General features: G+C 32.7%; 4 protein-coding genes across 6 annotated transcripts in view; all 4 read left to right on the top strand.

Annotated features, from left to right (window-relative positions):
- The first annotated feature begins 50070 nt into the window (after positions 1–50070).
- Positions 50071–116794, top strand: LOC127701643 (heat shock 70 kDa protein 12A-like). 3 transcript variants are annotated; one of them, XM_052205626.1, is made up of 5 exons: positions 50071–50121; positions 52201–52547; positions 53918–54136; positions 114193–114346; positions 115659–116794. In XM_052205626.1, the coding sequence occupies exons 2-5, from the start codon at positions 52224–52226 to the stop codon at positions 116720–116722; spliced, it is 1761 nt and encodes a 586-aa protein (XP_052061586.1). In that variant the 5' UTR covers positions 50071–50121; positions 52201–52223; the 3' UTR covers positions 116723–116794. The 3 variants fall into 3 exon arrangements, with proteins under 3 accessions (XP_052061586.1, XP_052061588.1, XP_052061587.1); XM_052205628.1 differs by lacking the exons at positions 114193–114346; positions 115659–116794 and adding exons at positions 56135–56288; positions 57887–59903; XM_052205627.1 differs by lacking the exons at positions 50071–50121; positions 52201–52547; positions 53918–54136 and adding exons at positions 110015–110125; positions 112582–112927; positions 113334–113552.
- LOC127701642 (transcriptional regulator ATRX homolog) lies at positions 80744–99387 on the top strand. Its single transcript, XM_052205625.1, has 4 exons — positions 80744–80809; positions 83480–83637; positions 89026–89127; positions 89703–99387. Exons 2-4 carry the CDS (start codon positions 83514–83516, stop codon positions 91427–91429), a joined length of 1953 nt encoding a protein of 650 aa, XP_052061585.1. The 5' UTR covers positions 80744–80809; positions 83480–83513; the 3' UTR covers positions 91430–99387.
- Positions 116795–127142: 10348 nt separating the features above from the next.
- LOC127701645 (heat shock 70 kDa protein 12B-like) lies at positions 127143–131783 on the top strand. The gene is made up of 5 exons (XM_052205631.1): positions 127143–127264; positions 127630–128096; positions 129021–129236; positions 129805–129943; positions 130567–131783. Exons 2-5 carry the CDS (start codon positions 127773–127775, stop codon positions 131610–131612), a joined length of 1725 nt encoding a protein of 574 aa, XP_052061591.1. The 5' UTR covers positions 127143–127264; positions 127630–127772; the 3' UTR covers positions 131613–131783.
- A 4165-nt stretch (positions 131784–135948) lies between these two features.
- Positions 135949–144179, top strand: part of LOC127701644 (heat shock 70 kDa protein 12A-like) — a 10772-nt gene continuing 2541 nt past the window's right edge. The window contains exons 1-4 of the mRNA XM_052205630.1: positions 135949–136063; positions 138343–138662; positions 141872–142090; positions 143662–143815. Coding sequence (XP_052061590.1) covers positions 138345–138662; positions 141872–142090; positions 143662–143815 — 691 coding nt within the window. The 5' untranslated portion in view covers positions 135949–136063; positions 138343–138344. The remainder of the gene's footprint in view (positions 136064–138342; positions 138663–141871; positions 142091–143661; positions 143816–144179) is intronic.

Genomic DNA, 144179 nt, shown 5'->3' on the forward strand with positions numbered 1-144179 from the left:
TTACTTTTGGAGTGTCAGAAATTCGTTGGAAGTACTTGATAAATTGCATGCTTATATTGGTGATTTTGAATCTGTTCAAAGTTTTGATTTTCAACCCTATATACCACTTTGCGTCATAATCTTATTTAGAAAAATTCATACACCTAATTAAATGGGCATTTAAAAAGTCAGAATGCGAATATATATTTTCAAACTCTTTAAGGTCATTTTTTAGTAACAAAAAGCAAAAGAACTATTTCAATTGGACCTGCTCTGATAATATAACTGCCCTTGAATTTTTACTAGACAACATTTTTGTCTGCTTTGGAGATTCCGTATAACGTCAAGTTATCGGAATATCAATGGGGACTAACTGTGCACCACTTATTGCGGACCTGTTTCTGTATTGTTATGAGTTACAACATATGACTAATTCAGTAAAGACCCATCGAAACAACATCTGATACAAAAATTTAATAACACTTTTAGATATTTAGATGATATATTAGCTCTAAATATTGAAGACTTCAGTATTTACACTAAAGAAATTTATCCTGCTAAACTGACTTTAAATAAAGCTAATACTAACAATGAACACTGTCTTTTCCTGGATCTTGATACCTATATCTTTAACGGGAAGCTTAATACCAAAATTTATGATAAAAGAGATGATTTTTCATTTCGTATTGGTTATAATCCATTTTTATATGGTGACGTTCCTTTGTCACCATCTTATGGTGTTTATATATCTCAACTTGTTCGATTCGCTCGTGTATGTAACAACGTATTTGATTTTAACGAAAGAAATCTGTGTATTACTGAAAAAAATTTACCCCAGGGTTTTCGATATCACAAACTAGTCAAAACATTTACTAAATTTTATCATCGGTACAAGGACATCATTCGTAAATATAAAACAGCATGCAGACATCTTATACTTTCAGGTATTTCACATCCAACCTTTTATGGTAATATTCTTTACAAAGCACAAAAATGTCGGCATTCACCTCAAAAGCTAACCAAACCTTTAAACAGACTTATCAAGAAGGGATATAGTTACGATCATGCCATTAAAGGTGGCATATTTTGATATTAATATTGATTCACTCATATGGTCTTTGCATCGGAAATAAACACATTTATTTTAAAACCAGTTGTTGGCATGATACGGGTTATTTTCTTCTCATATAGTTTATGATGGTATGATACTAAACCCCTAACGGAAGGGATTGTGCCTGATTTTCAAATGATGAAGACATAATCCTTCAATCAGTTTAATTGAGGTTAGAAGTGGCATGTCAGTAACTGCTAGTAGTCCTTTGTTAATTTATGTATCATTGTCATTTTGCTTAGTTTCTTTTGTTACCTATTCTGACATCGGACTCGGACTTCTTTTAAACTGAGTTTTACTGTGCGTATTGCTGTGTGTTTGTTTTTTAACATTGTCTAGAGGTATAGGGGGAGGGTTGAGATCTCACAAAACATGTTTAACCCCGCCGCATTTTTGCGCCTGTCCCAAGTGAGGAGACTCTGGCCTTTGTTAGTCTTGTATTATTTTTAATTTTAGTTCATTTATATGTTTTGAAGTTTAGTTTGACGTCCATTATCACTGAACTAGTACACATTTTTGTTAAGGAGACAGCTGAAGCACGCCTCCAGATGCTAGATTTTATCGCTGTGTTGAAGACCCATTTGTGGCCTTCGGATGTTTTCTGCTCTTTGGTGGGGTTGCTGTCTCTTTGAGACATTCCCCATTTCCATTCTAATTTTATTTCAGTTACAGACCTTCCAAACCATATGTGTTAGATTTATCTACAAATTTAGTACATTACTGAGCGATTCCGACAACTGTACCTTCCGTTTCTGATGCTAACTTATCTTATCGTTTGTAATGAACATTACGTTCGTACTTAATGAATATTTAACCTTTTTTGCTCAATTGATTTACCATGTTTCATCTTTTTAATCTCCTTCTGGAGGCAAAAAAGAATATATATATATATATATACATATATAAACGCCTAAAACGTGTACAAAATTTTGGATACACCAAACCAGGCACTTCATATCTGAGAAACAGGCTACATATGCCCTCAAGTTTAGAATTGAATCATACATTTTTGTATAATTAAAAATTATCAGTAAATTGTGTGCTCTACAAGGATCACTAGTCCTTCACCTTTAATCTGATACCTTAATTAATAAAATATATGCTATATAGTTTACGATTTACACCTGTGCGTAGGGACTATTTCGTTTTAAATATTTACTGCTTTTCAGTATGTTCTTTTTCGACCGGGCCCGATTGGGTGGTGTTACATCTTACAAAGTGTATCCAAATTATTTTTGCAAAGAATTCCGCTTAAGGCGGTGCTAGGGGCCGTCTTAAACTTCCAGTGAGGTGAGAGTTTTTTAGCTCCGTGTAGAGGTCTCATTGTGACTTTGATATGAAGAACAGCAATAAAAGCGCTGTTCCTTTGCTTTCTGTATTTTTGTTGTTGTGCATTTACTGATTTTGTGTCATGGATGGATACCCCATATCCTTTGTTTTTCTATTAAAACAACACCAATATTAAAAAAATCAAACCTTAAATGTAATTTTCTATAAATATTTCGGATAACAGATATCCTTCATCAGTATGATTATGATATAAAATGAATCATATCAATCTATTCTGATTTAAAACTATAACAATCTTTAAATTAATACAATTAAAACCGAACAACGCTTGTACAATTCTAAAATTTCAAAAATGACGTAGGTAAGGTATTTACAACAGAGACTGCATAGATATGCTTCTAACAAAAATAGAAATGTGCGATATGAACTGGTACATTTGTAAAATTTCACAGGTGACGAAAGAATTATTATAACAAAGACTGCGTAGAAAGACATTCCCAATGAATAGCACTGATCGATTTGAGCTGGTATAATACTAAAATTTCAAATTTGACGACGGTAAAGTAATTACAACAGAGGTTGTGTATTTACACATCCCAAATAAATAGCAGTTTGATAATAATTTTTAAAAAAAAATTTTGACAAAGGTTAAGTAATTGAACGTGGCTGCGTACTTATACATCTCAAATGGATAGCACCCTGCGATTTAAACTGGTATAATTCTAGAATTATGGTGTTGACAAAGGTAAAGGAATAGCAACAGAGACTGCATAGTAATATGTAATATAACCAAAATGGAAAGCACTGCGCGAATTAGAACTATACCTTTTCATTGATCCTATTTGGTGCAAAATTTTTATTTCTTATCCAAAATCTTTCTCGAGCAAGTCTCTCCTCCCTAGACCAAGCAGTGTTGTGGTCTATGATTGTAATGGTTAGTCGATTGAGATCTGCCTTAGTTTGGCCAGGGGGATCTCAAATGTCGACTGAGAGGAAGGTCTGGCAAACCTTGTAGTGGACTTGTTTGTTGTTTCGTCGTTTCTTTTTTTGCCATTCTCAGTTTTACTTTGACATTGCATGTCCACTAGTTATCGTCCTCATCTTTTTTACTTTCATCATTCGCAGTTTATGACTGAGATATTACTCATAAGATATTACCAACAATATCTCTATAAAAGAATCGCGATTTTTTCAATTTATACTATGTAAAAATAAGGGCATGTGGTATGATTGCCAATGAGACAACTATCCACCAAAGTTCAAATGAATTGGATGTAAGCAATCATAGGCAACCGTACGGCCTACAACAATGAGAATATCCATACCACATAGTTGGCTATAAAAGGCCTCGATAGGCAAAATATGAAACAATTTAATTGAGAAAGCTAACGACCTAAATTATAACAAAAAAATTTACGAAAAACAAATATGACAGACAAGAATCAGCGACAACCACTGAACTCAGGCTCTTGACTTGGGAGAAGTGCATAAAGAATGTGGCGTGGTAAAACATGTTTGAAAGCGCCAACCCTCCCCTAACGTGGAACAGTGGTTTAACAGACAAAATAAGAACAAACTATAAAAATCAGTTGAAAATCGCTTAACTCATCAGATCGATATACAGAAGAAAAACATCTATGAAAAACACAGACCGGACGTCATGACGACATCCATCATAACACAAAAGATTCTTAGGACAGATTTGAGAGAACTTGCAGTTACTGACAGCTAGTTCAAAGCCAATAACAAATAATAAAAAATTATGTATCAAAGAATTGGGAAAGTTTAACTTGAAAAGTGGTTGTTAGAGACATCGGTTTTAAAATTTCCACAATAATCTTCATATGAATGGCCAGGATTAAAACGATTTTTTCGTTTCTATTGTTAATTTTCTTTCTTTGATTTGGATGTTTATTTGACTAAATTTGTTTGAAAGACGGTTTTTGCATTGACTTGGCAGATATCAATGAACATATTGTTATACATACTCTTATCACAAATATAGGTATTTATTGTAAAGTCTCATCCAGAAATGTATTGAAAAAGACATTTCACAACGGATGTTTGTAAAAATATTATATAAAATTGTCTTTCATATTTATCTTGATGGCTTCCTTGCAAACTTGTCTGATAAAGAACGTTGCTATTATTTGCTTTCCTGCAACTCGGGCGATTTTGTACTCGACACCGACAAGTTAAAGACCTTCCAAACCATATGTGTTTGATTTATCTACAAATTTAGAACATTACTGAGCGATTCCGACAACTGTACCTTCCGTTTCTGATCTAATCATTTGAAATGAACATTTAGTTTTAGATGCATGATTTTTTTTATTAGTTGTTATCGGCTTTGATCTAGCTGTCAGTAACTGCGAGTACTCTTATATCTGTACTTAGTGCCTTTGTTCTGTTGCGATGTACAAGTACCCGGCCACGTTCACTCTGTTTTTTTGTTAGATGTATTTCTATTTTTATCCATCTGATGAGTAAAGCCCTTTTCAACTGCTTTTTATAGTTCGTTCTTATTGTCGTACTTTTACACCACTGTTAGGGCAGGGTTGGGATCCCGCTAACATGTTTAACCGCGCCACATTCTGTATGTATGTGCCTGTCCCAAGTCAGGAGCCTGTAACTCAGTGGTTGTCGTTTGTTACTGTGTTACTTATTTGTTTTTCGTTCATTTTGTAGTACATTAATTAGGCCGTTAGTTTTCTCGTTTGAATTGTTTTACATTCGTCATTTCGGGGCCTTTTATAGCTGACTATGCGGTATGGGCTTTGCTCATTGTTAAAGGCCGTACGGTGACCTATAGTTGTCAATTTCTGTGTCATTTGGTCTCTTGTGAAGAGTTGTCTCATTGGCAATCATACCACATCTTCTTTTTTTATAACTACGTTCGTACTAAATGTATATTTGACCTTTTTTGTTCAATTGATTTATAATGCTTCATGTTTTCCCTCTCCCTCTGGAGGCAATAAAGAATATATATATATATATATATATATACTGAAGAGATGAGTAGATGATCATTTCTGTAAACTAAAGAATACTTCGTGTATTGTATCAGATATGCTTGTTTAATTCCTACGAGAAGGTAACACCTTCCGAAACGAAAGCTGATTTTTATCAGCTATAGTTAGAGGAGGGGATAAGGTGTCTGTGCAATGCTTGGCGGTGTTGTCGTAAAAGTTAGAAATACAAAGTACAGTTTCCAGTCCCGCTCGGGAGGAAGTAAATAAACCGATCTACTCTATCATCGTTAGGTTGATTTTCTAGGCACTTTATATATATATACATCAAGTTTGCGGTATACCATCTTTTCCGCAAGCTTATTGTTTTCTGTTTGGTAATAAATTAATAATAAGATCTATTTTGTTACATCTTGTGATCCGTTTATTTGGAAATCGCCAATGGCAGTCAGCAGGGTTTAAGAACATCAGTTGTTCGACCTGCTAGTCGATTGCGTTTTGTTAAAATATACTTTTTCACTCATTTGGTCTTTTGGAAAATGTTGTTTGTGCTGTATTTAGACCCCTCTACCAAGAAATTTGTTTTGCATGCACACGTATAAAAATTGCAGTTTTTATCCAACGCAATCATAGGTTTGAACGTTGTTTTCAATTTAGACTTGTTTATATTTTTTCGTTTGGGCTTGTATTATATTTGCCTTCGGGTTTATATGATCTGTTCATCCTATTTTGACTCTTTCAAAATTCAAGAGTCTATCCTAAATTGAGATAAAATATATGGCCTTCCAAATACCGTTTCGATTCCTAACATCACTGAAGAGACATTAATTGTCGAAATCCGGATATGGTGTACAATTTTTGCACCTCGTGTTTGCGGTATACCATCTTTTCCGCAAGCTTATTGTTTTCTGTTTGGTAATAAATTAATAATAAGATCTATTTTGTTACATCTTGTGATCCGTTTATTTGGCAATCGCCAATGGCAGTCAGCAGGGTTTAAGAACATCAGTTGTTCGACCTGCTAGTCGATTGCGTTTTGTTAAAATATACTTTTTCACTCATTTGGTCTTTTGGAAAATGTTGTTTGTGCTGTATTTAGACCCCTCTACCAAGAAATTTGTTTTGCATGCACACGTATAAAAATTGCAGTTTTTATCCAACGCAATCATAGGTTTGAACGTTGTTTTCAATTTAGACTTGTTTATATTTTTTCGTTTGGGCTTGTATTATATTTGCCTTCGGGTTTATATGATCTGTTCATCCTATTTTGACTCTTTCAAAATTCAAGAGTCTATCCTAAATTGAGATAAAATATATGGCCTTCCAAATACCGTTTCGATTCCTAACATCACTGAAGAGACATTAATTGTCGAAATCCGGATATGGTGTACAATTTTTGCACCTCGTGTTTGCGGTATACCATCTTTTCTGCAAGTTTATTGTTTTCTGTTTGGTAATAAATTAATAATAAGATCCATTCTGTTACATCTGGTGATCTGTTTATTTGGCAATCGCCAATGGCAGTCAGCAGGGTTTGAGAACATCAGTTGTTCAACCTGCTAGTCAAATGCGTTTTGTTAAAATATACTTTTTCACTTTTTTGGTCTTTTGGAAAATGTTGTTTGTGCTGTATTTAGACCCCTCTATATATAATTATATATATACTCAATATAAAGTGGTTCGTTTTTGTATGTTACGAGACGATTTTAATTTTGAAATGATCAATTTCCCCCACCTTAGTAGCAAAATGCAAACTTCACCCGCATCTGGAATATACATTTCCTACTAATTCGGTATTCAAGAGCTTGCAGCTGCTACTCAGACTTTGTGTCTGAGCAAAAGGTTGATGAACAAGGGGTATGTCAAAGAACGTCTCGTCCTTTTTCTAAAAAAAGTTCATCGGAAGATACAAAGACCTAGTTGATAAATATTCCGTATCAACTTCACAAATGATACACGATGGTCTTGAATTATAGATTCTAGGTACTGACGTTTTTTATCATCTTGATAACGTGTTATAGTATCCTTTTATTTGTCTTTGTAAATTATTACTTTTACTGTTTAATCTATTTTTGGTATTATCCATTTGACGTGGATTGGTACTTATACATTCCGTCATTGTGTTATTGTGCTATGGTAAATTTTTGTATTCTTGTCTTTCGTTTTTGCTAATGTGCTTTGTCTATATGCCTTTTTGTTTTTCTTTTTTTTAACAACATAATAATTTTATTCATCAAATATTGCTTGTTACATAAACCATCAAGATTCCAAGCTTCTCTTGACGTACCCTGTTACACTCCACTGACTACCCAGGGAATAATCAGCTGATTAGATTAATTGACATACATTTTGTTTACAAAACACTATAATAACAATATTAGAAAATTATTCATTGATTATGTTCCTTTTAATTGTTAGTAACATTGGACTTATTGCCTTATGTCCATTAATATTTGTATCTACTCTCTTGGTGTATTCATTGACAAAAATTCTGAAGACGTCTATGTTTTTTTTGTTTTCTGCTCAGATACAAAGTATGACTTGTATATTGAAAAACTAATTATTGTTATCAAAAAAATTATTGAGTAATACTTGTTGTCTGTGATTTTGTATCCAAATATCAGGTGTTTTAGTTTTATTTAAAAATCTAAATTACTCCTTTTTAAGAGGTCGTATATTTGTTGCCAAAATCTTGTCAAATAAGAACAATTGGAAAAGAAATGAGAATAGTCTTCTTCTATGTTACAAATTTACACATATTATTATTAGTTATTTCTCATTGTAATAAAAGCTTTTTTGTTGGTACAATAAACTGTAGTAATTTCCATCTGTATATTTTTAATTTATTCTCAGTTAAATATTTGAAAACAAAGTTATATAATGAATTCATATTTGGAGCTTATTGCATTGGTAGAATTTTAAGCCACCTGTTTATCCCTACTGACGGTCTCAAAATAACGACCTTTTCATGTGATTTTATTTCTCTGGACATTTACTGTACTTTGAACAGAATTTTCTTGTTTAACTATGTCAATCCAATTTTGTGGAATAGATTGTTTCAATTTATGAAATTCAGCAATCCAGTTTACCTTACATTTTAATTTGTGTAAAATATCTTTTTCTGATAATGACATAGTGCCATCTAGAATGTCATTTAAATATATTATATCACTCTTAATCCAGTTTTCAAAGATAATTGGTTTATTATGAAATTTAATAAATTTATTCCCCCATATTGTTTGCTTTCTTATATCAACATATGTAACTGATTGTTTTGTTTGCCCACCCCCAATCAATCCAGGACTTTTATTACTTCTCTATAAAATTCTGGCACACATTTAAAATATTCTAAATGTTTTATATCATTTAAATTCATATTAAATATAGATAAACTATTATTAGACACCTTTAGATATGTAAAAGGTATAAGCTTCCAGTTGGCAAATTTACCATTAACAAGTCTATATACCCATGATGCTTTTAGAGACATAAAATAACTTTTAAAATCGACCATTTGTAAGCCTCCTTTTTCATATGGACGTGTTATCAGGTTTCTCTTTACTTTGTCTGGCTTCCCATCCCAAATATATTTAAAGTTCGTGTTTCTAGTTCTTTAAGATAACACTTCCCAAGAATGTAAATAAAGGCAAGATTAATGCTTTAATAATCAGTATTTTCCCTAAAATTGAAAGATTCCTTTTTTCCCATGTCTTGAACATTTTTATCATTTTTTCTATTTTACAATCCCAATTTAATTTTTTGCATTCCTCTTTATCATGTCCAAAAAACACCCCTAATGCTTTAATAGGTTTATCTCCCCAATCAATCCCCGCAATTTTATCTTTACATGATTTCAATTTCCCGATCCATAATCCTTCTGTTTTATTTCTATTTACCAATAAACCTGAAAACGAGCCAAAAATTTCTATTATATTTATTGAAGATATTACATCGTTTTTATCTTTACAAAATAATGTTGTGTCATCTGCTAATTGTGAAATCTTAATGCTGTGACTTTTGCCATCAAACTTAATAGTGATTCCTTTTACTTCGTTGCTATTTCTCAACTTTAGAGCCATAATTTCAACAGCCAAAACCAACAATAACGCTGATAAAGGACAGCATTATCGAATTCCCCGTGAATTTTTTAAATTTTCTGATACCCACCCATTGTTCATGACATATGTTTGAACGTCAGTATACATAGTTTTAACCCACTTAATAAATGATTCATTAAACCCAAAATGTTTCAAAGTTCCAAGCATAAAATCTCATTCTAACGAAACAAATGCTTTCGTAAAAACCACAAAAACAATTGCTCACTCAATTTTGTATGTTTCTGAGTAGTCTATAACATCTTGGATTTGTCTCAGATTAAACCCAATAAATCTATTTTTAACATAACCGGTTTGATCCTCATTTATAATTTTTGGAAGTATCTTTTTTAAGCGTTGAGCAAAAACATATGACAATTTTTTTTGTTTTTCTTTGTTGACATATTTGTTTGTTTTTATAGTGATTAAGATTATAAAACAATGTTGACTGCTGTACCCCTATTTTTGACATTTTACCTACTAGTATTATGTCTGTTTGTTTTGTTCACACATCGTTGTCAATATAATGGAATTTTATGCGACTGTCATACAAGTGAGAGGTTTTTCTAGCTATAAAACCAGGTTTAATTCACCATTTTCTACATCAGAAAATGTCTGTACAAAGTCAGGAATATAACAGTTGTTATCCATTCGATTGATGTGGTTGCGCTTTTGATTTTGGCATTTGCTTAGGGAATTTCTGTTTAGAATTTTCCTCAGAGTTCGGTATTTTTGTAATTTTTCTTTTTACAACAGTTTGAAAATGATTATTTTGTCATGTTATTTGCAGCCATAAGAACCCTTACATTTGTTCCATCACCGTAATCAGGACACCAGCAGGGCTATGTAAACTAGAACAAAAATCACACACGATTCAACTTTGCATTATATAAATAAAAATCATAGTCTAAATGTAAATCAATTACTTTTAAAACGTTATTTCGAAAAACAAAGTTTTAACAGAGGAAAGGAATGGATAAAAAATAAGTATTATTATTATTATGATTACGTTTTTTTGTTATGATTATTTTAATTATCATCATTATTATTATTATTATTATTATAATTATTATTATTATTATTATTATTATTATTATAATTATTATTATTATTATTATTATTATTATAATTATTATTATTATTATTATTATTATTATTATTATTATTATTATTATTATTATTAATATAATGATGATGATGATTATTATTATTATTATTATTATTATTATTATTATTATTATTATTATTATTACTATTATGTTTATAATTTTTATTACTATAATTATCTTTATTATTATTATTATTATTATTATTATTATTATTATTATTATTATTAATATAATGATGATGATGATTATTATTATTATTATCATTATTATTATTATTATTATTATTATTATTATTATTATTATTATTTGTTTGAATGAAAAATTTAATGGCTGCAATAGATATTATCACAATCAGACTTACCAAAAGGTTCATTCATTGCAAATATTTTTTTTGTGTGAATCAGATTATATACCACAAGGTCGTAGAAGGAATGAAGAAATATAGTAACTTCAACAGAGACAAATACATTAAGATATATATGGATATAACAATTTCAATAAATCTTTAAAGACAAGCAGGAACTATTGTTTCCCATAGAAATAGTTGATTAGTTTGTTTAAAGATAGGACGAGAAAAGTGGTGACAAAGGAGAAATTAAATAAAGGCAACAGTAGTATACCGCTGTTCGAAACTCATAAATCGATAAAGATAAAAACAAATCCGTGTTACAAACTAAAACTGAGGGAAACGCATCAAATATAAGAGGAGAACAACGACACAACAAACAAAAACACAACATTAAAATGTAACACACACAGAAACGAACTGTAATATAACAATGGCCATTTTCCTGACTTGGTACAGGACATTTTAAGAAAAAAATGGTGGGTTGAACCTGGTTTTGTGGCATGCCAAACCTCCCGCTTTAATGGCAACGTCAAACACAACACCAAAACGACAACATCACATGACAGGACCACAATACAAATAAATGGGAGAACATATAGGACAAAGAAACACACGAATAATAGCTAACAAAAGGTACTAGGCTTAAAATTCAATACGCCAGACGTGCGTCTCGTCATTAGAAGACCATCCAGTGACGCTCAGATGAAAAAAGCTTGAAAGCCAAAACAAGTACAAAGCCGAAGAGCACTTAACTGTAACTTCGCCTCAATTCCTTGGACGTTATATTTTGTATAATGTGAAGCCTTGATTTCTAATAAGCTGTTTTTAATAACCGATATTATCTAAGTTGATAAATTTCATTCTGGTTTAACAACTGATGGAAAAGGGACAGCTCGTTTCTCCTCATTCTTATTTATGGTATTGTATCAATAAACCTAATATGCTATGGAACATCCGAAAATAAGAAATTTATTATAAAAGCGGAAATGATAATTAAAACAGATTCTGCTATAGCATGTACAAGCCAGTGATCACGTGACGAGGAATGTGTGATAGCTAGTTATAGTAATATCACAAAACAGTGTAACTTGGATTTCGACTTTAATGCAAATTCGAAAAATGGCAAAATGGACCTTTGTCCTAATAAGTGAGACCTACTATATTATTGATTATTTGATTGAGAACGAAAGATTGTTTAACAGACAAAATATTGAAAAACTAAAACGACATATCCAAAATACTGAATCACCAAGGATTTTATTTCCTTCTCTGAATTCTTCATGATAACATTATCCTGTTTTTACATGTTTTGTAGACTATATGGTTTCTGAGCAATAAAGGGCCTATATCCAGGATATCTGAACTATGTGTTTTCAATTGTTGGTTTTCGTTGTTTGTAAGTTTTGTTTTTCGAAGGAGCAGGGTGTTTGTGGCTGATTTTGCCAGTTGTGCGGACCAGTATTTTTGTGATTTCTGCTAACCTGTTTATGTAGTATCAAAAATGTGCAATCTAGTAAATATAGTGGATCTGCGGATCGAAGGCTAGTTGTGCCTTTGTATTTATGTGAATTGTTTCTCGTGGACCTAGCTTAAGGAAAACCTTGATCATGTTGCCATAGATGTAGAACATGATATTAACAACTTAAACGACTGTGCAAATGCTAGAACATGTTTTATTTTTAGTAATAAAGATGAAGAAGTTTTTGAATGCAAAGCGTATTACTAAAGATGAAGAAGTTTTTGAATGCAAAGCGTATTACTAAAAATACCAAGCAATTGCTTTTTAGAGGGTTTATAGTCGCGGAATAGGAATTTCTAAAGATTAACCCTTAACAAATATGAATGTTAGCTAATCAAAATTCTTTTTGTCAACTTTGAATGCTTCATTGGTCGAAGACAATAATAACAAGATGTGTAATTGGATTTGAACTAGTTTACAACTACTGCGAATATACTTTTAAATCGGTAATTTGTGTCTTTTGTCTTTCGTTAGTTGATTTTTGTGCTTGGACAAATCAGATGGGTCACTTATGTTATTATGTTGTTCTGTTATATCATTATTTCAGATTGAATAGAGCGTTGAAAGCACACAAATATATACATCCCTGGCTTTAAAATATTTAGGTTTGAGAGTTTCAGATAACAGTAAAGCGCTTCGGCCGCACGAAATTTATAAAGCGTTATTTTAATCTTCTAGTATAAACTTTTAAGAGCTGGTATAACCAAAAGAATCGAAAAATATAGCCAGATCCGGACAACGAATGAGAGATATGCACGAGGAGCATACTTTTCTTATCTAAAAATGATTTTCTAAGATTTTGAACATTAAATTTTGATTAAACAGTATCCGTATTTTATCTAAATTTAGCAGTTCGTTTTCTCGTTTCAATTGTTTTACATCTTGCCATTTCGGAACCTTTTATAACTGAACATACTGTATTGGTTTTGCTCATTGTTGAAGTCCGTACAGTGACATATAGTTGCTTACATTAACGTCATTTGGACTTCGGTGAATAGTTGTCTTATTGTCAATTATACAACTTCTTCTTATTTTATATTAATTTTTTCAATACATTTTTACAGTGTTCGATTCTCAGTTTAGCATTAGTGATTGTTTCTAATTGAGTCTTCTATGAAAAAAATGTATACCGTTATTCGTTAAGGAAAAGAAAAAAGACAGAACATTGAATATCGTACAGCTATTTGACATTTTTTTGAATTAATCAATAAATAGGGTTGGTTGCTTTTACTTTTTAGTTCATTGACGGAACATTGTTTTATTATAATAATAATTATAATAATTAAAAAAACAATTGTTTAAAGAACAATTGAAGGTCTTTCCACATCAATTTTCTAAATAATTGGTAAGAAGCTACTTCTGGTTTACTCAAAGCTACTATTGGCGTCCAATCATAGGTTTCTTCACACTGATTCAATAAAAATATGGTTTCTATATATTTTTGCCTGAAATAAAGGAAGTAATTGTCAACTTCCGGTTAAAAATGTCACTTCCGGTTTCACATGATAGCTTTATTCACACTGATTCCAATGATATATGGTTTCTATATACTTTTGCGTGTAATAAGGGAGATACTAGGTACTTCCCGTTTATTGAAGGTCACTTCCGGTCTCAAATGATAGGTTTATGTATGCGTATTTAAAAAATATATAGTTTATAGGTACTTTTCCATGAAATAAGTGCAAAAAATGGCTACTTCAGGTTTACTCCAGGTCACTTCCGATTGAAATTTTTTTCAAGGTCATATGTCAACCAGCAGTTTGCAAAAGACCCTACGGCTTTATCATGTACTAAGTTGGAGTAATAATCAATTAACCTTAAATTTAATCATTTCAGGGACAATAACTCCTATAAGATGTCATTGGAGTGTCTTGACGCTCGAATAAAAGTATGAACAACATAACCAAATAAGAAGTTAAAGCACACAATAACCATAGAACATTTGGTGTAACAAATTAGAGACCTTTTTAACATACGAACATTTTGGTGTCTTTTGACAACATTTGAAAATTATACTAGTAGGTGCCAGACTGCCCGAAATTCCCCGACGAAGTGTCAACGGGGTTTTCAGAATTTTTGTAACTAATACCTGTACATATACTTATTTAAATATGATAGTGATTGATGGACGGTTAAAGTGTCAAAGTTTCACATGAACAAAAATGTAAGCAATTCAAAACTTATTTTCAATTCTCAACAAAGAGAAACAGACTTTGTAGTAATTTGTTTCAAAGAAGTTGCAAGGATAACAATAAAGACAACTTCATTATCTTTTCACAAGCTTTTAATCATAAAAATATGCATGTCTTAGAATAAATATTTATCATTCATATAGAATATTCTTGTTTGCATAGTGGTTTGTTTTGCCTGTGACAAGTTATAATAAGAATAATAGACAGTCGTGAGAAGGAACTGTATTTTTACTGTGACAAATAAAGGCAACAGTAGTATACCGCTGTTCGAAATTCATAAATCGATTGAGAAAAAATAAATCCGGGTTACAAACTAAAACTGAGGGAAACACATCAAATATAAGAGGAGAACTACGACACAACAGAAACACAACATTAAAATGTAACACACACAGAAACGAACTATAATATAACAATGGCCATTTTTCTGACTTGGTACAGGACATTTTAAGAAAAAAATGGTGGGTTGAATCTGGTTTTGTGGCTAGCAAAACCTCCCGCTTTTATGGCAATGTTAAATATAACATTACAATGACAACATTACATGACAGGACTACAATACAAATAATGGGAGAACATATAGGACAGAGAAACATACGGATAATAGCTAACAAAAGGTACCAGGTTTAAAATTTAATACGCAAGACGCGCGTTTCGTCCACACAAGACTAACCAGTGACGTTCAGATAAAAAAAAGTACGAAAGCCAAAACAAGTACAAAGTTGAAGAGCATTGAGGACCAAAAGTTCCAAAAAAGTTGTGCCAAATACGGCAAAGATTATACAAAGCACACAATTCACTCCGTTTAAACGAGAATGCTACTAATAGATTCATTATTAATATAATTTCTATAGAGAGTGGTTTGCCTATAACAGTGGATTTTGAAGTGTCTCGGGAAAATATTAGCTCGGTACATTTGACTATAATTAACATTCAGTGATTATTACACAATCGAGTTTTCAAACAGATTCAAGTGAAAGATTGACATTTTCCGGTTTTTAAATGTAAGCAGCTTTCAACAATGGAAAATCTTTTCATATAGATAAACAATCCACGACTCTTCATATTGACAGGTAAAACATCGCATGATAAAGAAGCTAGATGTATAGCACAGTGTTAATTGCATTGCATGGTTGGTATCATCAAAAATAAACCAAGGTTACATACTATTTGTTGAAAAATCATTGTATTATTAAAAATATCAGCCAGAATGCATTAGACTCTGACACTGTGAATAACATGTCAAGTATTAACAACATTGCAATTTAACCAAAATATATTTTAAATTATGTACCTATCACCGTATCTTTTCAATGATGCAAGTGCAATAAATGAAATTTGCAATAACTATACGAAATTGTTTTACTTCATCAATAATGTATGCTTACAAACACATTCTTAAAGTAGTTAAAATAAAAACTTTGTAGAAAACATCAATAAGGCAGCAATGCTTATCAAGATATTCAAATTTATTGTCTGTTTCAAAAACCACAAAAGAAAACAAAACAACAACAAAAATGAAAATTTCGTTCAATTTTATTTCTGAAGGTAACAGCAGCATTCATCATATCTTGAATGAAAAGTCGTATGTGATAAATTTGATAAAGAAGACTGGTTATGAGAGTAGCACTATGCTCAGTACATATATTTATAATCGCAGATGATTCTCAAGATTTGAAAATAATATAACCTGGGTATAAGGGAAATGCAGGTAAGCTTTTACTTACTACAGTCCTTGAATGGAGTAAATTATCCAATTATACCATACACATTCAGACAATTCACCATCACCCATGCATTCTCTAAACCATCCAATATTTCCTGTTCCTCTTTCCCATTTGAATCATACAAAATTCGCCCAATTCAAAATTATTTATGAACCCGAAAAAATTATAACATCCCACAATATTCCTCCTGATTAATTTACTATTCCCCATGCACCTTTCGCTATTCGCCATGCACCATATACTATTCCAAATGCACTACACAGCATGCACCAGTCACCATTCACGTTTGATTTGGAAGTTTGCGCCATTCAGGGACTGTATCAGTAACATTAACGGGGTTGCTGAACCAATTATTCTGCAAGTAAATATGTATAATATTGTTCCTCATACATTTTAGTGGTCTCCTTGCAAATCGTATACCTGATCAGCTCTTCTGCGTTTGTATTTAATTTTCAAAAATATTGACCTCGACCATCACTGAAGAGATAATAATTTTCGGAATATGCATCTGATGCAGTAAAATTGGTACATTTAATGTTATACCATGACTAGAAATAATGCTGATAGGAATATCATTGACCGCTTTATTTTGTTTATGTTTAAGAGATAGTATGATCAGCCGCGCTCAAATTTCATAGTTTTGATGTTATATACCTAACATTTAGATAGGTATGACACTGTGACCTGTTACATATCTTATTTCAAGAAACCGCTAATAGAAATAATAATATGATTAAAATAAAGTGTGTTATGAGTCTGTTGCGTTTGGTTATTTTAACCAGTATGCTTATGCACAACCATATTTGATATTTATCTACAGATAATACCAAATGATAGGTTATCATTAATTGTTACTTAAAGTTACTTGATTTTCTCTCGATATTGTAAATACATATATATGCGAGTGAAGTTCAATTCAATCACATTTGCTTGATATGTTGGGATTCTACCTGACGATATCGGGATATGGGTATTTATACAAATCTTAACAATAGGAAGTTGTGATAATATTAAAAAAACCGAAACGGATAAAAACAAAATAAACAATGTAAAATGTTCAGTCTTTATTTAACATTATTTGGGTAAGTTGATGCAAGCATACGATCTGTATTGTGTCTTAAACTGTTAGAGGCGAATAATGTTTAACGACTATGTTATAATAATGAGTCAACACGTTAATTATGAGCTATGAAAGTCAAGTAGTTCGTGCATTTTTCTGAGTATCTTTAAAAGAATTTCAAACAAATATACTTTACTGTGAGTTAGCATTTGTTAGCAGTCACTATCCTATAGATTAACAACTGTTGGTTATAATGATACTCTAGAATCTTCATAGAAGCTAGAGCACGAATGTTGTGTTAATTTATTCTTTTGATGTGTCGTTTGTATGCAAGAGTGAAATCCTTTTGTACTATGTTTCAATTCCAACAAGTCTATCGAATCAATGCGTTTATTGTCTCCCTTGTACAGATTCATAATTTCATCTTTACGTATAGTTATTTCATTTAATTTCAAATCATTACAAAATTGATAAATTTAATAGATTTTAGTGTTTATCATTGGTTTATTAAAGACATTAATGTATATCTACAATTTTGTTTATTTGTTTTGAAACGTTAAAAATTATTATATACCAATATAAAGAACCTTTCATAATTTTATAAATATTATTTGTTTACATCTTAAGTACTAAGTATGATGAGACAGCGAAAATACAGATTGTGCAAAAGCCTCAAAATAATCCTAGAATTATAAACTTTAATAAATAATTTGAAAAGGGACTATCCGGTTTGAATATTCCCTGGGGTTTGGTATTTGTGTTATTTCACTTTTCACTTTAAAACCGTATTATGGTAATACATTACATAATGCAGTATTATGTCTACTTTTCATTTTATGTATATCATTCAGATGAATAACACATGTTTCATTTGACACCAGCAGTCATTCTGCTGTCAAAAATAAACTGTTTTAATTTGTTTTCCACATCATCTAACCTCCAACAGCATAAATCCTGCTACTTGTAAAAGCATACATTTATTGTTTTAATATGGTGTATACAATTATATCAGAATTTAAATGAAGCAGACATAGTGTCTTGATTTTTTGGCATTACTTGATTCCCTAAAGACAAATACATATAAAAAACTAAGGAGATGAGGTATGATTGCCAATACGATAACTATCCACCAACGCTCAAATAAAGTGAATGCAAGTAATGATATGGCAACCGTACGGCCTTCAACAATGAGATGAACCCATGTATGATGTGTAACCACCCCCCCCCCTTTTCAACACAAACAAACACAAGATTCACATATGCACAAAAACATAAACAGAACACCATAACCACCACTTTATTTTTAGAAACGTTAAATATGTCAAATGTTTTAGTGAGAAATTATAAATGAAACCTACATGAAGCATTTGAACTTTTTGGAAAAAGACTATATTTGAAAACCGAATTAAATTAAAAGGGCTAGCAAACAATTTCGAATTGGAGCTTAATTAACGTTTAAACAATTTTCCACTAAAAATGAATGTATTTTTTTTTCAATTATAAGGACTTAGTAAGTCAAATCTACTAATTTTATTGAATATTATGATTTTTCATGACAATAGATAACATGCTAGATTATGGATGTTTGGACAAGTTTTATTTTGACTAAATGACTGTGCCTAGAAACACATGTTGTGTGAACCGAAATCATATCCATTTTTTTGTTGTCAGCTGTTTGAAAAAATTGTATCTGATTATTATGGACCTCATAAAACGTATATGTCCATATTTGTATGGTTAACCTATTGTTGACTATAACTATTGGTTTAATCAATGTCAATTTTGGGAATTACACGGGTTTTCAATATTAGCCAATATAACTTATGTAGTACTTAACTTGACGATTTATCCTAAATTATCAAGGATTGTACGGCTATCTAGGTTTTTAAAAAAAATATTCAAGGTATACCCAAGAAAACAATTTATGATTGACTCTCTTCGTAGTACAGGTATTTTACAACATATGAGGTGGATTGATCCATGTTTTACAGGGCATCAAACCTTCAACTTGTTTGATAGTCAATTCAGTAATTATTGATAGGGCATCTTCTAGTATTTCGACAAATTGTGTGTGGGTGTGTAGTTATATTACGAAAATTTAACAGCAAGTATCGGTGCAATTTCCAGATGACTCCTATTATCTCCATTGTAATCATTAGAAAAGGCTAAAGAAAAGTACATATAACACGAATACAAAGACAACTATTTAGACAATAGCAGTGTACCGCTGTATAAAGTACATATAACACGAATACAAAGACAACTATTTAGACAACCCACCATATTTTTCTTAAAATGTCCTGTACCAAGTCAGGAAAATGGCCATTGTATTATTATAGTTCGTTTCCGTGTGTGTTACATTTTAATGTTGTGTTTCTGTTGTGTCGTAGTTCTCCTCTTATATTTAATGTGTTTCCCTCAGTTTTAGTATGAACCCGGATTTGTTTTTTTCTCAATCGATTTATAAATTTCGAACAGCGGTATACTACTGTTGCCTTTATGTACCGCTGTATAAAGTACATATAACACGAATACAAAGACAACTATTTAGACAATGGTAGTGGTCCGCTGTAGAAATCTCATTAATCGATTCAGAAGACAAATGAAATTAACAAACAAAAACTAAGAGAGTCGCATGAAATCCAGAAAGAGCGAGACCGGTTGTGTCGTCAAAGTAAAAGATTTGACGCTTGGATAATGCACACAGTAATGCATGTCTCTTCAGTGATGCTCGAGGACAAAATATTTAAAAATCAATAACTTATTAAAAAAATGAAGAGTTTATAAACCAAAAATAACAAAAAGTATAGCCAAAGCCGGGCAGTGAATGAGAGCTCTGAATGAGGGAGATACATTCCTTAGTTTGAAATAATTACTAAAATGTTGTTACAACAAATTTTAATAACATAACATCAGTTTTTTCATACCAGTACCGAAGTACTGGCTACTGGGCTGATGATACCCTTAGGTAGTAACAGTCCACCCGCAGAGGTATCGACCTAGTGGTAGTAATAACATAAACGATACCAATTTTCTGCACCAGATGCGCATTTCAACAATACATGTCTCTTCAGTGATGCACGAGGTCAAAATATTCGAAAATCCAAAACTTATTAAAAAACAGAAAAGCATATGAATCAAAAAGGAAAACCAGTATAATTTGAAATAATTTCTAAAAGAGAATATGTATATATTTTTGTTGTAAGCATAGTTTACACCAGGTATTAAAAATAGAAGAATAGGATTGAAGACATTATTACATAGATATATCACCTTTTATATCATAATAGACTTATTCTTGGCTTTGATTACTCATCTATGTAACCGATGTCGCATGAACACAGGGATATAAAGCAAATGATAAAATCTATAGAAACTTAATTTTGAATACATTTTAATAGAACAAAATGCATAATTTAAAAGGAATAAACTCTTGATATGTCTAACACTGTGATTAGAACATTTCAATAGATCAAACTAGCGACAATGTTTATTGGAGAAAGTTTATTTAATTGATCTTAATGGTTTACTTTAAATTATGAGAGAAATTGCAGTGCAAACGAAGCAATTTCATAATATAACCACAAGGTCCGCCCAAGATCAAAGCCAAGAAAATTCAACAAATGAAAAAATTTAAAGAATATAGTTAAATAGTTATCTACAGATTAGCCAAAATCGGCTAAATGATAGAGTTGTAGCCTTAGTTTAAAAGTAATTATCTTGTTGCTGGAAAATGATTTGCATGGAGCTAAATGTTTTGATCGAAAACACAGCATTGTCAAAATATAATTTACGAAATAGAGTCATCATCATTTTTTAGACAATACGACCCGTAGTTGTTATAACATAAACATTGCTAATAAATTAATTAATTCTCACATTTGGTCGTATTTTAACATTTTATCAGATGCCTTGTGTGAACATAGTGAAAACAAATGAACAAAATTGTCTACGTGAAAGAAAAAAATCTCAAACGAGTAGGAAGGATTTGGTCATGAGAAAATTTCAGGATAAATTTTGTTTGTACTTTTCTAGTTCAGAAACATTATTTGACTGTGCATCATCTTTGAAAATGTCTCTTATTTCCATGTGAATAGTATTAAAAATTCAGTTTTGAATACTAGTCCTTGAATATTGAATGATAGTTATAACAGCAATATACAATGGTATATTGTCAATTTATTTCTAAATCAAACCAACATATTTTGATTTTATGGTCTAATATAGACACTATTAAATTAGCTATTGTTTGTTAATGATATATTGACACGTCATAAATAAACAACCCTTAACGTGCAAAGAATTGTTAAAATATGATCGAAGTCTTCTGGTTGTACTTTCTATCAGATATTTTATTTGTGTAACTAATTATGTTGATGGTTTCTCTGAAATCAAGTATGAATATTATTTTTTTGTTATTGATTCAAAATGTACTTCATTACTATTTACTAGAGCGAATTTTGATGTTTCATTTAATTGAAGATGATTACAAAAGTTTCAGGATATTTATTTCGTGTCGTGCCAACTTGTATGAATTAAAGATCTATGTCAGACGCGAGTTTCGTCTACAAAAGACTCATCAGTGACGCTTGAATTTAAAAGGTAAACAAGCCATATAATGAACGAAGTTGAAGAGCTATACATTCCTTCAGTTGAAGTTTTTCTCGCGTAATTTAGTAATAAAAATTTTCCCTTTATATAAATTGGAGATGTCACTGCAGACACGCGCATATCGAAGCAAATGGCAAAGGTTTTCTCTGTTATCTATCTACATATATGAAGTATTTCTTATAATACTCGTTTGCTGCGTGTTTCTTCGGAAATTAAAGTATTCCATCAAAGTTTATTTGTTATACGATTATATGATACCGTCATTTATTTAGCTACAAAAGCAGTTGCATGTTAATTATTTCTATCTTATTTTGAAATATAAAATGAAATTAGACGTTCAATCACAATATTTATTTTAGTTTTTAGGCTATTCTGAATTATGAATATTGCATATACATATAAAGGTAGAAGTCTGTTCTTTTGAAGAGCTTTTCTTTGGTAAATCTCACTTAATATATAGTCATTTTTGTGACTACCTTCCTGAATATATATTTACTGTTTTCAGTGGTCAAGATACACATAATGAGTAAAAAGGTTGCGAACTGATTATAGGAATAAAATACAAGAATAAAGACTTACGTAAACACAAACTTGACAAACAAATATGTAAAAATACAGACTCAACATAAATCAATTACTTGAAAAAGTAGAATCTTCTCACATCAATTATTTTGTCTTCATGTTTTTTTACGTTTTTTTTTCTTTATATTCACGACATGTACCCCTGTTGTAAATACTAGCTTGAGGATTTAAATTTTGTACGTCAGCTACAATTTTTCATGTCCGATTTGTACTCTGACCTTGATAGTTTGAGACAATCCAATAGTAAGCAGATTACATCAAGTAATGAATTTTCTATTGATGGTGTAGTGTCGTTATAAACATGATAAACAGCCGTTTTAACAAACGCACAAGAACAGTAAAACGGCAATTGTGAAACCATTTGTAAAACCAGTAAAGAAAATCGGTAAACCGAAACCAGATTCAAAAAGAGGGAAATCGCATTCATTATCTATTGAACATTGAAAAGTCGGAGAAAATTTAAAGAATAGGGAAATTGATTACTTTTCAAGATGACACTAATTTGCGTACAAATGTTGCCATTTTAACTAGAAAAGGAAATCGATCAAAAATTTACGACGGAAATAGCAACAAATATTCAGAAACTGGAAATAAATTCAACGCAATGATTTTTTTGGCAAAATATTGGTAAAAAAAGAATGAATTTGAGGGAAATACAATGCAATCACAGAACTGGTCTGGGAAGTGCTTCTACTTTAATTTAAAAAGACATTTCATAAGGTTCTCTCCATTTAATAGAATTCCGTCACCAACAAACAACAGATAAAGTCACAGTAAATATCACAGTAAATATCACAGAACAATACAACAAACAGATTTGGACAAACTTTATACCTTATTGATAATTTGTTACATTGAAATATATAAAAAAAGTAAAATGACAAAAATACCGAACTCCAAGGAAAATTCATAACGGAAAGTCCCTTATCAAATGGCAAAATCAAAAGCTCAAACACACTAAACGAATGGAAAACAACTGTCATATTCCTGACTTGGTATAGGCATTTCCTTATGTAGGAAACGGTGGATTAAACCTGGTTTTATAGCTAGATAAACCTCTCACGTGTATGCCAGTCGCATATGATTCCATTATATTGACAACATTGTGTTAAAAAAACAAACAGACATAACTGGAAAAAATGTCAAAAATAAGCGTGCAGCAGTCAACATTGTGTTCTAATCTTAATCACTATAAGTCACAGGGAAATACAAAAAACAAACAAAAACAAAATGGCATATAGACAAAGCACATACGCAAAAATGAAAGGCAAGAATACAAAAAAATAACAATAGCACAATAACACAATGGCTGGATGTATAAGTACGGAGCCACGCCAAAATGATATTGCCAAAATAAGGACTAAACAGTAAAGGTTAATAATTTATGAAGACAAATAAAATAGAGTGTTTTCTTTTTAATGTTTTACAGGCAAATGATGTTTTAAGGACTAGATAATTTGAAAATAAAATTTCGTTTACTACTGAACCGTGTTAAATGCATTTATCAAATGATAGATTAGCTTGTATGCATGCATCTTCCGTTGAAAAGTGAATAGACGATTTTCCTTCTACTTATTGTATCAATGAAAAAGTGTAATTAACTTGCACCAAGTGATGAATTTGAAAGTTTATCGCCGATTGTTCTCGATACGTTCATTTTAAGAGATTTTTCTTAAAACTAGTTACTATTATTAAAACTGAATAATAAGAATAAACCTTGAAATTTGGTCTTTGTTATTCCAAATTCTTCTATTGTTGTAAGTAGAGTTCAATCCTTTTATGAATACCAGAATCAATAGAAACACTGTCTGCATTACATTTAAATAGCCCTAATGCACTTTAAACATGAATTTAGTCTTTGGGATTTCAAAAATGAGAAGATGAAAGAAACTATTTTATATAATCAATCTAAACCAAACATAGTAGAACCACAATCGAAATCTTTAATTCACGCTACAACTATCTGGATTACATCAGGGATCTCAAAATTAAATAAACAAATTCAAACTCAGGTATACACTCCATGATGTAAAATTGATTTTATTCGTTTGAAGATTCAACTTATATGTTAAGTTTACAATAACAATTACATTTAACACAAAAGAATAGACAAACAAAAGTAATGACTCTAAGGTAACATATGTAAGAGACTTTGTTACAGTTGTTGTTATTTGCTTTCTGTTCTCTAAAATATATGTTGCTAAAGGCAAATGTTTGATTGCCTCTATTAACACTGCTCATAAACATAAGACTTATGTACAAAGTAACTTTTTAGAATTTTAGGGTCCTCAACGCTCTTCAACTTTGTACTTGTTTGGCTTTATAACTATTTTGGTCTGAGCGTCACTGATGATAACTATTTTAGCAATGGGAAAAATCAGTCAAAGGTTTTTCTTCCCAGGTGTAAACATAAAACTGATAAATGGCGCATTTAAGTGTATATAAACTGATCATAGATACTAGGATTGAAATTTTGTTGCCAGACGCACGTTTCGTCTACAAAATACGCATCAGTGATGCTCGATCTATTCCTGGGATAGAAATCCTTAGTATTTCGAAAAAAAATTATAAGTTTTATAAAAAGATAGTTATTTATGATTATGACCATATCAATGAAAAGTCATGTCAACACAGAAGTGCTGACTATCATTAAATATGCTAGGCTCGCGTTTCATCTAAATGAGACTTATCAGGGGCAATCAAATAAATTCAATTTGGAAGGCCAATCTATTATGAATTCAAATACCATACAAAATTAAGAGTTCCACAAAAAGTTGCACAAAATCTTGAATAAAGACATGTATACCTAGGGAGAAATTCATTAGTGTTATGACTGATTTTAAACGTTTTATTAAACGTACATGTACAGAAGACACCGCATCAATGACATTTCATGTCAGCACATTGACTTACTATTGATCTAGTTATACACTTGCGGACAAAACATTCGCCAAAAGAAGTATCGAACCAGTGGTCGTACAAACTCGTTGAATATACAAAGCTTATACTTTTATACGTCTGAAGTACGTTACGTCAACACAAGACTGATAAGTGGCGCCCAATCGAAACAGTGGGAGAACAAACTTTGTTAAAACTTTCTACATCCAAGTGTATATAAACTCATCATAGATAACAGGATAAAAATTGTGTACGCCAGACGCACGTTTCGTCTACAAACGACTCATCAGTGATGCTCGAATAAAAAAAGTAAAAAAACCAAATATATTTGAATATCATTGAGGAACAGAAATTCCGAAAGGTTTTGTCAAATACAATTAAGGTAATCTATTCCTGGGATGGAAAATCCTTAGTATTTCGAAAAAACTAAAAATTTTATAAACAGTTAATTTTGATTAGGACCAAATCAATGTTAGTTCATGTCAACACAGAAGTGCCGACTACTGGGCTGGTGATACACTCGAGGAGAAACCTCCACCAACAGTGACATCGACCCAGTGGTTGTAAATAAACTCATCATAGATTCCAAGATTAAAGTGTTGCATGTCAGACGTGCGTTTCGTCTACAAAGACTCATCATGACGCTCGAATCAAAAAGGTTAAAATGTCTAAATAAAGTACGAAGTTGAAAAGCATTGAGGACCCGAAATTTGAAAGGTTTTGTCAATTACAGCTAAGGTAATCTGTCTCTTGGGTAGAAAATCCTTAGTATTTCAAAAAATTTTAAGTCTATAAACAGTAAATTTAAAATTATGATAATTCATGTCATATGTTGCAATGTATAAACTGAAGATTTTTATCTTAACCCGTATTTCAAATGTAGATGCATTTTGGGTTTAAATTATCTTAATCGGATTCTGTCTCATAAATTTTTGTTCAACTATTTGTATTTCTTCATATCGAAAGCTTCTGCATATTTGAACGTCACACTTCTGAATATTTTCAACCTCTAGCTCCTTCTCCTCGTCCAATAGGTTAAGATCAGTTAACTTCTCTATGAATAACTCAAGTATTCCTCTACTTAACTAAAAAAAAATATGCTAACTTAAATATAAACATATTGTCATAGGAAGGGACAACTCATACGTTGTACAAAACTGCTATGCTTAGAAACTCATTTTGTACCTCTTGTGGAGGCATTTTTCAGTTTACAGTTGGTGGTCCTGTAGGACCCATTTGTGCTTCTCTTCTTTCCGATTGGTATGCATAATTCTAATGAGGCAGATTTTATACGAGTTGTTCTGAAAAGGATGGAAAGAAGCTAGCATTATCCATTTAATTCATGTTCCGCTATCTAAATGATGTCCTCTCACTAAAACATTCAGAGTTAGATGACTATGTTGGTTGCAATTCTCCTAAATATAACTTTAAATAGGGGAATACCGATACAATTAAGTCTACTTCATATCTCGACATACATCTACAAATTGGCAACGAGAGCTGGTTGATATTTCAACTTAACGACAAAAGAGATGATGATTTCAATTATACCGTTTTGATTTTTTTTATTTCAGTGAAGCAACTGCACATAGGTATATATCTACCAGTTTATACTGTATTCCAGGGCTGGCGATTCTATATCGGGTGAACATTTTTAATTTGATCGCGTTTTGCACACAAGTGGTTGAAAACCTTGATATAGTTAGTTCCATGACAACTGGTCTTCCACATTTTCGACGTTGATATCATTTCTTTCGTCTAAGTGTACTTTCGGTATTTTTTTCCAAACTGTTAATGTATCTTTTACTTTTAATAATATTATTATCTTTGACTATTCTATTCATCAGTTGATCCGACTTTTCTTATTATTTCAAAACATCCGGGTTCCTCGGATTAATCGTTAATTTATTTTTTTCTAGAAAATGATCCTTAATCCTGTTATATGTTTCTACTTAGTTGCTATTATCCAGAACGTTTATTCAAATACGCAATTCAAAATGCACGTTTAATTGTACAAAAAGAACTAAGAAAACTACAATTTAAAGTAAAAAGAAATATCTTTAATACCGTCCGTCCATGTTGTTTCCTTTACGAATTTTATATAATATTGAAAAAATTAGTTATGAAATTATTTTGTTTCTGAAATTATTACCAACATGTTTAAAATATGTTTATAAAAAGTGTGTTCTATACCTACACTACATATTGGTAAGATTGTTTGCTGATATACATTTCACATCCTTCGTACATGTAAAAGAATTTTAGAAAGTATTTCATTTCGGAAAGAAATATTTTATTAAAACACTTTGAAAGTCTGGTTTCCCTCCTGACAAAAACTTGCACAAAGTGGTGCATATGTAAGTTTTTCGCCTATTGTTCCGAAAAGGTTCATTTAAAGAGATTTTTCAAAAAACTAGTCAGTATTTATCAAAACTGAATGATAATAATACACCTTGAAATTTAGTTCCTTTGTTATTTCAAGTTCTTCTATTGTTGTAAGAAGAATTCAATCAGTTTATGATAACCAGAATCAATAGAAACATTTAAATAGCCAAAATGCAAATAAACATGAATTTAGTCTTGAGAATTTCAAATATATGGAGATGAAAGAAACCGAAATATAATGTATGCTATAGATATCTGGATTGGACCAGGGATCTAAAAATAAAATGAACAAATTCAAATTCAAACTCGGGTATATACTCAATGAAGTAAAATTGATCTGATCCGTTTGATTATTCAACGTATATGTTAAGTTACCATATTAACAACTGCATTTAACACAAAGGTATTTTCAAAAGAATAGACAAACTAAAGTAATGACTATAAGGTAACATATGTAAGAGACTTCGTTACAGTTGTTGTTATTTGCCTTTTGTTCTCTAAAATATGTTGTTAATGGCAAATGGTTGGTTGTCTCTATTGACACTGATCTTAGACACAAGACGCATAAGTGGCACCCGAATAAAAACATTGGAAAGCCAAATCTACTACGAAGTTGAATACCATGCAAAATCAAGGGTTCCAAAAAGTTCATTTGTACATGGGGAGAAAACCTTAGTGTTTTGAATGATTTTAAACGTTTTGTTAAACGAAAATGTACAGTAGATGACCGCATTAATAACTTTTCATTTCAGCACACGGACTGACTACTGATCTAGTTATACCATCGCGGACAAAACGTTCACCTACAGAAGCATCGAAGCAGCGGTCGTACAAACTGATTGAATATATCAGGCTATTATATTAATACATCTGGTCGCGTTTCGTCTACACAAGACTGATCAGTGGGTCTCCAGCGAAATATTTAAAAAAAAAACAATTCTGTGAAACCTTTCTAGATTTAAATGTATGTTGAAATGTAAAAACCGAAGATCTTTATCTTAACCCTTATGTTCATTTCTAAATGCAATTAGGGGTTAAAATATCTTAATCATTATCTGCCTCAATTAATGTTTTCCCACTTTCTGTATTCATTCATATCCAAAGTTTCTGCATATTTGCAAGCCACAATACTGAATTTACGTTCAACTTCAAGGAAACATACCATCTAAGTCCTTCTCCTCGTCCAATATGTTTATAACAGTTGGCTTCTCTATAAACCACACAAGTATTCTCCATTCTTAACTAAAAGATACATGGCAAGAAACTTTGTATCCTAAAGAATGTTGGACCCATTTGTGCCTTAAATTTTATCGACACCTGGTATGCCTTATTCGTATGAGGCAGATTTCACACGAAAGCTTCTAAAGAAGAATGAAAAGAAGTTAGCATTATACATTTAATTCATGTTCCGATTTAGAGATGATTTCCTCTCGCTTGAAAATTTAGATTAAGGTGACTATATTGGTTGCAATTTCCCAAACTAGAACTTTAAATAGGAAAACAACAGAACAATGAAATCTACTTCATATCTCGACATACATCTATAAATTGGCAACGATGGTTGGTTAGTTTGTAAACTTAACAACAAAAGAAAATGATTTAAATAATCCTGTTTTGAACTTTCCATTTCAGAGAATCAAAATTCTAAAAGCACCTGCATATGGAGTATAAATCTAATAGTTGCTACTTTATTCTACGGCTTGCGTTTCTATAGCGGGTGAATATCTTAAACTAGCATATTCACATATTCATTTGCTTTTGGGACAGACAAGTTTGCAATACCTTTATTTAGCTCGTTCTTTTCACACAACGAGTAGAACAAACTTGAAGTATTTTCCATATCATCTGGCCTTTCACATATTCGAAATTCAATATCCATTTTTCCTTCTAAATGCAATTGCGGTATTGTTCTATATAGATATCAAACTTTTACTGTATTTTTTACTTTAGATAATTATTATCATCTTAAAATATTTCATTCATCTTTTGATCTGGGTAAAGTATTGATAAAACATGTCAATTTATTCCCAAATCTTCTGATTTAGATTTAATTAGTATTTTCTGGATGAAAACATACTTACTCCTGTTAGATGGTTTTACTAAATACGGAGGTCAAAATGTACCTTCAATTAAAAAACATGAAGTTAGAAAACCACAAGAGGTAAAAGAGTCTTTTTAAATTATCAAGGTCGTTTTAACGAATATTGTAATCTGATCAACTGATCAGATGAAAAGCGAAATACCAAGTTCTATGAAATTGAAATAATCAGTAATGAATTTATTTTGTTTCCGAAATTCTTACCAACATGTTGTTTTAAATATGTTCTATCACTGCAGCAACATTAAGACTTTTGAATTTTCTACGCTTTACACCAATAAATCCCATGCTCAATTGAAAGATCGACTTCACCATCTCATTAAACAGAGCTTTTTGTATAAAAAGGGAATCGTAGATAAAAATGTCTTTTTTTTGGGTTATAATGATTCTTAGTTTGTGAAGAACCACACTGTATCTATCACAAAATACGCTGAAGATGATATTATCAAAATGCTTTGATCGACAATATATTTGTTGAGTGTGGAGGATTGATATTTCAACAGACAGTCGGTATTCTAATTGTGCACCCCTACTGGTCGATTTGTTTTTGTACTCGCATGAAGCAGAATTCATTCAGAACCTTCTAAAAGACAAAAAGAAAAAGCTCCTAACAAAATTCTTTAATTTTACTTTCAGATATATTGATGATGTCCTATCACTGAATAACCCATATTTCAGTCAGTACTTACATGTCATATATCCCGGTGAACTTGAAATTAAGAATACTACTGATACTTATGGACTGCATTATACGTTGATCTTTTCCTCAATATTGACACAGATGGACGACTTCACACTAAAATCTATGACAAACGGGATGATTTTAACGTCCCAATTGTCAATTTCCCATTTCTCAGCAGTAACATACCCTCTGCCCGATCGTATGGTGTTTACATATCTCAGTTGATACGTATGCATGTTCACACTATACGGACTTCATATACAGGAGTGGTCTCCTTACGCAGAAACTGCTCAAACAGAGTTATGAGGAACAAAGATTAAAAATTACACTCCGTAAATTTTATGGACACCATCACGAATTGGTTGCTCTATACAATATGTCTGTGTCTAAACTAACTAACGACATTTTTACCACGTCTTAGACTGTGGTTTACCATCTACGTCGTATGGTCTGCTTAGTACCGAACATGACATATTCCCGAATATGACTTTTTTTCCGAGTGTGAATTTGCATTGCTATACGACGTGTCTCGGTATTTATACATCCAAAATTCATGTATTTAGTTATGATGTTTCTTTTGTAAGTCTGGTTCGATATTGTATTATGTCTTATCGTTTGTGGTTTGAATTCTGTATTTTCGGTACATTTCACATATGTCTTATATGTCAGTATAGTCGAGTTACTCATGGTTCGTCTACAGTGTTTTTGTTTTATGTTATTTGTTTTCAAGTGTGTTTATTGTTTGGTCTTACATGATCTTGCCTTATATTACAGTTTTTTTTAATTTTTATTTTCTATATGTATGTAAAAGTTAAGATAATAATCCGCTATTACATTTATATGATTTTTAGTTTAAAGCAACTATATGCACAGGATTTTTTTGTTTATACACAGTTTTGAATTAGAAAAAAATGGACATGGTTAGAAAATACAAATAATAAAACCATTACAAATACAATTCCATTTTGCCTGAAACACAATGATGTTTCTCAAACACTCGTTAGAGATATATTTTAATATTCAGTGGCGTAACCAGGGTTAAATGGATGTGGATTGCCTAACTGTCGCCGAGGGGAGCGAGGCAAACAAAATTTTGGGACCATTTTATGCAGAAAATGATATTTTTTCGGCCTTTTTCTTTGAATGCATTTGTACTTACCCCAGATTCCGATTTTTGTTTTAAATCCATAAATAATAGCCTTGAAAATATTGAATAGGGTTCCAATGATAATTTTATTATTTTATCAATTACAAAATTAACAATTCAGAATATTTACAACAAAAAGTTCAGCTTTCTTCCCTTAATAGATGCAAATTTTGTAATAACATTTTGTCTATCGATTTCCACTTTGTCTATAGATGTGCAGCATAACAAGCGTCAACAGACGGTCTGTTCTCATCGTGGTTCGCAAGTATGTTTTGATTCTGTTCATTGCACTAAAAGATCTCTCTGCTGTGGCTGTTGAAGCTGGCCTAGTTAAAAATGTTCGGATAGATATTTTTGTTTGTTGTGACCAGTGTTTCGTGGAGTGTCTTTGGTTTCGTTTCCAACATGGTCATGCTCCATCTGGTTTTCCAACGAGAAATTTCTTCTTGGAGTTGTTCAGGAGTGCCAATATCGTCGCCGTAAGCATTGGATATCTTTTCAATATTATCTGATGTCAATCCCTGCAGTTTAACTGGCACCAAATATTCTGCAGGAAACCTGTCTTCTGACTGAATTAAACGTGATTCCAACTCGTGAACGAGATGGTCATGAAAAACGTAGAACAGAGAAACCTTCCAGTATACTTGTGGGTCTTGTACAGGGTGGTTTGTTCTGTGTATGTGGCGCCCGGCGCGACGCGATATACAAGGATATAGTTCAAAATCTGCGGCAATTTCTACTGCCTTTCCATACAATGCATCACACAGCGGGGTCGTTTCTTTCGTCACGCAATCTTTGGACGACTACCTTGCTTTCGCCAACTGCTTCGATCAGATCGCAACTTTTACTTTGTAAAACATTGCTAAGGGCGACTGTCACGCTTAATATATGCTCCGCTACAACCAACGCTATCAAGAATTCAAATTTAAGTATAGCGGCTAAGTAAGCACCGGCTTTTTCATCTCGATTATCGCGGAGTTATTCTAAGGCATGAACAACTACGGGGAAGGCCGACTTAAATGTGAACAAAGAATCTGACCGAGCTGACCATCTAGTTTCGCATAACGTTGTTAGCTTGGAGCGTTTTTCCATGGCTTCCTTGACGTTTTCATCACAATTATTAAGTTCAGTTGCGAAGGCATTGAATCTCTTTGCTGAATAGTCAAACGCAAATGCAATATCTTGAACAGTTCCCATCATATTGCTTACACATGGTTCTTTTGAAGAATGTATTAGAGCCAGGTTAAGTTGGTGGGCCTTGCAATGTACGTATGTTGCTGTAGACACTCGTTCCCTGACTATTGCCTGGACGCCTCGAAATTTGCCGGACATGTTAGCGGCACCATCGTAACCCTGTCCTTTCATTCTGTCGATCACGACGCCTTTCTAATGTGCTTAATAAGCATCTAGCGATTGTTTCGCCCTTTGTGTTTTCGGGTTCCACAAAACAAAGAAAATCTTCCCTAACATCTTTGGTCCCTGGATCTATAAATCTTTAACTAATAGACATTTGTTCTTTAGTTGACTTATCCGTACATTCATCGCCAAGTACAGAAAAGAAACCAGCTTCATTACAATCTTCGACTATTTTATCAGAAATCTGTTTCCCGCATATTATCAAACGTTCATTCTGAACGTCGGGGAAAGTATATTTGTACTCTGAATGTGTTCTTTTAACATTAGATCATCTTCCGCGAATTCACGTAGGATTGCCATGAAATTACTTCTTTCTTCGGTATGACCCCTAATAGCAATGTTCTGTTTACCACACAGTAGTAATGCTCGAATAATTTTATCAAGAATATGACGGTTTCTTGGAACTTGCTCTTTTTTCGACGAAGATAAAATACCTATGACCGATTCAGTTTTTCCCGATTTCACACTTTTAAAATTTTCGGCCGCAACTTCCGACAAGGCATGACACGATCCCTCTTTTTCGTGACGAGTAACATATCTAGAAAGATTAACCCAATCCAGTTCGGATTAATGAACAGTTTGTCTTTGGCACCGTTATCCGCGAAGACAGTACAACTTCCGCAATAAAGTGCGTCCGTAGATATCGAATATCTTAGCCATGGATGCATTCAGTTTTCTCTCCCGACCATAGATAATCCTACAATTTAACCAAATCTTTAAATCATGGATCGTACAATTAATTAATCCGTATTTTAAATACAAACACAAAGAAGACTGAAAATTAAAAAAAAGCAAAGCTCAATGCATGATTCTCGCATTCCCATAAGCCCAGGCCCCTAAGTAGGCATGGAGGTCACTTCTATATTATATTTGGTATAACTGAGATTGTGTTGCTTTGAATTTCAATATTACCAACAATTTCTATATTTCCAGTAGCATTTTTATTGTTTTCTCGAAACTATCATCATTCAATTCATAAATATTTAATGTAAAAGTTTCCCACCCAAACTTATATATGAAAGCTCAAAAACGGACAAATACAATGGCACTTCTGTTTATGGAACTTTGGAATAACATAATAAAAGAGGGGCGACAGATACCAGAGGGACATTCAAACTCATAGATCGAAAACAAACTGACAATGCCATGGCTAATAAGCAGCTGCGCCATGAGCGCATGATACGCCCGTCGCGTTTTCAAAGAATAAAGTTCAATAACTTCTCAATGTCATATCAGAAATTTATAAAAATCGAAAGGGAGCTTACGTCAGTATGTATAAACAATTCACCAAAGTTTCATGTGAACTGCTGAAAGCATTTTTGAGTTATTGTCCGAAAACTGGAAAATTCCCCATAACTCGGAAACGTAAAATCTAAAATTTATAAAAAAAAAAGAAAGATAGCTCACGTCAATCGATATAAACAATTATCCAAAGTTTTACGCAAATTGGTTAATGTCCGACATGTTGACGACGGGCAGACGGACGCGGACGGACGGACAGACAACGGTGTACCATAATATGTCTCGTAAACGGCCGAAAAAAAAACGAAAAAGACAAACAGACAAATAATAGTACAACAAAACACCACATAAAAAACTAAAGACTAAGCAACACGAACCCCACCAAAAACTGGGTGTGGTCTCAGGTGCTCCAGTAGGGTAAATAGATCTTGCTCCACATGTGGCACTCGTCGTGTTGCTCATGTTATTGCAAATCCGGTAAATAGTCTAATTCGGTAGGTCATATTCATATTTGTGACCACCCTTTCTCGTAATTTGAGCCTCCTATGTTTTTTTTTATTTATGATTACTTGGCCTTTTAGTGATGATATTGCCAAAATATGTGATAAAAATTTCTTGGAACACCTCCCTGAGAGCATCAAATGTTATGTCAATCAAGAAGCGACGACATTGTGTGTGCGTAATTTTACAATAATTATAAATTTTGTTAAAATATAAGAGGCATATTTTAATTTAATATTTGTACCTAGATGGAAACAGGTATTTAAAAGCCCAGGAATTATCGCACTCTGTCACAAATTGGGTTTTGATCATTCCGTCATGTAACAGGAAGCGATATCAGGATATGGTGGTTTATTTGATTGTAACATTGCTGCTGCGTCAGATGTAGAGGCCATCGCTCCGCTTGACTGAATTTCAGACGAAACTTGTCCGCGGGTCTGCGTATCATCATCCTCTGCACTTGCTGTAGCCGACGACGTAGGCTTTTTACGAAAAAAATCGAGAACACTTTTCTGCGACTTATCCATCTTGTTTACATAAACTAAATGAAGATCAAACACGGACCAACCATGCACAAGCTTCGGAAATTATTTTGTGTTATCCTTACATCCTCACCTGTTACACTCGGAGACCTCCGCGTTGATCTGCTGGATTTCCACGGCATATTGCAAACAAGCATATAAAATAATTATGGAAAGAATAAAAGGATAAAACCCAAAAATACAACAAACGATTTTAATTGACAGGAATTGGCAATTTTTCTTGCCAAAGGTCGGAGGTTATCACCGGGTACTCATCAACAATAAAAACGGGCCGCTATGATATAGTGAAAACAATAAGAAAACTGTACCAATTTTAATGCACCAGATGTGCATTTCGACAAATAATGTCTTTGCAGTGATGCTAGAGGCCATGATACATTGGAATATCCATATTTTAATACAAATGTTGAAGAGCGGATCAAACCAAAAAGGACAATATCCGTATTTTCATTCAAGTACCAAAGTAAAGGTTCAGAAATTTGCATGTAACACCAACAAAACCAATAAATGAATCCCAATTATAACGCATCGGAATGGAACGACTGTTAAATGATTGAATAGTTATTAAAGAGGGATGAAAGATACCAAAGGGTAATCTATCTCATAAGTCAAAGACAAACTGACAAAGTTCCTTTTAAAACAACTCGAAATTGGTCTATAAAATAGAATAAGAGAATTGTATTCTATTTATGAATGAGTTATAACGGCTGTCCAGATGTCAACATTTGTGAAAATGACGTCATTGAACAATCGATTCTAATTGTGACGTAATACCAAAGTGACAAAATAATGATCGGGAAAATGTACGAATTTAAAAGTCGTCTAATGTACAGCAGAATTAACCCAAGGGTACAAGCTGAATAAATGTAATGCAAGCAACAATAATTTGCCTTTTCTAGATTCGGATATTAATAGATTATCTATGGTTTTGTTAACGAGTTTCTCGGCTACAATCTCATTGAAAAACGATATTAATTCCCTCCAGCTGTTTCCTAGACGTTGGGTTATGAGGTCATTGTGTTGTCACTCTTCTCGACTGAGAAATAATATTCTTAGTCGAGTAACTTGCTATGAATAATCATCATACAAAAAATCAATGCACAATTTACGAAAATGGCAATAATTCAGTTTCACACGGTAAACTGAATACAAAAATGTTCGACAAAAGAGACGAGTTTTTTTTTGGACAGTGATGTAATATTCCTGTGGCCCCTTCTTAGGAGGTGCATATTTCAGAACTTGTTCGCTATGCCCTTGCCTGGAGTTACGTTACATATATAAATGAACGTGATTTATGTATAACTGGTTTATTATTTAATCAGTGATTTTGTTACCAAAACTATTAATCTTTACAAATAAAGGCAACAGTAGTATACCGCTGTTCGAAATTCATAAATCGATTGAGAAAAAAAAACAAATCCGGGTTACAAACTAAAACTGTGGGAAACACATCAAATATAAGAAGAGAACTACGACACAACAGAAACACAACATTAAAATGTAACACACAGAGAAACGAACTATAATATAACAATGGCCACTTTCCTGACTTGGTACAGGACATTTTAAGAAAAAAATGGTGGGTTGAACCTGGTTTTGTGGCTAGCCAAACCTCCCGCTTTTATGGCAATGTTAAATATAACATTAAAATGACAGAACTACAATACAAATAAATGGGAGAACATATAGGACAGAGAAACATACGAATAATAGCTAACAAAAGGTACCAGGTTTAAAATTTAATACGCAAGACGCGCGTTTCGTGCACACAAGACTAACCAGTGACGCTCAGATAAAAAAAGTACGAAAGCCAAAACAAGTACAAAGTTGAAGAGCATTGAGGACCAAAAGTTCCAAAAAAAGTTGTGCCAAATACGGCTAAGGTTATATGTCTGGGATAAGAACATCCTCAGTATTTAGAATAATTCACACTTTTGTAAACAGTAAATTTATAAAAATGACTATATAATAGAGATACATGATAACTCCGAAGTGGTGACTAACTACAGAATAAAAACGGATACATAAAACAACATAAACCAGCACATAAAAATTCACAGCCGAGTTATCCAAAGAGATCAACGCTAAAAAAAAGGGGTGACGTCACATTTGAATTTCTGAAATCTCCCCAAAATAGGATAGAATTAGGATAGAATTCAAGATTTGGTTTATAATACTCATATAACATTTATCAATAACAATGAAAATTACAATACTAATTAATATAAAATGTGGTCAATAAGGTGTCCTCATTAATCGTTATATCCCCGCCACAATCTTTATGAGCCTGTCCCAAGTTAGGAGCCTGTTATTCAGTGGTTTCGTAAATTTGTTTGTCATTCATTTGACCGTTAGTTTTCTTTTTATAATTATTTACATTTTGTCATGGGTCTTTTCAAGCTGACTCTGTGGTATGAAATTTGCTCATTGATAAAGACAGTATGGTGAACTACAACTGCTATCGTCTACATCATTTGAATTCTGGTGGATTGTTGTCTCATTGGTAAAAATACCACATATCTTAATTGTTATATACTCATTACAAATGATTATCAAATTAGGACCGCGAAAATTGAATGGTCACAATAAACACACCACGTTTAAGAAAATAGACAAAATCATGAACAATTTTATGAAAAAAATATAGGTATTATTAACTTTTTTTTACTTCTACATTTAACTTAAAAAAAATCTGCTCAATCCATTCAAAATTGCAAATCTTATTTTTCAATAAATGGAATAATTGATAAAATAAGAGCAGAAATGTTACTTATGATTCTTAAAGTGACGTCTTAAATTTCACAGAATGGGCATATAACTATCCTTAAATTACAATATACACATTACGTTTGGTAAAACTAAAGCTTCTTGCAGTTTTGTTTGTAAAATAAAACTGCAAAACTTCAAGAAAACACATGAGCAGCAGAATTACAAACAGATATGTTATCCCCATCAAAATAATCGACTCCAATCTTAATTGACTAGGATTGTCAGTTTTCCTACCGAAGGTCGGTGGTTCTCTCCGAGCACTCCGGTATCCTCCGCCAACAGTGCAGAACATGGCGTTAAATAACAATCAATCAATCAATCAATCAACATAAGCGAATTAGATTTCTTGTCGACAGTTATCTTTAAAGGTAATACCATTTCTCGTATATGTTCTGGCATTTAGATTTCCAGATTGCAAGATTACATTCCCCGGAAAGAAATGAAGCAAAAATACATTTTTTGTATATCTTACAGACCAATGTTTTGTAGGATGTTATTCTAAGATTTTTAATTCGCTTTTATTCTTTATTTGCAGTGGTCAGTAAGGTGGCCTCATTAATCGTATTAAACCTATTTCTTTAACCGTTGTTAATATGTCATAAGGTTTTGAACTATATTCTGAACAAAAATTGTCCGAAACATTCTCAGTATTTATTTATTTTTGAATCTTGCTGTTGTCATTTTGTGAATATGCTTTAGATTGCAGGTCTTTGTTATTATGTATTGAATTTGTTCACATTATTTCTATTTCAAAATTTGAGACGATTTAGAGCTAGATATTAATAGGACACGTGTTTTACGTTTGTTGACCTCTAGATGTCTGTAGAATGCGTCGTTGGAATGCTGTCTCATTGTTTACCCACATATCTCCTTTTTTCATATTTACAAAAATCTAGAAAATATTTGTAATACTTGATATCAAAGGAACAAAGAACAAAATCAGTCATACGAAATAAAACAAAAACAGTTTAAATCAAAGATTTCAACTTCACCACTTGGAACTCTTGGTTGAACATGTTGAATAACTTCCTGGTGAGCAGCAACTCTCTATCAAGGAAATCATAATAGGAAATACAAGCCCTGGAATATCGTATCAACTGGGAGATGTATACTCGATAAACAACACAGTACTTTTAAAAAAGAAAAGCATTCATTTTTGGCTTATTTGACCCTGTAATTTAACCCCACCAAAAAAATTGCATGACACTTTAAACAATCACACATTCTAAGCATCATAAAAAAGACATTCAGAAAAAAATAATAGTAGCCAAGCATTATAAAAAAATACTGTGGAACTATTAATGTGGCGTTATAAGCGAGAGTTTTTGCAAAAATAGCTTATTATCAAAACATTTGGACTCAATTGATATAGAGCACAATCGTCGCCAAATATAGGAAACATCTGGCTCCAAACCGAAAAAACGTAAACAAAGAATGAAATGAAAAATCAATTGATATCATAAAATTTGTTTTTTTCAAAACGAAAACTGAATTAATATAGATTAATAATATATTCGCTTCAAAAGAAATTCGCATTTATATAATATTAGTATTCTGCGATTGAATTATTAGAAGCATTACTTGATATATGAATGTATTCTTCCTATCGACCCTTTCGTTTCCGCGCATGAATTGTTACTACAACAAGAACAATCACCAACATTCCGACTGTTACCACCGCGATAACTGCAACAATGTGTTCTGTTGATAGTTGGACTTATCAATGTTCTGTCTCAAATCGTCTGACTGTGTCAAGTTATCTGATTTTTCAAACCCTTGATTTAAGTGTAAATATTTATAGCTAGCTTTTTGTAACGATGTAAGCTTCGTGTCTGCCTCTTCCAACGATGTTAATTTGATTGTTGCTGCTTCCATTTCGGTAATTTTTATAATAGCGTTTGCTATCCACCAAATAAAAACCCGGGGGACTCAGATGGCTGTGGTCCATATGGAGCACACCAATATGCGGAATATTCTAATACAGTATATTCATTAACGGATTCAGAATTCCAATTGAAACAGTTAATACTGCGACAGATTGCATCATATGATTTTCTACCTTTCCAAAGAAGAATTGATGTGAATCCTGATGGACAAGAGTAATCATCTGTTCGAGGGTTAACAAAGCTGAATCTATCACAAAAATAAGCAATTTCTTCGCTACACTTTTGAAAAAATCCTCCCATTAAGTAATTTGTGCCACTTATTCCACAGGTTCCGTCATCAACATTGGCTTTGCTGTTGAAGTTAATTGCATTTGGATCCAAACATCCATACATCGTGTTTTGTGTATAATAACCCTGCACCGCCATCATTGCAAGGTTCTCTAACTTGTAAACTGTTTCAGGTTGAATTTCAGGTAGAGTGTATGGATTAATAAAGTTAAAAATAGAAGTTCCACTTCTGTCAATAGCAACTAAGTTAGACTCAAGACCGTGTTCCCATTGTTCTATACTGAAATTCCCAGTCTTAAATAACGGTCCACCGTATGTCAAACTTGGGAATGCTCCAAACGATTGAAGTATGTTTTTGTTGAAGTTTCAGAATTTGAAACGTCAATTCCTAGACTTTCAGGAGCCGATTCCCTAAAAAAGAAGGCGTTAAAAGATTCTCCAGCCTGATATCTTAATTTACTATCAATATTAAGGTTTACATTACTAGATGAACTTATCTGTGCTATAAAATCATCTTTCACCAACAACCCTCCAACAAGTATATTTGATAAAACATGAGTCCCAAAGACTAGAACTAAAAGTTGAGCTTCGAACATTGCCAGTGGATCCTGTTTTGTTTCAACAAGTGCCTCTATTTTTTGCAACCGTTTCCGGAGGGCTGGGTCAAGACGGGTGTCTGGTTTCATAGTAATTCTATAGCTTGGGTAACTGGCAGATACACGAAGAAGTAATGAATTTGTCTCTAGCTGTTTCTTTATCGAAAACTGAGCATCAAGAGAAAACGATCCACTTATCTGCGCCTTTTCTCTGCCAAAAAATCCTGATTCACTGGCACTGAATTATGCATTAACGGAAGCAGATGTTGCAGCATGACATTCATATGAAAACATTACACTATGATGTCTTATAATATTTTCACATTAAAATGAAATATTAATGTGCATATAATCATAAACCTACAAATAAATAATAGATCTATGTCTTTATCTTATACGATGGATCTCTGTACGGCACATTGTTTGTTATTTCTTCGAATGAAACTTTTCTTGTTTATCCATTGTTTTGTTACTTTTTTTTTGTGTGTTGTCCTTTGCATGAATTTTGCTTTTCGATATTTCTCTTTTAGCAAGGACATTCTTCAGGAAATTCTATTGAAATCAAATATTCTCCTTTTTGAACTCTTGTCTTTTAGAATAAATTGAGATTATCAGTGTAATTGCAGTTGGAGGTTAAAATGTTTCCAACAGGTTTTTTTATCGAAACATACACTAACATAACAATCGAGGTCATTAAGAAAATTATTTATGTTGAAATATTATTATAGGTTCTCCAGACAAGAATTATTTTGACTCAAAAATAGCCCCCAAAAAATGTTATTCTATGTTTCCATTTACTTAAGAGAAAATGTAGATAGAATGCCAAACTCCCTCAAATAAGTTAAATAAAAATACAGTACGCGATTCACAACAGGCTAGGAAATGATTATTCTTTTAACAGGGTGGTCCTTTAGGTAGAGTTCAAAATAATCAAAGAAAACGATCAGCGATTATAAAAATAATAAATTAGCAATTCAGGAGTTCTTAGAAGAGAAAAGGATAAGAATCAGAAAATTACAATGAAAATCTGAATTCAGTCACAAAATAACTACTGTCAGGACAAAATGCGAATCGATCAAGTCAAAATGATGTAATTACTTGATACAGTAGGCAAACATATTGTGGTGGAAACAAGCAATGTATTACAAAAAAAACTACCAATAATTGAATTCGGAGTTCAGTGCAAATGCAATGTCATGATAACCATATATAAATAAACCAGATGAGTCGTGCTTGCAGTTGCAATATGGAACGCCGACACTGTCTTATTATGACATTTCTCATTATATGATGTTCATTTGCCATTATATGATGTCATTTTACCCTTATATGATGTGCAAATGACATTATATGATGTGCACTTATCCTTATATGATGTACACTTGTCATTATGTGATGTGAATTTGTCCTTATATGATGTACACTTGTCATTATATGATATGAAGTTGTCCTTATATGCTGTCCAAACACGTTTATATGAGGTGCAAACATCTTTATATCATGTCCACAATTCATTAAATGATGTGCTTTTTCCATTATGTTATGTGATTGAGTCCTTATATTATGTGATGCTTTCCTTATACGATGTAGAAACGGCATTATGTGATGTACAATCACCTTTATACGATATGCAATCACCTTTATATGATGACAATTTGACATTATCTGATGTGCAAATTATATTATATGATGTGCAAATTATATTATATGATGTGCAAATTATCTTATATCATGTGCAAATGGTCTTATATGATGTGCAAATTATCTTATATCATGTACAGATGTCTTTATATTATGTGCAAACTTCTTTATATGATGTGAACTTATCCTTATGTTATGTGCTAACATCGTTATATGGTGTGATTCGGTTTACATCTTTATATGATGTCAGAACATCATTATCATGATGTCGAAACATCATTATGATGATGTGAATTCATCGTCCTGATGGTCAATGAACATGATTACGATTAAAGCGATTACTCACTACGTCAGAACTGATTCCAATCTGCTTCTGCGGAGTAAAAATTAATCAGGCTCAAGTTTTTAGCTGTCGTTTGGAAAATGGTTGAGATTTAAAAAGAGATAAACCTTGGCATATTAGTACCTCGTTTTAAGATGTAAAAAATCACACCTGATATTGTTGGAAAAATGTCAAAATATATGAATTGGACCGTTTTGTTTTAATCGATTGGTCTAAAATAATAAACATACGGAGTCTGCAATAATGAACATACGGTTAAAATTATTAAATTTAAGAAATAATTCTTTTATTTCATGCTCTTTGCTCATTTTAACAAGTGAGGGCATTATATTTGTCAATTTCTGTACACCATAAAAAAAAAATTTATAAGAAGTTAATACACGAATTTCTAGTATGTACATTAATGTAAATTTTGCCTTGCTGATTATTTTAGCTGTTCGAGTTTCTCTTTATATATTCTCAAGATAGACACAAAAGAATGGGAAAAAATCGGACTTTGATAGGGTAATGGCTTATATAAGGGACCAGTCATTTGTAACCCCAAAAAGAGGGATAGGAAGAAATAAAAGGGGCCTTTAATTTTATCATTTTTTTAATGGAAAGGTGCATTCAATTTTATATAGTTATAGATTTGCGGTATAATGTTATGGCGATGTCTTCAAAATCCGTAGGCATCAATTTTTACGCCTGGTTCCGCTCGCCTCAATTGTTAAAACCTGAATCCTTAGTTTCAACAATTTCACTAGCAGAAAATTTTTCATCTGAAGCTAATATCGAATGAAGGTGTGGTAAATATTAATGAGACCATAACCGGCAAATCTAAATTAAGTTCGTGAAGTCGCAAACAACTTCCACACTTGAAGTTCTAGATTCACTACTGACGCAATATTTTAAATTTATACTGCATTTAGAAACCTAATACGATTTTTTTGTTATTACGAACAAAAGTATTGAAAATGTGTGTATGTGCGTTTGTGTGTAATTGTTCGGTGGTGGTTTTTTTTTTTGGGAAGAGGGGGGGGGGAGGGGGGGGTTGAAATTTGTAGGTCTTTGGAAAAGGGGGTATTTATTGACTGTTTTTCCTTCTTCAAGGTGTAGACTTGAAAAAAAATAAGAGAAATTCCACTGTTTCCTCACACGTCCCCACCCCAATGAAAGAAAATTACCAAAATTATTACTTATTTATTTATTTTAACATTCCGATATATTGTTACCAAAGAGATTTCTACTTACGTAGCTTTCGTTTTTGACTGGTTACCGATTTATAAATACGGACATTATAGAGTGCAAAATAACATTCCTTATCGCTTGTTATAAGTTTATTTCTTCAATGAATACTCATAAAAATTTTTTTTTTTAGATCACAGATTAATAATATATAATTTGTACCACTACAATATAATAGTTATTACGGTGAGGCTGAATTCCCGAACATTTATTCATCATCCACGCACGAACTTGTCTCAGAAAAAAAAAATATCTCTGTACATTAACATTACTTTCAGGTACAGATATGATTTTTTTCTGGGACAAGTGCTTGTGACCATCCACAAGAATTTGCGGTCATCCGATGATCAGTACTTCACTACTTTGATTATATCTGTTCTTGTCTATACCAGTTTTCAAGAAAAGGTTTCTCTATAGATAAGTTATCAAGATAATAGCCAATAAAACAACAAAACTCAAAATTGCCCAAAAAGGACCTTTACTATAGAGTTTACTCAGAAACATCGCACTATTTGTTTTTTAAATCTATTATAGTTTCCAGGATAAACGCAAAATATTAAAAGCCGCTGCCGTAAATCTTCACTTTGAAAAATTCAAAATACAACTCTCTATCTGTAAGAGAACAACAGGTCTCAGTAAACAATAAATAAATGCAGTGTTTAAGTTCATTTAGACACCATTCTGATTAGATTACAGGTATTGTGTGTTCAAGCTTTGCTTACGCCGATCTGAAAACGCTCAATTCAAGACCATTGGGATTCTCTGGTTTTGTCGGATTGATCCACACCTTCAAAAATATGAAGGCTGAAATTTTATTGTCTGATGTAATATTAACCAGGACAGAAAGTAAAACGAAGTGTTGTCAGATCCTTGTAACCAAAGCTTAGACAGATGATCTGTACATTATATATTAATCATTTGTTAGACACCGACTGTAGTGTGGGTAGGAGCACGTGTATTTCCTTGATGGACTTTAATAAAAAAAGAACATGGTTATTTTTTTTTTAATTTCATTATTGTTTTATTTTTCCCTGATTTAAAATGGAAACAAACTATTTCGCTCCCCTTCTGAAAATATAAAATCTCTTTCAAGAAATTTGGAATCAAACATTTTCCAAAAATGTTGCCCCCCCCCCCCCCCCCCCCCCCCCCCCCCCTCACCAAAAAATGAGCGGCTTCCCACAAAACCTTTTATATTGCGGGTAACTGCATGCGGTGGTGCTTTCGTGGTAGCATGTTCGCATAGAGTGGAAGAGGTCATGGGTTCGACCCCGGCCGGGTCAAATCCAAAGACTTTCAAATTGATATTTGCTGCTTCCCTGCTAAGCCCGCGAAATTAAGGATAAGAGCAAAAGCTGGTCGGCTCGGAATCAGAAGAATTTGTCCGGGTAAGGTGACATGTCTTCCTTCGGAAAGTTACCTTGTGAACTAGCATGTTAAAAATCCGGCTCAGGGTGTCGGTCTAGTACAAAGCAGGGTTAATATTCATATCACATTACAGCTATTTTCCTAATGCATGTAGTTTAAAGGTTTGATTGGCTTGATTGCTTTGTTTTTATAACTGTTTGCTCATGCATTTTAATTAAGTTTTACAATTCTAATCAACAGATAGGCTGGGTTTCAGCTTGTATGATGTTATTGAATGCTTGAACAAACATTTATACAAGCAAAGCAAGCAAGCCAACCAAACCTTTAAACTACATACATCAGGAAAATAGCTGCACGGAAACATAATAAAAAGCTGAAAGCAAATGAAAAACATCGAGTTGAAGTTCATTCCATATCTCCTTTAAAGCATTTCGGATGAAAGAGATGGGCGCTCGCTGGTCGAGTGGTGTGAATAGTCGAACTACTGTATCACTTGTCTGTCGACACTTAGGTGTGTGAGTTCGAATACCGCATGTGGCAGGTAAGCTCAACTCCTATCTTAATTGACCGTTTTCCAAACGAAGGTTGGGTGGTCTCTCTGGGAACTTCGGCTTCCTCCACAATATAAACTCACCGCCACGAAATAGCATGAAAGTGTTGAAAGTGGCGGTAAATATAAATCAATCAACAAATTAATCAATCAATCATCCATACCGGTATAATTATGGCCTCTAAATCTATATCTTTATTCTCATAAAGTCAATGTATGACATCAGTACAGAGATAACAATAATTACTTTACAATATATACAAAACAAGAGAGAGAGGTTTCAAAAGTCTTTAGTCAGGAGGTATACAAAATTTAAGATATATTTCTAATTCTCTTTCCAGATCTTCTGGTATAGTTCTGTTAAGTCCTGTAATATTTTTACTCACTAAGAATTTTTTTTAGTCAATCAAAAGTAAAGAAAATAGAAAAGGTGATAAGTTTACTCCTTGTCGAACACCATTGTCACAAGCAAACAAAGTATTTCGAATTATAGTTACTAGAAGATGCCAGCGAAAGCGCGGAACAATTGGGCAAGTGTTGAAACAAAGAGTGTGGACACAGTAAGGATTTGGACACGTTTACTGCATTTAATTCTTTTTCTTTAAAGAGACGAAAACGAGGAACATAATGCAAAAGACGGGCATCACCCCATTCATCTCTGTTGGAAAATAAAAATATCAAATACCATAAATTGAAAAAGTGTGGCAAAGTGTGATTTTCAGTGGGTTTTTTTTCCTTTTAACTAAATAACCGTATGAACTACGTAAAATCCTTTGACATTACCGAAAAGGATCAAAATGAGTACACAATGAAAAAAATCCCATCTAATCGGATGAAAAATAAAATCCAAAACACTTCACCAGGAATCAACCCCTCTGTATCTCAGAAACCGTTGACGCCATTCCAAATCTGTTGTCATACTCAAGTTGCAGAATTTTATTAGCAATTTAAAAATCTCCATTAAAATAAGTTGAAAATAAACAATCTGTATATACAAATATGTGAACATTAACCAACCTGACCATTTCGCATTTCGCGGGCAGTACGTGGACTAAGCATGCGGTCTCCAAATTTGGATATTTTGGCTTTTTCTGTGGAAAAAAGATTGTTTCAAAGACAAATTAAGGAAGTACAAAACACTACATGTATACGTCATATCACAAATATTTCCGACTTTCAAATTGTATGGTTTTGTAGGAGTAACACTACATTATACATCTTACCATTTATATTATTCAATAACATTTTATAAAACAAACCATCTCGCCATATTATGCACGAGTAGATAATTTTATAGCTATTGTTGTGAAATTTTTAAAACTGACTGTGAGTTCTTCTTCTTCTTCAGTTATACAAATAACTTCAGGATACTGAAGATTACTTGTTGTTGCGCATGCGTGTTTAAATTTAATTTTCTTGTAGATGCCAAAGAACAAAAAAAATATATACAAATTTGACAATTTGTGCATGTATATTACAAAAACTAGTGATTAAAATAAAAATTATATACAAAAATTTAAATCAGTTGGCAGAGAACACCTTGTGTAAGGTGTGCTCTGAAACTGTCAACTGTGGTTGACTGTACTGTGGCTATAGGTAGCATGTTCCATTGTATGATGGTGTGTGGGAAAAATGACCACTTATATGTTTTCTTTGTGGTTCGTATATGTCTATAAGTATTTGGATGGTTTTGTCTTGTTCTACTGTCTGTTGGTATTAAAATTTCAGATGGTATGGCAATGAGGCCGTGAATTACTTATTTTAATGGAGTTCAATGGTGCATTTTGCAATGCATAGAAATAAGAAGATGTTTCATGAGAGCCAATGAGAAAACTCTCCATCCAAGTCATAATTTGTAAGAGTAAACAATCATAGGTCAAAGTACGACCTTCAACACGTAGCATTTGCTTAACCCAAATAGCAAGCTATAAAGAGCCTCAAAATTTGTTTTATCATATTTTCGCCACAGCCTCAAATTTCTCCAATTAGCTCATGTATTAATTGATCTTAATCTCCCTCCGAAATGTTTGAAACGTTGATTTTGTTAAATTGCATTGTCTCATTTTTCCTATTAATTGCACTCTCGCTAGCGATAGACACATATTTGAGCTGGGTTTATAGTTTACAGAAGCAGATCGGAATCAGTTATGACGTAGACAGTAATCATTCTAATCGTAATCATGTTCATTGACCATAACGACGATGAAAGCACATCATATAATGACGTTTCGACATCATATAATGAAGTAAACCAAACCACATCATATAAGATTACAAGCACATAATATAATGACACAACCACATCATATAAAGATATTTGCACATATTATAATGGTAACTGCACATCATATAATGATATGTACACATCATATAAGTATATCTGCACATCATATAAGGATCTTTGCACATAATATAAGTACATTTGCACATCATATAAGAATGTTTGCACATCATATAAGAATGTTTGCACATCATATCAGTACATTCGCACATCATATAAGTACATTTGCACATCATATAAGTATATTTGCACATCATATAAGTATATAAGCACATCATATAAGTATATATGCACATCATATAAGTATGTTTGCACATCATATAATGATGTTTGCACATCATATAATGATGTTTGCACACCATATAATGATGTTTGCACATCATATAAGGATGTTTGCACATCATATAAGGATGTTTGCACATCATATAAAGGTGTTTGCACATCATATAATGACAAGTGCACATCATATAAAGGTAAATGCACATCATATAATGAAAATGGTCATAACAAGACAGTGTTGGCGTTCCATATTGCAATGTGAACAACTTTGTTAGGTCATAAGCTACATTTATTACAGCAAGTATCATGAGTATTAAATGCCGCATATACAGTGTACGATAGGCATATTCTACCGAGAACTGAAGAGATGAAACACGATCATCAGAAAACTAGCTGTATGTGTAAACTAAGTATCGACGCAGGGATGTATTAAAACATTTTCTGAGAATGAATAGAAAGGTGCCATTAGATGAATCTGTGATATTTCACGCTGTCGAAATGTTTGTTTGTATTTGGACTTATGATTTCACTGTCGTCGCTAGGATATACCGCACTAGGACTAATCAGATGCAAGAACTCGCAGGCTAAATCAACGTCGATCTAAATAACCGTTGATTGTAAAGAAAAAATGAAGCTGAAAACTAAAAACTCCATCTATATGAATTCACATAAATTGGGACTGATGTCGGGTACAGAAGATGAATTAACATATCTAGCACCTGTCATGTGGAAGTGTAGTCAAGGCAGTACAACCGTCATGTTGTACTATAAGCAGGCATACTATCAGGGGACAATCATCTGATATTCTGTGATCGGGAGAGGGCTGGAGGATTTTAAAAATGACTTTTGTGGCATGGCAGGAACTGCAATTAAAAACCTTACCCATAACAGATCATAACAGAATGAAAATAAATAGTTTAATACCAAACAAAATGCAGGATATTAATGTGTACAAAAGTGAAACTAAATTTCCGCGCGAAATAAAGCAATTCGTCTAAATTATCTCCTTCAATCGAGAAAACGGAAGACATTGTGGGGATGAAGCGCTGTCAGTTTAGCTCTTGAATACCAAAAAATCTATCAACAGCATTAAAATCCTTACATGACAGTTGTTTTGTAAAGGACAAATGTATCTACTAACTTTATAGACTCATTTAATGTACTTTTATTGCTTTCGTTTGCTTAAAGATATTGTATAATAAATGAATTTGTTTTACATGTAGCAATAAAATCGATGGAAATGCAAATTACTGGAATGTATGACACATGACCATGATGACGTTGCTGCTCTTATTTTAGACTTGTATAAACCAGGAAGTTATTTACTATAAATAGCACTTTAGAAAAATATGGCGGTTACCAACTAGGAGATGGGTTTTCCAATTGTCAGGTAAAAGGAAAAACATTATGTTCTTGAAGAAATTATTAACAAAAATAAGAAATTATTGGTTATTAAAATAAACGTATTAAATGTTATCTTTAATAAAAGAAACTTAGCACAACTGATAAACATATAACAGCGTAGCTAAAATTTAAATTACGATGTTATTATTTTTCATTTTGTTTACATAGGTAAATGACAGAATTTAAGTAGTATTATCATGCATCTAACGAAGTAGATATCAAGAATGTATATATACGACTGAGTTTTGTTGTTTGTATATATATTCTTAAATTGTAAATTATTAAATATATACGTGATGTGAAACCCAAAACGAAAGAGAAAGTGCTATAATAAGATTGCAATTTAATCCTTAGTTCTGAAAATTTACAATGAAGGTTATAAATAATTTGAGCCATTCTTATTTTTTGTCTATCCTAACAATAAAGTATGTACAATATGTGAGAGATATTAGTCCTGACAAAATGTGTCCGCATATACACAAATTGCTAGTATAAAAAGTCCCTGGTTACGGAATTTGCTAGTATTTTTAGTGTGATGTCAGCAATTAATGTCCAAGGATAAATTTCCTAGTTAAAAATGTCCATGTCCTATATTTTGCCTTCTAAGAAAAATTCTTTATACCATGTATACTGAAAGAAATCATTTAAATGAAAATAATGAAATGCTATTTTTTTTTTAAAGTTGTACATTATTCTTTCATTATTTAATCAAAATATGGGTGTTTTTTTAAACAATTACACAGGACTTATTTTCCTAGGAAAGTTGATAACACAGACTTATATCATGTTTATAACTAAAAAATATGTTTCTTTAAATTTCTTAGTTTTGAAATAATGAATGAAAATAACACGTTAAATAATTCCATGCGTCCGAGCCGCTTTCCTGGATTTACCTTCATCAGGAACGCTCAAAGCCGAATATTTGAAAGCCGAGAAAGTATAAGAACCGAAACAGTTGAGGAGCTATATGACAAAACAAATACCTAAAAAAAGCCAAATCCATCTAATGTCAAAATTGAATTATATTAAGAAATGTCTTAAGAATTGATATGTCGAAGGGACTTTAATTGTTTCCTTAGAAAAAAATTATAACATGGACTTTTTTAACTAGGAAATTATTAAGATTTTTTTCAATATTCAACTATTTTATATTTTCATAATTTGGATTAAATAGGGGAAAAAACCCATCATAGATACCAGGATTGAAATTGTGTACGCCAGACGCGCGTTTCGTCTACAAAAGACTATTTAGTGACGCTCGAATCAATAAGTGCCAGACATATTCTACTAGCTATGTACTTATTTTCCTTGGAAAATTTATCGTGGGACTTCATTTTCTAGTAAAATTATGGTCATGAACTTGATTATCTAGGAAACAAAGTAAGGTGACAATTTTTACTACCATGATACCAAATTTACTGTTACAAATACACGTGTAAAGCTTACGATGCGAAAATATGCTGTGCAACCAGAAAAACTTGGAGTTAACTCATTGACGGCACAAAACTTTTCTTCTAGAGTAATTCAGTATTAACATATTTTATTGTCCAAAACAATGACAATAAGACCAGACACAAGTTTTTGGGAACAATTTTAGTTGAATATATAGTACACCCTTGTCTAATTAGTTGAATAGGTGAAAATCGCATATTGACCTTTAAATATATGTTTATGGGTTTTTTTCGGTTACTACCTTATTGACGTATACCCCACATATTTAGTTCCAGATTTATGTACTCTTGTTAGATTTCTTTGTCAGTTATAGTCCGTAATTTGTTGATATTACCACGCATCTGGTCTTCAAAGTAAAGATGTAGAGTTATCGGAATCGACATGTAGAGAAGAATATCGCTCAAATGCGTGTTAGATATCGCTTAAAATGCAGTGAGGTGCGAGACCTTGCTTTATGTTGAAAGCTTAATCATGTAGACTTTAGAAAGTAGTACAGCAATAAAAGTGGTGTTCTTTTTCTTTGATTTTATTAAGTGCCTATAGAGATTTTTTGTCATGAATTAAAACTTCACATCCCTTTTTCCATATCATTTTAAGTTCACTTCTTTTTCAGCTGTACTTAAAAAATTACAAAAGATGGCAACAGGCGGCACAGGTAGCGACATTTTAATGGTGGCAGCCATTGATTTTGGTACCACATATTCCGGATATGCTTACTCTCTTAAAGGGGAATATGAGAAGGATAAGCTAAATATCCACGCCAATCAGGCATGGAACTCGGGAGGAAAATCTCTGATGTCATTAAAAACTCCAACATGTATTCTCATTAACAAAGAGAACAAAGAATTTGAGTCCTTTGGATACGAAGCTGAGAATGCGTACGCAGATATTGTCATTGAAGACGAGGCAGACAATTATTACTTTTTTGACAGATTTAAAATGATGCTTTACACACGTGAGGTAAATTCGAAAGTTATTCTTTAGCTACATGTAAATTGCAAGTTCTAGAAATTAAAAACATTTACTAAAAATAATAAAATTGAGGACACGGACTATGATTCACAGACACTTGTCTTTGAAGAAAAAATACCCATTTATCTTAATATAACACAAGGTATCCAAACAGATTTTTTGAGAAATGACCTTCCGTAATATTTCGATTCCGCGGTTGTCTATCCCACTGAAACTTGTCCTGTTGTTCATCTACAATAAATTATCTACACAATTTTGTATAGCATGCCTATTTCTGTTTCTGTTGTCGGAATCATTCGAAAGAGGCCTACCCAAGTAGGTCAACCGTGAATATTCAAATTATATATATCCCGGTTTCCAATTGGTCAATCTTCTTGCTTAAAATAAATATTATATGGAGTTATCTCAATTTTATATGTAAATTAAGTTCAGACAGAGTCTAAATGACATTCATAGAATTTGAGATAAAACATAGAAACTCCTAACACATTAGAAATACCTCAAATAACCCTAAATAGATTTTTATTTTACAAATCTACTATATGGATGATAAATTCTATTCAGAGAAAAACTAACAGGTTTTTTTATGAAAACGTTTTCTAATTAATCTTTCGCTACGGTGTCAACATTGCCATTTCGCTGTAAGAAGACGAAATAGTTTACGGTTAGCCTACTTGGAAGGCCTGCTACAATGATTTCGACAGCATAAATAAGCGTGCTATACACCATCGTGTAGATAATTTAATTGTTAAGCATGGGTATGGATAGGACTAAATTACCCAAACTATGCCACCTAACTGCATTTTTTTTAACTATTTAGATTGACTTTTCAAAATATTACATGCTTATAGACTAAATAAAATGAATTTAGGTAGAAAGAAACCAGTCATCATAAACTTAATACACTTCATCAATCTGTTTTGGCATCTTCATTTGTAGTATTATTATAGTTGTTAGAAATATGAACATGCTTTATCAGTTTTATTTGAAAAGAACAGTATAGACAAAATGTAGAACAAAAACGAGATAGAATTTTTGATTTGACAGTGCGTCATTTGGTCATTTTTCCAGTTATCTGATTTCAGGTTACGTGAATTTGGAGCCTTTGAAAAACACAAATAAATGAAAGAGCACAACGTGTCGAAATTTCACTGTAAAATTCAGTTAGTCTCGGGAGTTAATTCGTCTGTGTTGTCTTAAAAATAAAGTGATATTCATGATGAATGTCCTCCTTTTTACATGCTTATAAGCACAATTAATGAGAATATTCCTTTTATGGCCGATTTATTGTTACGGATTAATAAAGTCATGTCCATTTCTTCATTTCCATCCCGTTAATTTGTTTTTTGTATTTTAAGGATATCTCCACAAACATGGAGATCGAAGATATCCGAGGAAATTCTCTACCTGCGATAGATGTTTTTGCTGCAGCCATTGGAGCTTTAAGACAACACATGATGGATCACGTGAAGAAGCAAAGAGTAAACTTGCAACCACATGAAATAAAATGGGTTTTAACTGTACCAGCAATGTGGACAGACAAAGCCAAGGAGTTCATGAGAGAAAGTGCTGAAAAGGTAGATGCAAACATTGTTAAAAAAATATATGTTATCTCTAATTTATTTTAAATGGATTTTGAATGAACAAAGCACAATAGAGACACGCATGCACGGATTTGACTCGAGCATCAAATTTCAACAACAGGCAATATTATATAAAAGTGGTCAAAAGTAGAAAAGTCTGCATCACATGTCACTTCTGAATTTATATTTCATATCTTCCAATGATTTTTACCTAGATATTACCCAGTTTTTTGTGGAAAGCTTCCAACGACAAGAATCATAACTTTGAAACCATAATTTATTAATGATGGTGTAGAATGAAGATGTTTTATTCGTTGAATCAGTTTGTCCACATTTGACCGGTTTAGATTCAGGCTATTTTTTTCGTTCTTTTCCTCATGCAAACTCTCAAGTTTTCAATATGCAAGTTACAATAAAAAATAAAAAAATTCGGCCAGATGAAGCTTTAACTTATATACAATTCTAATCATTCATTCGATTAGGAGGAGTTTCATTAATTCCTTGTTTTCATGAAAGAAGCCGTTGATGAATTGCTCTTGTCCAATCATGCTGTGCTTTGCTTATGAAATAAGGAGACAAGGTATGATTACAAATGAGACAACTATCCACAAGAGACCAATTTTAAATGACGCAGATGTTAGCAACTATAGGTCACAATAAGGTCTTTAACAAAGTTCATTTATGTTTAAATATAGTCATTAGTTGTTTGGTTATTTTTATAATAGCGGTTAATATTAAATCAAAGGCATAATTTCATTTCAGTCTTCACACTGAAGATTGGAATATCATGCATGTCAACGAAAATACGTACGATTAAAACAATATGAATGTATACTTTAATTCCTGTTACTATAAGTACCATGTGCATACTACAATACAAATACAACACAACAATCTTTAATATATACTACTAGTGATCAAAGTGCCCAAATCTGAGCCAAATAATAACACGTTTATTATTGCTACATGACAAAACATACAATACTGAACATTGTTTTTATGATTAAATTGAGTATATAAAAACATACTAGAACACACCCGCGAAATCGCGGGCATTTAGAGCGTGGTTGAAAGTATGTTAACTGTTGTATGATGAATTTTTGTAAAAGATTTTATGACTGGAGAATTTCAGGAAAGGTATCAAAAGTCATAGGTACTTGGGGACAGGCCAATTTTTTTTAGCCCTCCCCTTTTTTCCCCAAGTCCCTTATTTTTTGTTTTCTGTTAATTTCAATTATTTTCGCGTTTTTCTGTATACTATGAACATACATATACTATGAGTAAAGTGTATTTGCTATTTACTATCAATTCCAAGTTTACTATCCACTGCTCTCTATATAATATATATCAGTGACCGCCGTAGATAGTAAACTTAGAATTGATAGTAAATAGCAAATACATTTTATTTATAGTATATGTATTTTCATAGTATACAGAAAAAACGCGAAAATAATTGTCCTGTCCCCAGGTATTTATCATCTTCGCTAGCCAAGGGTTACGATCCAGTCCCCTCCTCTCCAGGGACTGGATCGTAATCCTTGGCTAGCGAAGATGGGTATTTTAAAAAATAGTCCTAAACGGAATCTTGTCTATGACCTAAAAGTCCGTCCGATGACGGAAACAATATCCGGACGCCTTTATTTTCGTGTTCTTCCCAAAATAACCCAAACTGAATAATTATAAGCGAGGATGACAAATGTGACTATGCATGGTACCTATAGGACACAGAGGCATGATGATTAATTTATTGTGGAAAGAAGAGAAGCGACACACAAGATGAGGTCTTCTCATTTAATAGTATAGATGATCATTCTTATCATTTACTTTGCTTTAATGTGTAATAATTCATTTGATTGTATTGCTTAAACTGTGGGCACCATGAATGGTTAATAAAAAATATCTCGTCTACAACGAAAGAATTATAAATTATATACTGGTTAAATGCAGCATAATAATAGTATCTTGTATTTTAGCATCATTTTCATTTTATAGGCAGGAATCAGAAAAGACCGTCTTGTCATTGCATTGGAACCAGAGGCAGCATCTATATATTGTCAACACCTTCCTCCTGATAAAATGACTGGGGCCATCGAGGGGTTTTCTGTAGCAGATGATGATTCCAAATATTTAGTGATAGATATAGGAGGTATGTTATGAAATGGGATAGGGCCGCAGAGGGTTTTTATGTAACAGATGATGATATCAAATATTTAGTTAAAATAATAGGAGGTATATTATAAAATGACAAGGACCGCCGAGGGTTTTTCTGTAACAGATCATGATTCCAAATATTAGTGGTAGATATAGAAGGTATTTAATAAAAAGACAGGGGACACTGAAGGGTTTTATGGACAAGATGATGATTACAAATATTTAGCGGTAGATATTGGATGTATGTTATAAAATGACAGGGGACACTGAGGGGTTTTCTGTAGCAAATGATGATTCCAAATATTTGGTTGTTGGTAAAGGGGGTATGTTATGACTATTTGAAAGTGTTTTTATAAATCATGTTTATACAATTACATTATTGAAAGTTTATCCAGTCGGATTTAGAAAGTTCATCACATCGTAAAAATTCACAATTTGAATGATAAATAAAAGATCATGAAGGGTTCATAGGTAACATTTTGCATGTATTGCTGTCTGTATCCACCCTCATTAATCAACGAGTATATTCAACAAATGCACAGCATTTAATCATGTTAAACATAGAACAGTTTTTAAATGGGCATTAGCTGTCAAATTCATGTTCATCGATTTGACTCACATTCTCATATTTGATTTATAGCATACTAAAACGTATACTAGTATCTAAATTACAAAAAGTTTAGAATAAACAATTAACAATGCATGAACTCGATAACATGTATCAGCATTTAGTGTGTATTTTAGTCTAGGCCATCTAACTCACCATTGAGATGACCTCCGAAGACTGACGACGGTCATATAACCCGATATAAGCATAATTGTAAATATAAATAGATAGCGATCACGTGCAATTGGATTTTTCTAGGTCTGTTTGATTTCATGTTATAGGTTAAAAGGTTGTCTGAGTCAGAAAATTTAAATATATGCTATATTAATCGGACTAATCCAGAGTTAACTTAAAGATTCCTCTATTTGAGGAAGTCCACTTAGATAAACATGATGATGACGATGATGATGATGGATGGCTGCCTAAAGTCCAGCGGCAAATTAATATGCATATTCAGGATGAGAACATGTTAATGTAATATAACCCATGACCTCCCGAACTCTAGACAAACATGCTATCACGAGACCAAAGAGGCGTTTAGCTCAACATGATGGTTCGTATCAGAACTATATGTGATAGGGAGGAATCATCTAACTTCAAGGCGGGGGGGGGGGGGGGGGGGGGAGTCAGAATTTTTTTTCGCGCGAACATTTTTTTTTAGTTTTTCGACGCTATCAATCAAATTATTTTTTTCAAAATTTAACACTTTAAGGTATGGGGAAAATCTGGATTCAGAACAATTTTTTTGTAATCTGCTTGACCACATTATTTTTTTTTCATCAAATTGGGGATCAGAATATTTTTTTTTAGGGAAAAACCATAACCCCCACCCTTGAAGTTAAATGGTCGTTCCCTAATGCCCCTTTAAAAGAATATTTTTCTAAATAGCAGAAACTTAATATTTTCCAAGGAACTTAATAACACAATATTATGACTAAAATTAAATTTATATACAATATAATAAACTGTCAAATTCTTTTTTTCAGGCGGAACCGTAGATATCACTGCTCATCACAAGGTTTGCGAAGACGATCTACAGGAACTTTGTTCAGCATCAGGAGGAGCTTGTGGAGGAACAACTGTTGATAAAGAATTCCTCACATTATTCGAAAATATCGTCCAAGAAAGGGTAATGGAGACGCTTGCTAAGGAGAGTACTGCTAGTTACTTAGATCTGTTGAGAGAGTTTGAAACTGTAAAAAGAACAATCAGTTCAACAAAGCGACAAAAGATCAATTTTACAATACCGTTTACCGATTTGACTGCCCACTGCCTGCGTTTCTTGGAAAAAGAATTTAAAAATGCAGTCGAAGATTCAGAGTATCATAATCAAATAACTTTGGCCGGAGACAAAATGAGAATGGACAAAGACTTAATGAAGTCCCTGTTTAATGCAGCGTGTACAAATATTGTCAAGGAGATAAGAAGCGTACTGCAAAGAGTACCAACAACTAGTCTAAAAACCTTTCTCCTAGTTGGAGGATTCTCAGAATGTCCAATAATTCAAGATGCTATCAAACAGGCATTCCCAGAGGTACATATTTTGATCCCAAGAGACGATCCTGGTCTCGCTGTTGTTAAAGGTGCAGTTCTTTTTGGTCATAAGCCAGATTTCATAACATCACGTATTACAAGGTGCACATATGGTAGACGCATCAGACCATTATTTGACGAATCGAAGCATGATGTAAGCAAACGTGTTGGTGGAGATGGCGAGTATCGGTGCAGGGATGTATTTGAAGAATTTATGGAAAAAGACAGAAAAGTTCAAGTAGACGAGGTTGTAAAAGTCGAATACCATACTGTAATGAATCCCCAGAGTTCTGTGTCTGTTGCTATTTATTATACCTATAAAGACAATGCAAAATATGTAGATGATGAAGGTTGTAAAAAACTTGGTGAATTTTCTGTACCTATCCCAGATCCGACCGAAGAAAGGCGATATGTTGACGTTGAATTTAAGTTCGGAGGAACGGAGTTAGAAGTCACAGCCACCGAGAGAAAGACAGGCGAAAGAATACAGTATAATTACAGCTTATTAAACTAGGAGATGTTGCATAAACGTATTTTACCCTGACTACCGCTTATTGGTGTTAACAATTATTGTACAATTAATTAAAAAGACAATCGATATAGTTGAATTATAAAAACATAAATATATGATTTGTTTGCGCGCAACACGTGTTCTTTAAGAACTTTACCATCGAGACTTCACTTTGTTCAATGCAATTGTTCTTCCTATTGTCTGCAACATGAATAAGAAATCAAAGTACTGAAGTACTGAACATCGGATGACCTCAAGTTGTGTTGGATTATGGATAAATGACAGGTGTTTATATAATACCTGCCAGACAGATATGTTCACCTTACAATATAGTACACATAATATAATTTGCTATCATATCTGAGATATGGACTTGAACTAGGAAACTTAACTTTGTGAATTATCCATGAACTGTTGACGAGGTCAAATGAGACTGATTGTTAGACTGGCATTATGACCTTACTAGTTGCACACATACAAAAATCGTTATCTTATTACTTATAATAGAGAATCAACATAGCAAATAATTCTTCTAATAGTCACTGAACTATGAAAATGAGGTCAAGACAACAGTGAGATATTTATTATTCTAATATCAGAAAAAATCTCATAGTATCAAATCAGAATGCAAGTTCTTTCTATTGCGATAAACAATTTAATCGCATTATTTACTTTAATAAAAACCTCATGATAATTTCTGAATTTACAGTCATGACTTAGCTTGTCAATCTCTGCGCTTAAAAATTGAAGTTTCCTAGGCCTATATGTCATGAATGTGGTTGAAATACTGACAATTTTGCTAACTTTTACCAAAAATCTCTTTTTTTATGACATACATTACAATTTCAGAAAAATAGCTGTATAAAGTTATATATGTATCACATATCAGAATGCTAGTTTGTATCATCATGATTATTGCAATAAGTTGTTATTCAATTAATTAAAAAACATCAATTATTTTTGAATTAATAGCCCAAAATATTAGTCTGTATTCAGTACATACATTTGGTTTTTTTTTAACATCTATTATATACTATTCATTAGCAGAGAATTCATTAGGGAACTTATTAATTTTGCATAAGACACTCATAGGAGTTCACAATTACAGTGGTCTTTATAAACATAATGACACAATATTATTGTTGATATATGTAAACTGAAATCATTGCAGAATTTTTCTTTCAAATGATTTAATGTTGGTTAGTCACTAAGTACTTTATATACTTAACCTGTACTAAAATAAAGAGATGTGGTATGATTGCCAATGAGATAACAGACTAAAAACTATCCACCAGAGTCCAAATAATGTGTGTGTCATGTCTGTTAGCAGTTATACGTCACTTTACAGACATCAACAATGAATACATTTCATTGTTTTCAGGCAGATGAAGAAAAAGAGGAATTGTAGCTTTTTAGCTTATGTACATGAGAATATAAGAAATATAATAATATAAATAAGGAAATAAGAGAGACTTAAAAGACAAGACAACATATAAAGTGTTCCCTTACTAATCCTTAGAGGAGCTGCTGTATACTTAGAAAAAAGGATGTTGAGGACTTGGCCACATCAAACAGCATTTTTAGACACATTATGGTCTATTGCAATCTGCCCTATTTGCTCCAACCTATAAGTATTAAAATTAATGCCTAGGGTGGGAATTAAACCCATGTATGTTCATATATATACTCTTTTGTTCTTTTTGTACATACATGTATATGAAAAATATCAAATGCAAAAAAATGCTGTAATGTTAATGTGGTAATTTACATCATTACAACCTCATTTTTTTAATAAGGACCTAGTAAAGGAAGTCCCTGAACCTAGTTAGACCTATTTCTTAGGCGGATGGATGGTAACGTATAACCACTCTGTAACAGTAAATCCCTTTGGATAAGCTACCCTACACTGTACATAATATGCAAATTAATGATTGGATACGAATTTGTGTCAGCTCTCAAATTGATGGAAAAATGTAAACATTGGAATCCGCCATTTTGACGTAGGAAACAAACTAATTTTCAATCTTGGATTAAAGGACATTGCGCACATTGCCAGCGTATCATGCATAACCAGTCATAAACAAATATATCTTTTAATTTGTTTTCTACACTTACTATTCTGTGTTTTAGTTAATTTAATGTTTTAATTTCCTACAGAACGGAACATCATTCTCAAAGATGCCGTAGAAAAAAATTATAGGTGGGCGTAAACATTTTACATACGGGAACTTTTTGTGTCGACAGATTAACCTTTATCTGTCAGATTCATGCGTTTGCCGTTCAACTGTTACCTTTCTGTGTATAATTTCCTGTATTGATCGCCCCTCCTGTTTCTTTCAAGCTCGCTCTTGATGAATGCGCATTCGTGGTATTCATCCGCAACAACAATTCTTCGGTACGTCATAGATATTAAAGATTGTTTGACTTATTTATAAATATTTCTAACGACAAAACATTGTGTTTAAAAAAAATATTTTTTGGAGTATCCATTGAAAAAAATGAATTTAAAACAAGCGATAAGGAATTTTATTTTGCACTAGATAATGTCCGCGGATCTATAATTTTTATAGATCGGTTGAAAACCCAAAACTAATTTGCATAATGGAAATTTAGGCGATAGCAATACACCGGAATGACCTCACGGTCATCCAATGTAAAAATGGAACAATAGCTTATTTCAAAAACTAGATCGTGACTGTGACAATATCTTATTTTATTAAAAAGTTGTTTCCGTTTATCTAAGAATGAATTTCAAACTGTTTGGAAATACTTCGTGTATGATTCGTGTATGTTTTTTTTATCATAGCAAAATAACAACTGCAAACATGGACATTTGGGCATTTTAATTGCTATTGAACATATTTGCATGCTTTATAGATAGTTTAATTATCTTTTATTTTAATTATGTAGTTGTAATCTTTGATTGTGAATTATGTCATAGTTTCAATTTTTATAATTGATGTAATTACTAGACTATCCTATTTTAAAATATTATCTTTTAAATGTTGTTATTAGTGTATCGCAAAGAAAAGAAGACATTTCAAAGGAAATGCCACGTTCCCTTATCAACAATGATCCATGTTACATCAATTTGAAGTATGAGCTCTCCAGTAGATACAGCTAGGTTACGTTTCAAGTACATTTATCCTTCGATGTTTGCTTATATATATGGATTGCTATTTCTATAACTTTGAGTGGCAAATAAATCGTGCACATTTGATTTGCTCATTGAAGGTAGCATACGCTTTTTCATGTTCGTTGGTGTTGACGGTCATCACGTATTTAAATTCTTGTATCTATGCTAATCATTTTTTTTCCCTTATACAGGTATGCTCTATATGCCCCATGTGGGCCCTTAATTGGTAATAAAATATGTTCTTGTTCTTGTTCTATACTCAACAAAATAGTTAAGAACCACTTCTATTTGAAATAACATTTTCACCAAGGGCTATACAATCATGAACAAAACTTCTGTGTTTTGAAATACGACACCTGGTGAGATGTCTCGTTCAGACAATTTCCCAATTTACATCGTATTTTTTATTTTTTTTATTTTAGTTTTCAAAAACCACCAGTTCCCCCAAGATCTCTTTTTTGTCAATTTCAATGAATTCAGTCACCATTTGTCTACCAATACATTGAGATTTAGCAAACTCAGTCTACAGAAAAATGAAAGAAAAGATGATACGTTTAGTCAAATTTTTTTTGTTTGCATTTTTAGTAACAAATATTTAAAAATACTCCTTGGTAACAAAATCATCGTTAGTTGGACACACTTTATGCAAGGTATCAAATTTAATCACAAAAATAAGAAATCTGGTGTACTTTTCAAGGAATTAATACCACATGGAACATTGACTTCATTCACCTTTAATGAGTTCAGATCAGTAATCAATAATCAGGGGAAGCGAGGTTTCTCAGTGCAATTCTGAAGTCCATGGTTTAATTGCATATAGGGTCGAACTTGAATAATTTAATAATGAAGAAAAAATGATATCCCTTAACTTTTTGTTGCGTAAATTACGCTTAATTGCTTCGTGCTCCGTCATATTTTTATACGAAGACACATTGGTTTTCTTACAATAACTTTAGTTTAAGTAAATGGATCTCTATGAAATTTTACCATAAGGTACAAGTGTGGACACAGATCAGTGTGGACAGTATGATTGGATGTTTGACAGTGTTTTATATGACAAAAGGAGTTCTATGTTTTATGTTTTCTATGTATTAACTGTGTTGCACAAGACAACCAACATGAGCATTAGGGGTGTTGTTTATGTAATATTTAGTTTTTTTATGTTCAACAGATACTAATTGCATTTAATTACCAAATGATTATGATAGAATATATATGTTCCACATCTTTGATTTTGGATACATTTTGTAGCTAGGAGAGGAACACATAATAGGTTCATTTTTTTCTTAATGTGATTTTTTTTTATATGGGAGATGGTATCCGAGAACATGTATTTGCTTACTATTTGTATGGTTCTATTTATATTACTTTGTGGGGGATTGTCAGTATCATAAGTAAAAGATTTCGGTTAAATGTGGAAATTGTTTCTCAGTTTAGAAGACATTTAATGTTTTTTAGTAATGACAATGCCTGACATGATGATTGGGGCTAGATGAGCTAGAAAGTGAATTTCTGTGTTATTTTTTATTAATTCTTTGAAAATATCTCCTCCAAAGCTGGTCAAAGCAAAAAAAAGTTTTGACCAGTATGAAAATGATATCAACAAAAGAACCTTTGTGAGCATGCTTCAAAGACTCATAACTAACTACAGAAGTCATATGATAAAATGTCAAGTGGATATTATGAACATCTACTTAATATGTCTAAATATCTAAAAAGTTTTAGTATTCAATATGAAAAAGCTATTGCAAAAGTATTCTCTTTTCAGTTTTTTTGTTATATGGATACAAATATAAGTGATACCAATACAGTAAGGCAGTTTTGTTATGGTATGAAAGTGTAGTAACTAACATTTACTGTTAATTCACACAAATTAAGAAATAAACAAATGAATGATAAATGTTGAACATGTACAATGAAATATATTTTAGAAATCAATTAGGCCAGATAGGCCTTATAAATTCTGATCTTTTTCTTAATATACTGAATGACCATTTACACTCAGAACTGAGTCACCAGTAGGCAGTACAGATGTTCAAAAAAAATAAATGTGGATAGTGTCCACATGTGGACACAGATGATGCCCCCACTTGCATATCATATAGTTATAAAGGGACATAACTGAAGTGGTAAAAGTGACGCTACCCAAATTTGAACTTGATCCTAGTTTTGTGGTAATAAGCATTGTGTGCAAGTCTCATAACATTTGGTTGAGGCTAACTTAAGTAGAGAACAGAAACTAAAAATTCAGCAATTTCTATTTGTAAACACGCAATAAATAATTATAACTCTAGAACGGTTGTGTATAAGTTTTATAACATTTGGAAGTTAGAGAACAGAAACGAAAAATTTAGCAATTTTTATGTTTATAAAGGGACATAACTCAAGAATGGTAAAAGTGTTGCCACCAAATTTCGTACTTAATCTGTATTATGTAGTAATAAGCATTGTGTATAAGTTTCATAACATTTGGTTGAAGCAAACTAAAGTTAGAAAACGGAAACAAAAAATTTGTACTTGATCTTAGTTTTGAGGTAATGAATATTGTGTATAGGTTTCATAATGTTTGGTTGGGGCAAACTTAAGTTACAGAATGGAAACTAAAAATTTTGCAATCTTTCAATTTATAAAGGGGCATAACTCAATAATGATTAAAGTGACACTACCCAAATTCAACTTGATTTGTGTTTTATCAGTTGAAGTCAAAATTAAACATTGCATTGTATAAAGCATTGATTGTAGCTGATTCAACTATAATCATGGACAAAGGAAGATAACTCCAATTAAAAAATTACTTGATATTTAGAAGAAAATAAAAATTTTGAAATTTTCCATTTCTTAAGGGGCATAACTCAAGAATGGTTAAAGTGACGCCACCAAAATTCAAACTTGATCTGTGTTTTGTGGTAATAAGCATTGTGTATAAGTTTCACAACATTTGGTTGAGGCAAACTAAAATTAGAGAACGGAAATGAAAAATTCAGCAATTTTTCCATTTGTAAAGGGGCATAACTCTAGACCGGTAAAAGTGACGCCACCAAAATTCATACTTGATCCGTGTTTTGTGGTAATAAGCATTGTGTATAAGTTTCATAACAGTTGGTTGAGGCAAACTAAAGTTGGAGAACAGAAACGAAAAATTCAGCAATTTTTCCATTTGTAAAGGGGCGTAACTCTAGAACGGTAAAAGTTACAAAACCAAAATTCAAACTGGATCTGTGTTTTTTGGTAATAAGCATTGTGTATAAGTTTCATAACATTTGGTTGAGGCAAACTAAAGTTAGAGAACGGAAATGATAAATTCAGCAATTTTCCATTTGTAAAGGGGCACAACTCTAGAACGGTAGAAGTGACGCCACCAAAATTCAAACTTGATCTGTGTTTTGTGGTAATAAGCATTGTGTATAAGTTTCATAACATTTGGTTGAGGCAAACTAAAGATAGAGAACGAAAACTAATTTTGGGACATACGTACGTACAGACGGACTAGGGTAAAACTTAATGCCCCCTCTGATACGGCTGGGGCATAATAAAGTGTAACAAAAGAACCTAACATCATATTGCTAGTAGCGCCAGTAGCATTGTTTGGTGAATTTGTGCTTCTTTTTTTTAGTTTGGCTAATGGACAAAAAAAGTTTGGTTCAAATCTAAATAAAATGCTTTTATCTCCCTATAACTTACATTGTTCATAGAATGGATACTACTTTGACAATTCCTTGTACATGAGAGTTGTCTGTCAAATCTTTATTTCACAAAGAATGAATTGCATAACAATGAACTGAGCTCAAAGCAAATCACTTTAATAATACACTTAGACAATGAGCTCAATCCAGTGATATACTTTGTACTACAGGTCCTTCATGAACATCCTACTGGCCAAAACCATATCTCATAAACATGCCATACTACATGGTTGGATCAGAAGTCCTGAAAAAGACATGAACTTTATTAACATATTTTAAGTATATACACCGGTTAAAACTTTCACAAATTTGTGGTAAAATTATTCAGTATCTAGCAACTATCAATCGCTTCATGCACAAATTGATATAGCTTGAGTACCCCTCTGTCAGAAATAAGAACATACCTCCACCTAATTTTAGTTAACTGATGAAGAAACATTCAAAACTATAAAATGTTATCTAATAGATTAGCTGCAATGAAATCCCAATTTTCTAAAATGGTAGGTGGAACCTAAAACTCAAAAGATTTTAAACTATGCATTTTAAATATTGCAAATATACATGCAATAATAATTCTCAAAAATTCGCTATATTTTTCCTCATTTTGTCTTTTGTTCGAGACTGTATATTGACCTCTAGATGTCTTTCAATTACATCCAGTTTGGCGTGGGTTGATGTTTGATTGTTGTACGTTATATATCGACGTGGGATTTGTTTATATAAATTAGGCGTGAAATAATTTTGGTTAACTGAAATCCTTTAACTTACTTCCAAATTAATGTTAATACTGAGGGAAAAAATTACATTGCTAAATAACCACTTTAAAACACATGCAAACTTTTTGAGAGGAAGGCATAATGCATGTAACATCTATTAGATCTTTTTTTAAACCATTCTTAACTACTGATAAGTGATAAAGTTTGTTAACTGTTACTTACCTTCAAAAAGGGGGTTGCATTCACTTTACTACATATGGGTCATTTTCAAAAAATGTCGAATTTTCAGTACACCCATGCTAAAATTTGTATTCCTCGTGGAAATTGCAGTTGTAAGTGTTTAAATGAAAGTTTGTAGGATGTATGAGTCAGGACATTAATAACATACTCGATTTAGATCTATTTTGATAAGATTAAAATATATTTAAGTCCGATTTTTGCGTAATTCATGTACGTACAGTGTCAGAGTAACACATTTCAAATGATTTTTTTCCTATTTTCTGATCGCCTTGATATCTGCAAAAAGGACTTTTTTAGAACGTTGATAATAACTCTAACGAAAAATTGTAGCTTCTTTATTACTATATGTAACATTTTTTCTACAAACTAAATTCAATCAGCGTACATGAAGTTCGTGTCCATCCTGTTACCGCTAATTAAATCAGCCGTTAAATTGTTCTCTTTGTGAATATTGAACTAGTCAGTGTTGATTTCAAAACCGCAAAGTAAACTAAACATTTAACACAGCACGTTTCTTGCATAACAGTGTAGAGAAAAGAAATTTCAAGACATTTAGTGAAAAAAAATAGTGGGTACTTTTTTGTCATGTCTATGCTGTTACCAACATATTGATTAATTACACCAATATTATACTTGTAAAAGGTGCAATAACATGTTGTAAACCAAAACCACAACAGAAAAACATTATCACTTCATCAAAGGGAGTAGTTATTTCACAACAGCATTCAAAAATGAAGAAATTTGTCTATCCTGTTATGTCTATCCTGTTACTATGGTTGCTATGGTTAAAGTAACAGGATAGACAATAGTAGACAGAAACGTCTTTAAAAAGTTTATAATAACATATAGTCGAACACATAATGAAATATTTCGTTGTTTGAACTCATCTCAAGATTATAATGTCTTAATCTTTACAATTTAGCATTTGCAGGTGCAATACTGCTAACGGTAACAGGATAGACAAAAAGGGTAACAGGATAGACAAAAAGGGCAACTGGAAAGAACTTAGTATAGTGATATATCATGAACGTACGTTCCTGTTACCAATAAAATAAAGACAAAAGTAAACCAACATGTGAGGGATTTACTTGATGTTGGGTTTATTTGAAAGAGATAAAAAATAATGAACATTATAAATTGCTATCTTAGACTTGCATTACTGGTGGTTATTTTTATAACCTTTGAAAACCAATTTTTAGAGGCATTTTTCAGTACAACATGGAAAATTGGCAAACAATCAATTATTTCACAGAATAAATATATATAGAAGTTTTTACTCTTGAAAACTATCTTATTGGCTACGAAAAACAAGCTTAAAATTTTATCGAAACCTTTTCTAAATAACCCGAAATTTCTTTTGAACATGGTAACAGGAGAGACAAAATATTGCACCACCTATCAAAAAATGTTTCAAAATATTCTTGTATGACATTATCAAGATTGCATCTTTTTATATGTTGTTCTATAAGTACTGTTTGTTTTGATTTACTTATGACGAGGGTTGTTTGAATAAGTAACTTTAAATCAATTTTGCAATTTCAAAATTCGACATTTTTTGAAAATGACCCATATACATATAAATATAATCAACAATACTGAGTGCAACACCTAGGATAAATAGAGGATTGTTTTGTAAGAATAGTTGCTGAAATATGCAGGCAGTATTCAAAGTAGAATAAAAAATATTACAGGACTGTGTTTTAAAGTAATAAGCATTGTGCAGGGCTCACGTTACCATGCTACTGGGGCGACAAAGTCGCTTTCCCCGGTCGCCACTTCGCACTGACCGACCTTCAAAATCCGAAATCTAGTCACCCTGTTGTTTACGATACTCGCTTTCAGTCGCTTTCGTCATCGGCAATATTCAACATTTACCAAGTCGATGAAACAGCAATTTTTCATTTGAAAGTAAAGAAATTCAAAGATGTAAACAATTTATTTTCTTTAGGAGGTTAAAGCATTGATTTTAAAGTTGGTTGCATGTTATTTTCATAAAGACAATTTTTTTATTACTTCTGGTACTTGTTACTCAATTGTAGATCAAATCATTCTAACTTTCGGCAAAATAAGCTTGTTACTTCATTAGAACGTGATGAAATTAAAGATTTCTTGCTGTTGTGCAATACACTGTGCTGTTGCGCAATACTTAGTAAATCTGTCGTCAGACTATAAACAAATAAAGTTCAATTAATTCCCAGTCATATTAGAAATTTATGAAACTGTAAAGGGAGCTTGCATCAATAGATATAAACAATTCACCAAAGTTTCATACAAACTGCTGAAAGCATTTTTGATTTTTGTCCGAAACTGGAAAATCCCCCCTTTTTTCATGAATAAAACCCTGCAACTCAGAAATGTAAAATGTAAAATATATAAAAATCGAAAGGGAACTCATGTCAATAGATATAAACAATTCACCACAATTTCTTGCAAGTTGGTGAAAGCTTTTATTGTCTGAAAACTGGAAAATCCCCCTTTTTTTAATGAATAAAACCCCATAACTCAGAAACGTAAAATCTAAAATTTATAAAAAACGAAAGGGAGCTCATGTCAATAGATATAAACAATTCACCAAAGTTTTCTGCAAATTGGTTAAAGCTGTTTTGAGTTAATGTCCGACATGTTGACGACGGACAACGGTATACCATAGTACGTTCCGTAAACAGGCGTATAAAAATGACAGGGTGTCATACCACACCAAAACCTTCTGAAAGAAACACTAAAGTTGGCAAACAATTTTTTTTTTTCATTGACAACCCTGTATAACCTTGCAGCAGTATCGAGTCTACATGCATTACCTTGTATATTTCATGTACATTGAACTTAAAAATATGTGGTCATTGTCAAAGTTAGTTATGTCAGTTATAATTTACACATTTACTGAAACATGCCAGAGAAGTGCATGTACAAACTTTTGAATTTAATCTGCAAACTGGGAAAGCCATCCTTTTTTACGAATAAAATCCCACAATTTATTAAATTGAAAGGGAGCTTGCATCAATAGATATATATAAACAATTAACCAAAGTTTCATGACAAACAACAACTGCTTAAAGCATTTTCGAGTTAATGTCCGAAAACATGGAAATCCCCCTTTTTGAATGAATAAAACCCCTTACATTGTAACTGGATAATGTAAATTCTAAAATTCCAAAACAATCTAAAGGGAGCTCACATCAATACATAAATACAATCCCATATAACTCTGAAACGGGAAACCTAAAATTTATAAAATAATCAATTCACAACAGTTTCATGCAAATTGATGAAAGCGTTGAAGAGTTGGTGAACAAAGCATTTTTAGAGTTAATGGGCGTTAACATGAATATCCCCCTTTTTTAATGAATAAAACCTCACATTTTGGAAATGTATATTATAAAATTCCTAAAAATCTAAAAGGGAGCTCACGTCAGTAGATATAATCAATTCACCAGAGTTTCATGCAAATTGGTGAAAATATTACTGAGTTAGTGAACAACATGCTAGAAACAGACAGATCAGGGCAGACAGATGGACAAAGGCATACCATAATATTTCTCATGAACAGACATATGAAAACTGTAGGGTACCATTCCAGGCCAACACCATCTGAAGGAAACACTATAAGGGAGCTTCCTTTCCATTTTTATAGGGGAAAAAGGGGGGGGGCTAGGATGAAAAATTTGTTTCCCGCATTTTTTTTTTAGTTCGATGTAATCTGTCCTGCCTTTTTATTTTTCACTCTTTTTTGTCCTGCCTTTTTTTCTATTAGTTTATCTCAACTTGTTTACATAAATTGTCATCCTGCCTTTTTTTTTCATATTGTCTCATCCTGCCTTTTTTTTCATATTGTCTCATCCTGCCTTTTTTTCAAATTTCATCCTAGACCCCCCCCCCCCTAAAAATCAAATGGTAGCTCCCCAAGTTAGCAAACAAAATTATTTTATTTTTACATTGACAAACCTGTGTAACCTTGAAGCAGTATTAAGTTCATGTATTATCCCGCATATTATTACATGTACAAATGTACATTGAACTAAAACAAATTGTGGTCATTGTCAAAATTATAGTTTACAGTTTACTTTTCCAATGCTTTCAATTTAAGATTAGGGCATTTTTGTTATTGGAAATGAGTTTGGTAGTCGGAGATTACTCTAACCTCCAACGACTGTTTTGCGACACCAGCTAGGGCAGTGGGACTTCAGCTGGTCCCATATCAGATAGATGATATTTGCCTGTCCGAAGTGGAGGCAACTGGATTCATATAAATCAAGCCTCAATTTATTTATTTTTCTCTTCATTTAAGTAAGTTTGATCAACCTGCCACCCGTTATCTTCTCATATTTGGACAGTTTTCACATTGACCTATCAATACTGGCATTTTAGAGGGTATGAATGCCCTTTACCGTCAGGCGTCAAACAGTCATTTTCGGTTACCGTTAGCATCAAATTGGTTAACATTTTACCGTGATTCGTCAGAGGTCTCAAATAATTATCGTTACCGTTATTTTTGGGGAAAAATTAACGTAATTCGTCAAAATCTGTCTATTTTTTTATCGTCTTGAAGAAAGTATTTTATCGTCATGCACCAAAAATTACCGTTATAGTCATTTGGCAGGATTGTTTACCGTTATTCGTCATGAAGGTACCCCCATTACCACCCTCATTTTAACTTTCACTTTATAAGAATGTCACATGACCAACATTATGGGAACTGATTTATGCAAATGACCCATATTCCATAGGAAAACATAATCTATATAAATCGAGCCTCAATTAGTTCATTTTTCTCTTCATTAAAGTAAGTTTAATCGACCTGCCACCCGCTATTTTCTCATATTTGGACAGTTTTCACTTTGACACATCAATATTGGCATTTTTACTTTAACTTTAAAAGATTGTGACATGACCAACAGGAAAAGTAATTTACAATGCATTATATGTATGAGAGCTGATTTATGAAAATTACCCTTATTCAATAGGAAAACATAATCTAACACCTCGTTCAATTATGATGCAAATAAGCTGAATGGCCGAGTGTGTTCAATTTGAAAATAAACGAGTTAAAATGCCGGAATCCCAAAAACAGATGTTGGACACCAGAGTAATCTCGGACTATGAGTATGAATTTTGGGCAATTTGTAAGGGGGGGGGGGGGGGTTCAAGGGAAGCAAATGCTCTTTAAATTATGCATGTTTCAAAAATTGGGGAAAAATTACACAGAGAGTTGAGTCATTTTTTTTCAGATTTAATTCAAATAATGACTTATGTAGAATTACCTTCTAATTCTATAAAAAAAAATTCACAACTACTGAACAGGAACAATCGTGGTACTTTTTTACCTATGAAACTACACTATGACATCTGTCGATGATTTGATCTGCAAAACCTACAAACAGACACAGAAATATCATCAAATAGTGAAATAAAAGATTGATTGCACCTTGTATGGATAGTTCCGACACGTGTTACATGGGGAGCCCGTTTGTTTACAAATAATAATGTCACGTGATCACGCACTGACCGTCACAAATTTTTATCACACAATATTACTGTACTTACACAATTCACAAATGCATAACCCATTTATCTTGCGGACATGCAATGGGAATGTGCACGGTTATCAAAAACTACAAAAATATTGCATGTACAGTTAATGAAGAAGTTGTTTCATCAAAAAGATAAGATTTTCACTCGTGACACAAATCGACTGGGTGTCATCGCCATCGGGGATAAATGGGATTAAATTGACCGCCAAGAAGGTGTAGAGAACCACCTCTGGAGAACCTTAACATTAATAAGTAATACTCACCAAAATTTCTCTATAATTAACGCTATTTTCTGTTGGAAAATTTCAGAAAGATGCTGATAAACTTATTTGGTGACACAGATTATTTTCTTGTTTTGGCGCGAAATATATTCTTACTCTTAATGCTTGACGTAACAAAATTTGTATAGAATTATATTTAACTAAAGCTCAGCGTAAATATGCAGAAGCATGACAATACATTAATGATAAAATGTGTAAATATTTCTGTAAAAGAACATAATTTTACTTTACCAGTATACTTCACTTAGAATTACATTTGAGCGCAAGAAAATCTCTATGTGAATCGGCTCGGGGTCGAAGTTCAACATTTCAACGGAAATTTTTGCGTGTGCTTGCGTTGCTTTAGATCGAGGCCACAGCTTTTCAACCAATCGGGGAATGTTTACTTGGGGCATACATCTATTTTTACTGCAGGTTTCGACATGTTTAAATCGGGATTATAGAAAAATGGAATGTTGTTGGTAGATACAGAACAGAAAATAATGAACACTTTTAGCAAAAGATAAATTGGATCGGGGGTCTGTGAATTCACATTATTTGTACAACTCTCCTTACTCTTGGGAAGCGTGTGCTTTACATCGAGGCTTGCGTTGCTTTACATCGAGGCTTTCGTTGCTTTACATCGACGCCATAGTAGTTCAACCAATCGGGGAATGTTTATTTGGGGCATACATCTATTTTTACTGCAGGTTTTGGCATATTTTAATCGAAATTAGAGAAAAATGGAATGATGTTAGGAGATATAAAACAGAAAATGATAAATATTTTTAGCAAAAGATGAATTGGATCGGGGTTTTGTGTATTCACATTATTTGTACAACTCTCCTTACTGATGGCAAAAAATGGAATTTCCGTGACCTAAATGGTTCGCGAAAATTAATATTTTTATATATATATAGTAACAATAACACAGAAGGAAGGTGGGGATTGATTTTGTGGGTTATGGTACCAACAGTTAGGAATTGGGGGCCAAAAATAAGCACTTTTGAAACTTCCAGACAATAACTTGTGTGTTAGTTTATGGATCTCTCTGACATTGTACCACAAGGTTTCATATCACAAAGGGAATGCTGGGATTGATTTTGGGGGTAATTGCCTCAAAATTTTAGGAATTGGGGGACAAAAAAGGGACAAAAAACAAGCATTTTTCTAGTTTCATGACAATAACTTGTGTGTAAGTGTATGGATCTTTCTAAAATTGTACTACAAGGTTCCATATCACAAAGGGAAAGCTGGAATTTAGTTTGAGGGTAATTGCCCAAAACGTTTAGGAATAAGGGGCCAAAAAGGGGCCAAAAATAAGCATTTTTCTAGTTTCCAGACAATAACTTGTGTTCAAGTGTATGGATCTCTCTGAAATTGTACTGCAAGGTACCATATCACAAAGGGAAGGCTGGGATGGATTGTGGGGGTAATTGCCTCAAACATTTTAGGAATTAGGGGCAAAAAAGGGGCAAAAAACAAGCATTTTTCTAGTTTCAGGACAATAACTTGTGTGTAAGTGTATGGATCTTTATGAAATTGTACTACAAGGTTCCATATCACAAAGGGAAGGCTGGGATTGAGTTAGTTTGGGGGTGTTGAATCATAAGGGAGGTGAGAAAAAAAATTTAGGGGGGAAAGGGGGGGATTAAAAAAGAAATTGTGGGGGCATTTTTTTTTTCATTTCAGATTTCAGAAATTAAAAATAAAATTTCTTCAAATATTATTTCTTTTTGCAAAAAAAAGGGGGGGGGGGGGGTAATTTTTTTAAATTTTTTTTTTGGGGGGGGTCAATACGCAACAGCATAGTGTATTTCACTAAAGCAAAAAAAAAGGGGGGATAATTTTTTTTCGGAAAGGGGGGGGGGGGGGGGTCAATTTCGCAACAGCATAGTGTTACAGTTATTCGGTGTCAGAAACCTATTATGTGTCAAATATTTATTTACAATCCAAATTCAGATATGTATCAAGCGCGAATATTGTGTCCATTTTTGCCCCAACTGTTCAGGGTTGGACCTTTGCTGTCGTTTCCAGCTGCGCTCAGCGAAGCATTTTATTAACGTTTGGCGGCAGTCTCCACATTATTGGCTCCGGAGTCCTTGAGTATTTTTGTGTCTTTTTCTTTTGATCATGGTTTTGTCGTTTTTACTTCTACTACAGGGTTTTATTTTCCCACAGGCATCGTCACACCCATCTTAGCTAGCCAAGGGTTACGATCCAGTCCCCTCCTCTCCACCCTTGGCGGATTAAGAGAGAATTTCGGATCCACGAGGTAATGCTTTCCATTGGTTGCAGTCGTAACTGGCTGCATCCAATCAAAAAGGACCTTTAACATGATCACGCGTAAATGTTCGATAAACAATTGCCACGTGCTGATTGTGCAACAAATCTTTACCCCAAAAAATATAGGACGATATTTAGTGACAATTTAAATGTTCTTAATCAACTAATAGAAGTTCTTAAATATGTTTCTTGCGCAAATGTTGGAATGTCAACGTATATTTTCGGTTCCTGTTTCGCGAAGTTTGTAAACGCTAGACGCTACCGTTTTTACACCTCCACACTGACGAGAGTTCAAGTGCTATACCATTGGTCAAGAAAAGAATAATGCATTCGGAATGGGCGTGACTGTTATCAACCGATAGATGGCGCAACATTGTTATTACAAAATGTTGGCTTAATCTGCCAAGGGTGGAAAGGAGGGGACTGGATCGTAACCCTTGGCTAGCGAAGATGCGTCACACCCTATTTTGTAAATGAGCGAGGTATGCGATATGTTTGCCAAACATGGAATGACTGCATTATCGTATTTATTTGGTAATAAATCAATAATTGAGATGAAATAAGATTTATAAAGGCTTAGATATGGGATTTTGTGGTTTATGCATGACTTTACTCCGGACTCTATATTACAAAATGCTTACTGTTGATTAATTTATCAAGCAAGAGATGTATACCCTATTGACAATGGTTTGATTTATTTTTCAACTGACATCTACATTTTTGTATGTAACACCTTGAAATTCAAAGTAATTATTTATTGCTTCATAAAAAGACTTCGCATTTAACATAGCGGCTGATGTTTAATTTGATTTACCTGCTAAACCCACTACAGTAATAACTGATAATCATACAATCTCTTTTGTGCAAATAAGAAAACACACATAAGACAACGACTATTTTGGAGTCTTTAAGATTTTAATACGAGAAAACATGTCTTTCGTGGGTTGAAATACAAAAAAATCGTCAAACAATTCGGGATGATACTAGTAAAACGTGTGTAGTACATGTATGTCGAGTGTAAAATCGGTCTTAAACCGTGTAACGTGACCAAACTAGAGGCTCCCAAGTGCCTGTGTCGCTTTCCTGTATGTACTGTTGTTTTGGAAATCATGTAAAATAAGGTTAAATTCATAATTAATAGTATTAGATATCCTAATAATGATTGAGGCCAAGTTTGGTTTAATTTGGCCTAGTAGTTAAATTAAAGGCAGGTCATCCTATTGTAGTCTTACAATAGTTACTGAAGACCCCTTATAATTATTTAAATTAGTTTTCAAGTTGTGACCATTTGAAATTGTTTTTTTTACAATTTTCCCTTAGACTTCTATAGTAGACCCCTATGTTTTATTTTAGCCATGGCGGCCATGTTGGTTGGATGACAGGATCATCGGATACATTGTTCAATCAAGATACTCTATTGAAAATTGTGGTTAAGTTTAATTCTATTTGGCCCAGTAGATTAAGTGGAGAAGATTTTTATAAAAGATTACAAAAATTTACGAAAAATTGACTATAAAGGGCAATAACTCCTTAAGGGGTCAATTGACAATTTTGGTCATATTGACTTATTTGTAGAGCGTACTTTGCTGAACATTATTGCTGTATACAGTTTATCTCTATCTATAATAATATTTGAGATAATAACCAAAAACTGCAAAATTTCCTTAAAATTACCAATTTAGGGGCAGCATCCCAACAACGGGTTGTCTGATTCGTCTGAAAATTTCAAGGCAGATAGATCTAAACCTGATGAACATTTTTATCTATGTCAGATTTTCTCTAAATGCTTTAGTTTCAGAGATATAAGCCAAAAACTGCATTTTACCCCTATGTTCTATTTTAGCCATGTCGGCCATGTTGATTAGCGGGCGGGGTCATCGGACACATTTTTTAAACAAGATACCCTAATGATTGTGGCCAAGTTTGGTTAAATTTGGCCGAGTAGTTTTAGAGGAGAAGATTTTTGTAAAAGTTAACGGATAACGGACGACGGACGCCAAGTGATGAGAAAAGCTCACTTGGCCCAGTGGGCTAGGTGAGCTAAAAATGAAAGTTTGAAATTGAAACACACACCATTTGCGATAGAGACACCAGACACTGAAAAACTAAATAGCGCAAGTACAACAAACAAAGAGCAATTGAATTGACTAGGTGTGAACTCATGTGATGTATACGTTCAAAAGCAGAGTGCATATGAGAGGTATATGGAAGGAGGTTCATTGATCTGAAGTTTCAATGATTATCATATTGTGTTTTTGTTTGAAGATGTAACTTAAAAACATGTGGAGCAGGATCTGCTTTCTCTCCCGGAGCACCTGAGATCACCCCCGGGTTTTTGCTGGGTTCGTGTTGCTCATTCTTTAGTTTTCTATGTTATGTTTTGTATACTGTTTTTTTCTCGTTTTTTTGCCATGGCGTTGTCAGTTTAATTTAGACTTATGAGTTTGAATGTCCCTTTGGTATCGTTCGCCTCTCTTTTTTGAAAACAAGATAAGCCCAACTTTGTATTTTGAGTTAGAAGATCTTGGTACCGTGTAAAAATATCTTTAAATATAAAACTCGTATGAATATGTTGAAAATATTCATGTCAAACGTTAACTAATACGAGCTAAACAGATTAATACATTTCTAACACACATCTTGAATCGTACCTCTGCTGCGTGAGGTGTGCCATTTCTTGATCACCTTTACCGGGGATGCTCAAAACTTGGGTACTTACAGACAATAACTACTCCACTCATTGGCTTGACATGCGGGCAGCACGTTTTTGTAACAATCTTTACCACGTATACTCTCGTCGACAAAAGTTTGATAAGTCTGTGAGAGACATGTGAATGGGTCAAATTTATCGGTTATAATCCATGTATTTCGGATATTGGTGTATACTGGTACCTACATTTAATGGTTTGTTTATTACAGCAATATCATTACATGTGCAATATTACACATCTAATATTTTTAAATATTTATAACGGAAGTTTTACAATTGGTAATTATAGTGTCAGGAACATCCTTTTTGGTTGGTTTTCCCCATCACATATTGATTTAAGGGTTCTTTCCCCATCACATATTGTTTTAAGGGTTCTTTCCCCATCACATATTGTTTTAAGGGTTCGGTCCCCATCACATATTGTTTTCAGGGTTCTGTCATTTGAAAAACGTGGTATTGATGGCAGATCTTTGATGGCAGATCTTTGATAGTATCTGTTTTATAGTTTCGCCTGTTGATATTTAGAGTTTATATGGTTCCCATGCTTGTTATAATCATGCAGATTTGAAACGGTGGTGGATAAAAAAAAAATGAAAAAGGCGAAGGGGCTCAAGAAAAATATTGTCCACAAGGGAGGGCCCGAAGTCAATAATAAGAGAAATATACTTAAAAAAACGAACTTTTGGAAATGGAGGGTTACACCTTGTCCCTTTCCATCCATGTTTGGTGAGAATAGATACATTATTTGAGCAACAAAAAAGTTTTTTCTGAGCAATTGTGAACTTAACAGCCATTTTCAGATCTGTAATAATTTCTTTTAATATCTTCATATCTGAACTAAAAAAATAGTCAATGAAAAAAATCATTCACTCTAACGCAAGTTTTGTGATGGGTCGATCAAATACCGACTCCTAACTATACCGTCATTAAATAAATAAAAAAAGCGATGTCATATGAATATAAAGAGAATTGGGGTAAACAGCAATGAAACTGCAAACCAACAACTTAAATAACCACTCCAAAAACTTTCAGAGAGCAACATGTTCATACCGTCCCCTTTCAACCACGCCTTGTCCATGCGTGCAAATCTTCCTATTAAGCGTAAAAAAACTCCGAAAACTCCTCATTTCCTTGTATTCAGAGCCGGATATAGTTGGGCCAGGGGATCGGGCCCCTTAATAGATCTGCATATAGTTGATGGATAGACTTTTTACAAGCCCCGCTCATAGTGTTGTCATGCTGGTGCACCCCCATTTAATCTGATCATATTTAAAAATAAAAGTTTTTACAAACAAATTATATGTTTGAAGATTACAAGAGTATGACGTATACACAATGGTTTTATATATTTTAACAGTAAATTCAGTACGGTAGTAAAATTTGTTCCCTGGACTTTTTTCCTGGTTATCAAGTCCATGACCATAATTTTCCTAGGAATGTAAGTCCCAGAATAAATTTTCCTAGGAAAATAAGTCCATACTAAGCTAGTAAAATATGTCTGTCACTTACTTTCCTACTAATAAAAGACATGGGCGTTTTACCTAGGAATATTAATGAAACGGACATGAATTCCTAGGAAAATTAGTCTGGGGACATATATTTTACTAAAGATCAATGCACAACTGTTAAACAAATGATTAAAACATAACAATTAAAAATTCCAATGTTTACATGTTAATGATTTCTTTCCTTACAAATCTTCCTATTAAAATAAAGGACATATGGACGTTTTTACCTAGGAATATTAATGAAATGGACATGAATTTCTAGGAAGATAAGTCTGAGGACATAAATTACTGACATCGGACTAAAAAAACTAGTAAATTCTGAAAACATGGACTTTTTATACTAGTAATATGTGTCCGCCCGGACACATTTTACCAGGACTAATTTTTCTCTTACATATATTTAAAAAATATCAGCTGCATGCGTATAACGGGTCAAGTAAAAGATATATATATATATACATGTGTATATGAGCATGGCACGTACGTTAAAGAGATAAAACATTATAGAGTTCAACTTGATTAGAGGCTGTACATTGACTCAAAAGGGAAGCGGCCCTAGATGTGTCTTCCATCAAACATATATAGTACAGAAATCCAAGTAAATCATAGTGTTACAAAACAACATGACATTATCTTAGAAAACAACAAATAAACCCGGCTATACATAAAAAACAGTTTGAACATGAATAAACCACACACACGCACGCACACACACACATATATATACTTGCATATATGTCTATAGTAATACCTATATTTGATATAAATTATATCTGGGAAATTCAATAGTTCACTGATGATCACTGATAGTCAATATTATATTATGTCCCAGTATATATTTAGTTTGTCATGTAATATGCTCTTTGTGAGCCCATTTGACAGTTTATCGGAAAATAAAAGATATTCGTAGACTTCTTCTATATATGATTAATGCATAGACTTTTTACATGTCCACTCCTGTAACGTTTGCCGAGGGTGGTAAAGGGTTATTTTCGTGCAACGTGATCGCCGTTTTTTATTTCACGTTCAACGTGTTTTTACTTTTTTATTTAACGTTCAGTCGTGTAAGACAGGTGCCTCGTTCAACGTGTTCTGCTTATTTAATTTTACGTGCATCGTGATTTTCAAAAGCTTATTTTGCGTGCTCGGTATTTTTCAAATAAAATTCAAATACTTGGCAGGGATCGTCAAGAAATACTTTTTTAAAAGCCGTAAACCATTTACATCATAAATGTGTATACTAAATCGGGAATAACAAGTAAAACAGAGAGTTTATATATACAAGAAGACAGTGACTCAACCTCAACCTCACAAAAGGTTCACAAAAATCTTTATTTTTCGTGCAACGTTCATGACGTTCAACGTGAAATTATGTCTTATTTCACGTTTTTTCCGTGCAAGCACCCCCCCTTTTACCACCCTCTTTGCCTAGTCCCCCTTTCAAAATGGATCCGCATCAGTCTTTCTTCTGTAAACCTGGGACTATTATTTCACAGTGAGACGGACAAACCGTGACATAATCATATTTATGCATTTTATTTTAAGATTTTTTTTAAATAGAATCAACTCCGGCACTCCATCCACCCTGGGAACAGTATATCTAACGTCAATATAAATATATGTTCCTGATCCACCAAGCAGTTTTTTTAAGTCACCCGCCTGACGGATCATGACGCGATTTGAAAATCAATAGAATTATTGACATCGAGAAAGTTGTTTCTTTCCCCTTACCCGCTAGGGATCGTAATTAATCAAAGCAGATTTTACTTGCTTGAGCTCATGCTCAAAATACTAACAGGTATCAAATGTAATCTAAAAGAAAAGCATAATTTATTTCCTTCTACATGCATAATGATATTTCAAAAATTCTTATATGTGAAAAATTCCTTAATTTATGGATGTTTAAATGGGAGGTAACTCCAGTCTTACAAGCGGCATCACTGTTTACCTGTTTACAACAGGTTGAATAAATTTTCATGTTATTAAGCATCAGCTGAGTGAGGTTTGATATCACAAGGCTACTATTGAAAAGATGACTAAAAGTTTAACATAATTTATGGTAATTATTGTTTAGATTGGTTTAGGGGAAAATTGGTTGGCAAACCCTTTGTTTGTAGCACAGGTACATAATTTGTTGTACACAGGATTCTCACTAGGATATTTTGATAGAGAGTTCTGGGACTCTTCTGTTTTTGAAATGGTGAATCCCTGTCGATTCTGACGAGTCCATAGTACTGTAACTCATTATAGTTCTGATACGAACCATCATGTATAGCTAACTGACTCTTTGTAGCGTGTTTGCATTGAGTGTGGGAGGTCATGGGTTCAAACCCCGGCCTGGTCAAACCAAAGACTTTAAAATTGGAATTTGCTGCTTCTCCGCTAAGTATGCGGCATTAACATGATTAAGGAGTGAGAGCAAAGACAGGTCAGCTCGTAATCAGAATAATGTGTCCTGGTAAGGTGACATGTCTTTCTGAGGACTGTTACCGTGTAAACTAGCACGTTAAAAATCCGGCTCAGCATGTCGGTCTAGTACAAAGCAGTATTACATTAACATGTTCTCCTGACTATGCATATTAATTTGCCGCTGGACTTTAAGCAGCCATCCATCATCATCATCATCATCATGTTTAGCTAAGTGGACTTCCTCAAATAGAAGAATCTTTAAATTAAATCTGGATTAGTCAGATTGATATAGCATATATTTATAAATACAAACAACCACATCTTTGTACTCCTCCAACTCTAATAAACACATATGTTTTGGGTTTTTCTAATTGTTGAAGGCCATATGATTACCAGTTATTGTTTACATCCTTAGCTTGCCTTTATGTGTTTACATGACAAACAGCTCATACCATACCTCCTTATATTAACATGTAAGTCACAGTACCCAAATTGCACATGTAACCAATTTGCAACAATTTTGTAAAAAGGGGGAGGAAAATCTAACAGATTTCTTAGGGACTGAACAATTTGTATTTTTATAATTTGCAGTTACATGTATGTATGTCTTTCAACATAGCTAAATAAATTTAAATGTACACATACATGTAACAGTCACATTATATATCAGCAGATGAAGTATTAAGTGAAAAAGGTAAAATCAACGTAGTCATTGCATGTGACATACAGGATTTATAGTGAAGACGCTTTATATCAGTGTGGTGAACTTATTACTCATTGGTAAATAATTGCTTTTCTCAACGGGATTTTAGCATTTTCTTCCATTTGAAAATGTGTCAGCTGGCATACAAATCATGATAGTACATCATGCATAGATTGACACTAAAGTATTCAATCAGTATACATTGTAATACAATTTCAGACGTAGGTAAAGTTCAGTGATAATTTTTACCATGTGGTTCGGTTGAGAACTTGAGAACAAAACTTTACGACCAAAGAGATGATTTCAGCTTCCCAATTGTGAACTTTCCATTTCTATGTTGCAACATTCCAGCCATCTTCACTAGCCAAGGATTACGATCCAGTCCCCTCCTCTCCACCCTTGGCCAAGATGCATACCAGCACAACCTGCAAATAAAGTATATATCTCCCAGTTGATATGATATTCCATAGCTTACATTTCCTATCATGATTTCCTTGATAGAGGGTTGCTGCTTACAAGAAAGCTATTGAACCAAGAGTTCCAAGTGGTGAAGTTGAAATCATCCCTTCAAACATTTTGCAGACATCATCAGTAGTTGGTTGATCATTATATGATATCTGTTTCACAGATGATGACGGATATATGTTCCAATTGTTGTACCACAATCCTGTCCTCTTTCCTTAAATGGGACCTACTGAATTAGACATCACTGTGTTTATACTTACATGAGCAACATGATAGGTGCCACATGTTGAGCTGGATCTGCTCACCCTTCCTGAGCTCCTGAGATCACCCCTGGTTTATGTTTGGGTTTGTGTTGCTCAGTCTTTAGTTTTGTATGTTGTGTTTTGCGTACTGTTGTTTGTCTTTTCGTCGTTTTTTGTTTTTTGCCATGCCTTTGACATAGTCCGTTTGTTATATAATTATCGAGTTTGAATATACCTTTGGTATCTTTTGCCTCTCTTCTTTAACAGTTAATCCGGTATACTAACGATATTTTAGTCTTGGAAAAAATAGTCTTAAGATTGCTTTGATATCTGACAGCCTATTTGGACTTGAACATGTTGAAAAGGACTATATAGAAAACAGGAATTACTGTCAGATCCAGAATTAGTAGTTGGGAGATCATTTTTATTTTCATATCATAATTGTTTAGATCTATTGTCAGGCAGATAAATCATAAACAAGCTTTTCTTTTTCATTTTGTTCCAGGAATATGTAACTATCCCTTTGTAGGTGATCTGAAGGCTTTATTCCTTCCAAAGCCCATTTACAGGGAGGGAATATTATCCTGTGAATTCCTCTACACACTATGAGAACAATTTAATAATGCACATATGTTTATTATTTATGCAGATAATTTTCAATAGAGATAAAATTTCCAACCAAAATGGGTAAAACTTCAAATGTACAGATGAAGTCAAAGACAGAAGAAAGTAGCAATGACCAAAATTTTACAGAGATGTCTAGTGATCATGAGGAATCTACAAGAAAAAAACCAGAATATTTAACAGGTGCATAGATCACGCTCATAATGCATATGTTTTAGTGTTAGATCTTAAGTCCTTTGAAAATATGGTTATTAATTATATACAGATACATTTGTATAATATTATCATATTAGAATCACATTGAATTTCAATTAAATTGAAAATACTTTTAACATGTTTAAAATGTAGTCTGTTCAGGCACTGAAGTAACTGCCTACCTCTATCATTTTAAAAGTTATAAACATGCTAAAAATACGGTAAATTACATAATTGAAACAAAAGCAACAGTGATATTAATTTTAAAATGATAAAGTAAATTTATAGAAGATATAGAAAAATTAAATATTTATAACAGACAGCAGGTTAAACAATATTGAAAGTGGTCATAAAACAAAGCATGCCAAGAATATTCAGATTTTTTTTTGGTTTTCAGTTATATACACTTAAGATTTATGATAAAATCTTACAAAATCAGATGCTACCAAAGTTTCTAATAACATGTATAAAGGATGAAAGTACAGTAATTATAAAAACCTTTTTCATAACTTAGCAATACAACTGATATAATATATACATTGAACAAATATTCACAGCACAATAGCCATGATAACATTAGTATTCAGATAGTCATTAATGTACAAACAATGTCAAATCATGTAAGAGAATATATGCCAAATCAACCAGCAGGTACAGATTTTTTATGCTGAACTATTCAATTATTTTACATCATGAACAAACACTAATTGAATAAACTTGAAACTAGATGGTTTTTTCCACTGATTTAATGTACATGTACATCTTTCTTATTGTGGCATATTTATCCCATACAAGTTTCGTTTTTGATGAAATGTTTGTCACATACATGTATAACACAGAAATGCATGCTTCTATGAGAAGATAACACAACAATCTAAATAAAATTGCATGAATCATAAATAAATCTAGATTTAGTTTCAGAGTAAATTGACCTTTCAGACCATTTTAATATTGCTGAAGGATAGAAATTTTAATGTTACAAATCCTATATTAATATAATTACAATTGATTTACTTTTTTGTCCCCTGCGCCACATATTGCAGGGGACATAGAAATACCGGGCGTCCGTCTGTCTGTCCGTGCATCTTTCTGATCAGTCTTGTTAGCACTCTCACATGTACATTTCTTGCCAGTTTTTTATAAAATTTATATCATAAGTTTATATTAGCATTGTTTCAGACAAGTTCAAAAATCAGTGCCTACCAACAATTTTTATAGGAGTTATGCCCTTGGAAATATTAATTATATGGAAAATTACATTGTTAGCGCTCTCATGTAAACAATGTTTCGATATTTTTATGAAACTTATGTCATAGGTTTATATCAGCAATGTCTGGGACATGTTTGAAAACCTTAACATGGAATTATCCACATTTTGAGTAAGAGCTGGTAGACTTTTCCATAATTTGTCCTAAATGTAGTACACTACACTGTTAAAATCTTTTTTGAAATATAACAGGTGTTATTTTTTATGGCCCCACAACAAAGCTGTCGGGGCCATATAGTTTTACCCTTATCCGTCATGCATTCATTCTGTCATTCCGCAACAGTTATACAGATTTTTTTCTAAACGCCTTCATATATTGAGCTGATTTTTAGTATGTGAGCCAACTATGATGAGTTACAGATTGGGTTAATGTTTGGTTCCGTTCTGCTGATTTTTGCTGAAATTATGGACTTTGGACTTTGAAAATTTCGTGAAAATAAGTTATACAGACTTTTTTTCTAAATGCCTTCACATATTGAGCTGATTTTTAGTATGTGAGTCAACTATGATGAGTAACAGATCAAGTTTACGTTTGGTTCCACTCCACTGAATTTTGCTGAAATTTCAGGCTTTGGACTTAAAATTACGTGAAAATAAGTTATACAGACTTTTATTTCTAAATGCCTTCACATATTGAGCTGATTTTAAGTATGTGAGTCTACTATAATGAGTAACAGATCAAGTTTACGTTTTGTTCCACTCCACTGATTTTTGCTGAAATTACGGGCTTTGGACTTTGAAAATTTCATGAAAATAGCAGTTATACAGACTTTTTTTCTAAATGTCTTCACATTTTGTGAAAAAAAACCCAGTTACTGTGAAAGTCCTTTTATTAGTGTGGTACCAAATTTAGTGGTTATCCTGGATGGCTTTATCCACGAACTTAAGTGTCCAACAAAATATAACAACTGTTGTCTAAATCAAGACATAGAAAGATCCCCATGTAGGTTTGACTACATGGATACGGGCAATCTAGAGAATACATCAAATATCAGCAAATGCACTATGAACTATATATACAACTTGAGACATGAAAAATTAATTTTGATTTTGATTGATGAAAGTCAGACTTTCAGTGAGGATATGCAATGAAAAAAAAATTCATATTAGGCTTTTTTATTCAATAAGAATTAATCCTACAATTCAAAATACATTTGTAGCAAATTTTTATGCCCAATTAACATCTTTGATGATCAGTTGAACATTTGATCTGGGGTTGATAAGTGTCATCACTTTTTATTACACATAAATGAATCAGCTTATTTCCGAGCCAATTATTTTATTAAAAATTTTATGAATGTTGTCTGTAATGAAAGAGGAACAAGTTCATGAAAATGAACACCTTATTTTTACAATGACCCACAAATCATTATAAACAACATATGATCATCAGGATTACTTTCAAGAATCTTCTTTTCTGATGGTTTCAAATTCTTCACTTGAATTTAAGAACTCATGAACATGTAACTTTTTCTCAAACCATGAAAAATTGATACCCACGAATAAAAGTACTTCCACATTTTTAGCCCACCTGGCCCAAAGGGCAAAGTGAGCTTTTCTCATCACTTGTCGTCTGTCGTTGTCTGTTAACTTTTACAAAAATCTTTTCTTCTGAAACTGGGCCAAATTTAACCAGACTTTGCCACAATCATCAGGGTATCTAGTTTAAAAAATGTGTTGGATGATGCCACCTACCAACCAAGATGACTGACATGGCTAAAATAGAACAATTATAGGGGTAAAATGCAAGTTTTGTCTATTATTTTGAAAACCATTTTAAATAGATAAAATCTGACAGGGGCAGAAATGTTCAACATAATGAGCTCTACCAATTTCCATATACGTCAAAACTGTCAGCTGGTCAGGTGACTTCTGATAGGAGTTATAGCCCTTATATAACAAATTTTACCATTTTTAGCTCACCTTTCCAAAGGAAATGTGAGCTTTTGCCATCACTTGGCGTCCGTCGTCGTCTGTCGTTGTCCTTCGTCGTCCGTCTGGTGTAAACTATTTCAAACATCTTCTCCTCTGAAACTACTGAACCAATTCCAACTAAACTTAAGCTGAATGATCCTTAGGGTATTTAGAATAAAGTTTATGTTTTATTTTCTGTTTTGTCAAAAAACAATGGCCGTCATGGCTAAAAATAGAACATAGGAGTAAAATGCTGTTTTTGGCTTATATCTCAAAAACTAAAGCATTTACAGCAAATCTGACATGGGGAAAATGTTCATTAGGTCAAGTTCTATCAGCCCTGAAATTTGTAGATGAATCTAACAACCCATTGTTGGGTTGCTGCCACTAAATTGGTAATTTTAAGGAAATTTTGCAGTTTTCGGTTATTATCTTGAATATTATTATAGATAAAGATAAACTGTAGACAGCAAAAATTTTCAGCAAAGTAAGATCTACAAATAAGTTTATATGACCAAAATTGTCAATTGACCCCTTAAGGAGTTATTGCCCTTTAAGGACAATTTTACACAATTTGTTTATCATGTTTTCTAATTTTAAAAAATCTTCTCCTCTGAAACTACAGAACCAAATTAAACCAAACTTAAGCTGAATGATTCTTAGGTTATCTAGAATAAAGTTTGTGTTTTATTTTCTGTTTCCTCAGAAAACATGGCCATCATGGCTAAAAATAGAACATAAGGTAAAATGCAGTTTTTGACTTATATCTCAAAAACTAAAGTATTTAGAGCAGGTCTTGAATGTTATTGTAGATAAAGATAAACTGTAAACAGCAAAAATGTTCAGCAAAGTAAGATCTACAAATAAGTTTTCTATGACCAAAATTGTCAATTGACCCCTTAAGGAGTTTTTGTCCTTTAAAGACAATTTTTCACAATTTGTTCATCTAGTTTGCTTACTTAAAAAAATCTTCTCCTTTGAAACTGCTGAATCAATTTCAAACTTGGGTTAGAATGAGTTTCAGAGTATCTAGTATAAATTTTGTTTTTTATTTCCTTGTATAGCCACTATGGCTAAAATGGAACATAGGGGTAAAATGCATTTTTTTGCTTTTGAAGAAAATATGACTGATACAAAGAACATTTAAATGGCATTTTTAAGCCACTCATTAATATATATTGAAAAGCAAAAATAATCAGTTATGAAAGATTTAAGCAAAAAATTACAGGTGAGTGATTTAGGCTCTTGAGAGCCTCTTGTTTTTCATTTTTGCCTATTATCTTGTAAACTATAATAGATAAAGAGAAACTTTAAATTGCAAAAATGATCAGCAAGACAGGTTCTACAAATAAGTATTTCATGGTCTAAATCATCAGCCGACTTCTTATTAGAGTTATTGCCCTTTGATGATGATTTTTACCATTCTTTTTGCGTTTTTGCCTTATATCTTAAAAATTATAATAGATAGATAGAATCTTAGATCAGCAAAAATGATCAGGAAGACAAGATCTACAATTAAGACACATAGAGAAAATTGTCCGACGACTCCTTATTGGAATTATTGCCTTTTAATGACGATTTTTACCATTTTTTTTAATGTGTTTTGCCTTACATGATAAAAATTATAATAGATAAATAGACACTTTAAATCACAAAAATGATCAGGAAGCCAAGATCTACTAACAAGTCAAATTTTGCCAATATAGGTAGTAGACTGTCACTCTGTATATATAGGAGTGATTGCCCTTAAATAAGGATTTTTTTTTACCCTCTTTTGTGTTTTGAGCAAAAACTAAAGAAAATAGAGAGAAACTAAACAGACTAATGATCAGCAATACAAGATCAACAAAGTAAAGATTTTTGTCATGAATACTATTCTTGTCTACAATGTTGGAGCGTGTCCTTTGTTGAATATGCACATAGACTAAGGTGAGCAACACAAGCTCTTTTGATCCTCTAGTTAGTATATGAGTCTTCTTTGATGAGTTACAGATTGAGCTTATGTCTGGTTCCTCTCCACTGATTTGTGCCGAAATTATGGGCTTTGGACTTAGGAAATTTCAAGATAACAGTTATACAGAATTTGAATTAATTTTAATTTTAATTTAAAGAAATGCATTACGAGATAACTGTGTTCTCAGGTCATATATTGTACTAAACTTAATGAACTTCAGACATGTTCTTTATTATTTTAGCGTCAGAATTTGATACTAAAGTTTGTGATTACTGTGGTCTAGTTTTCTATGGACGTTTTGCCTATGTCAGCAAAAGCAGTCATATGAGGAAGATCCATGCAGGTATTTATTTATAGTATCCTATAATACCTTACAACACTTTAAGGACTGTTGAATGAAAATTTGTCGGCCTAAATAACTAAATTGGAATCTATTTCATCAGTTTATTTTGCTATGTAAACTAACATGACTGAGATGTTGTATGATTGCCAATGAGACAACTATCCACTAGAGTCTAAATGAAGTGGATTGAAGCAATTTGTGTTTCCTCAGTAAAGCATTCATTAACCGAATGATTTTATAATGAATTGACTATCATACAAGCTGATGTTAATTTTCGTATTTATGGAGTGTACAATTAAAAAGATTTGTGAATGTATGCTGTGATTTCTTGGATTTTAATGAATATTATATTTTCATTTACTAGACAACTTTTGTGAAATTTTTTCCACAAATAAAGAGATTTATTGTGGAAGTATTTTTTCTCCTGCAGATTATCTGGGGTATAAAGATAGAGCACTAAAAACAATATTATAAAATATTTTTATTGTTCTTATGTCATTTCATACCAAACATATATTGGTCCCAGTCTTTCTCCTGAGTAGATATACATTTGATTATAAGATTTATTTTTGTAGATGTTCATAAGTTGAGGTATAAAGATAGAAGAACCAATACCCCAGATTTTATACCTGATTCAGTGTTTGTGTGCCATCTCTGTGGGACAAAATGTAGATACAGAAATAGTCTGAAAATACATCTGATGAAAAAACATAATGGTGCTGAACTACCAGAGGTCCTCATAACAGAAAAAGTTACTCCTGCAGTGAAGAAACCAGCTGTTATGTTTTTTTGCCCATATTGTGATAGAAAATACCAGTCAAGAGATAGTGTGCTAAGACACTGTCGGGAACATCATAAAGGTAATGAAGAGCCCAAGGAGTTCCAGACAGAAATAGGGATTCAATATAGTCAGCGAACAGTTTTACCATCAACTCCAAATTCTCAGGATTCAGAACCTAGTCATAGCACAGACAAGAAATCTGAGTCTGTGGAGTCACTTCTGGCAGTTAAAACAGAAACACGGAAAGAAAAAAGGAGGAATAGAGAAAGACTTAAAAAACTGAAAGAATATAGCGAGTTAATGATGAAGTCCAAAGAACCAGATGAATTGGTTGTTGTCATTAAAAAAGAACCTTGTGAATCAGTTTTTGAATCAACAGCTGTAAATAAAACAGAACATTTTTTAACAACAGGGGGCAGCACTGCAGGTAAAGGAAATAAGGATCAGTCAAGGAGAACAATTAGTAAAAGAAAGTCAAAGCCTGTGAAGAGGAAAGTTGCACAACCTGATGAAGAAAGTCAGAAAAGGAGGAGAACAACTGATATTTCAAGTGAAAATGATCAGGTTCAGATGACAGATGAAGAAATGGATAAAAGAATAGAAAATGAGATTGCACTTTTTTTTCAAACAAGTAATGATGCCACGAAAAACAAAAAAATAAATAAAAGAAAGATGAAGAAATGCAAAGAACATTCTGAATCAAATATAATGGTAAGTGATCCAATTAAACAAGAGTCGTTGTCTGACGCAGTGAATATTAATACAACTGAACAGGAAATGTTCATTCATCCCATACCTCTTCTTCCTGGAAACTTACAAAGTAAAAGATCTAAACAAAAGTCCAGTGTCAGTCTCTCTTGTAAAAATGATGGAGGACAAAGTCCAAGCCAATCTGACACTTCACTGAATAAGGATGAAATAGATCAATCATTGAAAAGCCTGTCAAGTAGAAGTTTAGAGCATATTGAGAAACCTCTCCATCAAAGGTCTAATGAGGAAGAAAAAGACACTAGTCAGGAAGAATCTGAAATTACTAACATAGAACACAAATCTCCTGTGAGAATAGAAAGAATTGATTTGGATGAAAGTTCAGATTTTGAGGGAGAACCATTAAAAACCGATATCAAAGATGCTTTACATCAAAGACTTATCATTGCAAGGGATCAGTTAAACTACACACCAGTGACAAAATCTGGATCAAGTCAGAAAGAAACTGAAATTGGTAACAAAGAAGACAAGTCTTTAGAGAGAAAAGAGATAATTGATATTGATGATAGTTCAGATTTGGAGGAAGAACCAATAAAAACTGGCATCAATGAGGATGAAAGTCATGATGAAGATAATGATAAGTCTGTAATGTTGGCCATACATGAAGTACTACATGGACATGATGGAGATACTGTGGGTAGAAAAAGTATATTTGACCATTTGTCAGAGAGAGATCAACTAAAAATAGCACTGAATACCTCAGACCAGAACAACATTGAAACTAAAGATCCAAATAGTGAGGAAATTCTGTAAACAAATGTATTTTTTATTTTCTAATTATACAGCATAGATTTCTTCAACCATCTATTATTAAACAATTATATGTATGATACTTTAACTTGGTAAGATATTCGTGGTTTTAAATGTTGGCTTCTTTGCCACCGACATGTTTAAAAGAGTTCAATCAAGAGTACAACGTTGAAGGAACCCTTCATTGGTCATCTATATAATATATTGTATGTTTCAAGCCTTGAAGTTGCTGATATGCCCAGTAATTTATTCCAGAGGCTGATTTCATACTCTCATTGTGTAAAAAGATGCATCAATGATTTGAACACTGTTATACATGTATCACAAAAACAGATGATTTATGCATTAATGATAATTAATATAACAGTGCAAAGTTTAAAATGCTAGATTTTTCAACTGTTACGCATATTCATAGATTTTACTGTTGATAGATAGCATAAATTTCATTTTCTGTAAAAAAAGAATGACAGAAATTGCATTTTTGTCGAGCCTGCGACTTTTGTCGCAGAAAGCTCGACATAGGGATAGCGATCCGGCGGCGGCGGCGGCGTTAGCTAACTTCTTAAAAGCTTTATATTTTAGAAGATGGAAGACCTGGATGCTTCATACTTTGTATATGGATGCCTCATGTTACGAAGTTTCCGTCAGTCACATGTCCAATGTCCTTGACCTCATTTTCATGGTTCAGTGACTACTTGAAAAAAAAGTTCAGATTTTTTGTAATGTTAAATTCTCTCTTATTATAAGTAATAGGATAACTATATTTGGTATGTGCGTACCTTGCAAGGTCCTCATGCCCGTCAGACAGTTTTCACTTGACCTCGACCTCATTTCATGGATCAGTGAACAAGGTTAAGTTTTCGTGGTCAAGTCCATATCTCAGATACTATAAGCAATAGGTCTAGTATATTCGGTGTATGGAAGGACTGTAAGGTGTACATGTCCAACTGGCAGGTGTCATCTGACCTTGACCTCATTTTCATGGTTCAGTGGTTATAGTTAAGTTTTTGTGTTTTGGTCTGTTTTTCTTATACTGTATGCAATAGGTCTACTATATTTGGTGTATGGAATGATTGTAAGGTGTACATGTCTAGCTGGCAGGTGTCATCTGACCTTGACCTCATTTTCATGGTTCAGTGGTCAAAGTTAAGTTTTTGAGTTTTGGTCTTTCTTTCTAATACTGCATGCAATAGGTCAGCTATATTTGGTGTATGGAATGATTGTAAGGTGTACATGTCTAGCTGGCAGGTGTCATCTTACCTTGACCTCATTTTCATGGTTCAGTGGTCAAAGTTAAGTTTTTGAGTTTTGGTCTTTTTTTCTGATACTATATGCAATAGTTCAACTATATTTGGTGTATGGAAATATTTTATGATCTATATGTCAGTCACGCAGGTTTTATTTGACCTTGACCTCATTTTCAAGGTTCATTGCTCAGTGTTAAGTTTTTGTGTTTTCGTCTGTTTTTCTTAAACTATAAGCAATAGGTCAACTATATTTGTTGTATGGAAGAATTGTTAGCTGTACATGCCTGCCTAGCATGGTTCATCTGACCTTGACCTCATTTTCATGGTTCATTGGTCAATGTTTAGTTTACTTGGTTAATGTTAAGTTTATGTGACAGTTGTAATAAAGCTTTATATTTAGGACTATCAACATAATATCAATGATTAGTAAAGAAGGCGAGACATTTCAGCGTGTGCACTCTTGTTTGACTTTCACTAAAAAAAATTGAATGAGTAGCATGGACTTTTATATGATGTCACAAGCATTTTCTAAATTGACATCATGGATCATAAACTACCTTTTTTTTTTGTTATGGATTACCTCAAGCTTAAAAAAGACATAAATGCAAGTCTGAAATTAAAAGTGAAAAAGGCAAAGGAAAGCCCTTATAAGCCCTGTCCTTTATAAAAAGTCATTGATTCATTGAATATGCATTCAATATTAAAAAATGTCATAACTGTATAATTCATTTATATTTATCCTAACAAATAATATTATGACAATGAAAAAAATTAAATTTGTTTTGCATCCATAATCAGTCTAATATTTAAAGGGATCATAGAACCATTTACTGATTTTTGTGGAATCATTGATTGAACTCTGCTATCATGATGTAAAAGCCATACTAGTGTTGGTATTAATCAAAAGTTTTTTAAGTAGACATTTTTTCATTGTCATTTGAAGGACTGCATATTAATCATCTTTTTATTCTGTAATTCTGAATATTGTATGTAACCAATATATATAGCTAAGTATTACAGTGGACTAAATATGTGTTGTTGGGTTACTGTGTAAGTTATGTCTACTCTTATGAACATCTTATAAAGACCTGAATCTATTCAAAAGCTGACTGTTTTCATCCAAACAAACAAAATTAAAGTATATTGGTATTTAATAAGTCCTCTGTTTTACCAAAATTTGTAGAAAGTTACATTTGTAGCACAGTACATTTCAAAGTGTAGAACTATACAGAATTTTTGATAATGATTTATTTCATGTGCCAAAAAATGTACATTTTAGTAATTTTCACAGAGTCTCCAATTAGAACAGATATAACTGCAAAAGTAAATACCCACAAATAAAATACTGTGGATTCATTTATTTTTGTGGGTACCAATTTTGTGGATTACAGAAATCTTGCATTTTCGAGGATATGTGATTTCGTGGTTCTGCCAAAGTCTGTTTACATCTTTATAGAAATTTGTATTTCGTTGAACATTTAAATTCGTGGTTCACCTGTACCCACAAAACCCACGAAAATTGGTATAATAATGATTCCACAGTATTACCAACCACAAAGCAAATTTGCATGCTTTTGAAATTAACAAAATGTCATAGAACAGAGGTCTAAGCAAATAGGAACAAACTGTTTGTGGATTTAGCATCTTTTGATAACTTCAAATGTCAACTAAACTTTTGAAATCTGCCCTCAAACTATTGGATTTATATTAGTATCTTAAATATACTCACAGGCAATATTTGCATATAGAAAGTTGATTTTGTTTAAGCTCATATGTAGACCTTTTTATGTTTTTTTGCTTTTATTGTGGTGTAGGGCTCCTTTCATTTAAGTTAAGCATAATGTCCTTATAATTTGAATTCTGATATTTATAAAGCTATTTTGATATCTATATAAATTCTTTCAATGAATATTCGCTTAATTATGCAAACAGAAAGAAAGGCCTCCTATCAGAATTTTGGCAGAATTTTTTTTTTTAACTATAAACAGAACAGCAGTATAAGTTCTTGTTTGTTGTAGGGGCCTCTGTGGCTTAGTTGTCTGAGTAGTTCACTAACCTGTCAACACTGAGGTTGTGAGTTTGAATCCTCACTTGGCAGGTGTGATCGACTCTAATTTTAATGGTCTAGGATTGCAAGTTTTCCTGCCGAGGTCAGTGGTTCTAACCCGACACTCTGGCTTCCTCCACCGATAAAAACTGATCACCAAGAAATAGCCAATAGTGCTGAAAGTGGCTTTAAACACCAATCAATCAATCTGTTATGTTGTTGCTGTTATTGAGCATTGGGGATGAAAGGGATACAGATCTCAGATGATTCTAAGTGGGTTTTTTTTGTAAAGGCTTACATAAGAGTTATTTAATACTTCAAAAAAAAAATTAACTGACATTGAAAGTTCATGTAATGCACAAAATAATTAAGGATCACTACCATTTGGAGTAATTTTATAATACTTTTTATCACCCATCAAATAAAAAATTATAGACATACTATTTATATTGATTGAAGTTTTTTTATGCCCCCTCCGCTACGGGGGCATTAAGTTTTACCCTTGTCCGTCTGTACGTCCGTACATCAGTACGTCCCGTAATTGGTTTCCCTTCACTAACTTTAGTTTGCCTAAACCAAATGTTATGAAACTTATACACAATGCTTATTACCACAAAACACAGATCAAGTTCGAATTTGGGTGGTGTCGCTTTTACCTTTCTAGAGTTATGCCCCTTTCCAAATTGAAAAATTGCATAATTTTTTGTTTCCGTTCCCTAACTTTAGTTTGCCTCAACCAAATGTTATAAAACTTATACACATAGCTTATTACCACAAAACACAGATCAAGTTTGAATTTGGGTGGCGTCACTTTTACCTTTCTAGAGTTATGCCCCTTTACAAATGGAAAAATTTCTGAATTTTTCGTTTCTGTTCTCTAAAGTTTGCCTCAACCAAATGTTATGAATCTTATACACAATGCTTATTTCCCAAAACACAGTTCAAGTTTGAATTTTGGTGGTGTCACTTTTACCGTTCTAGAGTTATGCCCTTTACAAATAGAAAAATTGCTGAATTGGTTTCCGTTCTGTAACTTAAGTTTGCCTCAACTAAATGTTATGAAACTTATACACAATGCTTATTACCAGAAAACTCAGATCAAGTACGAATTTTGGTAGGGTCATTTTTACTGTTCTTGAGTTATGTCCCTATATAATGTTATATGCAAGGGGGCATCATTTGTGTCCCATGGACACATTCCCCATTTATTGTTTATTAAATCGACACATCTGATTTAATTTTTGTTCAAAAATTTTGTCTTCTAATATTTCAATATAAGCATGTTTAGAGTTTCGAAAAAAATTCATAATTTTTCATTGAAAAATTATTTCATGAACTTTAATTACTTTTTTAAACTATTTTCCATATGTATACCAAAAATCAGCACATTTGAAGGCTTAATGAAAGAGATTGTGACCCTTTTCTTTGAGTAACAAATTTGGTTTGGGAAAATTCATCCTTTTTTCAAGGCATTTTTTAATGATTTAAACTTTTTCAGGCTTTTTTGTTTTTTTGTTCAGTGTATTAAAGAAAACCTTACAAATTCATGATTGAAGATCACAATAGTATAAATTGAATCAACACCATACTGCTTAGTTATAAGAAATGTACATGTAGTGCTGAATGGCTTGAGCTTCCTTCTGCATTTGTTTTATGTTGATGCATGTAGAAGATAAGAATAGTCACATTTTTCATATTATTTGTAATTAATAATTGTTGATTTTAACTTGTTTACGTTCAATGTAACATACCTGCAGATTATTCATGCATCTGTATCTGTATTTGTTTATGATCATTTACCATGGTAGGGAATTTCTATAATGGGATTAACCTTTATTTGGAGTCTAACATTTGTATAATAGCAGCTTATATAATTTCCAGAAAAATGTAGTTGTTCAAAAACTTAAATTACGTGTTTGTCTTCCATTGAGATAGCTTTTAAATGTCATTAAGTAAAAAGGCAAATTAGTTTTAGTAAAGTCATGGGGCTAAACTTGTTTGATTGATCACCTGATCTTAAAGTCAAGTTACAGTAAATGGGCACAGTGCAGGAAATGCTGGGGAAATATTGTGATGTTTTATAAAATACAGTCGTTGTCATTGACCACCTTGCAACTTGTGATGTTGCAGCATAAGGACATTTTTCTCTGTTCTTTAAATATTTTGCCAATTATTCTCTATGCTTTATATTTCAGCACCCTATTATTCTCCATTCTTTCCTTTGTTGCCTTTTTTTCTCTTTTCTTTATTTTTTTTACCATTTTACTGTAGTATTGGCCTATTACGGTATTCTATACACTGTAAACCCCATCCAGACCCTTGAGCATGGTACAGTAAATCTTATGAGTTTATGGTTTAGGAAGGTTTTCGTTATTTATATATAAAAATCTTTTGGGTTAAATTGACTTCAATTCACATTAGAGTATTTAAGAATTAAACAACAACAAGAACAGAAGTTTCAGATATTATCATCTGATAGTGGGACATTATAAAATAATTAAAATAACATTGTGACTGTTAACAGTTTCCATGCAATAATTTATGAATTGTTCAACCAATGCTTTTCAAATTTCAATATGTTGTTACCTTTTACAAAATTGATGTCAAGTTGGAAATGGACTATTTTCACTTTTGCTGTTCAGGAATAATGGTCCTTGATAGATTGGAAAATGGCACTTTTTGTCCAAACAGGCACATAGAGAATGTGTCAAGTCAAACAAGCCTGAAAGCACCCTTCATTTGTACATAGGAATACATTAATTTCAGTCTTACAAGCTGCCTAAGTTCAATAATGGTTACCTTCAAAGACAGAAAAACTGGTATCCTGTCAATTTGACAGCTCCTTCTTTGTTTGTATGTTGTGTTGGTTCTACAGGGAATACAAAGTCAGTGACCACCATTTTGTTTTACATCATTGGATTCCTTAAACAATGACGAATGAAATATCAATTAAAAAATCTATTTTCTTAGTTTAAAGATTTATGTATGAAAACTAGAAGAATGAAGTTTTGTTTTTTCCTATACATTCTAAGTAATTTTATAGCTTTGATGTACATTTTACACTACTCTTTTACTAGTAAACAAGGTCAGTGACATACAGTCGTATTTACATGTTCATTAACAAAATCTTATCTATTGCAAAATGAAAAAAAATGCTATGGACAGGTTTTTATGCCCCACCTACGATAGTAGAGGGGCATTATGTTTATCGGTCTGTGTGTCCTTTCGTTCTTTCTTCCGTCTGTCCCGCTTCAGGTTAAAGTTTTTGGTCTAGGTAGTTTTTGATGAAGTTGAAGTCCAATCAACTTGAAACTTAGTACACATGTTCCCTATGATATGATCTTTCTTATTTTAATGCCAAATTAAGAGTTTTGACCCCAATTACACTGTCCACTGAACATATAAAATGATAGTGCAAGTGGGGCATCCGTGTACTATGGACACATTCTTGTTTTATGATATTTTACCTTAACCTCATTTTCATGGTTAAAAAATAAATGTTCTTTTTATGAGTAGGTCTATTTATTAATTACAATGAATATAAGTTGCTATAATTGCTTTCATCCACTTTATTTGAACATTGGTGGATAATAGTCTCTTTGGCAATCATACCACATCTCCTTATTTTTATATAGAGCTACTATATTTGTTCAAAAGAATCAATGTTACATGTACATTTTGTTATTACAGATTCACATGACCTTGACTTAATTTTCTTGGTCTATTGATTTATTTTAAGTTTTTTCCATATACTTAGTATAATCATCAACTTAATTTTGGTGAGTGTCTCTGCAGTGTCTGCACTAATGTTTTTTGCCAAGACTGCCTGGCTGAATACTGTCAACATATTATTCAGTTATAATCAATTGAGCAGGCACCATATATCAGCATGTGCACTCTGGTTTATTGTTGTTTTTGTTTTTAACCCTTGCTTCTGATTTCTTAGCAGCGGAACATGTACAGTAGCTTTTATGGTCCTTGGGATGGTAGGCAAATACAAAAAAAAAATATCCAAAGGATCAGAAGAGCTATTTTTTTTGCAGCTTCTAATTTTTGTGTTCACAAAATATTGTTTCCATAATAAATTTCAATGATAAGAGATGTTTCAAGAGCTTTAAAACCAAAAGGGCCTACACAGAATATAAAAGGCCAAATAAATGTATCTAGCCTTTTTAGTCAGTAGAATTTTATTGTGAAGTAATAATAACAGATTTTTCTGTCCAGTTCCAATACAGAAAACCTTCTTAACTTCACAGATAGTGTGACAATTTTTATTTACATTATTTCTGTTCATGTGAGAGTAGGGAAAATGTATTAGTTTACACTCATTTGAAATTACAAATCTTATGTTATGAAACTTTTAAGAAGTTTGAAAATCATTTGTCTAATCAACTAATTCAGGGGCAGGGGTTTGAACTTTCCAGAGAAGAGTGGTTGGTAAAACTTTTGGTCCTTGGTTAATTTTGTTGGAGTGATTGGTTGTTGTAAATATATTAGTCTTAATGTAACAAAAGTATCATCAGTTGTTAAAATAAGTTGTTTTATCATCAGAAGGTAGATTTACATTCGACTGTTTCATGTTTATTCTGTGTAATAATGTATATTATCAGCAAGTATACTTGTTGTAACCCTGTGTTAACATTATTATAAATAAAAATATGACATAACATCCAGAGTTTCTCTATCACATGTTATAACAAAGGTTCATAGTATAGTCTTTTCTGTGTCAGCATATGCATAGTTGACAAGATTTTTCTCAAACTCTTATACTTCAGTCGTCAGGGTTAGATTATTTTCAGTATGAGGTCATTTCCTCAGCTCAGTATTTTACATGACAAGTTAACAATATTTTATGTATGTGTAGTTAATTTTGGTATGATTCATTGTATATGCTGTAAGCCTTAAATGCACGTTCCAGTGAACTGGAAGTGTCCATAATTAGTTCGGTTCCTCATAAAACACACATTATATGTCAGGAATATTTGGTATGATTGGTTGCCAGACATTGAAGATATTGATCAAATGTCCATCCTCCAGAGGTCAGGTTAGAATTTTCAGAATAAAATACATGTAGATCTTCATTAACCATGCATCATAAATAATAGTTTGAAAAGCTTTTGTGCATGAATACACTAATTGCATATGAACGATTGCATTTGACAGATTTCATTTCACCATTGAGGAGACTTCAGTTTTGAGTTCATTGACCTTAAAAAATCTTAATTTTACAGTAGGCTAGACATTTTATTGGCTTTAATGCTGGTGCCACCATTTGTGTGCTTGCAGATACTATTTAATCTTACTTTATGTAGCACAATGGCTCAATACAGATATATCCATATGATAATTAGTCCCCTACCGACGAAGTCGAAGGGGACTATAGGTTTGCACTCTGTCTGTCTGACTGTCCGTCCGTCCGTCAGTCCGGCAAATCAGTTTTCCACACTTTTTTCCTTTGTGCTTGAAGATATTGATTTGATATTTGGTATATAGTTTTATCATGACAAGTTACAGATCAAGTTTGAATTTTGTTCCTGTCTGATGATTTTTAGCAGAGTTATGGTCCTTGGACTTAGAAAATTAACACAAATAATCAGTTTTCCACACTTTTTTGTTATGCTTTCATATATTGATTTAATATTTGGTATATAGTTTAACAATGACAAGTTACAGATCAAGTTCAAATTTTGTTCCGGTCTGATGATTTTGTGCAGAGTTATGGTCCTTGGACTTAGAAAATTCACGCAAATAATCAGTTTTCCACACTTTTTTTTGGGTATGTTTGAAGATATTGATGTGATATTTGGTATATAGTTTTACCATGACAAGTTACAGATCAAGTTCGAATTTTGTTCGGTTCAGATGATTATTTTGCAGAGTTATGGACCTTGAACTTAGAAAATTCACGCAAATAATCAGTTTTCCACACATTTTTTTTGTCATGCTTGAAGATATTGATTTGATATTTGTTATATAGTTTACACCATGACAATTTAAAGATCAAGTTAGCATTTTGTTCCATTACAATGAATTTTTAACCAGTAGGGGACTATGTATTGCCATGCAATACTCTCAGAATGCTTGTTCATGTAGATATTAGGTCAAATCATGTAACTTTGTACAAACAGTTGAAAGCATTAAAAAAAAACACAATACACTGTATCTGATTGTCGTTAGTAGAGAACATGAACAAGATTGTGAACAACCAATTGAGAAATTTAGCTTCAAATAATAGTTCTTACTCTAAAAGATCAACTCAGTGCTGGTTAATAATTCTATGTGTCAGAATCTAAAATATTGGTGGTATTATCAGTGTAAGTTGCGATGGATTGTTGGCTGCTTAATGTCCAGTGGCAAATATTACAAGAATATTAAAGAACGATATTATTTTGATTAAGGTATTAATATATGCTGTGTACAGTACTAGACAAGACCGACATATGCACCAAGAAGAATTTTAACGCCCTAGCGGCTGATGGTTAAAGAAAAAAATATATTTAAAAAAACCCACTCCAAGGTAAATTCAAAACTGGGAAGTGTATAAAACCTCACAAAACAACCGCTTGACTAGATCAACCAACGGAACGAATGGAAACCACCTCATATTCCCGACTTGGTACAGGAATTTCCGAAGTAATTGGTGGGTTATAAACCATGTCGATGATTCATAGCTAGCTAAATCTTCCTCTTGTATGACAGTTGTTTATAGGCCTGTTATATAAACAGAATTGTGTGAGAAAACCAAACAGATATAATTGGTTAACGTGCAGAGGAAGACATGTCATCTACACGGACACCTAATTCCGACTTCGAGTCAACTAGTTTTTCTCATACTCTTAGATGACATATTCTTAACATTAAAGCATCAAACAGCAATTTTACAGTCATGGGTTTGATCTAGCCGAGGATTGAACCCACAACCTTCCACACTCGAGGCGAGTGCACTACTACGTGATCACCGAGTTGTATCCATTGGTTAGATATCCGTTCATCGTTTACTTGGGACTTGTTAAGCTGAAGACAACGTTTTGGAGTACGCTATATGAAAATGTCGCATATCAAGATCGTAATAGATTCTGGTTGGTGTAAATACAAAATCGGTGTCATGATAAAAACCTGGTCATGATAAAAGAAGGGCTATGCACACTGGATGTTCAACTCTACACATCTTTAAAAACTCTTGGGTGCTTTTGTTTAATCTGCATTTAACTTGACCGTGTACTCATTTTCATGGTGTACTGGTCAAACTTGCGTTATTTAATTATACTATGAGCAGATACATTATCGTGTAAATGGTATTATGTGTCTCGGTCTGCTTTGGGTATTAGATCAACTAATTTTGGCTCTTAAGAATCTTATTAAGTTGAAAATTTCCGTTTGACAGGATTTACACGACCATGACAATGACCTAATTTTCATGCTTCATTGACCAAGTTAATTTTTTCTCATGTCATAAATTTTAAATTTCATCATATTATTCAATCAGGATCACCTAAGAAGGTGAGATACATGTATTAAGCGTACGTGTAAATCTTATCAGTATTTTCCCTGTCTTTTCTTTCTTGGATGAATTGGTCCTTTTGGATTAATGAATGAGAAAATAGGTGACAATTGTTCCTATATTCAGGGATATGATTTTTATTACGCACATAAAAGAGAAGGAGAGTTATTATGAATTCGAGTGCAAAATCGATTTAAATGATACACGCACTGCCAGACAGATGTACAAGCTGATAACTATAAGCGATCTGTCGATTAATCGACAGTGCCCTTATAATTATGACCATTATGCTGCCTATTAAAAATCTGTAATACTACAGGGGCGTGTTTTTTTGTTCTTCAGTAGTGAGCCAAAAGAGGTCCATTTCTGATTTTTTGCATTGGGAAGATCTCCTGGCTCTCTACTACCTCTTCTTTTTAAATAGGTAGTTTAGACGACATAGGCACATAACAAACATGGCGTCGCTTAGTCTAAATAACTTTAATAAATTTATGAATGCAGATATAATAGAATGTACGAAAGCCTATTAGGGTCACAAAAAAAAATGTTTATCTCGTAATTACGAGAAAACTATCGCGTAATTACGAGATAAGAAGTAATTTATCTCGTAATTACGCGATAATTATCGCGTTATTACGAGATAGTTATCGCGTAATTACGAGAAAATTATCGCGTAATTACGAGATAAGAAGTTTTTTTATCTCGTAATTACGAGATAAGAAGTTTTTATCTCGTAATTACGAGATAATTATCGCGTTATTACGAGAAAACTATCGTATAATTACGATATAATCATTTTCATACAAACATTAACGGTATATTGGAGTTATATCAAAAATATAATACATGCAAAGAACTTGCGATGTCATATTTAGGTAGTCAATGACAAAGATCAAGGCACCCCCTCCTCCTCGTTGGTAATGATAATAAATCCTCTTCCATTCTGACACTTTTTATTTGCAAATGGGTCGTTTAGCACTTATTCGACCAACTGGATTTTACTAGTATATTGAATTGGTGCCTTAAATATGTTAACAAGAGGTACAACCCTTGCTTTTGGGTACAAAAGTTGAAAATCTTATCGACTTTTTGTAAACGATATATACAGAGCGAAATTGGGTAAATGTCCCCTATAACAAGCTAATTCAAAAGTGTAATATAAGATAAAGATAAATGAGTTTTCATAACCCGTTCTCTTTGCGCTGTAGCATTTATACATTAACAAAGCAAAAAGCTTCTTTTGTTACTGCAAAGGCTCCCCCAACATGTTAATAAATTTCTAAAATATTGTTATATTTCTTCTTATTTCTTACGAAATTCGTATTTTGTTGACTATTTTCGTGATAAAGATAAATGAAATTTACCAAAAACAAAAACAACATTCGGTTGAGGGGAGGGGAGAGGGGCATATTTTATTATAACTAACAAGAAAGAGAGTAAATTAGTTATTATATCTGTTCTTATTGTACACCAGAGTTCGAATCCTTGCCCCGCCTAAATGCTTGTAAGACTCGCAACCTTTCTAAAAGCACTTAGTCATGAGGGGATCTACTTTCAACTTTTTCTTCTGTTTTTCCTGGTTCTCTTCGATAGAACCAATGGCAGTTGTATTTTACTTCCTCCGAAATTCTTGTGCCCATTTAAAACAAACTTTCTATTTGGCAATAGTAATAGTTTTATCCAGACACCGGTGACAAGCTCATTTGAACCTCTGGTATACTATGTGTTTATGTCTATGAGCACATATTAAAATGTAGATTTGGACACGCAAACACATGATGTAGTCAATCGGCTATAGTATATAGGCTTTTTAGAGGTGTTTTACGGATATGAATTAATTCCTCGCTTCCTTTTTACGCAATTAATTTATAAAATCATCTTTTATGTTTTAATAGTGGCCAATAACATAAATTATCTAACTTAAAAATTAATAAAAAAAAAGAGATTAAATTTCATTCAAAACTCGTAATTACGAGATAAATAATTTTTTTTGTGACCCTAATAGGCTTTAGTAAGAATGTGAGCTGTGAGATAAACGTTTTTATAGTATGACAGCCTTAGTAGGACATCCCCGTGGGACGATAAGCTGGATACATATAAGAACTACACGGACAATAACAGTAAGGGGCGACTATTTGATATTCTGGGGAGGGGGAGGCAGGAAGATTTTTTTGCTGATTTATTATTCATTTTAATCTCGCTAATTATGCCTATTTTTTCAACTCTTATCTTGCCACCACATCCATATCTAAAATCCTCTTGTCCTCCATCTCACCATTTCATTTAACACAAGTTTAAAATGATTGATTGTTGGTTGCTTATTTTCAACGTCTAGTGACAAATATTTCATGCATGTTCAGGAAACATGAGTTTAAAATTAAGGTATGTAATGTGAATTTAAGGAGATGTAGTATGATTGCCAATGAGGCAACTATCCACCTAGGTTCAAATGTAGTGAATGTAAGCAATTATAGGCAACCGTACGGCTTTCACGATGACAAAAACCCATACCGTGTACTAGTAGTCGGCTATAAAAGGCCCTGACATGAAAAATGTGAAAAAATTCAAACGAAAAAACTAACAGCCTAATTATATATAACAAAACAATTTACCAAAAAAATCAAATATGAGTAGACAGACAACCACTGAAATACAGGCTTCTGACTTGGGACAGGCACATAAAGAATATGGCAGGGTTGAACATGTTTGTGAGCGCACAACCCTCCCCTAAACTTGGACAGTGGTGTAACAGAACAATATAAGAACAAACTGTAAAAATCAGTTGCAATAAGATTAACCCAAAAGATCGAAAAGAGAGACAAAAACAACTAACATTAAGACAATAGACACCAAGCACCGAAATAAGAGTATTTGCAGTTACTGAAAGTTTGTTCGAAGCAAATTACAAGTACAAATGTAACACTGAAATAAATCTTGTTCTGCCAAACTAAAGAACTAATCAGTACACAACCAACGGATTAAGTCATAAACAGTCTGAGAAACGCTGTGACCTTGTATACTTTGTGGTGGTTCAAAGATTTTGACCATCGAAATTTTGCAATATAAATAATAGTTAGGACCAGCAGATTTTCTACAAGTATCACCCGGGAAAAAAGATTTTGAGAACTCTGCAATATCTTTGCATTATACAAAAATAATCCAGTTTGGTTACTTAAAAAAATGTATACTGTGAAAGTATTTTTATTCGTGGGTATCAATTTTCGTGGTTTCAGCAAAAGTTACATGTTCGTGGGTTCTTAAATTGGTGGATTTTAGTTTTCTGAAGACAAAAATCGAATGACGAATTTGAAGACTTCAGAATCGAATATTCGTGATATTAACCATATGTTGTTTTATAATGATTTGTGGGGCATTGTTAAATAAGGTGTTCATTTTCACTCACTTGTTCGTCCTTCATTACTAACAAATTCATAATATTTTGAATTGTAGAATCAATTATTATGACATAAAAAAGCAAGCCCGAAATGAAATCAGTATTTTTTTTTTCGTATGAGAATTATGTAAAAAAGGTACATTTCATTATCGCATATCATCACCGGAAATCTGACTTTCATCGATCAAAAATTATTTCTCATGAGTAATAAAATGCTAACAGTCGAACATTTTAGATTTTTTAAAGATTAAATGGGTAAAATCCGGTCTGAAATTGTACAAAAAAAAAAATGTATATTTAGTTCATAGTACGTTGGTTTATATGACCGTATCCATGTAATGAAACCTACATGGGGATCTTTCCATGTCTGGAATTGGACAACAGTTATTATATTTCGTTGGACAGTTAAATTCGTGGATAAAGCCATCCACGAAAACCACGAAAATTGGTACCCCACGAAAATTGGTACCCCACGAATAAAAGTACTTTAACAGTAGTCAAGATGTCCTTTTCGTTGTAAACTTCATTTTTGTCATCCAACATAAATAAAAATCTGCTATATTCGACGGCAAATTGAATTTTTGTTTTATTGCTTCTTCTACAGAATATCTCCAGAAGAAGTCCAGATTCATTTTTTGGACTCTTCACTACATTCTGGAGATGTACAGAAGAGACCAAAAAACACGCCCCTGATTTTTGCCGAGCCTTCGACTTTAGTCGAAAAAGCGAGACATAGCGATCCTACATTCCGTCGGCGTCGTCGTCGTCGTCGTCGTCGTTGTCGTCGGCGGCGTCCACAAATATTCACTCTGTGGTTAAAGTTTTTGAAATTTTAACAACTTTCTTAAACTATCCTGGATTTCTACCAAACTTGGACAGAAGCTTGTTTATGATCATAAGATAGTATCCAGAAGTAAATTTTGTAAAAATAAAATTCCATTTTTTCCGTATTTTACTTATAAATGGACTTAGTTTTTCTGCCGGGTAATATTACATTCACTCTGTGGTTAAAGTTTTAAAAATAATAATAACTTTAATAAACTATCCTGGGTTTGTACCAAACTTGGACAGAAGTTTGTTTATGATCATAAGCTAGTAAGGAGGAAATTTTGTAAAAAAATAAATCCGTTTTTTTCCGTATTTTACTTTTAAATGGACTTAGATTTTCTGCCAGGAAATAACATATTCACTCTGTGGTTAAAGTTTTTAAAATTTTAATAACTTTCTTATACTATTTTGGATTTGTACCAAACTTGGACAGAAGCTTGTTTATGATCAAATGCTAGTATCTAGAAGGAATTTTTTTTTTCTTCCAATTAACATTACATTCAGTCTGCAGTTAAAGTTTTTAAACATTTATTAGATTCATAGCGATCCTAGATTCCGTCGTCGGTGTTGGCGTTGGCGGCGTCAAAATTTATGTTCAGTCTGTGGTTAAAGTTGTTTCAGACATAAATAACTTTATCAAACCCTCAAGGACTTTTATGAAATTTGGAAAGAATCTTGTTAATGACCAAAACACAGTATCCAGAGCAAAATTTTGAAAATATTTAGTTTCATTTTACCATATTTTACTGATAAATGGACTTAGTTTTTTATTGTTAACATTTAAGCTCAGTTTGAAGTTAAAGTTTTTCAGTCATCAATAACTTTGTCAAATCTTCATTGAATTTTATGAAATTTGGATAGAAGCTTGTTTATGACCAAAATACAGTATCCAGAGCAAAATTAAAAACATATTTATTTTCATTTTTCTGTATTTTACTGATAAATTGACTTAGTTTTTTTTTTACAGCTAACAGTCTTGGGTTAAAGTTTGTTGCATATCAATTACTTTGTCGAAGCTTCATAGAGTTTTATGAGACTTGGCAGTAAACATAAGTAAGCTTTTTTATGACTAAGGGATAAATAAAGGCAACAGTAGTATACCGCTGTTCGAAATTCATAAATCGATTGAGAAAAAAACAAATCCGGGTTACAAACTAAAACTGAGGGAAACACATCAAATATAAGAGGAGAACTACGACACAACAGAAACACAACATTAAAATGTAACACACACAGAAACGAACTATAATATAACAATGGCCATTTTCCTGACTTGGTACAGGACATTTTAAGAAAAAAATGGTGGGTTGAACCTGGTTTTGTGGCTAGCCAAACCTCGCACTTTTATGGCTATGCTAAATATAACACTAAAATGACACCATTACATGACATGAATACAGTACAACATTACGGACAGAAAATTACGCAAATAAACAATACAATATAGTACATTTGGACAACAAATCAACAGAAACACTGAAGTGAACAAACAACAAACGACAATGCAACACACACAGAAACAAACTATTGCGGACCTGTTTTTGTATTGTTATGATGAGTTACAATTTATGACTAAAATCAGCAAAGACCCATCGAAACAACATCTGATGCAAAAATTTAACAATACTTTTAGATATTTGGATGATATATTGGCTCTCAATAATGACGACTTCAGTATGTTTACTAAAGAAATTTATCCTGTTGAACTTACTTTAAATAAAGCTAATACTAACAATGACCACTGTCCTTTCCTCGATCTTGATATCTATATCATTAACGGGAAGCTTAATACAAAAATTTATGATAAAAGAGATGATTTTTCATTTCCTATCGTTAATTATCCACTTTTAGATGGTGACGTTCCCTTGTCACCATCTTATGGTGTTTATACATCTCAACTTGTACGATTCGCTCGTGTACGTAACAACGTATTAGATTCTAGCGAGAGAAATTTATGTATTACTGAAAAATTATTACACCAGGGTTTTCGATATCATAAACTAGTCAAAACATTTACTAAATTTTATCATCGGTACAAGGACATCATTCGTAAATATAACTCAACATGCAGACATCTTATACGTTCGGGTATTTCACATCCAATCTTTTATGGTAATATTCTTTACAAAGCACAAAAATGTCAGTATTCACCTCAAAAGCTAACAGAACCTTTAAACAGACTTATTAAGAAGGGATATAGTTACGATACTGTTGTCAGGTCATTAAAGATTGCATATTTTGGCTTTAATATTGATTCACTTATAGGGTCTTTGCATCGGAATTAAACACATTTGTTCTAAAACCAGTTGTTGGCATGACACGGGTTATGTTCTTCTCATATATTTTATGACGGTATAATACTAAACCCCTAACAGGAGGGATTGTGCCTGATATTCATATGATGAAGACATAATCTTTCAATCAGTTTAATTGAGGTCTGGAGCTGGCATGTCAGTAACTGCTAGTAGTCTGTTGTTATTTATGTATTATTGTCATTTTGTTTATTTTCTTTTGTTTCCTATTCTGACATCGGACTCGGACTTCTCTTATACTGAGTTTTACTGTGCGTACTGTTGTGAGTTTGTTTTTACTACATTGGCTAGAGGTATAGGGGGAGGGTTGAGATCTCAAAAAATATGTTTAACCCCGCCGCATTTTTGCGCCTGTCCCAAGTCAGGAGCCTCTGGCCTTTGTTAGTCTTGTATCATTTTTAATTTTAGCTTCCTGTGTATAATTTGGAGTTTAGTATGACGTCCATTATCACTGAACTAGTATACTTATTTGTTTAGGGGCCAGCTGAAGGACGCCTCCGGGTGCGGGAGTTTCTCGCTGCATTGAAGACCCATTGGTGGCCTTCGGCTGTTGTCTGCTCTATGGTCGGGTCGTTCAAGTGTCTCTTTGACACATTCCCCATTTCCATTCTCAATTTTACACGATAACAATTGCATTTTCCTGACTTGGTACAGGACATTTGAAGCAAACCTATAAAAATATTTTTTTTTTTTCATTTTTAGTATTTTTCTGAAAGATGGACTAAGTGTTTTCCAGTTAATATTTAGACAGTCTGGGATTACATTTTTTGACATGATAAATGTGTAAACCTTCATGGATTGCTATGAAACTTGGACAGAAGCTATTAGTAATCTTCAAGACTGGCAAATGACTGGGAAATAGCATATAAAGAAAAAGTTTGATTTTTTAAAAATTCTGTATCTTACTGATAATTGGACTCACTTTTTAACATTTTAAGTTCACATAACACATTTACACTAACATCAGCAATTGCAGGCGAGGCACAGGGTTCTGCGGAACCCCTTACGATTTTTTTTATAGACTGGACCAATATTCAGAGATATGATTTTTATTACGCATATTAAAGAGAAGGTGAATTAGTATGAATTCGTGTGCAAAATCGATTTAAATGATACACGCACGGCCGGACAGATGGACAAGCTGATAACTATAAGCGATTTGTCGACTTATCGACAGTGCATTATGCTGCCTATAAAAAATCAATTTCAATATTTAAAAACCAAATTTAGAATTAAGAAAAACCCGGATGAAAATTACCACGATAACTATAAATAGAACAACAAAACCGACGAAAACGACATGATTACAGTGTTAAAAAGTTTTGATACAGATTTAGTGTAGCCGACCAGGACCAAGAAATTTCTTTCAGGTAATGATATTTTTTCATTCAACGTTACACATATTCATCTTTTTTTTTCACATATATTAAAAATATACTGTAGTGTGTATATTTACAATTTTAGATAACACAGTGACATTACGTGAACACCATATCTATACAGTGAAACCCCGATGGTCACCATACCTATACAGTGAAACCCTGATTTGTTCGTGCTCATTTAATGCATCTGTTAAACTATCTTTTCGTGACTGATAAGAGTCACTGCAAATGATCGATTTCAATCGAATAGTAGTTAAAAAAAAATAACGATGTCTTCATTACTACTATGTAATATAAATGTAGGACTGCGAATGAGACAAGAATGTATAGGCTTACATGCCAAACATATGTACACAAATAATATTGTGGTATGATTGCTAAAGAACCATCTTATATTCATTAAAGACCAAATGACAAAGATGTGAACAATTGCTGTCTTCCAATTGTCTAGACCAAATGACCAGTATTTGAACAACTACAACTGCTTGTTAAAATAAAGCATGCTCGAATGACCTTATTTTAAAACTATTCACTACGTCCCTCACTGTGTTCCCGATACCGTACACCGGATATAAATACGGTTGTATATTTTCATTTCATCATCTTCAACAAATGGAATCGATTAGTTGGAGCATAGATGTATAAACCGTTTATACATCTATGGTTGGAGCAATTAACATAACGTGTTCCTGTCTTTTGTTAGAAAATGCTTGCATGTTAACAGTGAGACTTCACCATGTTCACAGCCGCTTTTGTTTTGACAGGGAACTCGGTTTACAAATAGTTTTTTTTTTTGAGAAATCATGGCATTATTGTAAAAATTTATCGACCCTCTTTCAATAATGACAATTATAATAAAAGCATATATGACTGTTTACATGTCACAGAAACTGAAAGTGAAAGTAAAACATAATTTTCTGTAAATTAATCTATACATTGAGGGTAAAGTGAAAGTAAAACTTAAAATTCTTTGTAAAATCGATACATTAATTTATGGTCAATATATCTTGTATGTAAATAAACAACTTTTGCATATTTTCATTTCCAGATAAATTTTAAACACACAAGGATAGACTTTATATATATATAAAACTGTTTCCACAATATTATGTTAAAACTTCCAATTGATAAATAAGTGCAAGCTCACGTTTAATTGATGAAAATAATCTTGAAAAAAGTGTGTAGATACCAAAGTGACAATCAACAATTCATAAGTTGAAGGGAAACCGTGAAAACCATGACAAAATTAAACAACAATCCACAAAACACCATACAGAAAACCAAAGATCGAGCAACACGAACCCTACCAAAAAACCAGGATGATCTTAGGTGCTCAGGGGGAAATCAGATCATGTTCCACATATGGCATCCGTCGTGTTGCTCATGTTAAGAACAAGTTCTATTGAGTTACAACCGATGAAAAGAGGACGGATTTGTGGCTACGATCATTGCAACATATTCGTGCTAATCTGTGACACACATATTCCATAACGGTCAACTAAATCATGATCGCGTGCTTAATTAAAACTTTCGATGGGATCATGGATGACTTCAACTTTACCATTAGGCACCCTTGGTTCAATAGGCGCATTGAAAGCAGCAATCCTCTATCAAGTAGATAATTTTAGAAAACTCGCGTTATTGAATATCGTATCTACTGTGAGATATTTATTCCCATGTCCAAGCAAAATGACCGAATGTCTTTATTCAAAATATCTGTTACATAGAAAATAATAAAAGAGGAGTTCGATACCCCAAATTTTATGATCTAAATTGTACATAGATCATTGGTGGACCAAGTTGGGAATGGAGTGTCCTGTGGTGTAATATCAACTTCTGATTTATAAAAAGCTATAACAATCGACGAAAAATCTTGCTATACGAATCTGAAATCTCCTGTCGGATTATATTTGTTTTGTTATAAATTGAATAATTCTTGAATAATTCTAGAATACATCTCTGTTTGTTTCATTTTGTTTTCATCTTGAAAATTTTTTTTTTTATCTTATTACTATTTTTCTGAGCATGCGAGTCTGCTCATTGTTTTGGGAACATTTTAATATAAAAAGAATATCTTCCAGTTAATAAAGACCCCCCCCCCCCCCGTTTTTGGGTGGTGAGAGTGTATTTAACTGGTGATAAAAGAAGTTGCCTTGCCTGAGGTCTTGGTGTGTTATACTGTAGTGATAGTCTTGTTGGTATATAATTATTTGAACACTTCATTTCTGAGGTCTTGATGGTGAGATTATGTTTAGACCCCAGTAGTGAGTACTGAAGTCTTGTTGGTAAAAGTGTAATAGTTTCCAAGCAGAGACGTCCACGAGTTTAAGATTTTATAGTAGTGTTTATAATAGTCCTCCAACGTGTGTGAAATCATACATAGAGAATAAGAAATTGGTGGCAAATAATAAGAATTTATGTACATGTATTTTTCCATATTTTAGAATATCGTACATGATCTAGATAATGGCTACAGGTGGCAGACCTCGGGATATTTTAATGGTGGCAGCCATTGATTTTGGTACCACATATTCCGGATACGCTTACTCCATGAAAGGCGAATATGATAGGGATAAACTGGATATACATGCAAACACAGCATGGAACTCTGGGAGGAGCACAGTCATGTCACTAAAAACTCCAACATGCATTCTTTTGAGAAAGGAGACTAAACAATTGGTAGCATTTGGTTACGAGGCGGAAAATGAATATGCCGAAATTGCTTCGACAGGAAGGGCAGACGATTATTATTACTTTGAAAGATTTAAAATGGTTCTATACACACGCGAGGTAAAAGTTTAAGAGGATGAGTAAAATGACTTATAAAATTAAAACTTTTGTAGATAGGTGTTTGAATTGACCGATGCATTTCTTTGGGTAATTCGTGCATTTTTATTTTTAGATGGATCTTTACTTTCCAATACATATATGATAACTTATTTAGAACATCTTCTGTAACAGTAATCTGGATAGAAATCCTTATTATTTATTTACAATATTGGACAAACATCTCCTTTTTTATTTTGAAGAAGCTCAACTCTGGAGACTTGTTTTTGTGCTAAGCAAGCTTTCAATAAAATCCGTCAAAGTCTTTAATATGATAAATCTAAATTAAAAGAAACTATTTTTCATAGAGCGCATTTGAAATGAATGTTTGGTATCTTTTCCAACAACTGTTTTATTTATATACCTGAAGGATATATCCAGGGAAATGGAAATTGATGATATCAGAGGGGCATCTTTCCCCGCCATAGATGTATTTGCAGCCGCTATAGGGGCTTTAAGAGAACATATGATGGGCCATGTGGAGAGACAAGGTTTAAATCTACAGCCAGACGAAATAAAATGGGTTTTAACTGTACCGGCCATGTGGACGGATAAGGCGAAGGAATTCATGAGAGAAAGTGCTGAAAAGGTAGCTATATATATACAAATGCTTGGTACACAGATGTAAAAGTCTTGTTGATGTCCAGCCGTTTATTCTTCGTTGATAGCACCAAGTTTTTTGTCTGGCCTTTTTGGGGTATATTTAAAGTGTACTAACTACAATTACTATTGGAATACAATTGAATATAAATGCACTACAAGAATTAAGTCAATATAATGCATTTTGTACGAAAATCTTGTTTTTCGTGAGAGAAAAAAATCTGATGAGAAGGTAAATCACTCGTAAATCATGAACGATTCAGTATTAAGTTGTAAGATAATTTGTGAAAAGATATCTATAGTCTCTGACAAATACATATTTTTATTAGTTTAGTTATTGTGTTCTAGGGTTTGTTGTCTTACTGAAATGTCCTTTTATTTATATATGTCTGTAAATAGAGAAGAGCGCCATTTTTATATGACAGCTAGATATGTTGAGAAAATGGACATCAGACTTGTCTGATCCATTCGTTTTTATGATATTTGTAAAATTTATGATAAATTAGGCAATTGCATAAAAAGCAGTATTATACAAGTTTGCGTTACAGCCAAATCAATGTCCGTGTCTAGAGATCAATATTTTTAGCAAATGTTATTTTCTTTATACCATATCTGAATATCTCTCCTAGGCAGGTATTAGAAGAGACCGATTAATGATCGCATTGGAACCAGAGGCAGCATCTATATATTGTCAACACCTTCCTCCTGATAAAATGACTGGGGCCATCGAGGGGTTTTCTGTAGCAGATGATGATACCAAATATTTAGTGGTAGATATTGGAGGTATGTCATAAAATAACAGGAGCCACAATAAGGGTTTTCATCAGCAGATGATTATACCAAATATTTAGTGGTAACGTTAGATATAGGACTGAGATATATTTTAAAAGAAAGGGGCAGCCGTGAGTATTCTTTAGCATATAATGATACAAATATTTAATGGTTGATATAGGAGGTATGGCACGACTTCAGTACATATATATTTATTAGATAATATCTGAGACTACTATAACACATATGTGTTATAGTAGTCTCAGGTTATAGTAGTCTCAGATAATATTGAGTTATGGTAAAATGGACTAAATGCGGAAATATTGTTCTGTGTCAGATGTAATTATAACTTATAAGCATTCATGATCGAAAGTATAATTTTACAAATCAGTTAACGATTTAAACACTAAATGGTAGTTCTTCTGTAGACACCTATACATTTTAGGGAACGCAAAAATGTTAACTATTTTAAGTCAAAGAAGAAAGGGTGACTTAAGTATATATGTATGTTGGTATTACAACGGAATACTTGATCAATACACAAAAAACAAACCGTAGGTGTATTTAACATATTTTATTTAATTGTCCGGAAAAGATAGTCAATAAAAAACTCTAGCAATGTGATTAACTTGTAAACAAAGAAGTGAAATAAAAGTCGAAATGTGTTTGTTTATTCAGTAAACAACTATTTTCTATGTACGCGTTCCAGAATTCCTAATGGTCCACAACACAACGGACAGATTGTGCATTATAGCTCACTTGGCGTCCGTCGTTTATTTACATTTCACATCGTCATCTCATTCTCTGAAAACACTTAAATCCAATTTAGATTTTTTTAGATGATCTTTGTTAGGTTCCAATCGAGGAAAAGAATTGACAACAAATTACTATCTTTAATATTGATTTAATTATGAGTAGCACCACCTAAGAATTTGCACTTAACTATAACAAGACCAAGTGCTCTATATGCAGAAGTTGCAACAGATTTAACAGTTACATTACAATCTAAAGATTCACTTAAAACTAGACCTATATAAGTATCACATGTGTATCTTCTTTCCTGAAACTACTTTGCAAACTTGAACCAAACAATGCAGAAATGTTTTAAGAAAAGTCATTTTTATGGAAAAAATATAAGTGCTTAATCTTGATGCCATATTGTGTAATCGTAACAAAGTATCCATAAAGCAAGCTTTAAATGTCTCCTTCGATTTTAGTGTATTGTTGGATTGCTGTCTTGTTGACACACACTTGCAATATTCATTTATTTATATTGATCTTTTTACATGACTATGCTTCAATAATTGATTTTTTTACTATTCAGGAGGAACCGTAGATATTACTGCTCATCATAAGGTATGTCAAGATAATTTACAAGAACTATGTTCAGCTTCTGGGGGAGCTTGTGGTGGGACCACTGTTGACAAAGAATTCCTTAACTTCTTAGAAAATATTGTTGGAGAGAGAGTCATGGAGTCATTGGCAAATGACAACACCGCGAGCTACCTTGATCTGCTGAGGGAGTTTGAAATACTGAAGAGATCAATAAGTGTACCAACCAAAAAAAAGATAAACTTTACGATAAAACCGTTTGCTGACTTGAATGGTCTTTGCTTGCGTTTCTTGGAAAAAGAATTTAAAGACGTAGTTGACGACTCCGAATATCGTGATAAGATCTCGTTAGTAGGAGATAAGTTGAGAATGGACGGAGATTTAATGACATCACTTTTTGATACTGCGTGTTCACACATTGTACAAGAAATACGCAAAGTCTTACAAAAAATACCTACTACAAACTTGAAGACTTTTCTTCTTGTTGGTGGGTTTTCAGAATGTTTAATTGTCCAAGATGCAATTCAACAGGCATTCCCTGACGTACGTATTATGATTCCGCGAGAAGATCCCGGACTAGCGGTTGTCAAAGGTGCAGTTTTGTTCGGTCATAAGCCAGATTTTATAACATCACGTATTACAAGATGTACATATGGTAGGCGGATACGTCCATTATTTGACGAGTCGAAGCATGATCCGAGTAAACGAGTGTATGGAGAAACTAGGGACCGGTGCAGAGATGTATTTGAAACATTTATGCAAAAGAACAAGAGGGTAGCAGTAGATGAGATTGTAACTGTCGAGTATCATACAGTGATGAGTAGCCAGGGATCAGTTAGTGTTGCTATCTACTATACATTTAAAGACAAAGCTAGTTATGTCGATGACAACGGTTGTAAAAAGCTGGGTGAATTTCGCGTACCTATTCCCAGTCCTTCACAGGAAAGGCGTCATGTTGATGTGCAATTTAAATTCGGATGGACCGAATTAGAAGTGATAGCAACCGAGAGACAGACGGGAGAGAGAACCCGTTACAACTTTTCGTTAATAAATTAACATGTTTAAATCATAAATCCATGTTATATTTATTATCACGTGTATTACTGAATAAATATATATCTTAGTCTAGTAATATTCATTTGTAAATGGGATTAGCTTTAAAAGAATACTGTCACTGCTGTAAATTAAGGTGGAACAAATTGGAAAGAATGAAGTCATCTTAACCTGTATGACCTCTAAATGTTTTTTGACTTTTGTGTCGTTTGGTTGCTGTCTCATTGGCATACACACCACATGATCTCATTGTATTCATCTGTAGAAATTTACAAAAAGCAAATCACAGTGACATGTTAGTGTATAAAACAGGTGGAAAAAGTAAAATATTTTAGTAACTTGATTTCCAGACATATCTAAAATCATGGTAAGTATGAATTGTATCACGCTTACATATTCACATGCAATAGTAAGTTTTTAAAAGGCAACATTACAAAACAGGTGATAATGTCAGATTGAAATAGTTGATACATGTATGTGGGATCATGATGATGACTATTTAACGTCAAGTGGCAAATTAAATGCATATTCAGGACGAGAACATGACCAAGGGATATGAATATGGACCCTGATTTGTACTAGATCGACACGATCGAGTCGGATTTTCAATGTGCTAGTTCACAAGATAACAGTCCATAGGAAGACATGTCAAACTACTCGGACACATTATTCTGACTCCGTGCTTATCAGAGAAGCAGCAAATAACAATTTTCAAGTCTTTGGTTTCACCCAGTCAGAATTCGAATCCACGACCTCCCACACTCGAGGCGGGCAAGCTACCAAATGACCACCGAGGTGGTTATATATATATATATATGTGGGATTTGTGACACTTAGCTATAGGCTGAAGACATAAGCTGGAGAAAGTAAAAGCACTACTCAAGAACGGGAAGTTGACATGAGGAGATCTAACTCATCTCATTGTCATAATTCCTAGTTTCACTGTATGAATAAAAGAGATGTGCCCACTCCCGTCCATTAAGATATATAGAGATATGTAGCAAACCATTTTGTCTCTATAGAATCCTTATATCAAATTCACAAGACACAAGTACTCGCTGAAAAAAGGATTGTTGATTGAAAATATGCCATCAGTATATCTGACTATGAAATCAAGGTATTGGGTTAGATTGTTTTTCTTCTTATCTTTAAGAAAGTTTTGTACAAAATCAACAATGAAAAATTCATGTTTAATTTCGAAATATTATACAAAGAATTAAAAATCACAAAAAGCCCCCATTTGAGCTAAAATGGTGTTATTTGAATGGTGAGTGACAGGAAACCATTATCATGAGAATGGCAAGAGTAAAAGAAAAACTGCCATATTGTATCTTTGATATAGTCGAGCGTTTGGTTTTGTCAGGTTTTATGTACTTCCCCCTTTTAAGATTTACCTTGGAGTTCGGTGTTTTTGTTAATTCATTTTTTATGACGTTATGCAGACTACCAGTAAGGTTTGCTCTTTCTGAGTGTCGTCTTTAACTTCAATGTCAGTTCTTGTGTTGCCACTTGCCGGTGACTCTCATTGGTAGAACTGATATGTTCCAATGCAAGATTTTAAGAAACAAAATTGTGCAAGACGTATATATATATATTGCCTTCGGGTTTATATGATCCGTTCATCCTATTTCGATTCTTCAAAATTCAAGAGACTTGTAAATATATATATATATACATATATAGGTTTGAACGTCGTTTTCAATTTAGACTTGTTTATATATTTTCGTTTTGGCTTGTATTATATTTTCCTTCGGGTTTATATGATCCGTTCATCCTATTTCGACTCTTTAAAATTCGAGAGTCTATCCTAAATTGAGGTAAATTTTATGGCCTTCCAAGTATTGTTTCGATCCCTAACATCACTGAAGAGACATTAATTGTCGAAATCCGGATATGGTGTACTAATTTTTGCACATTTTGTTTGCGGTATACCATCTTTTCCGCAAGTGTATTGTTTTCTATTTGGTATTAGATTAATAATGATCCATTTTGTTACATCTTGTGATCAGTTTATTTGTCAATCGCCAATGGCAGTCAGCAGGGTTTAGGAACATCAGTTGTTCGACCTGTCAGTCAAATGCGTTTTGTTGAAATATACTTTTTCACTTTTTTGGTCTTTTGGAAAATGTTGTTTGTGCTGTATTTAGACCCCTCTACCAAGAAATTTGTTTTGCATGCACACGTATAAAAATTGCGGGTTTTATCCAACGCAATCATAGGTTTGAACGTTGTTTTCAATTTAGACTTGTTTATATTTTTTCGTTTGGGCTTGTATGATATTTTCCTTCGGGTTTATATGATTCGTTCATCCTATTTCGACTCTTTAAAATTCAAGAGTCTATCCTAAATTGAGGTAAATTTTATGGCCTTCCAAATATTGTTTCTATACCTAACATCACTGAAGAGACATTAATTGTCGAAATCCGGATATGGTGTACTAATTTTTGCACCTTTTGTTTGCGGTATACCATTTTTTCCGCAAGTGTATTGTTTTCTATTTGGTATTAGATTAATAATGATCCATTTTGTTACATCTTGTGATCAGTTTATTTGGCAATCGCCAATGGCAGTCAGCAGGGTTTAAGAACATCAGATGTTCGATCTGTCAGTCAAATGCGTTTTGTTGAAATATACTTTTTCACTTTTTTGGTCTTTTGGAAAATGTTGTTTTTGCTGTATTTAGACCCCTCTTCCAAGAAATTTGTTTTGCATGCACACGTATAAAATTGCAGTTTTTATCCGACTCAATCATAGGTTTGAACGTTGATTTCAATTTAGACTTGTTTATACATGTAAAACACATTTTTTAATAGTGAGGTCTAAGTACAGCACAAATAACATTTTACAAAAGACCAAAAAGTGAAAAGTATATTTGAACAAAACGCATTTGACTAACAGGTCGAACAACGGATGTTCTTAAACCCTGCTGACTGCCATTGGCGATTGCCAAATAAATTGATCACCAGATGTAACATTGATCGTAATTATTGATTTAATACCAAACAGAAAACAATAAACTTGCGGAAAAGATGGTATATCGCAAACTTGAGGTGCAAAAACGTGTACACCATATCCTGATTTCGACAATTAATGTCTCTTCAGTGATGTTAGGGATCGTAACGGTATTTGGAAGGCCATATAATTTACCTCAATTTAGGATAGACTATTGAATTTTAAAGAGTCGAAATAGGATGAACGGATCATATAAGCCCGAAGGAAATTATAATACAAGCCCAAACGAAAAAATATAAACAAGTCTAAATCGAAAACAACGTTCAAACCTATGATTGCGTTGGATAAAACCGCAATTTTTATACGTGTGCATGTAAAACAAATTTCTTGATAGAGGGGTCTAAATACAGCACAAACAACATTTTCCAAAAGACCAAAAAGTGAAAAGTATATTTTAACAAAACACATTTGACTAACAGGGCGAACAACTGATGTTATTAAACCCTGCTGACTGCCATTGGCGATTGCCAAATTAATTGATCACAAGATGTAACATGGATCGTAATTATTAAGTTAATACCAAACAGAAAACAATAAACTTGCGGAAAAGATGCTATATCGCAAACATGAAGTGCAAAATTTTGTACACCTTATCCGGATTTCGACAATTAATGTCTCTTCAGTGATGTGAGGGATCGAAAACGGTATTTGAAAGGCTATATAATTTACCTCAATTTAGGATAGACTCTTGAATTTTAAAGAGTCGTAATAGGATGAACGGATCATATAAGCCCGAAGAAAAATATAATACAAGCCCAAACGAAAAAATATAAACAAGTCTAAATCGAAAACAACGTTCAAACCTATGATTGCGTCTGATAAAAACCGCAAGTTTTATACGTGTGCATGTAAAACAAATTTCTTGATAAGGGGTCTAAATACACCACAGACAACATTTTCTAAAAGACCAAAAAGTGAAAAAGTATATTTTAACAAAACGCATTTGACTAACAGGTCGAACAACGGATATTCTTAAACCCTGCTGACTGTCCTGGTGATTGCCAAAAAAAACGGATCACCAGGTGTAAAAAAATGGATCTTAATTATTAATTTAATACCAAACAGAAAACAATAAACTTGCGAAAAAGATGGTATACCGCAAACATGAGGTGCAAAAAATTGTACACCATATCCGGATTTTGACATTTAATGTCTCTTCAGTGATTTTAGGAATCGGAACGGTATTTGGAAGGCCATATAATTTACCTCAATTAAGGATTGATTCTGGAATTTTAAAGAGTCGAAATAGGATGAACGGATTATATTAACCCGAAGGCAAATATAATACAAGACCAAACGAAAAAATATAAACAAGTCTAAATTTAAAACAACGTTCAAACCTATGATCGCGTTGGATAAAAACTGCAATATTTATACGTGTGCATGTAAAACAAATTTCTTGATAGAGGGGTCTAAATACAGCACAAACAACATTTTCCAAAAGACCAAAAGGTGAAAAGTATATTTTAACAAAACGCATTTGACTAACAGGGCGAAAAACTGATGTTCTTAAACCCTACTGACTGCCATTGGCGATTGCCAAATTAATTGATCACCAGATGTAACATGGATCGTAATTATTAATTTAATACCAAACAGAAAACAATAAACTTGCGGAACAGATGCTATATCGCAAACATGAAGTGCAAAAATTTGTACACCATATCCGGATTTCGACAATTAATCATGTCTCTTCAGTGATGTGAGGGATCGAAAACGGTATTTAAAAGGCTATATAATTTACCTCAATTTAGGATAGACTCATGAATTTTAAAGAGTCGAAATAGGATGAACGGATCATATAAGCCCGAAGGAAAATATAATACAAGCCCAAACGAAAAAATATAAACAAGTCTAAATTGAAAACAACGTTCAAACCTATGATTGCGTTGGATAAAAACCGCAAGTTTTATACGTGTGCATGTAAAACAAAGTTCTTGATAGTAGGGTCTAAATACAGCACAAACAACATTTTCTAAAAAATCAAAAAAGTGAAAAAGTATATTTGAACAAAACGCATTTGACTAACAGGTCGAACAACGGATGTTCTTAAACCCTGCTGACTGCCATTGGCGATTGCCAAATAAATTGATCACCAGATGTAACATTGATCGTAATTATTGATTTAATACCAAACAGAAAACAATAAACTTGCGGAAAAGATGGTATATCGCAAACTTGAGGTGCAAAAACGTGTACACCATATCCTGATTTCGACAATTAATGTCTCTTCAGTGATGTTAGGGATCGTAACGGTATTTGGAAGGCCATATAATTTACCTTAATTTAGGATAGACTATTGAATTTTAAAGAGTCGAAATAGGATGAACGGATCATATAAGCCCGAAGGAAAATATAATACAAGCCCAAACGAAAAAATATAAACAAGTCTAAATTGAAAACAACGTTCAAACCTATGATCGCGTTGGATAAAAACTGCAATATTTATACGTGTGCATGTAAAACAAATTTCTTGATAGAGGGGTCTAAATACAGCACAAACAACATTTTCCAAAAGACCAAAAAGTGAAAAGTATATTTTAACAAAACGCATTTGACTAACAGGGCGAACAACTGATGTTCTTAAACCCTGCTGACTGCCATTGGCGATTGCCAAATTAATTGATCACCAGATGTAACATGGATCGTAATTATTAATTTAATACCAAACAGAAAACAATAAACTTGCGGAACAGATGCTATATCGCAAAAATGAAGTGCAAAAATTTGTACACCATATCCGGATTTCGACAATTAATCATGTCTCTTCAGTGATGTGAGGGATCGAAAACGGTATTTAAAAGGCTATATAATTTACCTCAATTTAGGATAGACTCTTGAATTTTAAAGAGTCGAAATAGGATGAACGGATCATATAAGCCCGAAGGAAAATATAATACAAGCCCAAACGAAAAAATATAAACAAGTCTAAATTGAAAACAACGTTCAAACCTATGATTGCGTTGGATAAAAACCGCAAGTTTTATACGTGTGCATGTAAAACAAAGTTCTTGATAGTAGGGTCTAAATACAGCACAAACAACATTTTCTAAAAAACCAAAAAAGTGAAAAAGTATATTTTAACAAAACGCATTTGACTAACAGGTCGAACAACGGATATTCTTAAACCCTGCTGACTGTCCTGGTGATTGCCAAAAAAAAAAAACGAATCACCAGGTGTAAAAAAATGGATCTTAATGATTAATTTAATACCAAACAGAAAACAATAATCTTGCGGAAAAGATGGTATACCGCAAACATGAGGTGCAAAAAATTGTACACCATATCCGGATTTTGACAATTAATGTCTCTTCAGTGATTTTAGGAATCGGAACGGTATTTGGAAGGCCATATAATTTACCTCAATTTAGGATTGATTCTGGAATTTTGAAGAGTCGAAATAGGATTAACAGATTATATAAACCCGAAGGCAAATATAATACAAGACCAAACGAAAAAATATAAACAAGTCTAAATTTAAAACAACGTTCAAACCATGATTGCGTTGTATAAAAACCGCAATATTTATACGTGTGCATGTAAAAAAAATTTCTTGATAGAGGGGTCTAAATACAGCACAAACAACATTTTCGAAAAGACCAAAAAGTGAAAAGTATATTTTAACAGAACGCATTTGACTAACAGGTCGAACAACTGATGTTTTTAAACCCTGCTGACTGCCATTGGCGATTGCCAAATTAATTGATCACCAGATGTAACATGGATCCTAATTATCAATTTAATACCAAACAGAAAACAATAAACATGCGGAACAGATGCTATATCGCAAACATGAAGTGCAAAAATTTGTACACCATATCCGGATTTCGACAATTAATGTCTCTTCAGTGATGTGAAGGATCGAAACGGTATTTGGAAGGCCGTATAATTTACCTCAATTTAGGATAGACTCTTGAATTTTAAAGAGTCGAAATAGGATGAACGGATCATATAAGCCCGAAGAAAAATATAATACAAGCCCAAACGAAAAAAAATATACAATTCTAAATCGAAAACAACGTTCAAACCTATGATTGCGTCTGATAAAAACCGCAAGTTTTATACCTGTGCATGTAAAACAAATTTCTTGATAGGGGGTCTAAATACACCACAAACAACATTTTCTAAAAGACCAAAAAAGTGAAAAAGTATATTTTAACAAAACGCATTTGACTAACAGGTCGAACAACTGATGTTCTTAAATCCTGTTGACTGCCATTGGCGATTGCCAAATAAATTGATCACCAGATGTAACATCGATCGTTATTATAAATTTAAAACCAAACAGAAAACAATAAACTTGCGGAAAAGATGGTATATCGCAAACATGAGGTGCAAAAATTTGTACACCATATCCGGATTTCGACAATTAATGTCTCTTCAGTGATGTGAGGGATCGAAACGGTATTTGGAAGGCTATATAATTTACCTCAATTTAGGATACTAGTAGACTCTTGAATTTTAAAGAGTCGAAATAGGATGAACGGATCATTTAAACCCGAAGGCAAATATAATACAAGCCCAAACGAAAAAATATAAACAAGTCTAAATTGAAAACAACGTTCAGACATATGATTGCGTTGGATAAAAACCGCAATTTTTATACGTGTGCATGTAAAACAAAGTTCTTGATAGTAGGGTCTAAATACAGCACAAACAACATTTTCGAAAAGACCAAAAAAGTGAAAAAGTATATTTTAACAAAACACATTTGACTAGCAGGTCGAACAACGGATGTTCTTAAACCCTGTTGACTGCCATGGCGATTGCCAAATAAACGGATCACCAGATGTAACAAAATGGATCTTAATTATTAATTTAATACCATATAGAAAACAATAAACTTGCGGAAAAGATGGTATATCGCAAACATGAGGTGCAAAAATTTGTACACCATATCCGGATTTCGACAATTAATGTCTCTTCAGTGATGTGAGAGATCGAAACGGTATTTGGAAGGTCATATAATTTACCTCAATTTAGGATAGTCTCTTGAATATTAAAGAGTTGAAATAGGATGAACGGATCATATAACCCCGAAGGAAAATATGATACAAGCTCAGACGAAAAAATATAAACAAGTCTAAATTGAAAACAACGTTCAAACCTATGATTGCGTTGGATAAAAACCGCAAGTTTTATACGTGTGCATGTAAAACAAAGTTCTTGATAGTAGGGTCTAAATACAGCACAAACAACATTTTCTAAAAGACCTAAAAAGTGAAAAAGTATATTTTAACAAAACGCATTTGACTAACAGGTCGAACAACGGATATTCTTAAACCCTGCTGACTGTCCTGGTGATTGCCAAAAAAAAAAACGAATCACCAGGTGTAAAAAAATGGATCTTAATGATTAATTTAATACCAAACAGAAAACAATAATCTTGCGGAAAAGATGGTATACCGCAAACATGAGGTGCAAAAAATTGTACACCATATCCGGATTTTGACAATTAATGTCTCTTCAGTGATTTTAGGAATCGGAACGGTATTTGGAAGGCCATATAATTTACCTCAATTTAGGATTGATTCTGGAATTTTGAAGAGTCGAAATAGGATGAACAGATTATATAAACCCGAAGGCAAATATAATACAAGCCCAAACGAAAAAATATAAACAAGTCTAAATTGAAAACAACGTTCAAACCTATGATTGCGTTGGATAAAAACCGCAATATTTATACGTGTGCATGTAAAACAAATTTCTTGATAGAGGGGTCTAAATACAGCACAAACAACATTTTCCAAAAGACCAAAAAGTGAAAAGTATATTTTAACAAAACGCATTTGACTGACAGGTCGAACAACTGATGTTCTTAAACCCTGCTGACTGCCATTGGCGATTGCCAAATTAATTGATCACCAGATGTAACATGGATCCTAATTATCAATTTAATACCAAACAGAAAACAATAAACATGCGGAACAGATGCTATATCGCAAACATGAAGTGCAAAAATTTGTACACCATATCCGGATTTCGACAATTAATGTCTCTTCAGTGATGTGAGGGATCGAAACGGTATTTGGAAGGCCATATAATTTACCTCAATTTAGGATACTAGTAGACTCTTGAATTTTAAAGAGTCGAAATAGGATGAACGGATCATATAAACCCGAAGGCAAATATAATAGAAGCCCAAACGAAAAAACATAAACAAGTCTAAATTGAAAACAACGTTCAGACCTATGATTGCGTTGGATAAAAACCGCAATTTTTATACGTGTGCATGTAAAACAAAGTTCTTGATAGTAGGGTCTAAATACAGCACAAACAACATTTTCGAAAAGACCAAAAAAGTGAAAAAGTATATTTTAACAAAACACTTTTGACTAGCAGGTCGAACAACGGATGTTCTTAAACCCTGTTGACTGCCATGGCGATTGCCAAATAAACGGATCACCAGATGTAACAAAATGGATCTTAATTATTAATTTAATACCATAAAGAAAACAATAAACTTGCGGAAAAGATGGTATATCGCAAACATGAGGTGCAAAAATTTGTACACCATATCCGGATTTCGACAATTAATGTCTCTTCAGTGATGTTAGGAATCGAAACGGTATATATATATATATATATAAGTTCGTCTAAACAAGTGACAACTCTATGACAGATCCATCCATTGGATCACCAGTGAAGGTGATACACGGCTGAAAACACATATTATATTCATAATTACTCTAAATATCAGCACAACAATGTTAAATCTGCAAATTTGCGGAAGCAGATTTTTTTCTTCCCTCGCCGGGATTCGAAATATCTGCAAATTTGCGGCGAGGGAAGAACAAAAATTTGCTTCCGCAAATTTTCAGATTTAACATTGTTGTGCTGTTATATATAGATATATATATATGCTAAAATGCTAGTAAAAGTGGCAAAGGACAAAAAATTATGTATAAGGTACATTTTGGGAAAGCGCTGTAAATTATCGACATATTGAACATTCTGATATTGAGTGTTAATACTGAATTGTAAAGTATGTGCAAGTCATTCATATATTATCTTATTAGGATATAAAACAATTAAAATTAACCAAACAAATACTATTTCTTCTTAAAAAATATAAAAAACAAAATCCCCTACCCTTCCCCTTTTTCAATCCGTCCCAAAATTAAAATTTTTTAACTAACACTCATCCATTCCACATGAAATAGAAGTACGTCGTTTGTTGCAAAAGACAGTTAAATAAACACGTTCAGCTAGCCTATATTCAAAAAGGGAACCCAAAAAACCAAACCTAAAGCTATCGATGTGATCAAAGAAAAGAAACCATTTTTTTTTTGTTTAACTTTATGTTGCATTATGTAACCATGGAAGTATTATATATCTATGTCTCTTCCATGATCAGATACTCTAACCTAGTATAAAACTTGTCATTTTTGTAGTAATGAGTCTAATCGAGATAACATAACTGTGCCGTCCGGCACGTGATATAAAATACACATATATCAAATAACAACATAGTCCAAGTACTGAAGAAAATATTTAACACACAATATTATTATTTCCTGGTAGAATTACCTGGTAAGTCTTAATATATATATTTGTTTATATCTTTTAATCAAATTTGAAAAAAAAATTTTTAATACAAATTCCTTTATATTAAAAAATCGCATTTCCGTTTATTTTAATTTTATACAATATATAGTAAGAAAGGATAATCTATTTTCATTTTCATTTTTTGAATGTAAGGTCATTAAGTTGTCAATGTGAATCATTGTAATCAGTAACCCAAGTTTATTCATTGAATTGATTGATTAATTGATTGTTGTTTGCTTAATATCCAGTTTTATTCATTGGAGATGGTATACATACATGTACCAGTCAACATTATTCCATTTATCAAAAATTGAAATAACATAATTCTACCTGTTTTTGTTTACTTTCAGACAGGTTCACCTGCATAGTTCAGATACAACACTGGAACCAGAGGTGACGTCTCAGTATCTAAAGTTTTCGAACAAAAACGAGAACACGTCATGTTCATCTAAATTTATATGATGATTTTGATAAGGTATTTGTAATCGGTACCATGGCAACAGCTGGGCGGAAACCCGTTGCCGTTGTAGTGGCTTTAGATTTTGGTACAACATATTCAGGCTACGCATTCTCTTCTGTCAAAGATTATAAGACAAGCAAACTTAATATAACAATCAATCAAGCATGGAATTCTGGGAAAAATCAACTTTCTTCATTCAAAACACCAACAAGTTTATTGCTGAAAAGGAATGGTGATTTTGTGTCCTATGGTTACGAAGCAGAACAGGCCTATGAAAATAATTTACTGGACAAAACCACTGATAAACACGAGTTCTTGTATTTTCGTCAATTCAAAATGGAATTGTATGCCAGAAAAGTAAGTCGAATTCATGTTCACCGATTTGACTCAAATTCTCATATTTCATTCATAACATACTAAAACGTATATTCAAATTACAAAAAGCCTAAAATAAACAATTAACAATGCATGGACTCGATAATATATATAAGCATTTCGTGTGTATTTTAGTCTACACGCCATCTAATTAACCATCGAGATGACCTCCGAAGACTGCCGACCTTCATATAACCCGATATAAACATAAATTTAAATATAAATAGATAGCGACCGTGTGCAATTGAATTTTTCTAGGTCTGTTTGACTTTATGTTATAGGTTGAAAAAATAAGTTAATCATCGTTTTTACCTGAACAAGAATGATTTTTTGTGGATCGAATCAGTCAACGAAATGGTTCACTCTTCAAAGTTGTTTCACTTTCAATGTTGACATTCTTTTCCTTTCAATAGCTGAACACGCCTAGTACATGCGATACCCATCTCCAGCTAAGGGTTCACATGAGGTCGAATTATTTACTTGGAAGTCAATAATACATAATATTTTTTTGTCTAAATGGTAGCTAATGCCCCTTTAACAAAGATTCTGAGAATTCTATTGATATTTATCATTACTTTTGTAAAAAAAAACTGATCTAAACAGAAGAAAGCAAAAGCAACAGACTGATATTATCAGACTGCTTACAACAAGTATTTGGTTGACATGATAGAACGCAGTGACGTGGTTTGAAAATATTAAGAAATGTATGTGATTGTTAGGGAAGCACTACTTACCAATGCTTTGATTCATTTGTTTCTCATTAGGATTCTATTTGTTGGATCGATTTGAATACACAGTAGAGACATCCATCTTCTTAAAAAGGCTTGAATATCTTATATATATAAAAATGACTATCGACTTTATTAAAAATAATACTAATTTTATGCATATGTCTCTTTTTCAAAGGCACATTCCAATATGAAATTGAAAGATATCCACGGAATAGAACATTCAGCAATAGATGTGTTTACACAGTCGATCAGAGCTTTAAGACAAAGTTGTTTGTGTACTCTGAAAGAGCAAGGGTATGAACTGGATAACGATGAGATTAAATGGTGTCTCACAGTACCCGCGATATGGACCGACGAGGCCAAAATCTTCATGCGAACTTCATGCGAGAAGGTAAATCAAGAATTATTTTGTATACTAATTAGGTATTATGGATAGAACATTAAAAGAAAACGAAGATGCGCAACATGCACATTTTGACAAATAATTTCTTACATATAACGATCTAATCGAAAATATCTTAAATATTAATGAATTAGGGACAAAAAGTGAAAAAAGGAAAGCTGAAACGCAGGAAGTTGACAAAAATTGTACTAAAAACCAAAACTATAAACATTGTATAAACTTGGGGGATATCATCCTTGATTCAAAAATCATTTCTCAAAATTATCACTTTAAAGAAGTTAGATGACTTACAGGGTAGCTGCCCTTAATGCCGCCGAGTGAGGCCAGAATAGTATCTGCTCGATTGATTATCTAAAATCCGAGTGAACAATGTCGGGTTTTTCGTTGCTTTTTCATTCTTTAATAGTTTCAAGATAAAGTCAAAGTATGTTTTGTTTGATTTAATATTGAAAATAATTTCAAACTGTTTGGACCTGCAAGATGATTGGCTAACAGTTTTGTAAAAAATGTCTGTTCCTCCGATGCAGTGATACCTCCATATAGATATTATTTCCAGGCCGGTATACCAGCATATAGATTAGTTATAGCACTTGAACCTGAGGTAGCGTCTCTGTATTGTCAAGTATGGTGCGCAGAAAGTGAAAAGAAGAGTGCTTTTCGTCCCCGTACCAAATGTTTGGTGGTTGATTTAGGAGGTAGGTATAACCAATCATCTGGAATTTTGTTCTGATGAGATAAAGATTAAACTATGAAAATAAAGATTAAAAAAGGAGGGACAATGGTGTTTCCGTTTGTTTGGGTTTTTTTTTTGCTGATAACTACTTAATTTCTTTATGTTTGCACAGTTTTTGGGATTAAGTTTAATGGACAGAGTTTCCAGTTTAAACGTTGAATTCAAATACATATAAACACACCATACGCATATTCACCAACTATTGCATCTTCAACACGAAGGTACATTTAGAGCTTCCCCTATGGTTAAGGGTCTTATACAATGTTGTCATATAGTGTTTATAATTTATTAATGTATGGTCTGTTGCTGCCTTCGTGTACCACATTATTCTTTATGTACTTTCCAAAATTCTCGTCGACATAAAATGGATAAGTGATAAGTAAATTGTTCACAAACTAAATCTTACTCGACACTGTTGACATAGGATAACCTCTATAGATGTGTTACTATTTCTTATTTTTGTGAATACATGTTTGGTAGCTGTAAAATAAACGAAACCTAGTGCTTAGTTCATATTTCTTCATGTGTTCTCCTTAAAATAAAGTACTGTTGACAAGGAAAATCTCACCCAAAATATGTTTTCAGGGGGAACAGCGGATATCAGCGGACATGAAATTCTTAAAAAAGGTCTTTTCAAAGAGATATGCAAATCTGCAGGTAATAATTGCGGTGGGACATGTGTTGACAAAGAATTCTTAAACGTTCTTCAGGTCATTCTGGGAACAGATCGTATGGACACATTCAAGACCAAATATGAAACAGAGTATCTTGACTTGCAGCATTCTTTTGAATCTGCCAAAAGAATTATCACAAGAAATGAGACGGATAAGGTTAACATTCAGATTCCGATTTCAGCCCTTGACGAAATATGTGGAGATGATGGCTTTCTGAAAATAGTGCAAAATTCAGAATATTCTGACAGAATAACGATTGAAAGAGGGAAAATGCGTTTGGTTCCTGATTTTGCAAGATCATTATTCATAAAATCTAGTGAAAGCATAATCTTAAAAATAGAGAGTGTTCTCGCTCAAAATGAGGCGGCAAATATTTCTGTCCTTTTGCTCGTTGGCGGATTTGCAGAGAGCAAAATTGTTCAAGACAAAATAAAGCAAACGTTTTCTAAGAAAACCGTTATCACTCCAAAAGATCCAACCTTAGCCGTTTTGAAGGGAGCTGTTCTTTTTGGACACCAACCGGATGTTGTATCAACTAGAACAACACAGTTTGCATATGGAAGAAAAATAAAACCGATCTTTGACAAAAAGCAACACGAGGAAAGAAAACGTGTGCTGGTAAACGGTGAAATGAGGTGTGATGGAGTTTTTGAACTTCTGGTGAAATCTGGAACTTCCGTTCCAATTGGGAAAAATATTTCAAAACTTTATCACACTATCAACAAGAATCAGGAGAAAATTCGTGTTGCCTTGTACAAATCGTGCAGCGACGACACCAAGTATATAGACGACGAAGATTGTAGCTTTGTAGGGGAATGTTTTATAACAGTTCCGAACCCATGTGAACAAAAAAGAACTGTAAAAGTCGAATTCGAATTTGGGGACACAGAAATATTCATAACTGCTACTGACAAAAATACCAAAGAAGTTTCAAAGGAAACATTCCGTCTAGAATGATACAAGTGAGATATCTCAGATGGACATTTGCCATTTCATATAGATGATGAAGAAGTATTTCCCTTTTAAGATGACATGAATTAAATTCAAATTACTTGTAATGCTTATTTTAATATTTCAACAATATTTCAATAATAATAACAACAATAATAAAACATAACGAAGTCTTTATATGTAAGTAGCATAATGATGAGAGTATTACTGTAACAAACGCATGGTAAGGTACTTATACAGAGGATAAAAAGGTGTACAATAGTCGCATAGATACCATAAAGTGAGAACAAGTGAGTCGGAAGGATAAGTATCTCCTGGTATGCATGTTTCATTCGTCATGATATTTCGAAGTTAAAGCTAGAAGCCATGTCACAGACAAGAAAAGTAGCAAAACTATACACTTCAAACCAGTAAAAGTCTGAAATGGCCTATATATGTACTCGACTGTACTGATTTTTACTCGACCAGTCTGAATTGGTCTGAAATGTACTTGATATTACTCGACTGTAGTCTGAACCATACTTAACAGTCTGAACTTGTACTCGACCTTTACTCGACCAGTACTTAACCATTTTATATGTGTCTGAACAATGCTTGACCAAGTCTGAACCATGCTCGACCTAGTCTAAACCATACTCGACCTAGTCTGAACCATACTCGACCAAGTCTAAACCAACCTAGACCTATTTTTTGTATCTATCTATTATATTTCATCAATTTAGGAACTGTTTTTAACAACAGATATGGTTAAGATTGGGGTCGAGTAATATCGAGTAAAATTCAGACCAATTCAGACTGGTCGAGTAAAAATCAGTACAGTCGAGTACAGATATAGGCCATTTCAGACTTTTACTGGTTTGTAGTGATACCAGTTAGAAAAAATTATTTAGAGTCGGTTTATATGTACCATTTCACAGACCAACTTTTAATTGACGCAACCAAATTGTCTGATGTACATGAGGACTCGTAAGACTAAGTAAACTGTTTAAATGAGTTTAGGCAATAGAATTGTGGAATTATAAGACAGGATTACTGTATACAATTTACCTATATGAGATTTTTTTCAAGTAACCTATTGCATCGTCTGCACGTTTAGGACATTCTATGTTATTTTTAGTTTCTTCTCTTTTCTTGCAATGTGTATGAATTCATTAACATGGAATAGTGTTAGGGCATTCTTCTCTCTATAATTTATGACAAATTAGATTTTGAGCGAACATGTTAATGATAATTTACATCTCTATGATGCAGAAAGCGCGATTCGAATTAAAAAAAAAGTAGTGTTTATAATATTTATTAATAACGACATATGGCGCAGTATTTAGTGCTACCATGGAAGTATTATATTGCCAATATAATACTAGTATCCCCATGTTGCTACGCATGTCTAGTTACTTTATGGTTACTCCCGAAACACGACTTGGTAACAAAGTTTTCCCATGCTAAAAAAATAGTTCGGGTTTAGTATCTTGGTTCGTATTCAATTGATTGTATTTAAATTCCATAAATAATTAATTAGTAATTTTAAAATTCAAATAATAGCATTTTGAAACTTTAAGAATTTGAGTGCTAAACTGTCTGTTTTTCGTGAAGGTCGCATGTCCTTTGATGTTCAATGGTATAGTACATAAAGATCATTTGCTTACTTATATTTTTCTATATTTCTAATTGTTTAACACTCAGAATACAAACCAGATGCATTTGGGAACACTCTGGGTCAAATTATTGCATTTTTAGGGATATAATATTTTTTTTCAGTAATAGTGGGATAATATGTATATACTATGGTAGAGATTCAGATTAGAATTTTACTATCAAAATAACCCCCTCAGAAACATCTTTGGTGTATTTTGGCTCTAGATATGAAATGCCTTTGACAACAGTTACATGTATATGACGTAGATTTAAGCAGCAAAAGGTCATCGTTCGGCCTTGAACAAAACATATACCGTATAGTAAGCTAAAAAAGGTCCCGACACGACAACATGTAAAACAATTCAAATGAGAAAACCAACGGCATGATTTATGAAAAAAACAGTTAACGAAAAAAAAATATGACAAACAGCAGCCAACGACACCCACTGAATTACAGGATCCTCCACTAAGTCAGGGACATAAAGAATGTGGCTGGTTCAAGCATGTTTATGAGCCCTTAATTCTCTTCCTAACCCTTCCTAACCTGAGACAATGGTGTAACTGCACAACCTAAGAACAAACTGTAAAAATCAGTTGGAAATGGCTTAACTCAAAAGATTGGTACGAAGCACACAAAAAAAAAACCCAACTAACATAAAAGCATAAAATTGTTGCAAGACACAATATTCTGATTTTTATAGTGAAACATCCAAGTAATTTAAAGTGGGGGAAAGCTATAATATTTTGTCCTGATTCTCTGTTTTGAAGGAAAAACTGTATTGCCAGACAAAAGATAGAAAACAATTATTCTGAATAAATTCATTTCACAGTAAAATTGTTGAAAAAATAATCTGCTTATCAGCGGTCAAAATGTCATGAAACAAGGGAAAAAATATAGCACCCCTTTTATAAAATTCATATAATAAAGTATTTAACAAAGTGACTTGTATTTTTCATACATGTTAACAATTCATTTGGTTTTTTTTTTGTTGCCGGGTCTTTAAATGCAAATAAAAATGTATAATAATGGAATAAAAAATCCTTCAACTAATAATTTTGTTCTCGAGCTTTTGTTGGTTTATTCCCGATTGTCCCACTTTTTAAAATTTTAGAGTTCTGATTGTCCCACATGAAAAGTTCTGATTGTCCCACATTATTTTATGAATAAAATGTTCTTAGATAAACAAGGTAACTGTTGTTTGTTTTGCTAAAAAAACAAGAAATAATTATTGCACATTTAATATTAATTTTATAAAAGTATTAAAAAAAATGTTTTTTAAATAATTAGATTAATGCACTTTTGATTAAACAAATATAATATTTCTGATTTATGAAATATATCTACAATGTTACGTTATTCATAAAACAAATGTCAATACCGTAATTTTAATTCCTTTTTCTCTGTAAAGTTTTTGAATAAATTTAGAAATAATGCATGCAATTTCAAAAAAAAGGTATAAACTCATTTACATTCTACACTCTACATGAACTTGTTTACTAGGGAAGTCGGAGGACATTAATACAACATTCTCTGCACTATTGAAGACTGCTTACACCCAACGTCAGATTCACCTGAACCCAACAACTGTCTTTATTGTTACGAAGCTGATGTCTATAATTTTGCCAGATCAGCCTTTCCAAGAATCACTATTAAAGGTTGTTTTTCCAATATTCCCATTGCTTTTGCAGTCAACAGGACTCTTCACCAACTATAAAGTAGAAACAGACTTCCATAAAAAATGAGAAGATGTGGTATGATTGCCAATGAGACAACTCTCCCAAAGAGACCAAATGACACAGAAATTAACAACTATAGGTCACCATACGGCCTTCAACAATTAGCAAAGCTCATACCGCATAGCTATTATAATAAAAGACCCCAAAATGGCAAATGTAAAACAATTCAAACGAGAAAACTAATGGCATAATTTATGTACAAAATAATGAACGAAAAATAAATATGTTACACAGCAACAAACGGCAACCACTGAATACCAGGCTCCTGACTTGGGACAGGCACATACAGAATTTTGTGGGGTTAAACTTATTTGAAGGCGCCAACCCTCCCAATAACCTGGAACAGTGTTGAAACAGAACAACATAAGAATAAACTATAAAAATCAGTTGAAAAAGGCTTTTCTCATCAGATGGGTACAAACAGAAATACATCTAACAAAAACACAGAGTGGACGTGGACAGCTACTTATGCATCACCACAACAAAGACACTGAGTACTGTAACAGGTCTGAGAGTATTCGCAGTTACTGACAGCTAGTTCAAAGCCAATAAAAACTAATTAAAAAAAATATGCATCTAAGACTAAAATTTTATGACTTCATATTATATTCCGTGTTTGATGATACTATAATTGTACCTACTATGTGCAAAATGAAATATGTAAATATTATTATTTGTTCATGTTTTTTCATATTTTATAAGTTACATTGTTTAGTGACCTTTAATTAACTGCAACACACTATAAAAACAAATTAATCACTATCAAAACAATTCCCAATTGTCCCACATTTAAACTTCCCAATTGTCCCACAAACATATTCCCGATTGTCCCACAAAATTTCATTACTTTTTTACCTGTAATTTCAAAAAGTGGGACAATCGGGAAGACACCCTTTTGTTGCCGCGTATAACATAAAACCTTAAAATAGGCATTATCTGATATAGTAATTATGAAAACTTCCAGTTTATTTTTAGAGGAAAATTTTACCTGTGTTCAATCTTATGACGTACAAATTAATAATGAACTTCCTATTTGATATATCGATCAACAGATTTTAACAAGAATGATAATATTCAGATAACAGGTACAGAACTATATATATATATACATATATATAATACATGTATGTACAACACTGCTTGCATTACTGTCATCTGTATTTGATTCTTCCAAACAAATGGGTATCCATCTTTGAATTCTTGAATTATTGTTTCGTTTTGTTTGTTTTTATTTTGTTTGTTTTATTCCAAACCTCCATGGCTATGGCTAAAGTGTAACAAGTTTAATGGAAATTGGGTATAATTTATTAAAATATTATAATTAGTATACAGACATGACCATGCTAGTTACCGCAATTATAGAGTATTTATCAATTAATATATATTCTGCACTTTCATTTAACATGAGGGAATTTAAAATTATTGCCGTGTTTACACCTCAATCGTACTCTTTTAAGTACAGAAAAAAATGCTCCTGGTAAAATTTTAAGACATGGCAGGAACTAGAGGTAAAAAACAAAAAGGTAGAAAGTCGTCTTAATTTTAAGTTTAATCTTCCCATATAACACACGTCTTGAACTGGTCTTAAATTAAACAAACATATAAGTATGTTTACTTTATTTTCGGAAGAAATTCGTATGGTCGAATTTCACCCGCCCAAAAGAAATCCGAATAGACTATTTTGTGTAATCTTGTAATCCAACTATTTCAAAATGTTTATTTGAACTTCTATGCTTACATTTTCTTCAAGATACTTTTACTTTTGAAATAAACATCTTTCGTATTTTGTCAGTTTAGATTTTTAGTGGCATCTAGTCTATAAAATTTTACAATTTCAAGTTGTTTAAAAATATCGCAATTGGCGTAAAAACATAGACATAACACTTTATTTGTTTGTCCATATAAGTACACAATGTAACTAATTGTGTAATAAACCTCTTAAAAATCCTTAAAGTTATTCCTGATAAAAATTTCTGAGAGCAGGTATATTAAACTCTAAAGTATTGACAAAACACTGCAAGTTAAACACGTAACTCGATCAATCTTTTCGTGGTCATATTATTTTTTAAAAACAAGTAATATTGCAATTTAATACTTTTTTGCTTTTATATAATGCAAATATAATATATAATATATATCATAATATATAATGTTTTCCAGTTAAATGTTGTTATGTATAATACATTTGCTTTTATATGTTTATTTTTTTTAGTATTTTCGCTTTTTTGAAAAGAAAATCGATTATGACTTTGGAAAGGTTACATTTATAACCTCCTTTGTTTTTAATCTCAATTCGTGGAAAACGAAAGGAACAAAAAAGATGAAGAGAATGCACATCAAATAAGTTAATAAAATAGTAAACAGGAAACACTATACATAATAATGCATTTCAAATGGTGTTTGCAATTCGTGGAAAACAAAAAGAACAAAGAAAATGAGGAGAATGCACATCAAATAAGTTTATAAAATCGTAAACATGAAATACTATACATAATAATAGTTACCAAAGGGTGTTTGATGCTGAAAGGTTGCTTAGAGATATAGAAATGTCACCTTCCTATGATCTCCAGCTTTATACATATAATCTTCAATTTTAGTCGTGTACAGTGCAAAAAAATCATACCTAATATAATTTGTGTACGCGATGTAATACGGAAAAGAAAGCAAACGAATGATTTTATTCGTATTTGGAGTTTTAGATTAGCAAATTGTGAATAATCTTCTCCCAGTAAGAAAATAAATGATTGACAAGTATAAGATAATAAAAGCATGACCAAATACATCAATTTAGCCCAAAATAATTTTTTAAAATAAATTTTGAATATACTTCTTTGGTTGTCTGCGCATGCCTAGCTAGCTTTGTCTTGTGAATGATTCTTCTGATTATTCTGATTATATTATGTTTCCTTTTTTTGTAAACTGGATATATTTAAGAGATGTAAACTCGTACATTTGAGAGAGAGAGGTCTATTACTCAAAACCATCCACCACAATTAAATGAACATGAGACATCTTGCATATATTAATTGCTTATTTGGATACAGGTAGCAACAATGACAGTTAAACTGCATTTTGAATTCATCGTTAAAAACGATTAGACTCAGTACATTAAATTTGCATTTATTAATTTAGATTAGCATATTCATTCTCAAACGAAAAACCAAACGCTGAAAACTAAAGTCTGAGTAACACGAACAACCATTAAAAGTCCATGAGTGAAATCAGGTGCTATTGAAAGATAATCAGTTTTGGATTCACTATATCTCTAACTTATTTTCGACTTGACAAACAATATAAATAGACAAGCGATTAATACGGCACATATATCATAATGAATACTGATGACCTAGTATATGTATTCAAGGAATGGCTTGTGAAGAACCTGAAAACACATTATTGGTGGCAGCAATCGATTTTGGAACAACTTACAGTGGATATGCTTTTTCAACTAGAGATAGTTTCAAAAAAGATAAACTAGATATTAAGGCCAATCAAGTGTGGAATGCAGGTTCCAAACAACTATTGTCATTGAAAACACCCACATGTTTACTTTTGAAGAAGAACCAAGAAATAGTATCTTTTGGATATCAAGCAGAGAATGACTATGCTGCGGTGGTGACGGATAAGACGGAAGATGATTATTATTTCTTTCAGCAGTTTAAGATGAAGTTATATCGCTGTGAGGTTAGTTTTAACTGTTCAAAAACAATGTTTAGTTGTTTTCTTTCTGTTTCTTTTCTTTAGGTTTGCTATGTCCGTGTTATTGTCATATAGTGACCAAGGCATAATGTGTAAAAGAAAAAAAAGATGTTGTCCTTATATATAATACTCCCTTATTTAAAGAAATTATGTGTGATATAATTTAGTTTCAACAATTATAGTTATTTTTAAAAAATGTCTTGCATTAAGAAACAGCTTTAGAATACGTAAGCCCTCTCCCAAAAGAAGGATCATTATGTTACACATAAACAATGTAGTTCATACACAAACATAATGGCAAAACAATTTTCAAAACTATTTCAAAATTTGATAGAAGTTTGAATTAATTAGTAATGATCTACTGATAAATAACGTTATCCATAAACGAGCAAATATGTAGTCCAAACACTACATATAAAAATTAAGGAGATGTTGTATGATTGCCAATGAGACAACTATCCTCTCAAGTTCAAATGAAGTGGATGTAAGCAATAATAGGCAACCGTACGGCCTTCAACAATGAGAAAAACCCATACCGTATAGTCGCCTATAAAAGAACCCGACATGAAAAATATGAAACAATTCAATTGAGAAAACTAACGACCTAATTTATAACAAAACAATTTACGAAAAACAAATAACCAACGACATCCAATGAACTACAGGCTCCTGACTTGGGACAGGCACATAAAGAATGTGACGGGGTTAAACATGTTTGTGAGCACTCAACCCTCCCCCTAACGTGGGAAAGTAGTGTTACAGCACAACATAAGAACAAACTATCAAAATCAGTTGAAAATTGCTTAACTCATCACATCGATACAAAGCAGAAACACATCTAAAAAAAACACAGACCGGATGTGGCAGGGTATTTATTCATCCCTAACAACAAAAGACCCACAGTACAGATCTGAGAATACTCGTAGTTACTGACAGCTAGTTCAAATCCAAAACTAATAATAGAAATCATGTATCTAAGACTAATATATCAACCAGAACACATCGAACATCCAATGGATTTAGTGTAAACACGTCATTAACAGTCAGAGAAAAACATGACCTTGTACAATGCCAAAATATAGGTATCGACAGATTTTAGTACCGTGAAAGGGCATATGTGTATATCAATACTTTTTAGTATGGTTTTAATCTACTGACAACAAAATCAATATTTATACCAATAAAGACAATATTCAAAGATGTAATTACCGTGTTGAATTGGTAACCTTTTAGAATAAGTTTATTTAAAAGATTGATAAGTTTACCCGGATCGTATATGAATTTCCGGGCTCAGTAAACAACATCGCCGTAAAATTTAGGAAGTGCTATTCTGTCTGAAATAAGTTTTTTCAGGTACAGCTAAACTTACAAACCAAATCTTTGTATCTATGGAAGAATTTAGTAAAGGTTTTAAGTAATTTGTGGTAACGAAATCCCTGACTTAATAATTTACCAGTAATACATAGATTACGCTCATTGAAATTAATACAAAACGTCACACGGTGCCAAATAACATCACCTTCCAAAAAAAAAAAAAAAAAGAAAATTAACAATAGGGAAAGAAAAATCATCCCTTTCGTCGTAAATTTTTGTGTAAAGTTTCTGGTTTAAAACTGAAATGTCTTAATCTAGGAAAGGACACTTATTGCTGTTAATATTTGATTTATTTAATGTAAGTTCCTTTGGGTAAATTTTGGCAGTATATTTATAGAATTCTCGATTATTTAACGAAAAAATATCATAAAGATAACGGTAAGTGATGTTGAATTTATCAATTAAATGGAATTTTGACGGGTCTTTACTGAGTTTGGCCATAAACTGTGATTCATAACAGTACAAGATCAAGTCTGCTATAAAAGGGGCACAATTGGTGCCCATAGGAATAACTACAATCTGTCGATGAATTTTATTGCCGAAACGTACATAAATGTTGTCAAGAAGAAAATGTATGGCTTTAATCATCTCATCACACCTCCAGTAAGTTTATCTAGCATATTTACCTTTCTCATTTGAGAAAAAAGGCTTTATATGAGTTACAGCAAATACATTTGCAATCAGGTTTATCAAGCGACCATGCATTTGGTTAAATAGGAAAACGCTTGTTTGATAAGATTGTGTGGAAGTGTAGTATAGAGAGGGGGAAAAGTCAAAACTGTCAACCGAATCAAAAGGACCTTCAAAAGCACGTAGTTTATTCAAACATCCAAAGAATTTTTTACACTCCAAAAATGGTTAATTTCACTATTTTCATATGTTTTATTACAAAAATAATGATAAGTTCTTTGATAGTAGTTAAGGAACTCGTTAAAAGCACTGACAGATTAGTAGTAGAACACTTACTAGAGGCAGAGATGAAACGATATTTTACGGGTTTTTTGTGTAGTTTAGGTAACCAATACATTGTGGGACCTTCAAATGTTCAGAGGAGGCTTTAAGCTGAGCTGCGGTAGTGATATGACTCTCTGTGGTATATCATTATATGTGCAAATTGATAAACTAATTAGGTGTCGTATGTTGTCGTATGTTGTTGTCTGTTATAACTGTTTTTCTTTTCATTGTTGTAGTATAAATCAGACCGTTGGTTTCACTTTTGAATTGTATTCCGGGTCCTCTTATAGCTTACTTTACATTATAGGTTATAGTCTTTGTTGGAAGTCCGTACGGTGACCTGTAATTGTTCAAATGTTTGTTCCTTGCATAGTTTTTATGGAAAGTTGCCTCACTGGTAATCACAAGCATCCTCCTTATTTTTGTTGTTATACTGGTGATATCATAATTGATTTACATTAATAAGTTATATCATAATGGATTTAAATATTTTTTTTAAGTAATAACTTAATGAAAAAAAAAACTCAAGACATACTATTATTTATACAGAGCACATAATTGTGTTCTGTATCCCGGTTATATCGGGAAAATGCATTATGATATATCAGCATTGCGTGCAGTTTTATATTTTTACAAAAATAGGATTTTCGGTTATCTATTGATCCTTTCATGACACAGCAGTGGTGGATCCAGGGGGAGGGTTCCGGAGGTTGGAACCCCCTTTTTATGACGATCAATGCATTTGAATGGGGACATATAGTTGGAACCCCCCCCTCCTTTTAAAAATGGTTGGATCCGCCCCTGCACAGCCTATCCAATTACCAAATTTTCTCAAAAATGTCCTGTACAAATATGTACTTTTACAGAATCTAACATTAGATACTCCATTACTTGATGTTCGTGGACAGTCATTGCCAGCAGTTGTAGTTTTTGCTTCCTGTATAAAGGCTCTACGTGACCACCTACATAAGACACTTTCTGATAAGGGAGTACATGTGAACCAGGATGAAATTAAATGGGTACTGACAGTACCTGCCATATGGTCTGACGGAGCAAAACAGTTCATGAGAGAAAGTGCTAACAGGGTTCGTATCTTTTAGTTAATTAATACCATATTTTTAGGCGTGATGATAAACAATTTTATTTTTATTCCAGACACGTGTAAATTTATCAAGTCGAATATGATAACGCGTGTTTCTCTAATGTTTAATATAAACGAATAATGATTAAAGTAAAAAAGATCAGTGTTATTTTACATTTTGTCTAGATAAAATGTATTTTTCAAATTTTCCCGACAAAGGTATTCATGCTGAAAAAAACGATCAAGAAGATACTCCTCTTTAGTTTTTTCTCTGATATCTGGAACCGATAAATGGTCAATTAAATGAAAATGCAGTGGTATAAGTACATAATTTACAGATAGAGTATTTCACTTTTTTTTGGCAGTATCACACACGTATTTACCTGAGACACCAATATAGTAATAATAAAATAATAATAATAAAAAAAAATATCATGAACATATACTGTACTTAAATCATATGCTTTTTGTCGAGCCTGCGACTTTTGTCGTAAAAGCGAGAAATAGCGATCCTACATTCCGTCGGCGTCGTCGGCGGCGGCGGCGGCGTCCATAAATATTCACCCTGTGGTAAAAGTTTTTGAAATTTTAATAGCTTTCTTAAACTATCCCGCATTTCAACCAAACTTGGACAGAAGCTTGTTTATGATCATAAGATAGTATCCAGAAGAAAATTTTGTAATAAGAAAATCCTGTTTATCCGTATTTTACTCATATATGGACTTAGTTTTTCTGCCAGTTAACATAACATTCACTCTGTGGTTAACGTTTTTGAAATTTTAATAACTTTCTTAAACTATCCTAGATTTGTACCAAACTTGGACAGAAGATTGTTTATAATCATAAGATAGTATCCAGAAGAAAATTTTGTAATAAGAAAATCCTGTTTATCCGTATTTTACTCATATATGGACTTAGTTTTTCTGCCAGTTAACATAACATTCACGCTGTGGTTAAAGTTTTTGAAATTTTAATAACTTTCTTAAACTATCCTGGATTTATACCACACTTGGACAGAAGCTTCTTTATGATCAAAAGCTAGTATCTAGAAGGAAATTTTGTAAAAAAATTATTTCCTGTTTTTCCGTATATTACTTATAGATGGACTTAGTTTTATTCCAGTTAACATTACGTACAGTCTGCAGTTAAAGTTTTTAAAACATTTATTACATTCATAAACCTTCTTGGATTTTTACCAAACTTGAACAGAACTTCTTACAATCAAAAGATAGTATCTAGAGGAACAATCTTTAATATTTTTTCCCCATTTTTGTTGAGCCTGCGACTAACAGCAAAAGTAGGCGAGACACTGGGTTCCGCGGAACCCTTACGAATGTTTCTTTTTATTTTGATTGTTTGGAGAGAGTTTAACTGGTATCATATCACACAAATGTATTAAACATACAATTTTACTTGTTATTAACATTCAGTATATGATAAACACTCATTACAATATTCACGTGTATACATGTATGTTGACTGTATGCATTCGCCAATTTAAGCAATTTGAATGCAGTTTGAGTTTAAAACACCCAACATCTTCTTTTATTTATATGTATGTCTCCCTTATTTTAGGCAGGTATCAAAGATGATAAGCTTGTTATATCCTTGGAGCCGGAAGATGCTTCTATCTACTGCCAATGTTTATCCATGGCGAGTCAACAAGGCTTTCAAGAAGGATTTTCGAAGATACAGAAGGGAACAAAATATATGATAGTTGATTTAGGAGGTAAGTAATATTTGTCAACAACGATAGTTTATGTACAAAGCAAGCGTACTAGCATAACAAAAAATTCAAAACACGAGGGCTGAGTAGTTTTGTAAAATTTGCTTGTCGAGGGATTGATCTTGCCTATTAAGGCAACGAGACATTTTAATCACATATAGGGTCTGCTAACTCTTCCGGAGCACCTAAAATCACCCCCGTTTTTTGGCGGGTTTCGTGTTACTCAGTCTCTAGTTTTATATGTTGTGTTTTGTATACTGTTGTTTGTCTTTCGGTCTTTTTTTCTTTTTTTGTTGTCGGTTTATTTTCGACTTTGAATGTTCTTTAGTATTGTTCGCCTCTCTTTTATATCAATGGTTTGAGCTTT

This window comes from Mytilus californianus, unplaced genomic scaffold, assembly GCF_021869535.1.
Source record: "Mytilus californianus isolate M0D057914Y unplaced genomic scaffold, xbMytCali1.0.p SCAF_5, whole genome shotgun sequence".
NCBI classification, from domain to species: domain Eukaryota; kingdom Metazoa; phylum Mollusca; class Bivalvia; order Mytilida; family Mytilidae; genus Mytilus; species Mytilus californianus.

Coding starts and splice junctions, on each gene's coding strand:
- LOC127701643 (XM_052205626.1), top strand. CDS start 52,224: ATGGCAACAGGCGGCACAGGTAGCGACATTTTAATGGTGGCAGCCATT. Junction 54,137..114,192: donor TGAGAGAAAGTGCTGAAAAG/GTAGATGCAAAC, acceptor TATCTCTCCTAG/GCAGGTATTAGAAGAGACCG. Junction 114,347..115,658: donor TTTAGTGGTAGATATTGGAG/GTATGTCATAAA, acceptor TTTACTATTCAG/GAGGAACCGTAGATATTACT.
- LOC127701642 (XM_052205625.1), top strand. CDS start 83,514: ATGGGTAAAACTTCAAATGTACAGATGAAGTCAAAGACAGAAGAAAGT. Junction 83,638..89,025: donor AAAACCAGAATATTTAACAG/GTGCATAGATCA, acceptor TTATTATTTTAG/CGTCAGAATTTGATACTAAA. Junction 89,128..89,702: donor TATGAGGAAGATCCATGCAG/GTATTTATTTAT, acceptor TTATTTTTGTAG/ATGTTCATAAGTTGAGGTAT.
- LOC127701645 (XM_052205631.1), top strand. CDS start 127,773: ATGGCAACAGCTGGGCGGAAACCCGTTGCCGTTGTAGTGGCTTTAGAT. Junction 128,097..129,020: donor TGGAATTGTATGCCAGAAAA/GTAAGTCGAATT, acceptor TCTTTTTCAAAG/GCACATTCCAATATGAAATT. Junction 129,944..130,566: donor TTTGGTGGTTGATTTAGGAG/GTAGGTATAACC, acceptor ATATGTTTTCAG/GGGGAACAGCGGATATCAGC.